General features: G+C 38.5%; 1 protein-coding gene across 4 annotated transcripts; it reads left to right on the forward strand.

Moving 5' to 3' along the window:
- Window positions 1-31,969: 31,969 nt before the first annotated feature.
- LOC149205055 (O-fucosyltransferase 16-like) lies at window positions 31,970-97,538 on the forward strand. Of its 4 annotated transcripts, XM_089394876.1 has the most exons (11): window positions 31,970-32,733; window positions 33,169-33,231; window positions 33,579-33,663; window positions 33,802-33,871; window positions 57,267-57,343; window positions 94,619-94,707; window positions 94,837-95,023; window positions 95,496-95,677; window positions 95,900-96,002; window positions 96,145-96,476; window positions 96,573-97,538. In XM_089394876.1, the coding sequence occupies exons 2-11, from the start codon at window positions 33,224-33,226 to the stop codon at window positions 97,024-97,026; spliced, it is 1,587 nt and encodes a 528-aa protein (XP_089251002.1). In that variant the 5' UTR covers window positions 31,970-32,733; window positions 33,169-33,223; the 3' UTR covers window positions 97,027-97,538. The 4 variants fall into 4 exon arrangements, with proteins under 4 accessions (XP_089251002.1, XP_089251003.1, XP_089251000.1 ...); XM_089394877.1 differs by lacking the exon at window positions 33,169-33,231 and having other exon boundaries at window positions 31,971-32,733; XM_089394874.1 differs by lacking the exon at window positions 33,802-33,871 and having other exon boundaries at window positions 31,972-32,733.
- Window positions 97,539-144,179: the final 46,641 nt, after the last annotated feature.

Genomic DNA, 144,179 nt, shown 5'->3' on the forward strand with positions numbered 1-144,179 from the left:
ACAAATCGTTAGTTAATTAATTTAAGGGTTAGTTTGTTATATTTATTACCCTAAAATGTACATGTTTGTATTCAATTACCCATAATCATAACCTATTAATAGATCCATTTATTATTATTAACATTATCTAGATGAATAAAACATCTATCATTAAATTCATATGAAATAAGAAAAAATAAAATAGATAACTTATTAAATTAGTCAAATAATGACCTCATACTAACTATAAGGAATCCAACATACTTGGATATTAATCAATTTTATCTTAATTAAATTAATATCGAAATTAAATTAGAAAGAATATAACTTTTTCAATAAGTTAGTTAATTTAATTATATCTCAAGGGTTGGTAAGAGAAAAAGGTCATACCTTTGGAATTCCTTCATCAATGTTTAAGAACGGACTAATACTTATATTTATTTCAATTGTTTATATTGAGATTATTATTTCATATAATTTAATCATATATGTTTTATTCATTTAGATAGTTTTAATAATAATAAATGGATCTATTAATATGTTATGGTCCTTGGCAATTAAATAAATATAACAAACTAACCCTTAAATTAATTAACTATCTATTTGTCTATTTAGTTTTAATAAAAAGGCCTATTGATAGATTATTGATTCATACTCTTGATAATTAATTACTAGCATATGGTAATAAATATAACTAAACTAACTTACAAATTAATTAACCAATTATTTTTTTCTTTCCCTATCCCTTGGTCTTGTTGCCCAGTCAAACATAGTCGTTGCTTAGTAACGGTTGGTCCTGTCTAGTTGCCCAGTTAAACATAGTCTTTTCCAGGTCCAGTCTAGTTGCCCAGTCAAACATAGTCGTTGCTTAGTAACCCTTGGTCTAGTCTAGTTTCCCAGTCAAACATAGTCGTTTCCCACTCAAATATAGCATTGGTTGACCCGCTCTCTCTATTTAACATGGAGCGATGATCTGGTTCTTCAACTCTTCTTCATGATGAACCACACTCGTTACTTCGAAACGCGACAAATGAATTATGATGATAAATATTAATTCTTTTTATAACTAGGCTAGATCCATCTTAACTCTCGATCTATCAAGCACTTAGAGGGATCAAACTCATTTAAATAAGCTATATTCCACATGAATATCATAAATGTGGAGTTCCAAAAACCACTGGTATAACTTGACCAAGTCAAATTTAACTTAAGTACACAACACAAATTAATAAAAAAAAATAATAGAGATTTTTATTTTAACATAAGGTTTTTTTTATTTTATTTTGACCAAGTTAATTGTTTGCCGGACATTACATTACATTACATCTCTACGCCTATAGGTGCAATTAATAATCAATCTAGAAATTCATCTTAACAAGCGCGAAGAGAGATCAAATCTCTTTTCATCTCAAGAGATGTATTCAATCTCTAACGCTTGGTAGATCTGGAGTTAAGATGGAACTAACGCTTGGTAGATCTGGAGTTAAGATGGAACTAGGCTCGTCTAATTCTCCCCGTTAAATAGGCTATATTCCACATGGATCAATACCATGGGTCAATGCCATGAGCTCTCATAAACCTCGAGCTAAAAAACCACCGTAATAATTTATTTTTATTTTATTTTAACTAAGTTAAAATGTTCGCATGGCATTGCATTACATTACATTACAACATCTATACCATAGTATGTTAGGCGCAATAATAATTTTCTTTTAAAATAAAGTTATAATTTAATTAATTTTTATGATTTTTTAAAATCTTGACAATGTAAGATGTATCATGAGCTGAGTATTTTCATGTCCAACTAACTTTTAACAACCATTTAATTTAAGGGAAGTCTAACTAATAGACGAAATTACTTAATCTATAAATATAATTTCGAGCAAGTTTATAGTTTCTTGTTATTTAAAAGACATTTTTGAACAATAAATGGATTCAACACACCAAAAATTTCCTAAGGCACTTGAACTTTACAAATTAAACATTTTAAACATATGATTATTAAAAATCTCAATTAAAGTTTGGGCATATTAACTAGAAAAAATGTCTTGAAAATGGCTTTTTAGTCTATTAATTAAAATACTTATTTAATTTATATGGTTGCACTAGTATTATTTATAAACAATGATGAACGATAAAAAATATTCATAAAAAACTTTATGTAACACCCTATGTTGCACAAACATTTACTTATTGCCTTCAAATTTTTATTTTGTGTAACCTGGATTGTTAAAGAATTAAGGCTGAGAAGCCAGAACATATCTTGTTAATTATTAATTAAAGAAATTAATCAATTTGTCAAAGAACTGAAAAAATCAGTTAAATAACTCCTGAAACAGTTACAAATGGTTGCCCATCTCTTCCCTCAAAAGGGGAAAGTGACAAAACCCTAGGGGGTTGGAAAAAAGATACAGAGGAATGGGAGCAAGGACTATGACGTTCATATTTTCCTTGAGCTGGACGAATTAGCCACTGGAAAAAGATTGTGGATAATATTCGAATGGTATGAGACTTGAGGCTGGACGTGGTCCTGATGCCCAAGGTACCAGATTGCCATCATTTTATTAACTGTCAGGAGTTGGAAGAGCTCAGAGGGGGATTCTGGACGTAATTTCCAGATCTGTGGCTGGGTGGTGAGACCTTCGAGACAAAGGGAATGCATGCATGTTTATAATTCAAAGCAGGAAAACAGATAAGTAGTGTTTTGTGCTTGGTAATCATTAGCAAGAAAAGATTATTAGTATTATTATTACGTGATGAACAACTAACACTCTAATTAATTACTAGAAAGAATTTGTCATTTGATATTGTTGGGTATATTTTGTCTTTCTTTATATTTCTAGTACATTCGGACATTTGTAGACATCGATGAATAAAAGAAGTAATGATGATAGTTTAACCTTATCCCACTTCATAATAATAATGCATCAGCTATTTAGAGAGATTAATAAAAGAACAGTCTACGGCTTGAAAGAGCAAATACCCCAAATCTTTCTAAACATAGATTACATCTCAGAAATTTAAAAGCATACATTGTAAATAAACATAGATTACATCTCAAAGATTTAAAAGCATACTTTGTAAATAGACATATATTACATCTCAGAGATTTAAAAGCATACATTGTAAATAAGGCCAGTAACACACATTCTGGAACCATGGTCGTTCTAAAGAAATGAACAATATTATTTTTTATTAACTTCCATTAAGAGATTAAAACACAAAAGATAGTGAAACCTCACTCAGGAAGACGTATTATCTTTTATAAGTTCAACTGGAGCTCTAACTAGAACTGTACAAGTAAATAAAGTAATCTGCGAGGGTTCGTATGGCTCTTGGTCGAGTTCTGAAAGAACCACCATGAGCCGACCGCCCAAGCGAAGCTTCAAGATTATTAAGGATGACAATCCTGGAATTTGAACAGAGAAAACAAAACCAGGAAAATCTAAATTGTGCATGTCTGATTGTGAATGACAAAAAGCCCAAATACATGATTACAGGCGACCAACCCAAAGCAGTGAAAGTCCAGTTCACGAATCCTCATAAAAATACAGAGGCGAATATACAGTTGGAATAACAAAAACGAAATATAAACCATCAAATGAATCCATAACATATCAGTTCTCAAAAAACCATTCTTTTACTTAAGAAAGGAGTTCAAACCCTTGATCAATCATTCATAGTATTTACAGTTATAAACCCGATTGGAGCCATAGCATGAGTTCCTTTCCTCCCAACCGAAGAAATCCCAACAACGTATACACGATGAAAAGAAACAACTCCTTAGCTAATTGAGGTCTGAGGTTTTTCGCCTGAATAACAATTCACCAGAAAAAGGCAGAGGAATGACCAACCTGCAATAATAGGATAGCAATCGTTGTGAGAGAGCCATCTTGCTCCAAACCCCACCTTCCGGATATGCTTCAGCCAGAACTTACCTACAGTCAAGGGAATGCCGAAGATTAAAACCCTAAAGTAAAATGGGAATAAATACTTAACAGAGAAGAGAATTCAAGGAGAGCATGCTTACTTGAGATGGAGAATACCCGAGTGAAGCAAGGTGATGCACACCTGGGAAGAACACAACAACAATCATTAAGGGTTCATTATGGATAAATTTAAATGAAACTGTTCCTATTACATCAAGACATTACCTCTTGAACACCATAGAACTCCAAGCGCGTCCTTCCTGGGGCGATTAGACCAATTGTTGATGGTATTACCTACATTCAAGAGCTGAGTAAGTGGAAGTGGGATGTGTGTTTGAAAATCGAAATGCCATGAGGGTTTGAGTACTTTAACGCTCTCCATACTATACCCGAAGGTCTGTGGAACTTGTCCATGCGAGGGAGCCGGATCATACCGCCGTTCTCCATCCAAGCCGCCCTCCAGTTGCAGAGTTGAGCTGCAGGACCTCCCTATTCATGCAAATGAAAAAACTCCTTACATCATATTAATTTTTCCATAGTGACGAACCCCCAAACCATGACAGCTGTGGATCCTCCCCGATCCTACGGTGTATGATAGGCTAGGTGCCCCGTAGTCTAGATTTTTCTGCCAAGTCCATTCGACATTAAACACTAGTACTGCAGTGTTAGCTGGACCTCAAGTTCCTCTTCACCTTTATGGAAATTCATTACCAAGAATGTGCACCAACGAGGAGAGATTAAATGCAGTATGGAAGAATGTACCATATTTATAACTTAACCGCCAAATGACTCGAAACCTTCAGTCATGGTTAGACCTCGATAAAATCATGAATTTTAATGGTAACAATTTATTATTATTATTATTGTTTTATGTATTCGTATGTTACAAATGGTATCAAAGCGACAGGTTTGCACACTGAGACTTTTGGGATCAATATATACATACAGATATGAACAAAAGAAAAAATTGTATATACATCTGTAATAAATAACTGAGTAAGTGTGAATGTGAACACAGAGACAGAGATCCGCACCCAAAGGGCAGAAATGCAAAGGAGTTCCGGACCATTGAACCAGCCAGAAGCAACTTATGTAGGGACCAACCCAGACATATGGATACAACTGGGAGAGGAATCTCGCCAAGCCAATGTTGCTCTACTTGAAACAGTTCAACAATTACGTGTGGAGATGACAAACCTAAGGACGGAAAACGAATGACTAAGGTGGGAACAAGAAAGAATCCTCAAAAGTCTGTCCGACCGACAAAATCAATGGGGACCGGATCCTAGCATAGAGGATAGGGAAAGGACTCCAACAGTCCATCATGGTGAAGATAATGCAGAGTCAGCCAAAGGGCATGGAGAAGATGAGGAAGGACGTTCGGATAATGTTTCTGACTAGCGTAAGACCAAGAAACAGAAAATGGAATTACAAGGCGAGTTTAAAAAGATAAAATCATCACTCTTTGAAGGAGAATCTGAAGAAGCAGTTGAAGCCTGGTTAATCGACATGAGTAAGTACTTTCAGATTTATGACTACACTGAAAAACTTAAAGCACGGCTGGCAGTTTATCAACTAAGGGGTAAGGCCACCCTTTGGTGGGAAGAAATCAAAATTGTGAGAAAAATTGATGAGGAATAGGTTATGTGGCAAGAATTTCAGAAGCATTTCAAGGATAAGTATCTAACGGAGTGGTACTATGACAAAAAGGAAAAGGAATTCCATGAACTGAGGTTGGGAACCTTGACCATGGATGAATACGTGAAGCAATTTACTTCCCTATTACGATACGTTTTGTATATGCAAGAAGAAAAAGCCAAGATTCAACGATTTATTAGCAGTCTGCCCAATTTTATGAAGGAAAATATAGAATTTGATTATCCGAGGACAATGGATGATATGGTTCGAAAAGCTTGCATCTGTTACTAGAAAATGAGACAAGAGAATGAAGGGTCCAAAGGAGAAATAAGCAGAAAAGGAAGGAATTTACTCCCAAGCAGATAGATATAGAACACTAATGGAAATAATATACAACAAAGAACTTTTATCAAATTTCCAAGGAACCAAACAAAAGTTACAACCTACACCGAGAATAGATAGTCAGAGGGAGTTAATAAACATGTTAATGACCAGCGACCAAAACAACCTCTGCAATGTTGTGGATGTGGAGAATCCCATTACTACAAAAATTGCCCGCACAAGGCTAGAACAAAACATCTTTAAAATATGCAAGAGGCCTCCACAGTTCAATATGTAGCGAGGAGCATGCCTAGAATTAATGTTGCTTTGGACGATCATCAAGAAAAATAACATCCCACCATGATCAAGTGTCAAGGTATGATTGTTGATCAACCTGTTTTTATTTTGTTTGGTCCGAGTGCTAGCTTAAGCTATATAATTCCTAAAGTGATAGAGAAATGCCAGCTGCAAAGCAGCAAGTTTAAGAAGCCTTGGTTAGTCCAATTAGCCACAGGGACAAAAAGAAGGGTATCTGCGAAAACAGAACATTGTCCTATAACAGTTTCAGGACAATCAATCCATGTTGACCTTAATGTACTCCCTTTAGGCTCCTATGATGTACTAATAGGGATGGATTGGTTGGAAGGGCGTTGGTCCCTAGTTGATTGTAAAAAGAAATCTGTAAGTTATCTCACAGAATCAGGACAGAGAAAGGAAATACAAGGGATCATGAAAAATATTAAGCTACGCCCTATTTCTGCCAACCAGTTGGGAAGATGTATTAGGAAGGGTTGTCATGTTTATGCTGTCCAAGTAGGATACACCAATTCAAAGAGTAAGATGACTTCCATGGAAGATATTCCTGTGATCCAGAACTTCGACGATGTGTTCCTTGAATCCATTCCTAGTTTGCCACCTAAGCGTGATATTGATTTTACCATTGAATTGATACTAGGAGCAACACCTGTTTCAAGAGCTCCTTACTGCATGAGCATCCCTGAGCTAACATAACTCAAAATGCAACTTCAGGAACTTCTGGATAAAGGATACATTTGCTCCAATGTATCCCCTTGGGGAGCCCCCGTGTTGTTTGTGCGAAAGAAGGACGAAACCTTGAGGCTATGCATTGATTATCGTCAGTTAAATAAACTGACTATCAAAAATAAATATCCCTTACCACGTATTGATGATCTATTTGATCAAGTGCAAGGAGCAAGCGTATTCTCAAAAATTGACCTAAGGTCCGGCTACCACCAGATAAGGATAAAGGAAGAAGATATTTGCAAAACTGCATTTCGAACTTGTTATAGCCATTACGAGTTCGTAGTATTGCCTTTTGGCCTTACCAATGCTCCAACTACTTTTATGAGTCTAATGCATGGTATCTTTCAACCGTTTTTAGATAAATTTGTGCTGATTTTCATTGATGATATATTGATTTATTCTATAAACCGGGAGGAGCATGAAAAGCACTTGAAAACAGTATTTGATCTTTTGCGGGATGATCATCTATATGCTAAGTATAGCAAGTGCGACTTTTTCAAAAGTCAGATACAGTATCTAGGTCATGTGATATCGACCGAGGGAATATCGGTGGATCCAGAAAAGATTAAAACCATTATGGAATGGACCACCCCAAAGAATGTTGCTGATATTAGATCCTTTTTGGGCCTAGCCAGCTACTACCGACAATTCATTAGAGGTTTTTCGAAAATAGCCTTTCCTATGACCTCTCTGCAGAAAAAGGGTCGTACCTTCCGATGGACAACTGAATGTCAGCAAAGTTTTGAGTAGTTAAAACAATTACTTGCTACTGCCCTTGTAATAAAGGTAGCAGATCCAGAAAAGTATTTTGTGGTTTGCATGGATGTAAGCAAGGAGGGTGTCGGTGGGGTACTAACTCAGGAGGGGAAGATTATAGCCTATGAATCACGCAAATTGAAAGAATAATAACAACAATACTCTTCTTATGATCTCGAATTGATAACAATAGTGCATGCACTCAAAATGTGGCGACACTAACTACTAGGAAAGAAATTTATGTTGCTAACCGATCATAGCAACTTTACTAATTTCTTTAACCAATCTAGTTTAAACGCTCAGTAGGCCAGATGGACCGTGTTCTTGAGTGAATTCAACTTTGACATGAAGCACCTTAAGGGGAAGGAAAATCGAGTGGCTGACGCATTAAGCAGAAAATTACATTGCATTTATGAAGTACAATTCAGTCAAGTACGATCTAACCTTCTAGATGTCATCAGAGAAGCATCCCTCAAAGACCCAGAATATGCCTTCCTTTGGCAGCAAGCCTCGAAAGCTCAAGAAAAAGGAGAACAGTTTGATTATTGTATTAATCCCGACAAAATGTTAACATTCAGAAACATAATATATATTCCTAATCAGAATTCTATCAAGCAATTATTATTGGATGAGTTTCATAGGAAGCCTTACGCCGCTCACCCAGGATACCAAAAATTGTTTTCTGCCATCAGAAAAAGTTATTTCTGGCCAGGTTTAAGGAAGGATGTTGCTGAGTATCTATCCAAATGTTTAGAGTGCCAATTGGTGAAGGTGGAACATCAACATCCCGCTGGTCTATTGCAACCATTACCCATTCCTGAGTGGAAATGGGAGACGATCACTCTAGACTTCATCACTGGTTTACCTCGTACTAAGAAACAACATGACTCAATCATGGTGGTGGTGGACAAGCTAAGCAAAACCGCTCATTTCATACCCGTAAAATCCACCTACAAAACTGTGGAAATTGCAGACATATTTATGAGGGAAATCTTCCGGTTGCACGGGATACCCCGGGTGGTAATCTTTGACAGGGATGTAAAATTCACATCCACATTTTGGAAAACCCTCTTCTTCGGGTTGGGTACCCAGATTCAATTTAGTACGGCTTACCATCCATAAATGGATGGCCAAACAGAGAGAGTAAATCAAGTTCTAGAGGACATGTTGAGAATGTTTGTGATGCAACAACCACATAAATGGGAGGATTACCTCCACCTAGTGGAGTTTGCCTACAACAACGGGTATCACGAATCACTGGGCATGAGCCCTTTTGAAGTATTATATGGGAGAAAGTGCAAGGTACCCACAAATTGGAATAGTCCCAACAATAGATTAACACTGGGTCCTGATATGTTAGCTGAAATGGAAGACACAGTTAAAAAGGTCTGTAAGAATTTAAAAGTTGCCCAGGATAGGCAAAAGATTTATGCAAATAAGAAAATATCACATAAGGAATTTCAGTTGGGGGATCATGTATACCTGAAAGTCAAACCCCGGAAAAGTACCTTACAATGGAAGGGTTGTGCTAAATTAGCACCCCGGTACTGTGGACCGTTTCAAATCTTGGAACGGATTGGACCAGTAGCATACAAGCTAGCACTCCCAAGCCATATCTAGGTCCACAATGTTTTCCATGTCTCTTTGTTAAAAAAATATGTGTACAACCCTCGACATATTATTAATTGGGAGAATATATAGGTAATAAAAGAATAAGAATAGGTAACATATGAATTGTTGTTTTGAAAAATTTTGACAGCAAATTATATTTGTGCAGGTTGAACCCGAGGGAGAATTTTTGGTAGAGCCTCTTCATATCCTCGATCGGGGAGAAACCATCTTGTAGAAACAAGCCATCACCCAGGTTGAAGTGCAGTGGAAGCACTTTGGCCCTGAAGAGGCTACCTGGGAAGAGGAGGAAACTATGCAGAAAGCCTATCCGACACTATTTTCCTAAAAAGAACACCAAGGACAGTGTTCCTCTCAAGGGGAAGGAGTTCTAACACTCTATGCTGCACAAACATTTACTTATTACCAAGTTTTACTTATTACCTTCAAATTTTTATTTTGTGTAACCTAGATTGTTAAAGAATTAAGACTACGAAGCCATAACATATCTTGTTAATTATTAATTAAAAAATTAATCAGCTTGTCAAAGAACTAAAAGAATCCGTTAAATAACTCTTGAAACAGTTACAAACGGTTGCCCATCTCTTCCCTCAAAAGGGGAAAGTGATAGAACCCTAGGGGGTTGGAAAAAAGATACAGATGAATGGGAGCAAGGACCATGTTGGTCATATTTTCCTTGAGTTGGACGAATTAACCAATGGGAAAAGATTGTGGATAACAATAAAATAGTATGAGACTTGAGGCTAGACCATGGTCTTGATACCCAAGGTACCAGACTGCTATAATTTTATTAACTATCAGGGGTTGGAAGAGCTCAAAGGGGGATTCTTGACATAATTGCCAGATTCGTGGCTGGGTGGTGAGACCTTCCAGATAGAGGGAATACGTGGATGTTTATAATTCAAAGCAGGAAAACATATAAGTAGTGTTTCTGTGCTTGGTAATCATTAGCAAGAAAATATTATTAGTATTATTATTACGTGATGAACAATTAACACTCTGATTAATTACTAGAAAGAATATGTCATTTGATATTGTTGGGTATATTATGTTTTTCTTTATATTTCTAGTACATTCAGAGATTTGTAGACATCGATGAATAAAAGAAGTAACAATGATAGTTTAACCTTCTCCAACTTTAGAATAATAATGCATCAACTATTTAGAGAGATTAATAAAAGAACAGTCTACGGTTTGAAAGAGAAAATACCCCATCTAATCTTTCTAAACATAGATTACATCTTAGAAATTTAAAAGCATACATCGTAAATAAACATAGATTACATCTCAGAGATTTAAAAGCATACATTGTCAATAAGGCCAGTAACACGCATTCTGGAATCATGGTCATTCTACATAAATGAACAGTATTATTTTTTATTAACTTCCATTAAGAGATTAAAACGCAAAAGACAATGAAACCTCACACAGGAAGACGTCATCACAACATTATCTTTTATAAGTTCAACTGGAGCTCTAACTAGAACTGTACAAGTAAATAAAGTAATCTGCGAGGCTTCGTATGGCTCTCGGTCGAGTTCTGAAGGAACCACGTGAGCCAACCACCCAAGCGAAGCTTCAAGATTACTAAGGCTGACAATCCTAGACTTCGAACAAAGAAAACAAAACCGAGAAAATCTAAACTGTGCATGCCTGACTGTGAACGAAAAAAAGGCCAAATACATGACTACAGGCGACCAACCCAAAGCAGAGAAAGTCCAGTTTACGAATCCTCATAAAAATACGGAGGCGAATATAGAGCTAGAATAACAACAACGAAATATAAACCATCAAATGAATCCATAACATATCAGTTCTGGAAAAACTGTTCTTTTACTTAAGAAAGGAGTTCAAACCCTTGTCCAATCATTCACAATATTTACAGTTATAAACCCGATTGTATCTGTAGCATGAGGTCCTTTCTACCCAATCGGAGAAAACCCAACAGATTAAACACGACGAAAAGAAACAACTCCTTCGCCAATTGAAGTTTGAGGTTTTTCGCCTGAGTAACAATTCGCCAGAAAAGGTTGGAGGAATGACCAACCTGTAATAAGAAGATAGCAATCATTGTGAGAGATCCATCTCGCTCTAAACCCCCCCTTCTAGATATGCTTCAGCCAAAACTTACCTGCAGTCAAGGAAATGCCGAAGATTAAAACCTTGAAGTAAAATGGGAATAAATACTTAACGGAGAATAGAATTCAAGGAGAGCATGCTACCTGAGTTGAAGAATACCCGAGCAAAGGGAGGCGATGCACACCTGGGAAGAACATGACAACAGTCGTTAAGGGTTCATTATGGATAAATTTAAATGAAACCGTTCCTATTACATCAAGACATTACTTCCTAAACACCGTAGGACTCCAAGCGCATCCTTCTTGGGGCGAGTAGACCAACTGTTGATGGTATTACCTGCATTCAAGAGTCGAGTAAGTGGAAGTGGGATGGTGTTTGAAAATCGAAATGCTAGGATGGTTTGAGTACTTTAACGCTCGCCATACTATACCTGGAGGTCTATGGAACTTGTCCATGCGAGGGAGCTAGATCATACTGCCATTCTCCATCCAAGCCGCCCTCCAGTTGTAGAGCCGAGTTGTAGGACCTCCATGTTCGTCCAAATAACAAAACTCTTTACAACATATTCATTTTTCCATAGTGATGAAACCCCAGACCATGAGAGCTGTGGATCATCCCCAATCCTACAGTGTATGATAGGCCAGGTGCCCCGTAGTCTAGATTTTTTTGCCAAGTCCATTTGACATTAAACGCTAGTACTGCAGTGTCAGTCGGACCTCGAGTTCCTCTCTGCCTTTATGGCAATTCATTATCAAGAATGTGCGCCAGCGAGGAGAGATTAAATGCAGTATGGAAGAATGTACCATATTTATAACTTAGTTGTCGAATGACCTGAAACCTTCAATCATGATTAGACCTCAATAAAATCATGAAGTTTAATGGTAACAATTATTATTATTATTGTTGTTTTATATATTAGTCTATTACACTTTAATTGATAGTAATTATTTATTTAATTTTAATAGTATATATATATATATATATATATATATTATATATTAAATGGAATACTATTTATAAATGATGAAGAGTAAGAAATATATATGAGAGATTTCTCATTAATAGGTATTTGTTTAGATCTTAATATTATAGTAATTAAGCATCTTTCATTAACATTTCCAATAATTTTTTGCGAGCTGCGCTGGGGCTGCCTGCTACTACGTTTGTGCTTGTGACAGGTCCGGGTCCAATCTAGGGCTCGTGCCCATGGAGGTGTTGGGCACTCCCTAGGCGCCTCCCCTCCTCCTCCGCCGCCCTCGTCTGCTGAGGCCTTTAATCGACTCTTGGCAGGGCTTCCAAAGAAGAAGAACTCAGAAGCTGTGAAATTCGTCAAAAAATTGGATGATATACCTGAGATCTCCCTTCCCCCAGAAACCCTGATCCAGGTTGCATTATCTTTGGCCGAGCGAGCTCTCATCGGCCAGTTCACTGGGCTATGGCCATCCCCCAAAACCACTAGGAGCTGGGTCAATAGAAAGTGGGCGTCGTTGATCAAAGAAAGTGTTACCTATTATTTTATGGGGAGAGGATTCTTCCTCTTCGAATTCTCTTCAAAGGATGACAAATATATGATCTTCCAAAACAACCCCTACTTCATGGGCCCTTAGGGTTTGTACCTAAATAAATGGACTCCGGACTTTGATCGAGCAGTGGAAGTGCCCAAAGCAGTCCGGGTGTGGGTTAGGCTCCCAAATATCCCAGTTCATTGCTGGAATTGGGACTCTTTGATGCACATTGGAAATGCCCTTGGGAAATTCATAGATCGAGCAAACAATAAGGACCAATATGACTACGCCAGAATCTGCGTAGAAGTAGATCTGGAGGTGGGGCTGCCAGAGGCCATCAAAATCAATGTCGAAAGCTGGACGCATGTGCAGAAACTGGACTATGAGCAGCTGCCCTTCAAATGCCGAAAATGCCATGTCTATGGCCACTTTGCCAGAGGTTGCTCGTCCAACAACGAGGCTGTGCAGGGGAAGGAGGATGGCTGGAATCAAGTCAAGCGATCCAAAACTTCTCACAAGACACAAAAGTCGGGAGGCCCAAATGGCAAAGGTCCTCACTAGGCCTCTGCTCAGCAGATCCCGCCCAAGCCTGTTCCAGAAAATAAGTTTGATCCTCTAAGCTCGCAGCTAGAGGACACCCAGGAGGTCGTGGACCAAAAGGCAGTGTCTCCAGATAAAGGTAACCTATCTATCTCTTCCAAGGATGCAAGTGTTGCAGAAAGCTCAAAAGGAATCCCTGTCGAAGTCGAGGAAGAGGACCAAGAGTCGGAAGACTCGGAGGAGGAAGGAGAAATAGGTGACTCCCAAGCCTCTGTAAGGAGATCCACAAGAGGCCGCAAAACAGATCAGGAGAAAAGAGAGCCAGAAATGTACAAGGATAAGTTACAGGGCAACCAACCAACTCTAGAGAATTTGTTAGCAAAAAAGCCGGCGAGAAACCAGTCTCAAGGCTCCAAGGGAGCTCAACAGAACAAAGGTAAATAATGAAAATAGTCTCCTGGAATTGTAGGGGTATGGGGAGCAAAATCAAGGAAGAGGCCATAAGAAACTTAATAAGAATAGAAGCCCCGGACATATTCCTTATCCAAGAGACCAAGATGGAGGACTCAGACTTCCTCCAAATAAGAAAAAAACTCTGGAGTAAAAGTAAAGCAAAAGATGTCTCAGCCCGAGGAGCCTTTGGAGGGCTGGGTACTCTTTGGAATGATAGTAAGTTTTTGTTAGTATCTGAGACTTCAAATACTCACTGGTTGCTGCTAAAAATGTAGCATTTTGTTACTAAAGAATCTTTTTGTCTCTTCAATGTTTATGTGTCGGTTAATGCTGGAGAAAAAAGGCCTGTTGGGACTCAATAAGAAGCCAAGCAGACCTTGGGAACCTAGACAACATCATTATTGCAGGTGATCTAAATCTCACATTGCACACCTCAAAAAAGCGAGGAGGTTGCATTGTGTGAGATCCGACAAGGGAATGGGCAGAGGATCTCTTGCAAGATTGGGACCTGCTAGACATCAAGCCCTCTTCTGCTAAGTATACTTGGTCAAATAAAAGAGTAGGCCCTGGACACATTGCAACAAGGCTGGATAGATTTTTTGTCCAATGTTCCTTTCTTTTGCTTGGATTAGACGCTAGTATGCAAATCCTTTCTTGCAGCATATCTGATCACAATCCTATCAAGCTTGAACTCTGGGCCCATCCCAATCTTGGCCCCATCCCCTTCATATTTAGCCCCCTCTGGGTCAAGGAACCCAATTTTTTGCAGATAGTCAAGGAAAGTTAGTCTCAACCAGTCAATGGATCACCATTCTATGTGTGGGAAGAAAAGCTCAAAAGAACGAAATCTACTCTAAAGTGCCGGGACAAAACCCTTCCTAATCCAGCAGCTGAAAGGAAAAATCTCCAAAATCAGCTAGATGCACATCATTTGCTTTCGGAAGAGGCATATGTAACCAGAGAAATCCTCGAAAAGGAGGTCCAACTCCAACAACACTTTCATAAAGCCTGTCTGGCTGAAGAAGAATTTTGGAGGATTAAGTCTCGATGCCTTTGGCTCAAAGCGGGGGACATAAATTCTTCTTTCTTTCACAAGCAAGCTCAAGCCAAAAAATGATTCAATTCCATTGCTGAAATCAAGGGAGATACTACCAATCACAAGGACTTTGCAAGCATCAAACGAGAAACATTTCTACATTTAAAAAATTTGTATAGTCAGGATGTGAATCTGGTTCAGAATTCTTGTCTTCTGGACTGGGTTCCCCCTTCAATCTCTGTTGAGATGAACCACCAGCTAGAAGCTAAATTCACCAAGGCTGAGGTCAAGAATGCTCTCTTTACCATGGACCCAGACAAAGCCCCAGGACCGGATAGATTCTCCGCCAAATTTCTTCAATCCTACTGGCATATTGTGGAAAAATATCTCTATAAAATGGTCCAAAAATCCCAAGCTTGTCAAAAAATTGGAGGTAGTACAAACTCTGCGTTCCTTGCACTCATCCCCAAGGAGAAAGGCGCCAGCTCCTTCAACAGATTTCGTCCCATCTCTCTTTGCAACACTGGTTACAAGTTGATCACCAAAGTAATAGCTAACAGGCTGAAATATCTTCTTCCCAAAATCATTCCAGAGAATCAAGGGGGCTTTATTCATGGTAGACAGCTAGTGGACAACTTCATATTAGTTCAAGAGGCAATCCTTTCAAGCCAGCAGCACAAGGAAAAAGGTATGGCTATCAAACTACACTTAGCAAATGCTTTTGATCGTGTTAGACACAGTTTTCTCTTGAATGTTCTGCAAAAGTTTGGATTTGGGAGAATTTCATAAACTAGATCTGGGCCTGCATCTCAGAGCCATGGATTGCTCCCCTTGTAAATGGCAGAGCTGCTGGTTTTTTCAAAGCCTCAAGAGGACTAAGGCAGGGTTGTCCTCTTTCTCCTCTTCTGTTTGTCCTCCAAGCCTCCGTTCTCAGTTTCCATCTAAACAAGAAAATGCAAGAGCAGGAGATCTCAGGGCTTTGCATTGTAAGAGGAGTCAAAAGCATCAATCATGCCCTTTTTGCAGACGATACTTCACTGGTGGGGGCTGCATCAATCCACTCGGCCAACAGATTTAAAGAAGCTCTTGATGAGTTTTGTATGGCGTCGGGAAGTAGTCTCAACAAGGGGAAATGCCACATTTACTATTGGAATACTAACCCAACTTGCTTAGTTACATTGCCAGATGTTTTGGATTCGCAGCCTCTTCAGCTTGGACTTCTTTTAAATATCTTGGGCTCCCTATCTTCCTCAAGCGGGCCTACAGCAGGGATTGGCTCCCCCAAGTGGAAAAATTCAAGAACAAACTCCAGGCATGGGGATTCACCTGGATTAATATTGCGGGCAAGTCAGTTCTCATCAAAGTTGTGCTCTGCAGTCTCCCCTTATTTTAGTTCTCAGTACTCCTTGCTCCAATTGGCATTCTTCAAAAAATGGATCAGCACATACGCAATTTCTTTTGGAAGGGAGGCAAAAAAATGAGAGGAAAATCCCTCTTGTTAATTGGGAGACTATCGCCAAGCCTCTAATGGAGGGGAGTTTAAACTTCAAGAACCTTTCCCTTTAGAACATTGCCATGGGAGCCAAACTTCTCTGGAAAATTATTGCGCCCAAGCCTGGCTGGGCCCAATTAGCGCTATGGAGGAAATATTTCAAAGGCAAGAGAGTTATATGCTTGGATGGGCCTCTCCCCCAAGGCGTCTCTCCCTTTGTAAGGCTTTGCTCCAAAGTCGCCCCCCTGATCCGCTCCAATGCTTACTAAATTCCTGGAAATGGGAGGAATATAAATATTTGGATTGATCGCATCATGGACCGAGATCTGGTTGGTGAATGCTCCTCCTTGAATGTGCTGTGTTGCTGGTTGATTGCTTCAGGAAAATCCACTCTGTGGGATATATCCACGTGGGCTGGGATGCGCTGGGCAGGTTGGAATTTTATAGATTTGCCTCTGGAGCTTCTTCAGGAATGCAGCTGCCTTTGTGTTATGTTGAACGGTATTGCTCCCACGCATGTGTGCAGAAGAGACTCGCGTGGCTGGGGTTCGCTGTCAGCAGGTTATACCGTAGCTCAAGGCTACGCAAAACTCTCTTTGAGACCGCATGTCCCTCCTGACCCTGCTCCTTGGAATGCGGTCTGGCGCCTCTCCTCTCTACCCAAAATTGACATGTTCTGTTGGCTTTTATGCCACAGGAAAATCCTCACTGATGATAAATTGCAGAAACGTGGATTTCATGGCCCGTCCAGGTGTCCCCTGTGCAGAGAGAATGTGGAATGTGCCACACATATCATATTAAATTGTAAATTTGCTGTGCAGGTTTGGAGCGAGCTGATGGATTATTGGAACCCCAATTTTGTTCTTCCCATCTCCATAATTGATATTTTTGCAAATTGGCAGAATAGTTATCCTGGCCCTCCTCCAAAAAACAAAGTGATTAAAGCGGCTTGGTCTTCCCTTCCTAAAATCTGCTACTGGCAGATCTGGCTAGAGCGAAACAACAGAATTTTTAGAAACACACAGCATGATGTCAAGGTGGTAGCGGCTAAGATAAAATTCCAGTTAAAAGAATGCTTGGGAGATCAAAAAGACGCTTCAAATCTAAATCAGTTAGATATTGTTTGGGGTGCCTCCCTAAACCTGCAATTTCATCAAGCTACCAGAAATATCTCCCCTTCTAAAGACTGGCAAATAAGGGGGAAAAATAATGAAGATTTTCAAGACTGGATCTCCAATCAAAAGGTGCACTCTCTCTTCTTTGACGGGGCATCAAAGGGAAATCCTGGCAAGGCTGGGGCAGGAGGAATTGTAAAAAACATTGAAGGCATATCGACCCACAACTTTGCTTGGGGTCTGGGGATCAACTCCAGCATTCAAGCTGAGGCTTTGGCCCTCTTCCAAGGTCTTAAGTTGCTCTTGAATTTGGAAATCAAGGAGGCAAACATTTTTGGGGATTCTCAAGTGATAATAAAAATCATGGTGACCAACTCATCCCCTCGGGACTTAAGATTGGCAAGACTGATATCTAGAATTAGAAGTTTGGGGAAATTGTTCCAAAACCTGAAATACTTCCACGTATTGAGAGACTGTTGGCATTATGAGACAAGTATTGTCATTGATGGCAAATCACACTGATAACAAATCATAGTGCAGAAGGATAGCAGCAAGGAATTAATGATCAGTCTACAAGTATGAAGAAAAATATATACACGCTGGTTCACTATATACCAAGTCGCGTATACAAGCAGGTTCACTATATACCAAGTCGCGTATATGCAGGTTCGCTATATACCAAGTCGCGTGTACACGCTAGTTGGCTTCAGTAAAAGCGCGTGTATGTGGAAAACTTATCTTTGGTCCACGACGGTTATTCCTTGGAAGTTGTGCCTATGGTTTTGGACCTTGGTGTCTCGACGGACGTGTTGATCCCTAGTTTTGAAGATGATGGTATTGGATTTCTATGGTTTTGGCTCTTGGTATTGAACAAGGCCTAAGGCTATATAAGGAGAAGGAAATCATTAGGCAAGTGCGTCTGAAAAGTCTTGAATATCTGATGAAGTATTAGATCCAGTATGCAGGTTATTGGTTGATGAAGCATTGCTTGATCTGAGCTAAGGAGAGATCTCACCGGTTGATGGAGAACAAGATCTAAGGAGAGATCGGGATCAAATGGTTTGAAATGAACTATCTTTATATGGTTGATTATGTTTATTCTAGATCTGCATACTGACGCAAATAATATTCTATAAGTGTTATAGTATGATTGATGTCTGGTACAGCTGCAAAGTTATAAGAAATAATTTTAGATCTGTACGCGGGTTGGCCTTGGAAAAAGGGCGTATACACGCAGGTTGGGTTCATCCAAGTAGCGTGTACATTGTAAAGCTTGATATTTGAAGTTGCAAATGGGTCTGATGGTTATTGCAGAGTTCTGTGTCTGCTCTGTGTTCTGGTGACTGTGTTGTTGACAGAGTTTCAGTGTTTCAGTGATTAATGATGCAGGTTGTACTACAAGGTGATTGTCTTATGGATCCAGTATGAAAATGTATGAAACGTGGTCCCGGGTAGATCGTAGGCCGGCACCTACGTACTGGTAAACATATCAGCCAGTACAAGAGCAAGGGGAGCAAAGGTTGGAGCATTCTGTAGGTAGGCACCTACGTACTAGTAAATGGATCGGCTAGTACAAGAGCTAAGAGGATTGTAGCCCTCTGCAGTTTGTAGCCTGCGTACTGGTAAAGGACTGCACCAGTACATTGTAAAAGAAGTTTCTTATTAAAGAAGAAAGAGACGAATTGCAGCAGGTGGTTTTCACCCACATTGGGTTTCCACCTTATATCATGGTGTTCATGTGTGTGGCTTTTGTGTGATGATCTGTTCTGTTATACTGCACCTGTTTACTGTTAATATGGTTAATAATGTTCTACTGAAGATAAACTAACTGAATCATAAGATCTCTTGATATACGCTGGTTTCTATAAACACAGTAGCGTGTACACGCAGGTTCACTTAACTGAAGTAGCGTATATGTTTCTAAGTATGAAATGAAAAAGTTTTATTGATCTGATAATACTGATTCACCCCCCCCTCTCAGTATTATTTCCAACAATTGGTATCAGAGCAGGTCCTTTGGTAGAAGCTTGATCGCTTGAAGGAGATCCGTGGAACAATGGGAAAGAAGCTTAAGAAGAAAGCTCATAAAAAGAAGAAGACATCTCAGAAGATCTATGACAGTGAGAGAGTCGATTGGGGATTAGGTATAAGAAGCTCTTCAGATTCAGAATCAGATTCAGAATCATTATCAGGTATGAATGTGTTATCCTCTGATGTTCCTGCTATATTTCCTTGTGAAAGTGATGGAAGTGATAGTGAAACTACTGAACATGCTTTTATGGGTGAGCAAGAAAAGTATCAAATAGAGGCAGTATTTAGAAGGCTTACAGACAAAGTTAAAGATCAACAAGATCTATTGAACAAAAGGGAATGTGCTTTCAAAGAAGAAGTTACCAAACTAAAAGCTCAATCAGAGGAAGGAAACAAGGTAAGAAAACTACTCAAGGACAAGGAAAATCAATGTCAAAAGTTGCAGGGTGAAGTGACATCATTAAGAGATGAAGTCAATGAGAGAAGCACAACCATCAAGAAACTTAGAGATAGATCCAGTTACTATGAAAATCTTGAAGCTACAATCCTCTCACTAAAAGGAGATCTTGAAGAATCAAAGAAGCAGAATACAGATCTACTCCAAGCTATTGCAAAACAAGAAAACGAAGTCATCAGCTTAAAATCTCAACTAGAATGTGCCTTCCGAGTTCGTCAAATGCAGCAGGATCTAAATGAAGAACAAGAAAAGGAGATTCTCAAACTAAGGGAACAAATGGAAGAAGGAAGGAAAGCTGAAGAAGATTTGAAAAGGCAATCTCTTGAAAAGGAAGAACAACTTCAGGTTGAGGTAAATATCTTGAAAGGTAAACTAGAAGAAAAGGATAAGCTTTTACGATTTCAAGATAGTTCTAAAGTCTTGGATGATATTCTTAGTAGTCAAAGGTCTCCTGCTATCAAGACTGGTCTTGGTTTTCATGAATCTGTTGAAGGTGAATCTAGTTCACAAGGTGAGGCAAGGAACTCTAAAGAGAAATCTAAAATGATCAACAAGGAGATGAAAGGTAAACCCCATCAACAATCAAGGAAAGAGACTCCTCAAGGAAAATCTTTTACTCCTCCTATGAACAATGTTGAATGTTATGTATGTCATAATCTTGGACATGTTGCAGCTAGATGTAGAAGAAGAAGGGTTCAAGACCATCATGCGGAAAGATCATCACACTCAAGGTACTTTAATGGATATTGCTTTGCTTGCAATATGTTTGGTCACAAAGCTGCTGATTGCTACAGGAGGAATGAGAAACATGTAAGATGTTATGCATGTAACAAGCTTGGACATATAGCAAAGGAATGCAGGAACAAAGGATGGACATCACACCAAAAGGAGAAAACCTCATCACACTTGAAGATATGGAGGAAGAAGGAAGTACAGTCAGCACAATGTACTGAGACACAGCACAGCACATACATATCAGACTCAGGGGGAGCTGAAAGTGTAAAACTTCAGCGTTCTGAATCTCATACGCAAGTTCCTTAAAGGGAAGTCGCGTACATATGCGAGTTAGACACTGCAAAGTCGCGTATATGTCAGTCTGAGGAAAAGCAGTGGGGACAGGATCAGAAAAAGGATTTGATATGATTCAGTCTATTATTTGCTCTATTGGTTACAGTCTGCTGAAGATGTGTGGAAATGTTTTACTACTTGTATGATGTCTAGAAGTGTTTTGATCCTAACTTGAGGATGATGATGTTTTGATGCTTATTGCTGATATATGCATGATCAGATCTAACAGATGGCACTGGTTGAGGGGGAGCATATGCCTTTAGTAATTCATTGTTGGCATTATGGTTAATAATCCTTGGTGATGATTCTTATATGGCTAAATGATATATCTTGCTATGATGTGGTTGTGAGTTGTCTATGATAAACTCTCATATGATTCTTGAAGTTACATAGAAGATGTTCAGATCAGATTTATGGTTGATTCTTTGATGATGCATATATGGTGCTTACATGGCGATCTTCATAAGGACAAGGAGGAGTACAAAGCTTGAATACACATCTTCCTCAGTTGATGATGAGTCACTTATATACTGCTGTTGTCATATGCATAAAGATCATACAGTTATTGTTGAGATTGCAACAAGATGATGGAGCTTAGTGAAAAGAGTCGCCTTCACTAAGTGGGCCCGCAGGCTATTTTTGGCGCAAGTCTATTTTTAGACTATGTCTATTTTTAGACATATGGATCATGTCTATGTTTATGGATGATTGATCAAGTTGGGAAAAATAGATGGACTTCTATTTTTGATGAAAGTGTGAGTGATCACAGTGTGAGTGATCAAAGTCTATTTTTAGACTGGCTGTCAAAAATAGAAAAGTCAAATATTATTATCTCACAATAATATTTGGACTATAAACTTAATCTTATTCTCTTGGAGCACTTCAGTTTGAGCTACAGAAGTGGCACATGCAGCTGTCAGAAGGAAATACGCTTTTCTTATGAGTCAGTTGAGTTGTTGCATGCATGACTTCAGTTAGAACTCAAGTGAGTTGAGTTTAGTGGACTGGAGGTACAGTTGATGGAGTTGTGTTCAGTTTGACTTAGTTAAACTAGTTGTAGTTAGTCTAACTGCAGATAGACTAATGATGAGTTGTTAAACTAATTATTAACTCATAATACAACTAAAGAATACATCAGTTAACTCAGTTGCATGTCAGTGCATGTTCAGTTCAACAGGGACAAGTGGTAGAGAATCAGATTGCTATCAGTTGTGACTATAGTTGTGCATCAGATCTTGCACAATCAAGGGATTGAGTATGCCAATGAGTTTGCTCACGTATTTGGCCCACATTTTAGCCTTTGCTCACGTCCACAAAGAGTGAGTGACTATTTTGCAGGTGAAAAACGAGTTTGGGAAGCTATTCTCATCAGTTCTTGAGCAGGTATTGAGCAGTGGAGGCAGGCAAGCAGTGGAAGAGATTTGGAGATCAGATCTGAGCTGTATTGTGTGTAACAGAGGTGGAGATACTTGTGAGAAGTATTATGCTGTGTAATGTTACATGACTCAATCATTAATATACAGATAGTTGGGGTTTTTAGCGAGATGCTTTCCCCGGGATACATACTGTGTTAATGTGTGAATGCTCTTGATGTTTTATTGTTATTGATGCTGTTATATTGTTGATCAACGTAGAGGAGCTTATGTATTGTGTATGTTTTCCGCAATAGTACATGATCAGGATAATCTCCATTGAATATGTGTTAAATTATTCAAAATTTCTACATGGTATCAGAGCGAGCTAGATAATTGTAGAAAAAGTTTCTACAAGGTGTCGGAGCTGTTGATCATCAGATCTACTATTCAGGAAGTGTTTACATTCTATTTCTTCAGGCAGAGTCTGTAATCGGGCCAGGTAGCCTCTGGATTCATCCTTCCTTTGGAAGGTGAGATATCCGGTGAATGCCCATACAGTCAATCTCTGTACGAGAAATATTGTGTTCTCACGAATCTTAGATCGGAAGCAGTTGAGTTTGAGCTGGTGGAAATCGAATTTTGCAACAGTGTTGTTGAAATGTCTTTCAACGGATTGCGAATGTTATTCCAAAGCAAGAGCGACCTGGCGCTCAAGGATAAACTCAGTAACAATAAAGATGAGAATGGATCTTCATCAAAGGTATCTGATGAAGAGAATCGTGCTTTGGCTGCCAAAGCAAAGAAGGGGAAGAACGAGAAAGCTTCTCAGTCTGGTGCGAAAGGCAAGAAGCAGGATATGTCCAAGGTGAAGTGTTTTCACTGTCACCAGCATGGACACTATGCCACGAATTGTCCGCAGAAGAAGAAGAACAAGCAAGCTGCTGGATCTGCAGGGGGAGAGGCCTTAGCTTCTCAGTTTGAGCTTGATTTTTCATTGATCGCATGCTTGGTTTCAAGTGTGATGGGATCAGTGTGGTTCTTGGACAGTGGTGCGTCTTTTCACATGACGGGAGATAGAGATTTGTTCTCTGATATGGAGGACAAAGATCTTGGAGTGCACATCGAGATGGGCGATGATGGTAGATACAGTGCGACCGGTATCGGTACCATTTCCTTTGAGAGGGAGTCTGGTAAACCCTTTGTATTGAAGGAAGTCATGCATGTTCCAGGATTGAAGAAGAATCTCATCTCAGTGGCGATGTTAGAAGACAAGGGGTATGATGTTGTTTTCAGCGAGGGAAAGGCCTTCCTGCGCAGCAAGACAACTGGTGAGACCCGGAAGATAGGGGTTCGAGTGAGGAACCTTTATCAGTTGCATGTAGATGGATGCGCAGCAATGGCAGGCAAGGCAGAAGGATTGGTGAGCCGGGATGATGGCGAGTTGTGGCACAGGAGATTGGGTCACCTTCACCATGGAGCCTTGAAGATACTGCAGCAGATCACTACAGGGCTTCCTAAAGGCACACTTGCACAGTCAGATCAGTGCAAGGGGTGTACTTTGGGGAAGTTTGTGAAAGCCACCTTTCACGAGAAGGATAGTCGCGCCACGACGATCCTTGAGAGAATTCACACAGACGTGTGTGGACCTTTCTCAGTTGCTTCGACAGCAAAACACAGGTATTATGTGATTTTTGTTGATGATTTCTCTCGTAAGTGCTGGATCTTCTTCATGCAGAAGAAGAGCGAGACATATTCAAAGTTCTGTGAATTCAAAGCACTGGTCGAGAAGGAGTCGGGGAAGAAGGTGAAGACTCTTAGGAGCGATAATGGTGGTGAATACATCTCGGACGAGTTCAAGGATTTCTGCAAGGCAGAAGGGATTTGTAGAGAGCTCATAGCTCCCCATAACCCACAGCAGAACGGGGTAGCTGAGCGGAAGAACCAAACGATTGTGGGTGCTGCACGGGCAATGTTGCATGATCAGGGCCTACCCCTTCACTTGTGGGCGGAAACATGCAATACAACAGTTTATGTGCAAAACCGTTGTCCTCATAGGATACTTGGCATGAGTACACCTGAGGAGACTTATTCTGGTAAGAAGCCTGATCTTTCTCATTTGAGGATTTTTGGTGCTAACGTTTACATGCATGTGACGAAGGATGCCAGAAAGAAGTTGGAGCCACTTGAGAGGCACATCGGGATATGGATCTTGGTACAGGCAGGAGGATGCAGAGTGGGTAGGGAGCCCAACGGACAGAAAGAGCACATCAAGAGGGGTCTTCAGTATCGGATCGACAGTAGTTTCTTGGTACAGCAGGAAGCAGAGATCTGTGTGGATGAGGATGATCCTGGTCGGGTTTTTCGGGTCCAAGCACATCAGGTACCATAATATCAGAGATTGTGTGCAGCGGAGGATCATGTTACTTTCGTACATTCCAACGGAGGATCAGGATGCTGATATTTTGACGAAGGCTCTCACTAGGAGCAAATTCGAGTACCACCGAGGCAGGATAGGGATTGTTGATAATCCATATCTTGTCGAGAGGGAGTGTTGAGATTGCAACAAGATGATGGAGCTTAGTGAAAAGAGTCGCCTTCACTAAGTGGGCCCGCAGGCTATTTTTGGCGCAAGTCTATTTTTAGACTATGTCTATTTTTAGACATATGGATCATGTCTATGTTTATGGATGATTGATCAAGTTGGGAAAAATAGATGGACTTATATTTTTGATGAAAGTGTGAGTGATCACAGTGTGAGTGATCAAAGTCTATTTTTAGATTGGCTGTCAAAAATAGAAAAGTCAAATATTATTATCTCACAATAATATTTGGACTATAAACTTAATCTTATTCTCTTGGAGCACTTCAGTTTGAGCTACAGAAGTGGCACATGCAGCTGTCAGAAGGAAATACGCTTTTCTTATGAGTCAGTTGAGTTGTTGCATGCATGACTTCAGTTAGAACTCAAGTGAGTTGAGTTTAGTGGACTGGAGGTACAGTTGATGGAGTTGTGTTCAGTTTGACTTAGTTAAACTAGTTGTAGTTAGTCTAACTGCAGATAGACTAATGATGAGTTGTTAAACTAATTATTAACTCATAATACAACTAAAGAATACATCAATTAACTCAGTTGCATGTCAGTGCATGTTCAGTTCAACAGGGACAAGTGGTAGAGAATCATATTGCTATCAGTTGTGACTATAGTTGTGCATCAGATCTTGCACAATCAAGGGATTGAGTATGCCAATGAGTTTGCTCACGTATTTGGCCCACATTTTAGCCTTTGCTCACGTCCACAAAGAGTGAGTGACTATTTTGCAGGTGAAAAACGAGTTTGGGAAGCTATTCTCATCAGTTCTTGAGCAGGTATTGAGCAGTGGAGGCAGGCAAGCAGTGGAAGAGATTTGGAGATCAGATCTGAGCTGTATTGTGTGTAACAGAGGTGGAGATACTTGTGAGAAGTATTATGTTGTGTAATGTTACATGACTCAATCATTAATATACAGATAGTTGGGGTTTTTAGCGAGATGCTTTCCCCGGGATACATACTGTGTTAATGTGTGAATGCTCTTGATGTTTTATTGTTATTGATGCTGCTATATTGTTGATCAACGTAGAGGAGCTTATGTATTGTGTATGTTTTCCGCAATAGTACATGATCAGGATAATCTCCATTGAATATGTGTTAAATTATTCAAAATTTCTACAGTTATGATGCAGGCACTCATGTGGATAAGGATTGTTGCTATTGATGATATCAAGAAGTTTTGTCAAATGAGCTTGAGCTCAAGATACATAATGCTGATACATGGATGACTACTCAAAGTTGCTTTGCTGGAGACATGGACATTTACAGGTTGCTGATATGAAAATAGTTGTACACGAGTTTCATAAGGCCTATCCGCGTATATACGCTTGTTTATGTGGATGCAGACGCGTATATGGAGTTTTGAAGGAAATCAGCAGGGACAGATGTTGGTTGCAGAAAGCCTGATATGGGTCTGACAGAGATCATCTGGCACAGGTTCAGGGGGAGCAGATAATCTTCCAATGATGCATTGTTGGCATTATCTTAAAGCTTTTGGTTCTAGTTCACATTTGTTGTTGATTTCAGGAGGAACAAAGGCGAAAGGAGAACATAAGGATCTCTTGGTTGCTGATCTGAATGGTGATTATCAGATGCTGCTGGTGACTTTCATAAGTCTTGGTCTAGTTCTTTTGTCTCTATGTCATATATCTCTTTTGTGGTATCTCCTTCATGGTGTCAAGGTCATGTAACGACCTATTTTGGTTTCCCCACTATGCCTGGGATGATTGATGCAATGTGATTGGTTGTCATATGTAAACTTTTGATGTATCCCCACTTGGTTGGGTGGATGAGTCAACTTTTGTATATCCTCACTTAGTTGAGAGATGGATGTATGGATGAGTCCTTGGTGATAGGAAGGTCTTTTATGATAGAGTCATGTTCTTCTTGAAGAACATCTTTTGCAGATCTTGCCTACAGTCAGGAAGAGCATGAACAGCACACTTCAGCAGTACAGAGATTCAACATGTACTCAGAGGGAGCATGGACAGATTGGTACATCTTGGCATATACAAAGGGGGAGATTATTCAGAGATTTCAGCAGGTACTCAGGGGGAGTATGGACAGTGGAATGATTCAGCAAAGGAAGAGAATATCTTGGTCCACCCTTTGCCCTTGATGTCAAAGGGGGAGAGTGATTTGGTGTTGTTGCCATCAAGTCCAAAGGGGGAGATTGTTGGCATTATGAGACAAGTATTGTCCTTGATGGCAAATCACACTGATAACAAATCATAGTGCAGAAGGATAGCAGCAAGGAATTGATGATCAGTCTACAAGTATGAAGAAAAATATATACACGCTGGTTTACTATATACCAAGTCGCGTATACAAGCAGGTTCACTATATACCAAGTCGCGTATATGCAGGTTCGCTATATACCAAGTCGCGTGTACACGTTGGTTGGCTTCAGTAAAAGCGCGTGTATGTGGAAAACTTATCTTTGGTCCACGGCGGTTATTCCTTGGAAGTTGTGCCTATGGTTTTGGACCTTGGTGTCTCGACGGATGTGTTGATCCCTAGTTTTGAAGATGATGGTATTGGATTTCTATGGTTTTGGCTCTTGGTATTGAACAAGGTCTAAGGCTATATAAGGAGAAGGAAATCATTAGGCAAGTGCGTCTGAAAAGTCTTGAATATCCGATGAAGTATTAGATCCAGTATGCAGGTTATTGGTTGATGAAGCATTGCTTGATCTGAGCTAAGGAGAGATCTCACCGGTTGATGGAGAACAAGATCTAAGGAGAGATCGGGATCAAATGGTTTGAAATGAACTATCTTTATATGGTTGATTATGTTTATTCTAGATCTGCATACTGACGCAAATAATATTCTATAAGTGTTATAGTATGATTGATGTCTGGTACAGCTGCAAAGTTATAAGAAATAATTTTAGATCTGTACGTGGGTTGGCCTTGGAAAAAGGGCGTATACACGCAGGTTGGGTTCATCCAAGTAGCGTGTACATTGTAAAGCTTGATATTTGAAGTTGCAGATGGGTCTGATGGTTATTGCAGAGTTCTGTGTCTGCTCTGTGTTCTGGTGACTGTGTTGTTGACAGAGTTTCAGTGTTTCAGTGTTTCAGTGATTAATGATGCAGGTTGTACTACAAGGTGATTGTCTTATGGATCCAGTATGAAAATGTATGAAACGTGGTCCCGGGTAGATCGTAGGTCGGCACCTACGTACTGGTAAACATATCAGCCAGTACAAGAGCAAGGGGAGTAAAGGTTGGAGCATTCTGTAGGTAGGCACCTACGTACTAGTAAATGGATCGGCTAGTACAAGAGCTAAGAGGATTGTAGCCCTCTGCAGGTTGTAGCCTGCGTACTGGTAAAGGACTGCACCAGTACATTGTAAAAGAAGTTTCTTATTAAAGAAGAAAGAGACGAATTGCAGCAGGTGGTTTTCACCCACATTGGGTTTCCACCTTATATCATGGTGTTCATGTGTGTGGCTTTTGTGTGATGATCTGTTCTGTTATACTGCACCTGTTTACTGTTAATATGGTTAATAATGTTCTACTGAAGATAAACTAACTGAATCATAAGATCTCTTGATATACGCTGGTTTCTATAAACACAGTAGCGTGTACACGCGGGTTCACTTAACTGAAGTAGCGTATATGTTTCTAAGTATGAAATGAAAAAGTTTTATTGATCTGATAATACTGATTCACCCCCCCTCTCAGTATTATTTCCAACAGAGACAACAACAAAGAAGCAGATCTTGAAGCTAATAAAGCTACCCTTCTCTCTGTTGGGGCAATGATAAGAGATGGGGACGAAACATGGGATCCAATTCCATAATAGTCAGCTGATATGTTTTATTGCTTGCTATTGAAACAGTTCGTTTGTACTTTTAAGCTTGGGCAAATCATAGAAATCGATTCCATAGCTGTAGCCAAAAAGAGCTGGAAGCTGACCACAAGCTCCATAGCACTTCTGGTTGTCGAAACTATTTGGGCTCTGCTCCCTCTCATTGTAATATGAAATCTGGCATTTAGACCAATCAGTTAATATAATCGATAACCGTTTCTGTAAAAAATAAAATATTATAGTAATTAAGCTAAAAGACTTTAAGTTTGGTAGGGCAATGCATCAAGTAAAAGTGTTTGCTACTTAAGACATAAGTTAAAGTATTTGTTAGATCTTAATATTATAGTAATTAAGCTAAAAGACTTTAAGTTTGGTAGGGCAATGTATCAAGTAAAAGTGTTTGCTACTTAAGAGATAAATTAAAGCATAAACATTGTGTATTTTGGTTGTTTTTAATATGATTATATGAATCAATGGTAAATTAGAAAATTTATTAAAAGATAAATATTATTATATGTGTGGTAGGTATGATATTAAGTATTAGTTTTGTTTTGAGTGTTTATTAATTTGTTTTTGACTAAATTTTTTATTGTTTTTTTATAGATTAATATTAGGAATTCAATTTTTATTGGTTTTTCTTATTATTTAAATTTATTTGTTTGCAAGGTGATTGGTTGAAATTTTATTATAGGTTGTTTAGTAACTTCCATTTCTATTAGTTATTAATTTTTTGGTTTTAGTTTTATTTCCTTTTTATTTAATTTTTAATTTTTTCCCTTTGTCTTTTATTTCCATTTTTACAAATTATAGTTTGTTTGTTTGTTTTTCAATTTAAAATGACTTATTATCATATTAAAAACATATTTTAATAAATTTAGTTATAAAAAATTATATATATTAATAAAAAATAAAACACACACATATATAAAGTGTATATATGTTAATATAAACAATATTAGTTAATTGTATTTCTTAATTTTTGGTGATGGCATTTAACAATACAATATTTTATTAGTTGTTTTATTTTTGTGATGAAATATGCTTGTATTATATTTTAGTTTAATTGAATTATTATTACTAGGTACTATGTAGCCATTGTCTAATTTGTTGAGTTTGTTTTATTTGCTAAAATTAATTATTTGATAGTTAGATTAACTATTTGATAGTTGACTATGGATAAAATTTTAGATTTAGTGTTGTTTAACTCATATATATTTAGAGCTTATTGTTTAAAGACAAGTATATTTTGTATTTTTAATTTGTTATTATATGTTATTGTTTATTATAATTTTAATGTAATACAAATAGAATTATTTTTGGAATTATTTGTGTAGAGTAAGTGATTAATGCATGACTTCTACCTTGTTAACATTAATTAAAATGATCAATGTCTTATGTTTAAGGGTAGAAGAAATGAGATTGAAAGTAGCAAAATGAATTATATACCATCAATCATTACCTTTAGGGCTTGGTCCTAACTAGGGCTTTTTAGTGAGGTGACACATACCAAGAACACCCTTAACCATGGAGTTTTTCCCTATAGTCTAATCCACTTAGCTTGTTGTCCCTTTGCAAAATGATAACAAGTATTGTGCATTATGAACTATTTATTTATAACTTATATATGTGTTTATTTAAAATGTTGTGAGATTTTCATAATCAAATATATGAAAATATTATTTTTGATATTAATTGTATAGAGTAAATCATTAATACATTAATCACTCATGTGTATTCTTTTGTCAGGCAGAGTATCAACATGAGCTAGAATGCTCAATTTTTCATGGCCTCAAAACAACCCACTTAACAATTAGTTCATCAACTATACTCATATAGATGAAAAAGTAGGATTGATACTAACAAAATGAATTATAAATCGAAATAATAAAGTGAGTTAAAAAATGGACAAACTCAACTTTTTTTTTGACTAATTGTCTTTTTTTATGAGACAAAGTTCCTACTTGACTACTCATTTTTTAAAAATGTTAATGATGGGGTCATCTTAAAATAGGGGAAAATCCTTAATAGCAAAGTTTCATACTCAGAGTTCCAATCAATCAAGTAGAAATATAATTTTCAACAAAATTATTACTTTATTTGGAAAAGAATATGAACAAAAAAGAGGTTGAATTTATCCACTATTTAATTAATCCTCATTAATCATTGCCTCCAAAGTTTTCACCTAGTGAATAAGAATTATTTGAGAGGTCACCCATCCCAATACTCTCACTCAATCACACATAACCATTGGAAATTTTCTCCATTATTAAGCCAAATTATCTTTTTACTATATTTGTACAACCTTAACAAGATTCAAACCTTATGAATAATTTATTTAAAACTCCCCTACGTTTTAATTAAATAGTTTGGGAGCTTTCACAGTGAAACATATGAAATAATATTTTTGAGATTATCTATGTAAAATCATCAATGTAATGGAAAGAAAAAAAACTCTATTTATTCCAAAATCACTAATCTAATTCTTAAATGTTTTATGTAATTTTTACATGTTTTTTTTAGAATCATAAGGTTTAGCTATATAATTTGCATAATTTAAATGTCTCAACTATTTTCAAAACTCTAAATTTATTTATCAATTTAAAAATGCATTTTAAACCATTAAAATTCACAATTTTATCAAAATTATATATATCTAATAATTAATTTTTTTATCCAATTTAAAAAAATAATATGTACATTTTATCATTATTTTTTATTAACCAATATCATTTTACCTTGTTTATATTACAAACAAACGCATAATAACTAAATTAAAATTAAATTGTATTATAAATCTTTAAAAGGATTCCTTTCTTTATTAAAAATACAATTGTTTCCTTGGAAAAAACACCTTCTTTGAACTCAAACAAAAAACCATTACAGATTTAAAAAAAATCAAACCTCATAAATACCATCAACAATATAAATAATTAAATAAATAACATTATTTTATTTATTTTTAAATATAAATGTTCAAACAAATAACATGGTTTTATTTATTTAACCATAATAACCAGTTACTATGTCGTCAAATCCACATTAAACTAATATTTTAGCCCACCTACTCTTTTGTCACTGGGAAAAATTCAAAGAGTGGGTTATCCAACCCACTTATTCTTTTAAAAAAAATACATGAATCACCGGTAAAGACCAGATGCTTACTGAAACTAGGAACATGACACAGAATTTAAATAGGCAAGGAGCAAGAAGTTGAATTGAGTTGAGTTGGATATTATCTATACAGCAAGTGGATGTTATTGTGCAGCAATAAAAGCGTTCCTCACTTCTCTTCCACTAAGTTTGGAACACTGGAGCCTGAATACCATGTCGTCCAAACGTATTGGAATACATCGATTCTGCCATGACCACGTCCCTTGTGCGTGACGAGTCTTCATCTTGGAGTCCTATTTTTAGCAGGCGTTATTCAGCGCAACAACCAAGAAAGAGGGTGTCCCCCTCTCGCTCTTCAAAGGCCCATATCTCTGCTCCACATTTCCTGGATTTTAAGCATGAAGGGGGTGAATTCATAATGTTTTTCCCGAGCCTTTCGGTTTTTATGGGCGTTTAAGCTGTGGCGTGAGAAGCCAAGAAGATTGATCTGGCAATCCAGGACTATCCTTTTCACACCCACCATGTCGCCATGCAATTTATCAATGGGCTTTTGACTTGGATCGGGCAATGGACTTGGAAGCATGGGCGATTACCGAATGTTGGAGCAATAATGGCGGTGCAGAGACAGAAGCGTCGAATGCGGATACTGTTAATTCCGCCGACTCCTACTATCTCTCTCGTCTGCGGATCGATCCTTTTGGCGTTAACATTTGTGTCGATTATGATAGGGCCTCTGATTGATCTCCGACACTTTCCAAACTATTCTGGGCCTCCCCCTGTTCCCATAAACCTAGTGAGTATCTTTAACATTAATCCAATTTTGTTTCTTGGTTATTTCGAAGACTCAGGAGAATTTTTGGGGCATATGGCTATTTTTCCCATTTTTTAGAAAAAGATTGGCTGATTTAAACTGAATTTTCACCCAGAGGATCAAATCATGTTAATTGAAATAATTACTACCATTTAGCCAGACATTTATATTTGAATTAACCTACTTTTATTGTAATACACTTTATTTTTATTTTTACAATATCCAGCCAAACATTTACATTTGAAATTTACAAAATCCATCCGAACATTTATCTTTGAAATTTGAAAAACCAAAAAGATTCACATTATAAATTTTAACAACTGTTGCTCAAAGACATAATGCAAAGAATTGGATTATTCTATTAGAAGGAGCTGCAATTACGATATTTGCTTATTTCTTGATGCCTTATGTTATTAGGCAGTGGAGACCAGAAATCCAGATGCTTCGAAATTAAGACTAAGTGAATTGGAAGATGTCCGGGTATGATTTTAGGTTTATCGATTTGATTTCGCCTTCATTATTTTATATTTACTTGTTTTGTGGCCGTTTTCTTTGACAATTTAATTCTTATCTTATCGATCTTTGTTTTGTAACAATTGAGATTTACCAAATCTATTGCAAAACAAAATTAACCTTTGGAATCTCTGTTGTTGTTTCTTTAACTACAAAATGACTAAATCTAAAATATTGTATGAATCTAAATACAGACTCTAAAGTAGTTGTAGGAATTGAATGGGTTAATGACCACAGATCTCTTGCACATGCCAGAATTTCGTTATGCGACATAATAAATTGAAATATCCTATGACAAATTTATTGCATCACAGACTCAAGGTGACCGCTCAAATTTATGGGCTTCAAAGTTCTCTGAGTTTTACTATGGTTGCAGCGAGCCTAGCCGTCGGTTCACATGTAAGCTTTATATTTCTCTTGAACGCTTAATCTCCTCTTAACTCTGATTGGTTATTAGTTGTAAAACAATCATGGATTTGTTTTTTTTATCATTGTAATTATTTCTATTTATTCTGTGTAATTACTAATGATGCATAGTTTTATCAAAGCTTCAGTTTTGAACACCATACCATCATTATTCGTCTACAAGATCCTCCCTTTCAATCAGGTAAATCACATTATTGAAGTCTTCCTTTCTTTCCAAAACAGAAATTTACCATAAGTGCCAATATTGTTTCTTAACAGAATACTTAGAAACATTTTTATGGCTGCCTCAATATGCTTGGTAATTTCAGAAACGAAAATTATAGCAAATTACTGAAAACCTATGTTTCAAAGTGGTCAGGGGACCGGGGATGTGAATTTTCAATTTTGTGACAGCTGGAGGGACCCCCCAAAGTTCAGGGATGGTAGGGTACAGGACATGGACTTTTTCCTATTATCTTTGTTAAGTTCATCAAACTGACACCTTGTACCTAATATAGAAATTGATGTTAGGAATAGGTGCTGTACAGTGTAGACAGAAGAAGGGAAACCAATAGAGAGGCTTTTTATTCAGCAATGTTTTCATTCTTTGACAGCGAAGAACGGGAACCAATAGAGAGATTTTTTATTCAGCAACGTTTTCATTCTTTGACCCCAAAATAGGCTGCTTGAAATTCAAAATAACCAATTTAACTAATCATATCAACTGAGAGGTTTGTGGAAATATCATCTCTTGTCATATAGAATGCTTTCCTCTACACCCATATACATGTGTACTGGATGAATAGTTAATTCCCCATGCAATATATTTTCAGCGTGAATAACAAAAGAAAGTACCATCTGAAAATTCCCTTCAACATTCAGCAAAGAGCAACTACAAGTCTCAAACAAGATGACTCCTTCAATTCACTATGATTGATGCCTAGTAGCGTGTAAATTGGACAAGTCTTCAAGATTTAGATTGCTGAAGCTGAATTATGAATCTTGATAGTTCTACTCAAAATTATAATCCAAGAATACAAAAGTCACCCAATAGATTTCTTCTTGTATTCTGAACGTCCCACATCTCCTAATTAAATGGGAAAGCGTAGAAAAAGTATGAAAAACTACTATGTATGCTTATTATATTATCCTCTATGCAAAATCCAAAAGGTTTGATAAACATAGAACCCTCACCACTAGGTATAGCTATAACTTATTATGGCTGCAAGTTCATTTTTCCTAAAAGTCACATTTCATTGAGTTCCAGTCTAATTTTACATGAGTTACTCATACAAATCCCAATGACAACTTAGAACGAAATTGAAATAGATAAACACAATTCCGTCCAAAATTGAATTTTGCCTACCGTGGTGGGAATTTTGAGGCTAGCTTGTTGGAAAAAATGCTACAAGTCCTCTCCCAAATTGCTTGCTTTGAAGAAATTTCAAAGCGGGATGCATCAAGATGTCAGACACCTCACAAGAAACATCTTCCTCTGGTAGACTCTTTCATTTGCCAAGGTACTAGTCAATTTTTATTAAAGACCGTATCCATGGAGGAAAGGATTCTCCCAAGCTTGATAGCTTTTGTCCTTTATCGCTGCTGTAATACATTGACGTTTTGATCAAAGACCCTTTTCAACCGATAGACATGACAAAACCCTTATTGGTTAGTCACAGAATTCTATATGTGCCATTCAAAAAATTTATTTACAACTTCAATTTGACCATTGGTTTGCAGGTTATATCTAACATTCAGAGTCAATGTTGTGCTTTCCAATCTGAAAAGCGTCTTCTAAAATGTACTTATAAATTTTGGATCTTGACAGCTAACGTTCACCTTAGGAAACCCATGAAGTCAGTAGCTTTCTTTCATAAATAAAGTAGCTACTTGGTGTGCCTTATATGTACTTCAACTGCAAGAACATGTGCCTACCTAGTTATTCAATCAACAACAATATAAAAGCATCATGCCTAGTAATGAAATCAATATAGAATTCCATTTCTATATGGATATAGGAAGTTACTGAAGCAGCCCTGGACTTTTGTGTGACTTTTGTGTGTCTTCAACCATTTTCATTGGCAAGTTTCAGAAGCTGTGACATATCCCTTCAGATATATTTTCCACCTTATTTTCTGTTTTTTGGCAGCTCTTAAAGAAGCCCACGTGTATTGATGAAGGAGAATAATGACCTGCAAGATTTTTCTGTTTTATCTTTGAACTAGAGATGAGAAGCATCTGTCCTGTACACTGTATAAGACAGTTCTTGTTAGATTTCCTGTCATCTCTGGCAATAACATCTGGCTAATTCTCCAATAGAACAGACAAGTCATCATCCTTCACGTACTTAACAGTATGACAACAAATCAATTGACCTCCAAAGTTGTAAGCATACATCATCTCATGAATTCTAGACATAGTGTTAGCAACAACATTACCAAAACCCTTTTGATAATGGATGCCAAAAGCATATGACCAGATCAAACTTATTCATTTATTTATTGCTTACTAAGGTCATGCTAAGATCAGAAATTTTTTACGCTATTGTGGCTAGTTTTTACAATAAATTTTCCATTCAAAAGATATTGCCTAAATTTTGCCAAACAATATGTGCTGCCAGCATCTCTTTGTCATAGATTAAAATAACCATTTCTTTTTCACTCAACTTCCAGCTGTCAAAAGCCATTTGTCTTGCCATTTTATGAAATCGAATTGCAATACTTATTCTTGAAGCATCATATTCTACCATGAGTTATTAAGGGGAGTTGGAATAACAACTACTGGGTATGATTTTGTCGCCTCCTTAAGCGTTTGAAAGGTTGTATTCACTATGTTTCTCCGTGTAGCCTCTTTACTTCTAACCTGTCAGTGGCATTGTATAAGGTTGCAGGGATTGCTACCGACTGCTCTGCCCAAAAATCATGGTTCCTACCAATGTGCAATAATGATAATTTCGTGCACGGTTTCACACATGGAACCGGTTACTGTAGTTCCATGCATGCTTCCACAATGCTTCATGCATGATTTTAGGGGAACATGCACAGTTCCACAGTGTTTTGCTTGTGGTTTTGGAGGAACATGCACAATTCCATAGTGCTTAATGTGTGGTTCTAGGGGGGTGACTGTTTTGTTTTTTCTTTAACTTTGGGTTAAGGGTGGTACCTAGGGTGGGTTTAGGGATGAGGGAGAGTGAGGATATATGCATGTTTTCATATGTTTTGAAACTAATTTTGCAACTCTCTTAATAGACAAGAAAACAACTGTAATGTCCCCGAGAAATTAATTGCCCAACAGAGGAAGTAGCCTATTGATCCCTGTAGGCTATAGTCCTTGAAAAAGGGGAAAACCCCAAAAGACAATGTTGTTTAGGGAGCAGAGGGCGAGTTTTGGGGCAACTAGGAAGAGAAACACAAAGTTGGGGTTTGGTGTGAATTTTACTCAACTAATTAAGGAGAGAATCCCCTCAAAGAAATCTATAAGTACAAGAGGGTTGAATTCATTTGGATCATCATTGGATTGGATCATTTATCTTTGTTTTCTTTGAGCCTGAGGCTCTGAGGGTTTTAAGATCCTTTTTCTCCTATTGATTTCGGTGGTGAAAGATTCCACCCTAGTTGATAAACTTAATCTCTTTATTTTCCTATTTTCTCTACTTTGTTCTGGTACAGGATAATTGGAAGAAGATTTGTGGACCAAGGAGAATTGTCAGATGAATTTTGTCCAAGACAACATCCGAAGCAAGAAGAGTCGGATTCATCCTGAAGTCAGCGAGTCTGGTTTGAAGGTAAACAAAAGCGAAGTTCTGGAACCGTCCTACTCTGAGGCCTTACGGGCTGCTTTGTGACACTCAACATTACTTATGAGTCTAGCAATGAAGGTCGAACTCTTTGTCTGAAAATCTAGCTCTCAGATCGAGGGGTCTGGTCCTTATTTGAACCTGTGGATACTTAGTGATTCATTTAGCTGAGGAAATCTTACTGAGGGTCAGATTGGAAACCTTGAGGCAACGAGGAACAGAAAATCGCAAGCGTGTTGGTATAGAGTAACATCGGTGATGAATATATCGGAATTCAGAGGTCGTTCCCATAAACCTAAAGTTCTAAGAGCAGTGTGGCTCCTGTAATGGAACAGAAAAGGGACACGAAGGTGGAAAGGTGCATCAGTTATGGCATTTGCAAAGAACAGGCAGGAACCGAGCATGTTCTTGAGGCCACCATCCAGACAAAACTTGTATGGTTTAACCTAGATTACTTGAATATCTATTAGGGCATTATTGCACTATTCAAAGTGTATGGTCTCTCTCCTAAATTATAGGCATTGAACTAGGATCCATTAGTTGGTTGGATGATATCTATTCTTATCGTTTGAATGTGTAAGTCTCTTCCGGTAGTTTTTCAAGACAAATAACAGTGGTATTAGAAGGGTTTATTAATTTTATTGTACAGTTTGTGGATCAGTTCAATAAATAAGGTCTATTGTTGTTAAGTGATTGAATTATTGTTGAATACATTTATATGTTTGAAAGTCCTTATTGATGATTGTTTAAAAATCATAATCACTCCGTCATGCATTAGTTTTGTTAATGTTGGAAAGCACCGTTTATTTCATTCTTGGATGAAGGAAGGAATTATATTGAAGAAGCCCTAATTGCACAAGAATCCCTAGAAAATTGCCCTAGACTATTACAGTGGTCTTAGAGCTGACTCTCCTGCCAACCTGGAGGGTGTTTAAATATGGAACTGTTGGAAGCAGTTTTTGGTAGGGAGTATGCAAAATCTTGGAGGAAGCTGGAAGAGAAGCAAGTAGAGACTATAAAAATATTGCAATATTGGAACAAAGTGGCTTTTACAAAATTAGAGGAGTGGACAAGGAAAATGAAAAGGATTGATTAAGAAAATGGAACGACTTTTGGGCTAGTGGCAAGAAAAACAGATCGAGTGATACTGATGATAAGCCCAAGGCTGTAAAACAAAGTATAAGAGGAACCAAGGCAGAGGCAAAAGCATGGACATGGCTATATCCCCCTAAAAAGGTGAGAGATATTTATTGGATGATTCCTTGATCTCTGTGAGTATTAACATTGTAGATTCAGAGAAGTCATTAGATGGACGAACTGTTCTGCAGCCAGAGCTTGGCAATATTACCAACAATGAGATGAAAGATCTGAAGTTTGTAGGCCCTGTGACTGAAGCATCTTATTCTGTAGTTGATGGTTGTGATGGAATGCCAACTGTAGCTACCACAGCTAGTGCACCCCTTGATTGTGAAAATGATATGGATTTGGAGAAAAGAATTTTGCACTCAGCTTCCAAGGATGCATACCCTTTTAAAGGACACTTGCAAGCAAATATGACTTTGTCAGTTGCAAGAAAACATGATAATCAACAACCATCATTCAATGGTTCAGGGAAGACATTGATGGAGCAACTACAGTTTCAAGGGAACATGGCATTGGATTGTTAAGAAGAATGTATCTTGAACCCTTTTCTTGGAAGTGATAAAATTTCTAATGTTGGAAAATTCTGCCAAGACATTTTCATGATATCAGTTGGGGTTGATAGGCTCATGGAATTTGCACCGCTCAATTCAGGCAAATCACAGTTGACAGACTTGAAACAAATAGATGGGCAACACCCCATTCCAATATTCCAAGGTCATGTTCGTCATTCGGGATACTTGTCACCTTCAAGCTTAGGTACATGCAACACCAAGAAAACAGATATGGAGACAACCCCCAGGCATGTGCCTGTTAGCCCTGAGGTGCAGTGCTGATATTTTGAAGACTAAAGGAGGGAAATGGTCTATTTTGCTGTCGTGGAGAGGTTCCCATACGGTCCATCACCTCACTTTTCTCACTCATCCACTCCCATCCACGTTCACTCATGTCCTAACCCAACCCTCACATCATAACAAAACTCACTTTCGCCTTGGCCCTACATGAATTAATCCATTTTGGCCCCCCTATGTATTATTATTTTTCAAAGCACATGAAAACATGCACTAATGCGCAAAAGCCCCCGAAAACCTTACCTTTCCGTCCATATGCGCCCTGTTGTCGCGCAGATTGACACGAGAACGCTCAGATCGGGGGCTGTCACCCTGATCCCCGATCCCTCCGTTTAAGCCTGTCTCCCGTGGCTAAGGGGGGTAGACCCTATGAGATGATGAAGACCAACTGCCGACCAGTTGGTTGGGAGACACGATATGAAAAGCACTAAAAAGATTTAATTAATTTAGCAGACCAGTGCCTTAAGAGATTGTTGTTAAAACGATTACTTGTTAGATGATATAGAAACATAAACCGTGAACAGCAATCATTTGTCATCAAATAATTTAGAACAACGCAAGATATCAGTTAAACTCACAATGCTCTTAGAATGACCAAATCTCCATAACAATATCCAGCAACTGAGAATTTGGAAGAGATGAATGCTTTAAACAACCACGAAAATCATGAATCATTAACCAGATATCATATTTATGCAATTTAAATCTTCAAGATGATCATTCGTGTGCATAACTTGAAAAATTTTAAATCTCTAGCATGACAATTTTCTAAATCTAGACAAAATTTACGACAATGCCCTTTTTTATATTTTTTATTTTTCATATTAATAAAATCTAAAAAAGAAACGATTTTAAAAGTGAAATTTAAAATTTTAAAAAATTATAAAGCTTAACTAAAATAAATAAAGAGAAAAATTTACGATCTATTCTAAAATATAAGTCAAAACTATTGAAAATTTTAAATCTAAAGAAACTTGAAATAATCCTATAAAAAACAAAAAACGAACCAACGCAAATATATATACGTATCGTAAAACCTAAACAAAGAAGCCTTACCTGCGCATAAACAACAAAAATAAATACGATTCCTTGCAGGCCGAGAAGATCCTCACGAATGTCGGCGTGTTGACAGGCTTACCAGATCGATTCGAGCTCAGAGATACGCGTATTTTCAGTGGAGATCGAAAATTTAAAACCGTCCTGAGGATGCTGATGATTGATATCGGCTTTTTTACCTAGCGTTTGAACGATTCACGCTTTGCAGACATTACCTGTTACTCCCATGCAGGATGCTTGCAACGATGGGTTCAATCACATAAAACCTGAGACAAGTCCGCAGGTATGCGAGCACCAGACAGAGTCGATTTGAAGAAAATGCTGCGATTTCAGGCTTAAAGACCACCGCAACAATTTACGCTACCTCGCTGATACCCCAAGCAACGCAGGTAGATGTGACAGCTGATCTCTGAGGCTGGAAATCGATACGCATATCATTTGAAAAAATTACTTCGCCCGAGAATCCCTGATCGTATTTGCCATGAAACCCAAAAGAAACTCCTACGCAGAACGGCAAGAGGGACACGCCCACAGCTCATGTGATTTCAAAGCATCAAAGGATTCGATCAATATAAATCAATGCCCTCACGTGGTGAAACAGATAGATACGCATTCAGCAGTTTCGTTTGGTGGCAGATGGGAATGATTCCTCGTGCATACGCAGAGAGGACCTTCCTCTACCTCTGTTGATGGCAGGAAGCTATTTGAGGATACCTCTGGAGAGACCCTGTTCCTGTAATTGCAAAGAAACAAAACCCTAATGAAAACTGTATAAAGCAAAATCTGAAACCCCCAGATCAGCTTGACTAATTTACAGATTTTGGCCCCCTGAAATGCCAGATTTAGCAATAAGAACAGAAATATTTTAAAGAACAAAAATTTCAGATTTTCACTATGAAGAACTTTAGAAAATCTCTCATGCAAATTAGAAAAATAAACTGAATGATAGACCCAGGATCAAATCAAACTGGGCTCAGCAGAAAATGCTTGCGGGAGTTGGCTGGTTCAGCCGAGAACTTTCCCAAACGCCCAACAATCTTCTTCAGTAAGGGTTTTCTGCACAACTCAGAACAACCATCAGTAAAGAGGGCAAAAATGCTGTTAGATCTCAAAAAGTAATGGAGATACCTGCCATTACTTCAGAAACCCTAACACCATTCAAACCCTAGCAAGTGAACAAGATACCTGTGCTCACAATACTCTACAATAAGCTATTATTAATGGCTGAAAAATAAAATATGCAGAAACTAAATTAGCTCACAGCACTTCCAGAGAGTAACACCAGCTAGATTTGGACTCCAAAGTCTTCTTTTATTAACTAGAAAACAGATTACAAGAGAGCTTCTTCAGTACAAGACTCACAGATCCAATGATCTGAAATGACCCCTAGCACCCTATTTAAAGGAAATGATCCCAACGGCTAGTTCGAGTGATCCATGTCGAAATGATCTCGACCGTCGATGAGGATCAAGACATCTCTTAATCTCATCCGTCGAAATTGTTAACTTATTATTATAAATAATATTTTGCATGCATTCACTCAAAATATTATTATTTTATTATTTAGGGTTTTTGCTTTATTTTATAATTTTTTATTATTTTTTTATTTATTTCATTTTTCAATTTTTTAATTTTTATTTATTTTATTATTTTATTTATTTTCTTAAATGGATCATCGAACTAAGCCTTTGGAAATATCACCTAGGACCTAGGACTTAGGACTCATGAGGGGATTTAAAACATTTTCCAACCCTCAAGACACATTACATCATGGCTTTTACAATTTACATCTTAAGGGGAAAAACCCCTTTATCATAGACCCTCATAAATCACCCAGTTTCTGCGACACAACTATAATCTAGCAGATTAACACACTAGGATTCTCCTAAAGTTCTAATAATAAAATGCATCCCGGCTTTGGGGTTAGGCTGAAGGAAAACTCTGCCGATCATAGATCGGTGAGACGAAAAACCTTCCGGGACGTAGATTATCATTAGAAAGTTAGGTCCACCTAGGCAATTTACATAAACGACTCATATCTGCTAAGATTATTTACAATTCATACATGCAGACTGGGTTTACAATTAAAATGATCAAGCTGCTGATGACTGCAGGCTGGCACGGACACGTCGTTCAGGTGCTACCCCTTTTTGCAAAGAAAAGGGGGGGGGGTTGTACCGCATGGGTAGTTGACCGGTAGTGGTCAACACGCCCCTTTGCACATTTCTTGAGGTCGTCCCATACCTTCGTGTCCCCTGCCGTCGATCTTCCCACTGATTTGACGGTCCACACTTCATCCGACCAACGTTATACGCTCACCCGCTTCGACCAATCACCACCGTTAGATCATTTCCGCCAGATCTAACGGCTATCACGCATATCGCTCGGGCAAACAAGAGAGAGGGATACCCGCCCGATAAAGCGGTTTCCTCTCTCTCCTCCACTGCTACGTGGCGCTCGATGAATGGAATCGGGCGGGCTTCGGCCTTTACTGCTTACCGCCCGATATAAACCATTTCCGCTTGAGTAAACCGCTCCCGGGCGTTATCCTTCGAGCACCTCCTCCGCCTGATAGTCGTTCGATCTACCCATCTAAGATCTGATGGCTCAGACTTATTCCGCTCCTGCCACGACTTCAAGCCTCCGGCGATTGATCTCCTCTGTCCATTCCTCCCGATCCAACAACCCTCGTTCACGATCACCATAGTTCATCCTCCGCCGCCTGACCAACATCCCGACCGTCGATCCACACCATCCAACGGCCCACATGCCCCCGTACCCCACTTCCCACCAGTCACCCGGGGAGGAAATTTGTTGGCTTTGTCAGTGTTTTTGACAGTCGGACAGTTGAACTAAAATAACAGAATGCATGGCCGAAAGGGGAAAAACAACAGCACGATGTAGCCGAACCAACATAAATGATCATGGAATATCGCATACACGAGTGAACCACCTGACAGTGTGGCGAAATTACCAAAATTTGATTACTGTGTTTGTTAGAAACAGAGCTCTCTGAGCTCATGTTTGTCTAGTTATGGCATCAAGTAGTTAGAAGACAGAGGGGATAGATTAAGACATCTCGAGCCTCAGAGAGTTCGAGAGTATTGTAAAAAGCCTATAAATGGCTGAAAGTTCGAAGTAATAAGGGTTCAACTTTTGGAGACTGTGGATACTCTGTTCCTCCCAGCGTCTCATCTTCATTCCAGTAATACAAGCTTCTTTTGCTATTACATGTTCAATTGCCATCTTCTCCTCTGTTCTAAGCTTGCACTTGAATAGGTTATTCATGTTTTCTTCTGTGTCTAATGCCAGATAACTATCATCTTATCTCTGCGTTGATAAATTAGATTTGCAAGCTTCATTTACTTTCTGTAGCTAGCCATTCATATGTGTTTATGTATGTATCTGTTGGTACAGTCAGGATTCTCCATCTATTCATTGAATCTATAAACTATTGAGCATTAGTGGTCGAAAGCCTTGTCAAGCTAAGGGTGTTCATGCATGTCTTGAGTGGAAACAGAGTTGAAACAGTCATCTGACTTGATCCAAACCCCAATCCATTCCAATAGTTCAGAGAACGATATTGAAGATTTATATGTTACCAGGCATCTCCGAGCTACAACCTAGGAGAGTTTCCTGGAGTGCTAACATAATTGGCACTGTTGTCGGGGAGAGGATACTGAAGCTCAGCTTCCCTGGGGGACGACATAGATTCAGCTTTGATGATAGACAAAGCCTGGACACTATTTGCGTTGTAGTCATCTATTTAGCTACTCTACTGGAGGACGAACCTCTTGGCGACTCCAATTCATAGTTCTGGCTCAGTTTGTGAGGCATACTCGGAGAAATCCTCAGAAGCCACAAGCTGACCCAGTACTTGACCCTGAAAAAATCATCAAAGAAAGAAAAGTGTTGCAGAAAGGAGCATCAGGTTCAGGTAGTTCTAAACAATATTCTATATCTCTTCAAGAAAATCCTATAATAGAACAAATACATGTTGAGAGTATAGCATCTAATACTAGCAGTGAAGAAAAAATCTTAGAGATTCATAGAGCTCCTTATTCTTTAGGTTCTTCTTTCGTTGTAAGCCCAAAGGAAGCCTCTCCTCCTATCCATCATACTCCTTTAGTCCTATTAGTCACTCCTCAACCCTCTGTCATTCAGACTTCCAGTACCCTTATAGCCACCACAGCTATGGCAGCACCACAAGCACCTACCAAAATGGAAAGAATCATAGCTGCTAGGTATGGACCTCTAGTACTGCCCACTCCTTTGAATGCCATGCCTACTGGAGAATATCAGAAGTATATGCCTAAGTTCACTGGGACTGAAGGTGTTACAGCTGAGGAACATCTTGAATCATTCTATAGCTATGCTGATAACCTAGACATTAGTGAAGCTGATGTATGGATGAGAGTCTTTGTCCAAAGTCTAGATGGAGAGGCTAGAAAATGGTTCAGAGAATTGACCCCAAGGTCTATAGCAGATATTGAGGCTTTAGATGATGCATTCCTAAAGCATTGGGGGGATAAGAAGGATCTACTCTACTACCACACCGAGTTTGGAAACTTAAAGAGGGAAAATGGTGAGTTGTTGTCTGATTTTAATAAGAGGTTTAATCGCATGTACAGCAAGATACCAGCTAGAGTAAAATCCACCACTACCTCTGCTAAACTCATCTATGCCAGTGCCTTTGATTCTGATTTCTGTCTACTATTGAAGGAGAGACAATGTGCTACTTTGGCTGATATGCAGGATGCAGCCTTGGAAGTAGAATCAAACATTATGGCTACAGAGAAGCTCAAGGGGAATGTTGATAGAAGGAGACAGAGGGGCGAATCTTCATCATCTTCAGATCCCAAGATAGATAAAATGACCAAGATGATAGAGTCATTAACCTCTGAAATCTCCAAATTAAAGGTTGAGCAGCACTCTGGGAAATGAAGAGTTCCTAAAACCTTTGTTCCTAGAAATCTAAATCCATATAGAAGAGCTAATGAGTAGTTGCAGATTCTGCAAAGAAGCAAAGATGCCAATGAAGACCAAAGGGAGAAGACCCCTTTCTAGAATGTAGTCATGGAAGAAGAGCAGCTTGAAGAAGATGATGAGATCCATTGTCTGGAAGACAAAGGCAGTGCCTCCTTTTTGACCTTAGCTGCCTATGAAAAGTCATTATTCAATGACCAGATCAGCCAAGAGTGGGATGGTGGAGCTGTTCTGCAAACTGATGATCAACACAGATATGATATGAGGTCGAAAATGAATAATGCCAAGGAAACTCTTGTTCAAAAAGCTGTTGTTCCTGCAATACAACAAGCTAATAAGCAGAAACGACCGATAATTGATCCCATCATCCTCAAAGCTCCAGCTCACGAGGTAAGAGGCCTTGACAAGTCTCCTTCTCCTTTCAGTTTTGAATTAGAAATTCAGAAGCTAAGAATACCTATACCTCTAATTGAACTAGTGAAGAATGAGTCCTTCAAGAGATCTATCCTCGAGGCCCTTGAGCCTAAAGCCATCCAAGCCTCCACTGACTATGTAAATCTGCAAGACAACAAACCAGCTGTTGTTCTCAGCCCAATGATTGAAAATTATGATGACAGCTCCCCATCATTCTATGTCTCTTTGACTATTCATGACAAAATCCTTCACAACTGCCTTTTGGACACAGGAGCCAACCATAATCTAATGCCCAAGGCTGTCATGGATGAGTTGGGTCTTGACATTACCAAGTCTTATCATGACCTGTTTTCTTTTGACTCTAGAAAAGTGAAATGTTTGGGATTAATCAAAGACCTAGCCATCACCTTGTCTCAGCTGCCCATGAAGAGCATGATGATGGATATTGTGGTAGCAGATGTACCCCCGAAGTTTGGCATGTTGCTTTCCAGAGGTTGGATCAAGAGATTAGGTGGAACATTGCAAAATGATCTATCCTATGCTACTGTCCCAGTTTTTGGAGGTGAGAGTAGGAGATTATACAGAGAAGCTCAGTTGGCTTATATCATCAGTGATGAAAGGAATCCTACTAATCATCCCATCTATGCTGTCGACACTGATTTTGGAGCCTGTATTCTTCAGATTGAAGAATCCCAAAAAAGAAAATGAGTCTGCAGTTCATAGACATAATGTAGGGAGTCCAGCCCATCCAAAGTACATAAATCTGTCCACTCACTTGTCTTCTGCCCAAAGTTCCGAGTATTGCACCCTGATGAAACAATTTGTTGATATTTTTGCTTGGGAGTACAATGATCTTAGGACCTATGACACCAACATCATTCAGCATAAGATTCCACTGGAGAAGAACACCATCCCTTTTAAGCAGAAATTAAGACCTATCAACCCTCTCTTATTGCCTTTGATTGAAAAGGAAATCAAGAAGCTGTTGGATGCCAAGATCATAGTTCCCCTAAGGTATTCAAAGTGGATAGCTAGCCTTGCGGTAGTAAGAAAGAAGAATGGAGAAATCAGGCTTTGTGTTGACTTCAGGAATCTGAACAAATGCTCTAAAAAAGACAACTACCCCATGCCTAAGATGGAACACGTGCTGCAAAAAGTTTCAGGGGCTAGAGTCATGTCTTTTTTAAATGGATTTTCAGGTTACAATCAGATTGCTGTACATCCAGAAGATCAGGAAAAGACCGCCTTCACTACTCCTTGGGGCACTTTCATGTACTCCAAGATGCCTTTTGGACTGATGAATGCTGGGGCTACTTTTCAGAGGGCCATGGACATAGCCTTTGTGGGAGAGAATGACAAGTTTGTCCTTATTTACCTTGATGACATAACAGTCTTTTCCAGCAGTCACAATGACCATTTGCAGCATTTGAAGAAGGTGTTTCTAAAGTGTAGACGGTTTGAAATTTCTGTGAACCCAAAGAAGTCACAGTTTTCTCTAGAAGAAGGCAAACTTCTGGGACATATTGTTTTTGTTGAAGGTGTGAAGATCGATCCAACAAGAGTTCAAGCAATTCAGACATTGTCCATCCCAAGGTCAAAAAGGGACATTCAATCTTTCCTGGGTGAGATTAACTTTGTCAGGAGGTTTATTCCAAATTTTGCAAAGCTAGTGAAGCACATCACTTCCATGCTGAAGAAAGGATCAGAAATAAAATGGACAGATGGTGCAAGAAGCTCTTTTGAAGTCATCAAACAAGCTATCATGGAAGCTCCCACTCTAATCAGCCTAGATTATACCAGGGAGTTTTATATCTTCTCTTTTGCCTCTTATGATACACTTGCAGTAGTTCTATTGCAGAAAAATGATGAAGGTGTAGAGCACCCTATGGCCTTTTTCAGCAAAACTCTGAGGGATGCTGAACTAAGGTATGACCTTATTGAAAAACAAGCTTATGCTCTCATAAAATCTTTAAAGGCATTTAGAATTTATATTCTGCATTCCAAAGTGGCTGCGTATGTACCTTCAACTTCAGTAGCAGATGTCCTAACTCAGCCAGATATTGATGGAAAGAGAGCTAAATGGATTACAAAATTCATAGAGTTCAACATAGAGGTGAAGCCCACCAAGCTTGTCAAAGGCCAGGGCTTGGCTAAGCTTATGGCTGAGGAAAATTGCAGTTTGTTAGACATCAATTGCATGGGTTCAAATTCAGGTGGTGAGCAGACAAAGGAAGCAGCAGAAGAGCAAGAGCAGAATCAGTCTTTGGCTGAAAATCTAGCCACCTGTGAATGGTATTCCAGTGTAGTTCATTTTTTGCAGAAGCTAGAAGTCCCTCCAGGGCGTAGCTCAAGTCAAGCCCGGGCCATTAAGCTCAGATCAGCCAAATTTTGCATTAATAAAAACCTTCTTTATTGGAGAGACCCATTAGGGATCCTCTTGAGATGTCTAGACAAAGGACAATCTGTGGAAGTCATGCACCAGTTCCATTCTAGCATCTGTGGAGGGCATCATTATTGGAAAACCACAGCCCACAAGATCCTGAGAGCTGGGTATTATTGGCCTACTCTGTTCTCTGATGTATTTTCTTTTGTGAAGTCTTGTGACAAATGTTAGAGGTTTGCAGGAAGACAACAGCTAAAATCTCTGCCCTTGAAGCCAGTACACGCCAATGGTCCCTTCCAGCAGTGGGGCTTGGACTTCATAGGTGAGATCAATCCACATTCCAGTGGCCAGCACAAATGGATCTTGGTAGCCACTAATTATTTCACCAAATTGATTGAGGCTATAACCACTAAAAATGCTAATCATCAGGTTATCATAAAGTTCTTGAATGAGAATCTAAGTTGCAGGAAACGTAGGGTAGGAGGCAGTTTCTGTACGGAAATGGAAATGAAACCCTGAAACGCGTGTGGTACGGCCGTGAAACGCGTTTTTGGCCATACTGGCACGTTTCACGATGCATAAACGTGGCCAGTACGTCCGGAAATGTGTTTCACGGCCATACGACGCACGTTTTAGCTTGTAACTTGTGTTTTTTTAATTTATTATTAGGTTTTCCTAATGACTTCTAGTTGCTTCTAGATGCCTGTCTAAAGTTATAAAAGTGAACTTTGTCTCATTCTCTCATCACACTATTCAGCAAGTCGTTTCTCTTGGAGACTAGCGATTTTAGCAAAGGAGAAGAGAGGAAGAGAGCAGTTGTTTCAGCTAGGGTGTTTTGAGCAGTGAGCAAAGTAGATTTCAGCAGCAAGAGCAAGAGATTTCAGCAGCAGATTTGGAGTGCAGAGTTTCCGGCTACGACATTCTTGGCTTTTTGGCTCAGCTACAGCCATATTTCTCCTCTTTTCTGGCATTTTGGGGTAGCTTCAGCTACAAAAAATTAATTTGGGTAAGCAACATTCATTTTGTTAGTTTTTTCCTACTATTTCTTCAATTTTTCTAGGGTTTATGCTGCCAAAAATATGAAAAACGTTTTTTATTTACAGATTTGTTTTTTTAATTTATTTTTGCAGCAATGGCTTCCAACCAAAGTGCAGCTGCAAGTTCAAGCCCTAGGGCCAACCCAAGGGCTGAATATTATCCTCTTTGGAGGCATGTGACGAAGCTTCAAAGATGTGCAAGTGGTGGCTCATGGGAATGGCGATGCAATCTTTGCAATAATTTGTACAAGGGCTCCTACCCAAGAGTGAAGGCACATCTTTTGCATGGAGGAGGACAGGGGATTGCAGGTTGCACAAAAACAACAGATCCATTGGCAAGGAGGGCATATCAAAGAGAGCAAGATGAGGCAGATGGTACTAAGAGAAGGCATGATGACCTTACTCAAGCTCCATCTAACATTGAGCCAAGGATTGTAGTTGAAGCAAGAAAGAGGAGAGCCGGTCCCACTCAACAACATGAACAACCAGCACCCAAAAATACCAGAGGGGCATCCCCTTCAGTTCAGGATAGCAGAATTGCTAAATTGGTGAATGTGCAAGCAAGAGAAGAAACTGATTCCAGAGTAGCTAGGTGCATTTATGCATTTGGTATCCCATTCAATGTTGTTCGCTCTCCTCACTGGCAAGATATGATAAGGGCAATTAACAAAGCTCCTCAAGGGTACAAGGGGCCCAACTATGAGAAAGTCAGAACCCAGCTTCTCAAAAATGATAAGGAGCTTGTGGAGGATATTTTAGCTCCAATTCGTTCTTCCTGGAGTAGCTTTGGGGTTACTATAGTCTCAGATGGATGGACAGATACAAGGCGCAAACCATTGATAAATATCATTGCAACTTTCCCCAAAGGAGCAATTTTATCAAGGCAGAAGACTGCTCAGGAGAGGTGAAAGATGCACAGTTCATTGCTGATGTTATTATAAAAGCTATTGAACAAATAGGGCCTAACAGGGTGGTGCAAGTTATCACGGATAATGCACCAGTTTGCAAAGCTGCAAATTTAATTATTGAGGGGAGGTATGACCGCATCTTTTGAACACCATGCATTGTCCATAATCTGAATCTGATCTTAGAGGAGATCGACAACAAAGTTTCTTGGATAAAGGAACTCATAGGGGAAGCAAGGGAGATTGTCAAATTCATCACCAACCACCAGCAATCTCAAGCCATATTTCGAGAGTACTCCAAATTGGAGTTGTTAAAAGTTGCTAGGACAAGATATGCCTCAAACTTCCTGATGTTGCGTCGCCTTGTTGAGCTTAAGCATGCATTAGTTTCTATGGTGGTGAGTCAACTTTGGATTGAGTGGAGACAAGCAGATTCAGAGCGGGGATCTATGGTGCGTAGATTGTGCCTTGATGAGGATTGGTGGAGCAAGGTAGATTTCTTGCTAATGTTCACAACCCCTGCATCTGAGCTTCTCTGGAGTGCTGACACTGACCAACCTTTCTTAGGAGAGGTATATGATGGCATGGATTCCATGGTTGAGAAAACTATGGAAATCATTTCGCAAGAGTCTCCACAACTTTTGTTTGTTGATGATCATTTTGCTGGTTTGGTCAAGAAAATCATTGTTGATAGGTGGAACAATTTCAACACTCCATTGCACACTTTAACACATGCTTTGAACCCCAAATTTTATGATGAGGAGCTTATTGCTCAAAGCAATGGGAAGAGGAAGGCACCCCATAAAGATAGAGAGGTGGCTAATGGGGTGAAAAAAGCCCTTATGAGAATGTTTCCTTCTCATCTACACAGGGAGGTAAAGGAGGAATTTGCCAGTTTTGCTACAGGAATAGATGATTATGCAGATATATCAGCTTTGGAGGAGAGAAGCACCATGAATCCAGTTAGGTGGTGGATTTTTCATGGAGCAAATGGTGTACATTTGCAAAACCTTGCCATTCGTATTCTTTCACAAGTGGCAAGCTCTTCATCAGCGAAAAGGAATTGGAGCACTTATGGTTTTATTCATTCTGTGAAGCACAATAGGTTGGGCTCACAGAAAGCAGAGGATCTTGTTTATGTGCACTCCAACCTTTGCCTTGCATCTCGTAGGGGTCCAGAATACAAAAGTGGTCCTTCTAAAGAATGGGATGTGGATGCAAAAAATCCTGATTTGGATCTCCCTCTTGCTGCCTTGAATATTGAGGCCGAGTCTGGAAGTGGAATTGGCGCATCATCTTCTTCAGCACCACCATCCACTGTTGAGCATTGTACTGCTTCTATTTTTGATGAGGATTAGTCTTTTGTCTCTATAGTTCTTGCAACCTTATAGTCTTTATTATACTTGCAGCCTCATATATTAATATAAATAAAGGTTGATTTTGAGATTTGGATACATAATAAAGGTTGCTTTTGGATATTCCGATATTTTTATTTTCATTATGTGATCATTCATGAGTAAATGTGATATAAATTTAATCTTAATGTTTAAATGTAATAAATTATATTGTATCATTTATGCTTTATGATTGCACACACACACACACACACACACATATATATATTTCGTATCGCTTCCCGTTTCGGAAACTCGTACCCGTTTCCTTGTTTCGTGCAACCTTGATGAGAATATTTCACTAGATTTGGTTGCCCAACCAAACTAGTCACCGATAATGCAGTAGCTTTCAGGGCAGAAGAATTGGTGGACATGTGTGAGTGAATCCATGGGCATTCAATTGGGGCATTCTACCTCATATTATCCTCAAGGCAATGGCTTGGCAAAATCATCTAACAAGAGTCTTGTAAGGATAATCAAAAAACTGTTGGAGGACAACAAAAAGAGCCGGGATTCCAAGTTGAAGTTTGCATTGTGGGCTGACAGAGTTACCAACAAGAAGTCCATACGAAATTCTCCATTTAAGCTGGTTTATGGCTTGATGATGTTTTTCCTATCCAGTTGATTCTCCCTGTGGCCAAATTCTTGCAAGAAGAACAGCACAAAGAGAATGACATGGCGAGCAGAATGAGTAACTTGGTTGAATTACAACAGATCAAAGAACAACTGGTTGAGAAGTCAAGAATTCATCAGAAGAAGATCAAAGAAACCTTTGATAGAAAGGCAAAAATGGACAGTTTTCAAGTTGGTGACTGGGTTCTCAAATGGGATGCATTGAAGGAAAAGAATGCAACCATGGTAAATTTGATGCCTTATGGATGGGACCATTTGTCATTGCTCAAGTTCAGATGAACAATACTTTCATTCTGCACAATTTGGAGGGGGAAGGTGTTTTTGATGGCCCAGTCAATGGGCGGTTTTTGAAACTTTACTTCATATGAGGCTTTAAGGCCTTAATATTGTAATAGGTTTTTTCAGTTTTTGTTTTCTATGCAAATAAACTCCATGCCCAATGGAACACTAGGAGATAAGTTTGTTTTGGTTGTTACTGGAAAGGCAGTAGTCTGCAGTTCTTGAAACCTCACAGGGAGGCTTTCATCCCCAGAAGGAGCCAGTGTTAGCCCTGAGGTGCAGTGCTGCTATTTTGAAGACTAAAGGAGGGAAATGGTCTATTCTGTTGTCGTGGAGAGGTTCCCATACAGTCCATCACCTCACTTTTCTCACTCATCCACTCCCATCCACGTTCACTCATGTCCTAACCCAACCCTCACATCATAACAAAACTCACTTTCGCCTTGGCCCTACGTGAATTAATCCATTTTTGCCCCCCTATGTATTATTATTTTTCAGAGCGCATGAAAACATGCACTAATGCGCAAAAGCCCCCGAAAACCTTACCTTTCCGTCCATATGCGCCCCTTTGCACATTTCTCGAGGTCGTCCCATACCTTCGTGTCCCCCGTCATCGATCTTCCCACTGATCTGACGGTCCACACTTCATCCGACCAACGTTATACGCTCACCTGCTTCGACCAATCACCACCGTTAGATCATTTCTGCCAGATCTAACGGCTATCGCGCATATCGCTCGAGCAAACAAGAGAGAGGGATACCTGCCTGATAAAGCGGTTTCCTCTCTCTCCTCCACTGCTACGTGGCGCCTAATGAATGGAATCGGGCGGGCTCCGACCTTTACCACTTACCGCCCGATATAAACCATTTCCGCTTGAGTAAACCACTCCCGAGCGTTATCCTTCGAGCACCTCCTCCGCTTGATAGCCGTTCGATCTACCCATCTAAGATCTGACGGCTCGAACTTATTCCGCTCCTGCCACGACTTCAAGCCTCTAGCGATTGATCTCCTCCGCCCATTCCTCCCGATCTAACGGCCCTTGTTCACGATCACCATAGTTCATCCTTCGCCGCTTGACCAACATCCCGACTGTCGATCCACACCATCCAACGGCCCACATGCCCCCGTACCCCACTTCCCACCAGTCACTTGGGGAGGAAATTTGTTGGCTTTGTCAATGTTTTTGACAGTCGGATAGTTGAACTGAAATAACAGAATGCATGGCCGAAAGGGAAAAAACAACAGCACGATGCAGCCGAACCAACAGAAATGATCATGGAACATCGCTGGCACGAGCGAACCACCTGATAGCGCGGCGAAATTACTAGAATTTGATTACTGTGTTTGTTAGAAACAGAGCTCTTTGAGCTCATGTTTGTCTAGTTATGGCATCAAGTAGTTAGAAGATAGAGGGGATAGATTAAGACATCTCGAGCCTTAGAGAGTTTGAGAGTATTGTAAAAAGCCTATAAATGGCTGAAAGTTCGAAGTAATAAGGGTTCAACTTTTGGAGACTGTGGATACTCTGTTCCTCCCAGCGTCTCATCTTCATTCCAGTAATACAAGCTTCTTTTGTTGTTACATGTTCAATTGCCATCTTCTCCTCTGTTCTAAGCTTGCACTTGAATAGGTTATTCATGTTTTCTTCTGTGTCTAATGCCAGATAACTGTCATCTTATCTCTGCGTTGATAAATTAGATTTGCAAGCTTCATTTACTTTCTGTAGCTAGCCATTCATATGTGTTTATGTATGTATCTGCTGGTACAGTCAAGATTCTCCATCTATTCATTGAATCTATAAACTATTGAGCATTAGTGGTCAAAAGCCTTGTCAAGCTGAGGGTGTTCATGCATGTCTTGAGTGGAAACAGAGTTGAAACAGTCATCTGACTTGATCCAAACCCCAATCCATTCCAATAGTTCAGAGAACGATATTGAAGATTTATATGTTACTAGGCATCTCCGAGTTACAACCTAGGAGAGTTTCCTGGAGTGCTAACAGTGCCTATGACGAATGCAGAGAGTATTTTCTATAATGTTTTGTCATGTTCTGCAAATATCAAAACATCTGCTTGTGATCCTAGAGAGTCCAATGATGCATCATCGAGTTTTACAGTTGGTCACATTGAAACAAAAGAGTTTTATGCCTTCTCTTGGGGATGATGTGCTTTCAACATCCTAATACACTTGGAATAAATCACCGATCCATGATTGGAATAAATGACCATCCTTGGCATAAAGAGTTGTTATCAGATTTCCCTGGGGTAATTCAGACTAACAATGTTCATAGGTTGAACACTGGCAAAGAATGTTCAGAAAGTCTCTTGCTTGTATCGGCAAGATTTCTGCTATTCCAGAAAAATGTGATAAGCTTGCTGGTAATGGTGACTTTGATAACTACAGCAATTGGCCCTCTAAAGAACAAGATGACAATGCACATGCATTTGTGCATGTATCGTCAGGTGTTGAATTACTCGAAGCACCGGGATTGTCTTTCAAAGAAGGAACAGACTAGGGTATATGGAATGAAATGTTATTTTGTGGACAAGATGTATGCTGTTCAAATTTGGGAACAGAAAATATTGGAATCTCTCATAGGTCAGATTACCATTTTGATTTGGATATGTCTCCGAGTTCAGATTTTGTAGTTAATGTACCTGAAGGGTGGTTTTTCCTTGATTCCAAATCTGAAGATCTTTAAGATGCTATCGTTGCTAATGTGTGCCCAATGCCTAATTGATGCACAATTGACAATATATCCTCTAGAACTATATGTTCAAAAATAACAAACTCGAACTCTCTTCATCGTGCCTCAGTTATGACGAACTCTATATCAGCAGGACAGTTAAGTGCATGTGACCAAAAGTAGTGTAAGGTTTTGAACATTTCCTAGCCTATAGAATATGCAGATTTAGAAAACGATCATAACTCAATTTTTTCTTCAGAAGTACATGATAGTGTAAGTATGAAAATATCACAGTAAAAAAGTTAATTTATTCTCCAATTGATTTTCCATGCAGGAGTCTGTGATTTTCAAACTGGCACTCGGAATAATTTTCGTGAATAGAATTTGGCCATTGTGCAAGCTGCGAAACATAAAGTTTTAACAGAGATCAATGACAAAGATAATTGAATATAAACTTTGTGGTGAATTTCCATATGCCAAAACTAAGAATCATTGAAATAATGTCACCTGTTCTTCATGTCTCAATGAAAACTTCTATAGTGTTTTTGACATGTCAATCAACTGTTTGACTAAAACTGCATATCAAAGTATATACTGATACAGAATGTCCCAAGTATTTTGATACATGCAGACTTTTTTCTTGAAAATCAGGTGTACTTGGTTCCTCTGCTAAGATATTATGGGCCTTCACCAGTATTGAAATTCAGTTGATTTTATTTCCACAATACTGATGAAGAGGAGTTATATACACATCTTCTTGAAAATCTGGCACACTTGATTTCTACTCCCAGATCATAATTTCGTGTTCATAACTTCAAAATTCCTATAAGCCTTTGTTATATTCAAATTCAGCCGATTTAATTTTTTTTAATATTATAGGATGAGTATTTGCTTTATTTCATAATTTCTAATGAACTTTACTGCATATTTTGTATTGTTTCCTTTACCTTTCCTATAATTTTTTTTTGCATTGTACGTCCTCACCTTTTTCAATTTTTGTACATCACATACCTTGTATATAAGATTTAAATTTTGTACAGAGCACTAGATGGTGTCATTTTGATAACTGTATTGACATTCAGTTAAATGTTGCTACTTGTGCCACTGGTTTGGTTTCTATTTGAAATTCCTCACATATCCTTTAAGCATTTGTTCATTCACCTCTCTCTGTCTCTCTTGGAGAATCATAATGGAATATCTCCTTGTCTGGAGTAATCTACTGTGTCGAATTAGTGTATGTTTTTAGACTTTAGCTGATAAACATAGCGGTATAAATTTTTGTGTTTGTAATGTTCTTACTATCTTTGTGATACTTGCAACTCAGCTTTTTGGGTGTTATTCTGTGTTCCACAGGCAGACATCCCACAGGGGTGGGGGTGTGTTTCCTGTGTCTTCCCATGTCTCTAGGATGGCGGGCCACCCAGTGGAACATTTTGCCAGACCAACTCATTCTGCGAAACTGGACAAAAAACACAGCAAAACCTTTCACTAATGTGTGGGACACGTTTCGCAAAATGGGGGCTTCTGGGTGTGCCCTCTTCCCATCTGCCAAAATGCAGGATACCTGGGTGCCCCCAAAAACCCTGAAAACCAGTATGCTCATGTGTTCCCCATGATATTTTTTCAGAATTATGTAAGTGAAGAATCCATTGCATAATGATGAATTTACATGGGATGCATTGTTATGTTGGGATTTTTATTTTTTTATAATTTTAAAGACAAAAGCCCCCCCATGCTAGGGACTCTAATATCCTCCCGTCCCCCATGAATTATCCTAAAGTTTGGGGGGTGTCTCCACACGTTCCCATGTGCATTTTCTCTCTCCTGCATCCTGGAAACTTGGTGGAACACTAGTGTTATTTATTAATTGCCTTCTTTCTGAGCATATTTCATTGTGCATTATTGTCATTTGTATTATTATGAGGTATGAACTATCTATGCTTAGTAATTTCAAAGCTACCCTGAGTGTGCTTTTGGTTATCTTTGGGATGGGAAATGCACAGAGTTTGCTATTCATAATCTCTTTTGTAATGCAGCTGCTGTACATGATAGCCATTCCAAGCACTACTTAATGATTGCAGCCAGTGGAGGATTAAATCAGCAAAGGACAGGAGTAAGTTTGTTTCCCTAACCTTTAAAATCCATGCTTTCTAAGTTTTAATTTGGCTATAGAAGTATACATACCACTATTAGATTACTATTTTTCATATCCTTGTGAAGAGTGAAGAGTGGCATCACTCAAACAAAATCTTGACTTGACATGCTATGCTTGTTCTATCTTATGTTAATGCTTAGAGGGTGATATTAATGACAAAGATCCCTATACAGATACAAAGGTAATGACAAAGATACCTCTGGATATTAATGCTTGGAGGGTGATATTAATGACAAAGATCCTGATTTTGCAACAAGACTAAAAAATTAGACATTTCTCGTGGTGGCAAGAGGCCCAAGCATAAGAAATAGATAATAGATTTACTTCTCTTTTCTAGTTTCTAGTAGCTTTTATAACTATTGACTCTTTCATATTTATTATGATATTTTTTTAAACAATATATGACAATTTAAGTTTGAAGTTGGCAATTATAACTCATTAGTAATGAATTATGAATATGATGCTTCATGAAAGTTGAAAGTTGTTTCATTTCATTTCATTTAATAACATTTCATTTCATGTTAGATATTATTTGTTGTAATGGTTACACTTAGCTTACAAGTACAACTTTGGTGATCAATGATGATAAATGTTATATATTGAATTTTGAAAGCTTGAAACTTTAAGATTGATGAATCATGAGACTCAATATGTTGTATGTTACTATGTTACTAACTTGCGGACGTGGTTGATGAAGATTATAACTTCTAGATGATTGTTGTTATATGGTTCAATCTATGCTTTTTTATGTTTTTTATATCTAATTCATCATTCTACATGTTTTTGTTGACATATAGTATCAAAAATTAAAAAATATAAAAAATATATATATTTTAAAAAAATCGCTCCGGGATTCGCTCCCAAACCGGGAGCTTCTGAAAATGGTCGCTCCCGCTCCCGCTCCCCGCTTCCGCTCCCGCTCCCAAGTAACATTGATGTCATGTCCCTTTGAGTTCATCTCTGGTTCTTTTCGTCTTGGATAGGATTGGAGGACCTTGGATGGGCTTACTTGAGGACTCATGGTTTAATGGGAGGTTGGTTTTGTAGGGATGATCTCTGGTGTATGGACTAGTCCAGCCCATGTCATGGTGCACCTAAGTCTTTTCACATGGTTATGAGTCTATAGAGTCTGTAGGTGGCCTTGATTTTGGTGTCATATCCATCAGATGTTTCTAAGACATGGCAGTCTCACAATCAGTGATATTTCATACTTCTCATGGTAGTTCATAATTCCCATTGTAAAGTGGTATCATGAGTCAAAAAGTCAATAGGGACTTAGAATGAAGAGTTCAATGAGAGGATGGCACGCCATGTGGAATATTTCCATTTGGTGAATGCATATTTAAGATATGGGGGGTCAAACAGGTGGCAGAAGTTTTTAGACAACAGAACAAATGGAGCGTTGGGCATATTTTCATATGAATCATGTCAAATATGGTCCACTCAATGAGAGGAACAAAACCCATGTTTCATATTTTCTAAATTTTCAAGGGCAGTAGAGATCATCCAGTTAGGCATGATGATGTATTAGGATAGGTTTTCAAGTGGCATAATAGGGACAAATTTTATCAGAATTTGACATGTAGTATGTCAAAATTGGTCTATAGAACTATGGGAACAAAACCCATATCTCGGTTTTTACAAATTCCTATGGGGGTAGAGATTTAGTGCAGGACATGATGATGTGGCAATACATGGCATAGTTTTGTCAAATGAAGCAAGACCCAGATGAATTCAGGTTGAGTTACAACAAACCCAAGTGGCGGAATTGGAAAATTCATCAAGACATTGGAGATCAACCAAAAAGGTGGTAAAATCGACTTTAATATCCATGAAAAGTCAAGTCAACTAGTTGTTTGAGTTGGATAAGGTAGCCGTTTGGAAAGGTCAAGTGGAATGTTGAAGCATCTTGGACTAGTCTTCAACTTTCAGGCCATTAGCAAGTAAAATTTTGGATTACTTTGGATTGTGTGAGTCAAATTGTCCTCTTAGTGGGCAAACTTACAGTGTAATTTAATATTTAATTAAATAATTACTAATTCTCCAACATGTGGATGACTAGTAAATATTATTTTCTAGAGGGAGTCAAACTAATCTTTAGCTAGCTGTTATCTAGCCATTAGAAAAAGTCTTATAAAAAGCTAGCTTTCACTCTAGTAAATGCTGTTCATTGTGAGATCATTGGATACTCTTAAAGTCCTTGTGCCCATCTCAGGCAAAGATCACCTCAATATTTGGAGCTCTAGGCATCACATCCACTAAAATCCTCCAATAGCATCTCCCTATCATAAGCAGCAGCCTTCTCCATATGCTGGTTGGAATACTTCTGTTGTACCAGCTTCGAAAACATGTTAATCTTTTCAGATCAATTTAGTCAGAACTGCACTGATAAAATCTAAAAGCTAAAACTAGGAACTGAAAAACTGATTATTGGCTCTCAAAACAACAGAAATTTAAACACTAGATCTGGAAACACATCACTCTAAAAATACGAAAAAGAAAGTACAAAATATATACCACTCAATCATCTGTCTTCTATTAACTGAAAGAAGAATTTTACAATGCAGTAGCTCAAAATTCAAGCTCTCTCACTCTCACTGTATTACTCTGATTTCTGAACTGGAATGCCTCAGAAATCAGTGCCTCACTAAAACTGGAACACCTCTAGCTTATGTGCTTTTGGCCAAAATTAGAAACTGTTCTAACTAGTGTTGCAAATATTGCGATAATATTGGAATTGTCATGATGTTATCGCCGAAACAGCACTTGCCGATGTTAGCACCAGAAAATATCGTGATAATTTGCCCAGTTGAATTTATTGTGAGATGATGGGAAATTATTGCCCTGTTTTTCAAAACCGCGATATAAGTTCCGGTTTCGGGTTTTCAAAGGTCATTTTCGTTTTTTCTTGTGCTAAGATTGAGCTCTGAGGGTTGTGTGAGTCTTGTGATCATTTTTCATCAAGCAAACAAGGGAAAATCTATAGTTTTCTTTGCCACCAGCTGAGCATTTTTGGAGTGGAGATTTACTCCAGCGTACCATATCCATATTTCTGGGTATGTAATTTTTTTTCCATCTCTTTCTTTGTTTTCCAAGATTAGTATATACTGTAAGTTTAGAGTCTGCCTCTTCTTACCCTCTTTTGAATTTCCACATTTGTTTTGTGTCGGAGGTCCAAAACTTAAAAATTTAATCAGAGTTTTACAAAAAGGCAAAGCCATTGGACCAAATGTGGGAGTATGGTAAGCCATGTGAGGTTGATAATAGAACAAAGCTGAGTTGCAAGCTCTATGGAATGGAAATGTTTGGTGGAATCACCTGCTTGAAATACCACCTTGCCAAAATCCCAGGGCATGAAGTGGATATTTGCCCTATAGCTACCCTAGACATTGTCCTTATTGCAAAGAACTCAATTTTGATACTGCGAGAAAGGGAGATTAAAGGGAGGAACTTAGGAATTGCATGGGAACCACAAGCTTCTCAAGGGCGAGGGAAACCTAATCCTTGGCAACACCTTAGTGCAATTTTACTACTGGATTATCGTTATAGTATCTAGAATATAGATGCCTCATGATGATCATCTCATGAGATACATTTTTTTTTTAATGAGATTTTGTATTAACTATTATCTTGTCAGAACTTATGACTGAGGAGTAAGGACAATATCATATTCCAGTATCTACTATCAATGATTGATGTACCAATTGACATCTTATGCATTTTATATTGCAGTATCATTTTCATATATGCATGACAATGTGTTTGTTTGATGTTGACGTTGCCTTAAAAGAATAAAAATTTGAAAAAAATAATTCTTTTTGGGTAGTTTTTTCAAGTTTCCTGATAATATCCGATATTTTCCACAATATTGCCGATAATTTAAATTTTGGACCCCTGGCGATAAACTGACGATAACGATAAATGTAACATTGGTTCTAACACTGGGAAAACGCTTTCCAAATATAACAAAAGCAAACCCTTTTCTAAACTGGAAGTGCACTTAAACTTAGAGATAAACTGCACTCTTCAAATCTGGAAAAGCAAATTAACTCTGAAAGGTAATTTCCAATTAAAGAAAAGTTAAACCTGGAGTTGGCCCCATGGTTTGATTTCCTTTTATTTAACAATGACTACATCATTAACTTGCATGCTTATTGGTTAACTATTTGATCTTACTTTGCTCACTGCAATTATTCTTTTAATTATCTCACAACTGGTACAGCGGTACACTGTTTGTTATACTTTATGCTATTTTTTCCCACAACTAGCCAGCCTGGTGGACAATATGATTGCTACTCTTGCACAGTTCTTTTCATCTTGCAACTTCCATTATCTGGGTACATGATTGTAGTTAAGTTAGAAGATGCTGGTATTATCCCCTTGCAATCAATAACTCTCAGCAGCTGAATTATTTTGTTTAATTATAATAGTTGATGCCTATTGATTAATCAACTTTACTGTAAATGTTATTGTAAATTAAATAGAATTTTCATGGTCATTCTCGATTGTGGAAGAGTCACAACCCATCTACAATAATTGTATTTATAGAGCTACATACTGAACAATTATAATCTGCCTGTTGTCTGAGATAATCTTACAAATAGAAAATCGTTCAATATAAACATTCTGGAAAAGTCATTTGTGTGATGCAAGGTGGCATCAGAGCTTAAATCTCATCACATCACTTTGGCTATGCAATCAGTCAATTTCAACTGCTGCACTCTCTGTTTTTTCCATCCTCTATTACATTTCCATTCTCTCACTCCAGGAAATGTTTACCTTTTTCTACATTGTTATGCCTTGCTTCATCCTCATTCCATCTCTTTCTTCAATTCTGCATTTCCACCAATCTGTTTCCATCCTCACTCAATGTTCTGTGCACTGCCTGACTTGTTCTCTCATCTTATGTACTTTCTTTTCATTGATATCCTCATCCTTTTCCATTCCTGCATCCTCTTCTGTTGTTGTTTTCATTTGTGCCATTCTCTGGAGGACATTATCATGCTCAGCCCTAGGCATATTTGTGGGAAGAGATGATGATGACTCTTCTGATTCAGTGGTTAGCCTGGATGTTTCTGTCCCTTGGCCTTCATGGTCTTTGCTGCTTTCTAGAGGAGTTGTCATGGTGCAGCATTGTCACTGGGAGGCTTTTTTCTCTTGGAGTATTATCTATTTCATTTTCTACATTTACCCTCCTGGGTTTCCCTCCTTGCCTATTTAATATTTTACGGTCTACGCTTCCTTTCTTTAAATTGTAGAACTGCTTAGGGGATTCCAGGATGCAAATCAGAGGACAACTTTAGCAAATTTCAGATCAACTTATGGGTGCGCAAGCATGAACAAAAATTAAGCAAATAATGTATAAAATGCTCACAAAGCAAATAGAACATAACAGTGCTTGTGTTACTGTGAATGTTCTGTACAATGCTCTATGATAGATATCGTACGAGAGAAAAGAGTGACTAACTGTTGCTGTTGTTTGGTATCATACATAATATAGATAGGTTCACTTTTCATTTACAAGAATTGTCTGTTTAGTTGCTGCAGGCAGTTCAGTTCCATAACTGTCAATGTTGTTTTCTTGCCCGTAGGCATGTTTTTTGGGCTTCTGGAATGCTCTTGGGTGTGTGTATGGTATGTTGAAGTGTTCATGCAGCTACCGAAGTGTTAACTTTCCACGAAATTTGCAACTACTTAGATGTTTTTCTGAAAACTGAACTAGTTTACTTTTCACCAAGATACATAATTTCTTAACAAGAGATAAGCAGCGGAATAGAAACACACAGATAAAAACACAGCACACAAATTTACACAATTCTCAGGAAACCCAATAGGGAAAAACCTGTCTCCTTGATTTGGTCTTTTATTGATCTTGAGCAATTGAATCAAATACAAGGCAATCTGTTCAACTGAGAACACACTTGTTCTCTGCTATACTAGTCTGAACCACCCTGCAATTACGCTGACTCAGCTCTTGCTTCCTTGCGCTCTGCTGACCCTATTTCTGTGCGCACTAGGCTTCCTATTTCCTAGCGCACAGGGCCTCCTATTCTTTAGGATGCAGCTCCTAAATCCTAGCGCAATTCTGCTACAAAGAAGCCTCCTCAATACTGATATGCACTCCACAACCAAAGAGATCTCACACAAACTTGCACACTCAATAATGATTTAACCTTTGTGCCTTCGTCCTTTATAGATTCAGTCGATGCTAAAATTGGCAAGTACAAATTTAGAACTCGTGTGGTTGACAAGTTAATTGAGTTTGAAGTGGTTCTCTCTCCAATCATAACTGGAGTCACAACCCGTCCTTACTTAAATCAATGAATGAAACTCCAACTCATTCTATCTGCACATATAACTGCGACTCAATCCTGTATTTAAACTTGTTGAAAAATCTAAAGGACTACAATTAGGATGATTTCTTGTAAACTTGATAACTGTTTGTGATGTATTTTTACTTTTTTCTTGATTATTAGCTTCTTTTATTATTATTATGTTGTTCTTATCATCAAACGATTACCAAAACAAGAAGATCAACAATACATAAGAACATAGGATGTAGGCTGCAAGCCATGGCCAAAACCTCTTCACTTGAGAGGAAAACCCACAAATATCTTCACTTCTTATAGATTCTTCAAATGACGAATTCCAAGACCTCTCGACCAAGACCAATACTCTTCCAAGACCATGCCAAACCTTCTTATGATGTGCTTCTTCTATCCAAGTCAAACCTAGTCAAATCTCTTCCAGCTGCACAACTTCGATCCCCAGCTACAAAATTTCAGCCTCCATTGCAGGTCTGAAATTTTTGGCCCCTGCAACAGTTGTTGCTTCCACATGTGTGAGCTACTGTAGGGCTTCCAAGGTTCCTTTGACCTTTCCTTGGGTTGCTTCTCCTTCTAGGACTTGTAGGTGACATAAGAGTCCTTTCTTTGACCTTCTTTCTACAACTTTCACAACTTCGCCCTTGCAACTGCAACCCCTAGTTTTCCTTACGCATGAGAGAGAGAGAGAGAAATAACCCAAGAAATCCGTCCTTCGTCATTCTATCCTTCTATTTGTTCTTCGTCCTTCTTCTTCTCCTTTGCTTAGATGATGAGAAGTGAGTGAGTGTCCATAGGAGGTCGAGTTCCCTCCTATATATAGGCTTCCAAGGAGGACGCCATGCCCTAATGAGGTCGACTTGGTCTTGGATGGTTTGACACTTTTAAATACAAAAATAATTCTTTTGACATGTTACAATGTGCCCAATGGGGTCTTCTTCATATGACAATGACTCTATTGACTTCTTGACACTAGGAAAAACCCTAGAAGCACTCAATGGGTGCTTGACCTCTAAATAAAATGACCTTGAGCATGAAACCCATGCTACAAAAATAACAATAATAATTTTTCTTTCTTTTTACAATATACAAGAATCAAGAGTACATTTCACATTTATGAAGACCGAACCTAGTTACACATTTCAACACTCCCTCTTAACTAGGGAGGTATTCATAATGGTACATGGACATTCTCAAACTGAAGAGATCTCATAAGAAGAGTCGGATTGGTAAGCCATCTCATAAGCTATTATTTCAGCTTATCTCTTTGCATCATACCAGCCAACATTATAGCAAGGCCTTGACTAACAACTCTATCTCTCCACAAGATTAGAGAACAATGTTGGTGAGACCAATGACTGATAGACACCATCATCATTGTCTCTCAAGGCACATACCCCACCTGGGTGTTTAAAGGGTATGTCCTTTTAGGACAATTCCTGTCTTGGAATAACACATCCTCAAGGAATTTCCTCTTCGACTACTCTTACCTATTGGATGCCCTACCTCATGTTCAAAGAGTATCGGAAACCAAATGCTTACCCAATTCTCCATTCTTTCTTCACGAAGTGAAGACAAGAATGATGTGTCTATCTCTCCTTCTCAACTAGGGAAGATATATCAATTAATCCAAGCTTGTCTCTCAAATACACAAGCTTCTTATTAGGAAGAGATTTTGTCATCTACTTGCTCATCGGTGGAAATATATTTTAGTTGCAACATTCCATCTTGCACCAAATTTCGTATGTAGTGATACTTGTTATTTATGTGCTTTGTCTCTCCATGGATCACTGGGTCTTCAAACAAATTGATGCAGCTGGTGTTATCACAATGTATAAGTGTAGGGTCCATCGGTCCTTCAAACAAGTCGGACAACAACTTCTTCAACCAGACAACTTCTCTGCTTACTTCACATGCTGCAATGTATTCAGCCTCAACACTACTCAAAGCAATTGACTCTTGCTTTCTACTCATCTAGGATATCATAGAGGATCCCAAACTAAAACATCCTCCAGTAGTGCTTCTCCCATCCATCTCATTGCCTCCCCAATCAGAACCTGTATATCTAATCAAGTGGACATTATTCTTTCTATCATACTTTAGGCATTAGTGGATTGTTCCTTGCAGATATCTCAATATATGTTTGGCTGCTATCCAATGGTCATGCTTGGGCTTTACTTGGAACTGAATGAGAATATTCACTGCAAAACAAATGTCTGGTGGAGTATTCACCAAAATCATTAGAGAGCCAACCAACTGTCTATACCTTGTCGAATCCACAGGGCTTGAATCAGAACTTCTTAGCATCATAGGGTTGCAATCTATCATGCCAAACCTTTGCATCATTTTAATCACATATTTATCTAGACCTAGATATATCTCATCAGGTCCTTGCCAAACTTCCAACCCCAAGTAATAGTGCATCAACCCTAGATCCTTCATTTCGAATTTTGTTGCCTATTCCTTTTTGCACTCTTGAATACGACCTTCCACACCTGTCATGAGAAGATTATCCACATCTAGAAGAATGATTATGGGCTCATCCTTCACAACCTTGACATAGAGATTCAGATCAGCGGAACTCTTCGAGAAGCCCAATCTTTGCAGATATGTGTCCATTCTAGCATACCAGGTCCTTGGTGCTTGCTTAAAGCCATAAAATGCATTATGCAGCCTGCAGACATGAGTCTCTCTATAATTCACTTCAAATCCCAAGGGTTGTTCTATATAGACTTCTTCATCGATAGTGCCATTCAAGAATGTTGTCTTGGCTTTACTTCAATTCGGTGCCCTTCCTTTATGTAGATCCTATATGCCTTTGAAGTGTTGCTATAGCCAATAAAGATTCCCATCAAGCTTGTAGGATCTAACTTCTTTCTCTTATCTTTCAAAATGTGAATGTAGACATGAAAACCAGATATTCAGAGATGGTCTACACTCACTTTCTTCCTAGTGAATGCTTTTTCAGGAGTCATGTTCTCTAGTGATTTGTGAGGACTTCGATTTTGAATGCAGACAATAATTTTTGTTGCTTCACCCCATAGAAGTTTACGCAAGTCTTGATCATGTAACATGGCTCTAACACTTTCCTCAATCGAGTGATTCTTTCGTTTTGCTACTCCATTTTGCTTTGGATTATATGGAACTATCAACCCCTCTTAATTCCGGCCTCTTTACAGAAAACTATGATCTCTTTGGAAGTGTATTCTCCTCCATTATCAAATCTTAGTACTTTTATCCCCCTTTCTGTAAGATTTTCTACTTTTGCTTTGAATTCTTGAAATTTTTCGAATACTTCATACTTCAGCAAATAGATCCAAGTTTTCCTTGAGTGGTCATCAATGAACGTTACATAATATAGATGACCTCCAAGAGACTTTGTAGACATAGGACCACAGACATCAGAGTGAATGAGATCCAAGATTTATTTTGATCTTGAAGCACTGCTTCCAAATGGTTTCTTAACATTTTTACCTAATGCACATCCCTTGCACACTCCTTCATGATCCTCCTTAAGTTCAGGGATGCCATTCACCATTGAATTTAGAGTTGGTAAGATTTTGTAGTGAAGTTGTCCAAACCTTCCATGCCAAAGTTCACATGGACTCACTTCAATGTGAACCAAAGCTTGAGAGAGAGGTGTCAACAACTTGTAGAGTCTTCCTTCATGAATCCCAATGACTTTTACATTGTTGATGTTAGAGCCTTTATCCCATACCATAACCTTTCCATCTATGAAAGCGACTCTATCTTCCTTATCTTCTAGACATGAAATAGAAAGTAAATTCTTTTGCGAACCTGGTACGAATAGAATGTTGTTGAGATGAATGTTTCCTTCATTCTTTAGCTCCAACGAGGTTGATTGTAACGAACACAGTTCGTATACTCAGAGGAATGCTCTGATACCAATGTAACGAACAAAGTTCGTACTTATGTAGTGATCTTCAGAATATTTCGAAGACAAAGACATCCATTGTAGGACAAGTAATTGTATATTGAATATTATATAAAAGAATTGATGAGATGATTACAATGAGGGTGAGGGTCTGCTTATATACATAGGTAGGTACCCTGTAGGTACCCTTTCATGAATGGTCATGTCCTTAGGGACATGCCTCTTGATTAACTAATTACTATTTAATTAACTATTCTTTATTATTATTTATATATTTATATTTTATTCATAACATTGTCTTCCTTTTCAAAAAACTTTGTCCTCAAAGCTTATTGTTGACAAGGCATATCATCTGTTTCTTTTTCTTTTAATCTTTTTGCATCTTTCAGAACTCTTCGAATTCTTGGAGTTGTCATCTTCGTTGATACATCTTTCAGAACTCTTCGAATTCTTGGAGTTGTCATCTTCATTGATACGAGGTAATACGATCCTCTAAGAGATAAACACCACTGCCACAATGAGAAGGGATTTGACCATCCTAAATCAATCTTCTATGGAATCTTGCGATTATTGGAAACTTGAGATGGATTGTTATCACAATATTGAATTATGGTGACATCGATGTTCTTGGGAACATAAGTCACTTGTTTCTAGTTGAGATATCTGCTTTTATAATTTGGATGGCGATAAGGAGTTCTTGTGATGTGATCTCTCAATCTGTTTGTGGTAATTTCGTGGTTTATTGAAGGAATCTGATTTCTTTTAGGTACAAAAGTCGCTTGATTAATTGCGAAATCTTCACTTGAAATTTCTATTGCTTGAACTGCAACTTCTGAGTACATCTTCGCTTCAATTGGTTTATCCTCTTCTTGAATTGTGATATTGACTGGATCGATATTCGTTCCCTTATCTTCAACTTGGACTATTACGACTAGAGATTTCGATACTTCTTGAGTAAGTTGTTCTAACTTGTCTTTTAGCGACTTCTTGTCACTTTTAAGCTTCTTTACTTGTGTAAGAAGGTTTTGATTATGATTTCTTAGACGTGAAAGTCTTCGTTTTCTGAATTGTTGACTTTAACCTTAATATCCCTTTCTTCATTTTTTAAACTTTGATTTGTTCTAATAATTGTTTCTTAAGGTTATTTAAACGTAAATTTTTCTCTTCTTGTTCTAATAAGTGCTTTTTGAGTTCCTTCTTTGTGACCTTACTCTTCTTGACTTGTGCATGTAATTCAACAATGTGGTCCTTGAGGTGAGAAATTTTTTTGTCTTTTTCCATTACTTCCTTGTAATGCATATGAACAAGATCTTGATATTCTTGTTGTAACGCTTTCTTGTTTTGTCGAAGTTTGGCTATTTTGTCTTTCTCTTGATCTTCTAGCTGCAATTTCTCGGTACACTGAATTACATTTTTTTGTAGGGGTGATGATGGGCTTTTAATTTGCAATTTGGATTCCATTTTCTTCGTTTCCATATAAAACTCTGCATGTTGTTGCTCAAATGTTGCCATTGATTGTTATATATCTCTTTCTATTGATTGTTTTTGTGCATCACTTAGAGATTCGACTAAGGTAAATTTTTTGTAACATTTTGTGCAAACCACATTTTGATTTCTGAATGACTCTTGACAATTAGAATATCCCTTTGAACAAAAAGGACATTTGGAAAAGAAACCCACATCTTTTTTTTCTTAACTTCTTTTAACTTTGTAAGGAACCTTCTTTAATTATTATTATTATTTTTAAAATACCCTTCTCGTCTTTTTTTTGATAACAAAGCTCCTTTAAAAATATGATTCAAAACCTTGGAAATTCCTTTCTCTTTCTTTTTTAATCTTTTTTTCTAAAGATTTTCTTCTTATATTTATATATAAACACTCTTTTCTTTTCTTTTTAAATAACCCTTTTATTACTTTAAAGTAATATAATCACCTTTATAAAGTACAATTTACCATCAATTGGAATATCAATGAATATTATTATTTTTTCTATATAACCCTTTTAATGATTTATATGGTAATCTTTTTAATAAAAAAAAAATTCACAAGATGCGACTCTTATGATGGGTCACTTTCCACTATGACCGCTTGAATAATGGTTGACTGTCGAACTAGTGCAATGGTCGATCTTTCCTTACCTTGATGGCAACGACAGACTGATAAATGGCTTCAATACTATTTTTTTGACTGGCATGAATACAATGGCAGTGAATGATGGTGTTGATGTTTACTTTCCCTTTCCCCTATCTGTGTAAAAGTTTAATAAAACCTCTATTCTATTTTATAGAGGTCGATGAATATGTATAAGGTTCAAATTAGTTGTTTCCAAATATCTCCGAGAAAGCAATGCACAACAAGGGATGGTGATATTGTCAGCAGTGACGATGATTGACTATAGGTCAATGGTGATAGTAGCGTTGATAGCAATGACGACTCTAATGCGGATAGGCAATTCTCAGGCAGGTTGGCGGCTATGACGAGCGAAACAGGTGGTAGTGGATCAGGGGGTAGCGACATTTTGTGGCAAGTCGGGAATGCGGTTGTGGGTGGAAGTTGACTTGATAGTGTTTGTGTGTCGCAATTGTTGTTGGGGCTCAACAATGTGGTCCATCTGCGGAATGGACATCAGACAATTAAGGCAAGTCGAGAATGCGATTGTGGGTGGAAGTTGACTTGACAGCGTTTGCGTGTCGCAATTATTGTTGGGGCTCAGCAATGTGGTCCATCTGCAGAATGGACATCAGACAATTAAGGCAGTATTTGTGGCCGTGTCCGACAACGATGGTGATGGGCCGCTGTGGGAGCAGCAACGTGGACGATGGTTGTTGCGCAGGTAAGTTATTTTTTTTTATTTTTAAAATTTTTTTTTCAAATCCTTTTTTTAATATAATTCTTTTTTAATAATATATATATATATATATATATATATGTATTTTTAATTATTATTATTATTATTATTATTTTTTATCCTTTTTTTAATTTTTTTATTTCTGGCTATATATATATATATATATAGTGTTCCCCTCTTTTTTTAAAAAAATTTCTTTCTTTTCTTTTTCTTTTTTATTTATTTTTGAATATTTTATAATATTTTTTGCTTTTGACTCTTTTTCTTCTTATTTTTTTAAATTGCCAAAGGCCTAATAGGTAAATTGGAGAACCTCCAACAAATGTGTAGAGAAACGTTTCAATTGCATGACAACAAGGTTGACGAATAGTTGATGGCCAAAGGCTGGGATCTGCCAACATGGCTCTGATACCAATATAATGAACATAATTTGTATACTTTGGGGAATGCTCTGATACCAATGTAACAATCAAAGTTCATACTTATGCAGTAATCTTCAGCATATTTCGAAGACAAAGACATCGATTGGAGGACAAGTAATTGTATATTGAATATATCATAAAAGAATTGATGAAATGATTACAATGAGAGTGAGGGCTTGCTTATATACCTAGGCAGGTACCCTTTCATGAATGGTCATTTCCTTAGGGACATGCCTCTTGATTAACCAATTATTATTTAATTAACTATTCCTTATTATTATTTATATATTTATATTTTATTCATAACATTGATCCAATCCCTGTTACATGATAACTCTTCTTGTCACCAAGTTCAACAATGTAGGAAGATTTTCCTCTTGATAAGGTCTTTAGCTGTTTGTGCTCACCTGTCATATATTTGGATACTCTATTGTCGATTACCCATATATTTTCATCTTCAAACGTACCTGTAAGTGCTGAGAATAACCCTTTGTCCTTTGTAGAAGTCTTGCTCATACGATTCTTGATAGATAATAAGAGATTCCAAAATGCTTTGATGCCTTGCTTGAGATGACTTGCCATCATAGAAAATTGCTTCACTGACTTCTTCAAAGATGTAGTGAGATCCATCATGCCCTTAGTTAACCTTAGCTCTGATTCCATGTTGAGAAATCTAAAGGGCTACAATTAGGATGATTTCTCTTAAATTTGATAATTGTTTGTGATGTATTTTTACCTTTTTTTTATTATTAGCTTATTTCTTATTATTATGTTGTTCTTATCATCAAACAACTACCGAAACAAGAAGATCAACAATACACAAGAACAGAGGATAGGTTGCAAGCCAAGGCCAATACCTCTCCACTTGAGAGGAAAACCCACAAATCTCCTCTTCTTATAGATTCTTCAAATGAAGAAGTCCAAGACCTCTAGACTAGGATCAATACCCTTCCAAGACCAAGCTAGACTTGCTTGATGATGTGCTTCTTCTATCCAAGTCACACCTAGTTAAATCTCTTCCAACTGCACAACTTCGACCCCCAGCTACAAAATTCGGCCTACATTGCAGGCCTGAAATTTTCAGTCCCTGCAACAATAGCTGCTTCCACACGTGTGAGCTATTCTAGGGCTTCCAAGGCTTCCTTTGACCTTTGCTTGGGTTACTTCTCCTTCTATGGCTTGTAGGTGACCTAAGAGTCCTTTATTCGACCTTCTTTCTGCAACTTTCACAACTTCGACCTTGTCGCTGCAAACCCTAGTCTTCCTTTCATGCGTGTGAGAGAGAGAGAGAAATAACCCAAGAAATTTGTCCTTCGTCCTTCTATCCTTCTTTGCTTTCATTTCTTCTGCTTCTCCTTCACTTAGATGATGAGAAGTGAGTGAGTGTCCATAGGAGGTCGAGTTCCCTCCTATATATAGGCTTCCAAGGAGGACGACATGCCCTAATGAGGCTGACTTCGTAGTTGCTAGGCTAACTTGGTCTTGGAGGGTATTTTGACACTTCTAAATGCAAAATAATTCTTTTGACATGTTACAATGTGCGCAATGGGGTCTTCTTCATATGACAATGACTCTATTGACTTCTTGATACTAGGACAAATAAAATGACCTTGAGCATGAAACCCATGCTACAAAAATAACAATAATAATTTTTCTTTCTTTTTACAATATACAAGAATCAAGAGTACATTTCACATTTATGAAGACTGAACTTAGTTACACACTTCAACAAAACTGAAGAAGGATCCATGTAACTAATCCTCCAACACTACACACGAACTTGTGAATATTATTCTGCAAATTGGAAATAAACTCACCATCTTCCTGAACTTGCTCCATGGTCAAAGGAAAGACAAATCGTGGTCTTTCTGGCTAAGGCACGAGCTAGAGAAGGCCTTCACTCGTTACAATTTTCAACAAGAAGTGTGAGCATGGTTTCTGAAACTTTATGTGCACAGTGTTGTGACTGCTATCTATTCCAATTTCCCCTGAGGTTTTGGGGTGTTGTTCCTTGACTTTGTATGTCAGTAGTGACTGGAGGCTTCCAGTGGTGCTGCCCCTTGGACCCTACACTTAGCACTATCCCTTAACCCTCTAGGTGGAATTAGGTACCAATGTTCCCCTAGTTGGATGAGGCCGATGTAGAGGATGAGTGCTTTCTGGTGTGGATAAGATTGTCGAGTACCTGTCGCAACACTCAAATCATGGGCACTCCTTATTAGTGATGCAGGATTTGTCCCCCTGGATCAGGAGGTGGATTCGTGTCTCGGATAGATCTGCCATTAATCCTTTTGCGGAATCGCGGTTTCGTAAAATTTTCGCAGTTTCTAGAAAAAATGAATCGTGCGTGGTTCCGTTGTCCCGATCCGTAGTTGTGGCACGGTTCCGCCACAGATTGCGATCGGATTTGAGAGAGATGCGAATGGTTTTGCGGACTTGTTTTTTTAATGTTTTTTGGACTTGATTTGGGTTTTCGAACTGTTATGTGAAGAATTATGCTTCTTGTACACTCCCAAGGTACCCCCTTGATGCTCCCTAGACACTTCTTAGATGCTTCCTAATGGCAATGTTAAATTCCTAAAGTAAAAGTGACATTCTCCTCATTTTCATCCTTTTACTTGAAATTTTAACATTACCATGAAATGCCTCAAGATGTTTGAGAGTGGTTCCACCTCGTCAGACTTCATAGGGAGAACATAAAATTTCATATCCCATTCAAAATTCAATAGACTTAACAATTTTCAGGATTTCAGGATCAATGGGATTGTGACATTTCATTAGAATATATCATGTATGAGGGTATGTGATTGGCATTTAATCAAGAGCACCAAGCCCTATATGTACCCTAGTGTTGGTGGTGGTGATTGTAGAAATCCTTTGTCATGGCCTTAACAAAAATGTACCCTTCACTTAAGTCAAAATCATTGATCAAGCATGTGAAGCTTTCTCTACCATATTATAAGGCTTGGATTAGATCATTTGATCAAAATTGGGCAATGCTTACTAATATCCTTAGAGAATCAAAGTAGAGGCAAAGGCTAGACAAAAGGAGAGGAATCTAGATTCTAGATGGTTGATGCTCGAATAATTAATCATTGATGTGCAATGGATGCCATATCTATCTTGATTTATGTACAAATATGCATATTTTCATATCTTCTACAACTAATTTGGTATTTTCGATTTCTTTTTAATATATATATATACATACACGCTTTCAAGATGTTTCACTTGCTATATTTTTTGGGAAATGATGCTTCTGACGCTTCGCTTCCAAAAAACATTCTTGCTTCGTCCGCGCTTCATGCAACACTGATTATTGTTGTTCTCAAAGGTTCTTCAAAGTCCCATTGACATGGACATTAATATAATTTTATTTCATTTCGTTTCTCCTCCCACTGCATCTCTGTTCTCAGTTGTTGTCATGGTCTCTCATTATATGTTGTTGGATAGTTGATTTCCTTGTAACTTTGCCTCCAAGGGCAATTTTTGTTAGCTTTTTGGGTTACTCCAAAAGTGTTTACACCATGCTCGGTGGTCCTTTATGTGAGGTGTGTTGAGAAACCAAGATACTAGTAGATTAGTGTAGTTTTCTCTTAACTTGATAATTACTTGTGAATGTTTGTTGGCTTCTTATTAAATTTATATTCTCTTCAACAAGCAATTACCAAAATATACAATACATAAGGATCATGATTCATAAGAGACAAATAACACAAGAAATTAGGCTCCAAACTAGGGCAAAAACCTCACAAGGGGGAAAGCTCAAGAAAATTCTCTTATAGAATCAAATCAAAGTGAGATATCGAAGACCCAAAACCAAAACCAATCTTGCCACAAAGACCCCAAGTCATCCCTCCTCCAAGTCTCCTCAACAAATCAAAGTCAACAAAAGTCAATGTTGGTCAAACCTCTAAAATATGGTCAACTCCTGAAATTTCGGCCCCTAAAATTTTGGGCTTGCAATACCTCAGAAAAATTCGCAAAACTAGGGTAGCAAAACTCATCTTCTTTATTTCCTTTGACTTTCCTCTATCTCCTTTGAATTTGGTTGTCTTCTTCTACTTGTTTGGCACAAAGATCGAGTAGATGATGTGAGTGAATGAATGAGCTTCAAAGTGATCGAACCGTCCTCTATATATATCGGTCTAGGAGGTCGAATAGGTGGCTCTTGGAAGCCTAGGTCAATTTGTTCCCAAGGAGGGCCGACTTGGTCGTGTGTTGACTCTATGACTCAAAATAAAATTCTTTTTCTTTCTTACAAAAAGTCCAAATGGGACTTTGACTCGGTTACATTTATTTGACTCATAATAAATTTTCTTTTTGAGTCAAATGATCCTATAAGCATGAAGAACATGCTTTGACTAATAAAAATAATAATAATAATAATTTTTGTTTCTTTTTGCTTTTACATAAAATACAAATTGATACAAGTACAATGATAATTATGAAGACCGAACCTAGTTACATTTCCAACAAGTTGGAATGTGGTGTGTTGCTACACTTTGTTTACCTTAGTGGATGTACACATTGGATATAACTTACGTATGAATTGCTATACCTTGACTTGATGCTTGTGTGGTGCACTGCCTTTGCATGTTGGAGCAATGTTGCAAGAGCAATCCCCTGCCACCCCCCAAACGTCTTTGAGGCTGGAACCGCACATTGTGGGGATTCATGTCTAAATCGGCCTTGGAACGATGTCCCCAAATTTTGGAATTGTGCTTTCGCTCCAAATTCACGTTTCCTACCACTATGGAATCAAGATAGTTCCCCTGTGCTTCACATGCGGTTTTGGAGGAACACACATGTTCCATAGCCCTTTGCATGCATTTACGCAGGGGCAACCTTTTTGGCTTTTGTTTTTTCTTTAACTTTGGGTTAAGGGTGGGATCTAAGGTGGGTTTAGGGATGATTTAGAGTGAGAATATATGCATGTTTTCATTTATTCTGCAACTAATTTTGCAACTCTCTTAATAGACAACAAAACTACCCATAGATCTCGTGATGAAGTGATCATCTATCTCAACCTCTTGAAGATGACCTCATTGCATATCTTGATGAGTTTGTTAATGGAGCACTACACTTAGAGGCCCTGGGAAGCAAGACATCAAAGTATCCTTTTAGATGTAGGTATCGTGCCTTCATGTAGCTATTTTGTTGGAGAGTTGAACACACGACATGATCACTTATTGTTTTATGTATTGTTGACCTTGTCTACATGAATTTGTTAATGTGTATTGTCTCTTTATGCAATCATAAGATAGATCCAAAGTTTTACATTGGATATTACTATTCTAGTGTAGATGGAGATTGATCTTTGTAATTGCTAGAATCTAGATGGTTGATGCTTGAATAATTAATCATTAATGTATTATGGATGCCATTTCTATCTTGATTTATGTACAATTTTACAAATAGGCATGTTTTCATATATTCTACAACTAATTTGGCATTATGGATGTTGTTTTTTTAATATAAATGCAATAATATATATATATATAAAATAGACACTTCTGGGATGCTTCACTTTCGAGGTTTTTTGGAAAATGATGCTTTCGATGCTTCGCTTCTCAAAAATGCGCCCGCTTCGTGCAACATTGGGTTGGAGAACTATGTGGCATGATAACATTCTTCATGAGGTGCACATGAAGGGCTTGGTTGCTAATTGCAAATCTAGGGCAATATTAACCTTGCTTTCAAAATGAAATGAAGAAAGGTTAGAGGGTGTGCACCAGGCAGCCCTTAGAGGCTTGAAGACCCCTGAAGATATGCTGCCTGAATCATTGGAAATCCTCAACTCAAAATTTTTTTGTGAAAAACTTTGTTAAATTTTTTTGGGAAATTTTTAGGAAAAATTAGTGAGAGAATTTTGGTGAAAGAGGGAAGGCCATAACGTTGAAAGGGAGGCCGAGAAAGAGGCTGGAGATGGTCAGCACAGGTCCTCAAGGCAGTAAAAAAAATTCCCCACGATCTTCTTGAAATTTATTTTCAACTTGCAAACAAAATGGAGGTGCCCTCTGTGGCTTAGATCTCTCTCCGGAATCCATAAAATCACCTGCAATCTTCAGACCTATTCTTGCACAAACAAAAGACAGAAAAAATACCAAGGCATGTATATACAAAAATATGAAATACCCAAAACCCCAATGAATTAAAAAGTTCGATATTTACAAATCTACAATAATATTCTACAGATCTAACAGATAGATATGCATATCAAAACCCTCTATTAGCTAGATTTAAATAATTTTTGCACAATATTTAAAAATAAATTTGAAATTATAAAGAGGCACAAGCCCAAGAAAAAGTTTGCAAGTAAAATATTCTATAAAATGACTTCAAAAATTAAAAAGATAGTGGGCTCTTTTAGATTATGTAAATTGAAAGTCAGTTGTTCTAGTTGATGACTTCCCCAAATGCCCAAATTGTGAATGATAACTTCTGCACACTTCAATTTGCTTGTTAGATTAATAGAGATTTAAACAATGATCATAAAATTATCGAGAAATAGAGATACCTGCTACTTCTATCAAATTAACTTGCTACTTCTATCAAATTAAAATGATATTCTAAAAAACCCAGAAATCTGTGCAAGATACCTGTACACAGATCAATCCTCAATGGCTATTAACTAGAGATTGCAAATAAAAGCAGCAAAGTATTAAGAACAATATTACCACATAAATATGAAAGAGGAACACCACGATTTGAAACCCCAAAGTCTTCGCGTTTTATTAACCAGTAAAAAGTTACAAGAGATTTCTTAGAGCAAGTACACGATTGAAAAATCAGATCTAAATAATGGAGAGAGACCTCTCATTTATAGAAAAATTCTCTAATGACTAGTTGGCTTGATCTTTGTCAAAGCAATCTCAACCGTTGATGAAGATCAAATGATTTTTTAATCATCACCATTGAAATAAAGTTACTTTTTGAGGAAATTCGAATTTAATTTTTAGTTAACTCAAAAATGATTATTTTGAGTTAATTGCCTCAAAAAGTTGACTTTGACTTAACTACCATGGCCCAAGGGTCCAAAATATCTTGAAATTTTCAATATTCCTTTGGCCGAAGACCTCCAAAAATTAAAAACAACCCACGAATTTTAAATGTTGGAGAATTTAATTTTTCTTAGGACCTAAATTAATTAAATTTTTGGTTTTAGCATTTTAATTTATTTTAACCAAAAAATTTAATTAATTGACTCATGAGGGGATTATTAATTTTTCCAGCCCTCTAACATTTAGCTATGGTGTCTAATTATGAGGGACCATGCACTAAATATATTTTACATGAAATATTATATTTCTAACCCATGAAGGAGGAAACACCCGTTCGTTATAGACCCTCTATAATCACCCATTTCTGCAACACAAAATATGATCTAGTAGACTAAGTGATTTGTAATAAAATAATTTAACCAAATAGTTAGAATTATTGGCAAATCACTTTTACAGAGACTCGATAAATAACACTAGGACTCATTTAAAATCATGACGACAAAATCCACCCTAGCTTTGGGGTGAGGCTGAAGGGAAAAACTTTGCCGATCATCTGTTTTTAGAAACACACATGAATCAGTGAAACTAAAAACCTCCTAGGATATAAATCATCATCTGGAAAAATAAACTTACCTAGGTTGTTACATACATTTGTCTTACTAGGATCATTTACATTAAAAAATGCAGAATGGGTTTACAAAACTCCAGTGTACATATAGAGATGATAATGATGAATTTGTGGATTATCTGAGTGCTCGAACATGATGGGAATCCATGCGCGGAAAAATGTACAGATATGGAGTAGTTGACATGGAGTGGTCAACAGGACAAAAAAATGCGAGGAACTTAGAATTACAAATTCTGAAATAGAATACAAATCCACAAAATTGAAAAATCATGAAAAATGCTCCAATTAAAATACCCTAGCTACATAATTGTTAAATCCTCCAATCAAAGAGAGAAAACAGAGGTATATCTAACGAACATTGCATACCCTATACTAGATCTTGAAAAACAAAGAAAATGAAGGAGATTTTTTTTTACATCCCTGGAAATGTGGAAATGGTATATTGGAGTAGATATCCACTCCACAAATACTTGGCTAATGAAAACAAAATCTATGGAAATCCCTTTGTTCACTAGTTATAGTCAGGTCACAACGCTGCTATACCTCTAAGAGCTCAATCCTAGCAAGCAAAAAACCAAAATGACAAAAAAAACGATAATTGGATGCTTAAAAACGAATTTTGGAAAATAAGATGATAATTCCGTTCGACTCGCGACAATTTTTGAAAATTATCGCAATAATTTCAATTTTGCCAATTTGTCACGATAATTACCGACAATAATATTGACAAGGTGGTTTTTGGCGATAATATTACGATAATCCGATATTATCGCAATATGTGGAACATTGGTTTAGAAAACATCTTTCATTTCTCTTCTGTGAATTTTTGTTGAACATCAAATCTGTAGCTAGGTTTTCAAGAATTAACATGGTATCAGAGTTGTATCCTTTGAATACAAAGCCAAACAATTTGACATAGGGTACTAGGTCAAGCAATCAGAGTACACTGAACATACTTATATGGTTTTTTGCCATGGTCACCAATGTTTGCTACGAAGACAGACTATAAGGCAACTTGAACCATCTTCAATGAAGGGTTCAAATCAGAGTAGTTCTCAAGGAGAACAAGTTGTAGAACTTCGTTAATACAATAGTTACTCTGCCTAGTTCAGATCTTGTTGCTCTAGACCTTCATGAGGTTAAAGAGGCCAAGGTGCAGAAGATTATTCTTGATGGGGTCACACTACTAAGAAGATGTGGGATGCGCTCACCAAGCTGTACCAGAGCGACTATCAAAGTCATAAGATGGTGCTAAGGGACAAGCTTCACAACATCAAAATGTCCAAGGGTGAGGGCGTAGCCACCTACTTGACCAGGATAACGCAGTTGAGGGATGAAATGACGACTATTGGGGATACAATCCTAGAATCTGAGCTAGTGCATATAGCCTTGAATGGCTTTACGAAACAATGGGAGGTGTTTGTCAAGTGTATTGTTGGTCAGGGCACCTACCCTTGGGAAAGGATGTGGGATGATTTCATCTAGGAGGAAATCTGAGAGGGAGCTCAACGTGGTGACCAAAAGAAGAGATTCAAAGAGGAGGAGAATCTTGCCCTAGCAGGCAAGGGTAAGTCTCAGGTCAAGAAGGGGCCAAGTGATGGGTCATCTTCTTCAAAGGGTGAGAAGAACAAGGACCTAAGTAAGATCAAGTGTTTTGTATGCTGTCATCAAAGACACTTCGCCAGCCTATGCCCTAACAAGAAGGGAAAACAAAAGAAGTAGGTTGCTGCTATTGCAGACGTGGATAAGTTTGCAACAAATTTTGAGAATGAGTTTTCACTCATTGCTTGTCTCTCAAGCTTAGTTGCCACCAGTGTGTGGTATATTGATAGTGAGGCTTCTTGCCATATGATGGGAGTCAAGGAGTACTTCACCAACCTGAAGGAAAAGGAGATGGATTTCTACATAGAACTTGGAGGCATTGCTAAGTACCAAGCAAATGGTGTTGGCATGGTCAAGTTTAAGAGGGAGTTTGACAAACCCTTGTTGGTGGAGGATGTGTTGTATGTTTTGGGCATGACCATGACCTTTATTTCAGTTGCTACCTTGTAAGACAAAGGTTACATTGTAAGTTTTGAGAAGGGAAAAGTATAGCAAGACAACCAAAGTGATAGGGGTTAGGAAAGACAATTTGTTCAGGTTGCAGTTTGACCCAACATAGGCATTGGTGGGCTGTAGCAAAGGGTTGGAAGAGTTGTGGCATAGAAGGATGGCTCATCTTCATCATGGAGCACTTAATGTGCTCAAGGAGATTGTTACAGGGATGTTAGAGTTGAAGGTTGAGCAACATGAGGTGTGCGAGGGATATGCACCAGGAAAGTATGGAAAGACCATCTTTTCGAGTAGCGACACTAGGGCCAAAGGGATTATGGACCTAGTACACTTAGATGTGTGTGGACCCATGTGAACTGTATCCTTAAGTGGGTACCATTACTATGTGACCTTCATAGACGACTTCTCTAGGTAGATCTAGATCTATTTCATGAAGAATAAAGATGAGATTTTCAACTGGTTCAAGGCACTTTTTGAGAATTAGACCAAGAGAAAGATCAAGTCACTGAGGTCTGATAATGGAGGCATGTACAACTCTAATGCCTTAAAGGACTTCTGTGGGAAGGAGGGCATCAAGAAGAAGCTAACAGTGCCATAAAAACCTTAATAGAATTGGGTCGCAGAAGGGAAGAACAACGCTATTGTTGGAGCTGTCCATGTTTTTATGGGCAGAGGCTTGCAATACTGCCATATATTTGTAGAATAGAAGCCCACACAAGTTGTTGGGTAGATTAACACCAGAGGAGGCATTTACGGGGAAGAAACCAGATTTGAGACACATCCACATTTTTGGAAGTCTTGTGTATTGCCATGTTCCTTTTAAAAAGAGAACAAAACTAGATTCTACTGCAGGAAAGGGGATTCTTGTGGGGTACAATGAGACTTCAAATGCCTCTCAAGTGTACATTCTTTCTCTCAGGAAGACAATGATATGCAAGGATGTGAAATTCGAGGAAGAGAGGGCTCTTTGGAAATCTTGTAGTACAAATCTACCTATAGTTGAGGTTCAAGAGCAGTAGGCACCAAAGGTTGAGAATGCAAACTCCTTAGAGCACTATCATGTAGATTGGAGAGCAGAGTGAGTAGACCAAGCAAGAAGAATAGAACAATGGGAAGAGGGCTCCTCACACCCTGCCTCAGACTCCTAGCACAAGGAGGAAGCATTAGGGGAGTTTTGAGGTCTAAAATGGGCCTCCTAAGAAAAATGTACAACCAAAATAAACTTTATAAGAACCAATAGTATTCAAGATGATGATGTCAACCATGGGGGATGATTCACCATTTTTAGATTAAAAAAATAATAAAATAATAAAACTACTTTTTCAACTCGTATTTTCAACTTATCTCCCTAAGGTTTTACTCAAATTTCGAGCAGGAGTACTCGTTGGATGCAAAATTTAATTCCTCATCCAAGGAGTACCCATATTGCATACTTTCGATGGACCCTGCTACACGAAAAATGAAAAATACATGAAAAAATGTGATTGCAATCACGTTTGTTATATATTTCTCATTTTCGTGTAGTGGGGTCCATCGAAAGTATGCAACATGGGTACTCCTTGGATGAGGAATCAAATTATGCATCCAACGAGTGTTTCCGCTCGAAATTTGAGTAAACCCATAGGGAGATAAGTTGAAAATATGAGTTGAAAAAATAGTTTTTTCATTTTTCCCTTTAAAATTCGCTGATGTAATATAATCTTATTTTATTATTTCCACTATTATTTTATAATTTCCTTAGGAGGCCCATTTTAGACCTCAAAATTCCCCTAGTGAGGGCCAAGTGGGCTAAGAAGACACTAAGAGAGGCCCAAGAGTACATTGGTACTCCAAGATACTCAATTAGATAGAGCAAGGTACCTTAGCGCTATTCTGGTTACATGGTGTTAATGAATGAGCTGAGTGAGGTTGAACTTGCCAGTTTTCAGGAGGCTTCCCAGCATCAGGTGTGGATGGATGTCGTGGTGGAGGAGTACTCTTCCATCATGAAGAACAATGTTTGGGAGGCAGTGCCATGGCCAAAGGGAAAGTTAGTGGTTGGCTCCAGATGGGTGTACAAGATCAAGCATGCAACTGTAGATGGCCGTTGTTATGAATAAAATATATATAAAATAATACAAATAATGTAAAACAACAATAAAAATAATGGTTAAATTAATAACTAGTTAATGAAAAAGTATGTCCCTAAGGACATGACTATTAGTGAAGAGGTACCTACCTAGGGTATATAAGTAGGCCCTCTCACCCTCATTGTAATCGTCTCATATCTCATCAATTTTTATATAATATTTAATATACAATTACTATCTTACTATTGATGTTTATGTCTTCTAAGTATTTTGAAGATTACACGAACCTTGTTCATTACATTGGTATCAGAGCATTCCTCTAAGTAGACAAACTTTGTTCGTTACATCGGTGTCAGAGCCACATTGACATGTCACATATCCCGACCTTTGGTCATCAACTTGTTGTCACAACTAAAGCATTTTGCTACACAAATTGAAGTTTCTCCATTTTCGGTCAGGCCCTTGGCCGAGTTAAAAAAAGGATTGGAATTTTTTTTTGAAAGAAAAGAGTTAATTTTTTATTTTATTTAATTAAAAAAAAAAGAATAACCATCGACATTTCAATGATTCTAGTAAAAACAATAGTCCAATTTTGAAGGAGAACATAAATATATATAAAGAGGTTCTACATTATTTGATAAAATGTGCATGATAAAGTCAAAAGGGAATCTTTCCAAATATCTTTAAAACTATACATAAGAGAAGGAAGAGTAGATAAGATTATTTTGATTCTTCATTAAGTGGTTTACAAGCTCGTGGTTTTAGCAACCCATGGTAATTGCCCATGGTATTTTCAAGGTAAAAGAAGAACAAAAGGAATACAAAATCTCTTTATGTGAATGGTAAGTTTTACTTTTTACGTGGAGAAAATTCACCGAGTCAAAGGCACATAAGTGGACATATATTTTATATTATACCCCAAAGAGATGAATAACCACGTTTCACTAGGGTTGTAACTTTTCAAAAAAAAAAAAAAAAAAAAAATTATAAATATATATAGAAAAAAAAGTATATAAAAACAAAAAATGGGGGGTTAATTAAAATTAAAACTATTTACTCTTTATATATAAGAGTATTTAAAGTTAAAAATATAAAGGTTGAATAAAGAGAAGTGAGAGTTATAGTTAAACCATAAAAAAAGGGGGCAAAAATATTTAATATTCGACGAACAAAATGGAGTCTAATTCGAAAATGATAAAGGAAGGAAGGTTCTCTTATAAAGGTATTCCAATTGTAGATTTTAGATTATTTACATTAAAGGGATGTATCCAAGGGAAAGAGATTAGTATCGCTATTAATCCAAGCATCGAGGATAATTACATCAATATTAATTTGGCAAATCAACTATTAGTTCTAGAGCCAAATATAGGCGAACGAAAAGGTATTTTTGGCAAAAAAGAATATGAAATTAATGATTTACAAGTGACAATTGATCATTATGAGTACATATCTCAATTCTGTGTCGTAACTATGCTTGACAAAGAGGTTGACATAATTCTCGGTCGACCTTGGTTCAAGGAAATAGGTATGTTCATGTTAAACATAGGAAAAAAAATTCTTGATGTTCCCTTAAAAGAAGATGTTCACATTCAAGATATGACAATGAAATTAGAACTGATAATGCCTTCATCAAAAGATCTTAAGGATATTTCGAAATTAATGTTTCAAGAGAATCCAAAAACAATATCAAAGAAACAGAAAGAGCTTGAAGAAGTCATATCCAATAAAAATAACGAAAATTAATGTTTGAAGGAGCATAATCAGAAACTACTTACACAAGTGAGAAAATGTAAAGCTAAGAAATCCCAGTTCGAACAAGAAAATGAAATTTCTGAAAAGAAACTCAAAGAAAGTCTATCGGGAAAAGAAGAGGAAAGTTTATGCTTAAAGAACCTTAACCAAAGGTTATTAGAACAAATCAAGTGTTTAAAAGATGGGAAGCTTGAATTAAATTTGACTCAGAAAATGAGGAACTTTTACGTCTCAGAAACCATAATCAAAGTCTACTCACTCAAATTAAGAAGCTTAAGGATGATAAGAAATCATTGAAATACAAATTAGGAGAACTTGTTATGAAAGAAGTGTTGAAGTCTTCGGTCCAAGTGGAAGAAAGAGGAACGAATACTGATCCAGTCAATATCACAACTCAAGAAGATGAGAAAACAATAGAAGTTAAAACATATTCAGATGTTGCGGTTCAAACAATGGAAATTCCAAGTGATAATTCAAGAGCCAACTCAAAAACAACAGTATTTGAAGTAAAACAGGGAACTGCCACACAAATGATAAGGGAAAGTCCAACTAGAAGAAATCCTTATCAACATCTCATAAGAGCAGACAACTATGTCAACTGTCAGTCTACATATTTGAACCATTTAGAGCAGAAACAACAGATTTATGTTCCAAGGAATGCTGAAATTTGCAGAATCCAGTCTTATGATAACCATTCATTACAAATTTCTAGTGATCAGAAGATTCCACAAAAGATTAATCTAGGATGGTTAGATCCATTCTCAGTCCAACAATTTTGTTTATCACTTAGAGCATCATATTGTCTATTATCAACGAAGATGAAAGTTCAGAGACAAGAAGATACTTGAAATGGGAAAAAAGATCAAGCCCTTTTATCAGTAAGCTTTGAGGACAAAGCTTTTTGAAGAGGAAGACAATGTTATGAATAAAATATATATAAAATGATACAAATAATGTAAAACAATAATAATAATAAATAATGGTTAAATTAATATCTAGTTAATGAAAAGGTATGTCCCTAAGGACATGGCCATTAGTGAAGAGGTACATGCCTAGGATATATATGCAGGCCCTCACCCTCATTGTAATCGTCTCATATCTCATCATTTTTTATATAATATTTAATATGCAATTACTATCCTACTATGGATGTTTACGTCTTCCAAGTCTTTTGAAGATTACACGAATCTTGTTCGTTACATTGGTATCAGAGCATTCCTTCTTGTAGATGAACTGTGTTTGTTACAACAGCGTGGAGAAGTTCAAAGCTCATTTTGTGGTTAAGTGGTTTTCACAAAAGGAAGGACTATGATGTACCTTCACCCTTGAAGCTATGTACTCATCCATCAAGGCTATTATCTCTATAGCAACACAAATGGTTGGAGAATTCTCCACATGGACGTGAAGACGACCTTCCTCAATGATGTTGTTGAGGAAGAAATCTACATTGAGCAGTCAGAGGGTTTTGAGGTGCATGAGAGGGATTCCCACATGTGCAGATTGAGGAGAGCGTTGTATGGGCTCAAGTAGGCTCCCAAGGCGTGGTATGCCAGGATTGACAATGACTTTTAGACATGGGCTTCACCAAGTGTGAGGCAGATCTGAACCTATATTACATTCTGGTGAAGGGAGAACCTCTGATATTTTTGTTATATGTTGATGACTTGTTTCTCACAGGATTTGAGAAGCTCATATCAAACTACAAAAGGGACTTAGCCGCAAAGTTCGAGATGAAGGATTTGGGTTTGATACACTACTTTCTGGGTTTAGAGGTGTGGCAGAAAAGAGAGAGACCTTCCTTGCGCAACGAAAGCACATAGTTGAGATCCTGAAGTGATTCGAGATGTAGTGTTGGGTTGTGTTATATTCTTTCCACGACTAGCCCATGTAGTTAACCAGGAGGTTAAAGAGGGGGCGTTGCCCCCCCTTGGTTGCGCCAATTGTGTAGTGGGGGGTCACAGGGGGTTTGAGGGGTGCAGGTAACCCCCCTCTATGGGGTTCGGGGCAAGGCCCCGGAAAATTTTGTTTTTTGGACCCTATATTAGATTGGGCGGACCTACCTATGGTTTTGTGCATGATTTTCGCACATGGTTTTGGACATGATGGTTTTCGGTCGATGGTTTTGGATGCGATGGTTTTTCGGTCCATGGTATTGGATGCTTTGGCATGTATAAATATGTATTGTAACATTGAAAAGAACATAATAATGAAAAATCAAGCTGATAGTCCTGGTTTTAAGATCCAGGGGAAAATCTTTGTGTATATGTGTTTTATGTGTTATGCTCTCGCGTTGTTTATTTTTTGTGTTTTAGAATTTGTATGCAGGTAATTTCTGTACGGGGTTAAAACCTACATTTGGTATCAGATCTGTTTTGGCTTCAAGGGGACGCCTTTGTTGCTGAGGGGTTTCGCTCGAGCCTGTGGTAGACCCTGTTCAGTGGGAGATCTGCGAGATCGATTCTGGTGGTGAAAGAAGATGGTGAGCAGTGGAAAGATAGAGATCGAGAAATTTAATGGTTAGAGTTTTGAGTTATGGAAACTCAAGATGGAGGATCTGTTGGTGGATAAAGATCAGTGGATCACGGTAGATATAGGTACTAAACCAACGGGAGTGTCCGATGAAGAATGGAAGAAGTTGGATCGGAAGGCAAAGAGCACAATACGATTGTGTGTCTCATATTCAGTATTGTTGAATGTATCGGGGGAAGCTACGGCGGAGGCTTTGTGGGACAAGTTAGGGACTTTGTACCAATCTAAGTCTTTGGTGAATAAACTATTCCTGCTGAAAAAGCTGTATAACCTAAGGATGAAAGATGGAGACTCGGTGATAGAGCATCTGAACGCATTTAATACTGTGGTAAGTCAGTTATTATCTGTTGATATGAAAATTTCAGATGAAGATAAGTGCATCAGTTTGTTGTGTTCTCTACCAGATTTGTGGGATCGTTTGGTTATTGCAATAGGTAGCAATACAACTGCCTTGCAGTTTGATGAAGTAGTCTCATCCTTGTTGACGGAGGAGATGAGATGGAAAAATATGGAGAGCCAGAATGGTGATGCCTTGTCTGTACGAGGACGGTCCCAGAACAGAAACAGAAATAAGTCATCGAGTGGGAGATCTAAATCTCCAGGAAAACCTGTCAAGGTGGTGTGTTGGAAATGCGGAAAGGAAGGGCACTACAAAAGGGACTGTAAATCTAAAGCTCTTCATAAAGGAAAGGGATCTGATGATGCTATTTCTGTAGAGGCGAAAACCACCTCAGATTAAGGTGGGGATGTGTACTTGGCTTCTTCAAGTACACATGTAGATCATGAGGCATGGTTGATTGACTCAGGTGCATCCTTTCACTTCACTCCCCATAGAGAGTGGTTCTGCGAGTATGAGAAATACAATGGTGGTGATGTCTTCTCAGGGGATGATAGGAAGGCTAGAATTGTTGGTCGCGGAAAAGTAAAGTTGAAGTTGCAAGGTGGAAGGGTTAGAACACTTCCGGGTGTTCTGCATATTCTTGCATTGGCCAGAAATCTGATTTCTGTAAGCAAGCTGGATGATGTAGGTGTAAAAATAGTGTTCGAGAAGGATACTTGCAACATGGTTCGGGGAGCATTGGTATTGATGCGGGGAGTTCGATTGGAACTCTGTACAAGCTGCAAGGTAGCACTGTTGTTGATGGGTGCAACAGCTTCGTGGTTCATGAAAGTGGAGTAGAAAATCTAGTGGTCTCTGGAGAGAAGACCATGCTATGGCATCAAAGGCTTGGACATATTGGAGAGAAGGGCCTTCGAATACTTCATGGTAAAGGTATGGTAGAAGGTATGAGTAATAGCTCTCTGGATTTTGATTTCTGTGAAAATTGTGTATATGGGAAGCAGAATCAGATGAGTTTCCTCTCTCGTGGTAAGAGGGTGAAACAGATATTAGAACTTGTGCACAGTGATGTGTTTGGACCTGTGAAGGTTCCATCACTGGGTAAGGGTAAGTCTGTGTACTATGTATTATTTATAAATGACTTCTCAAGGAATATATGGATATATTTCCTTAAGAAGAAATCTGAAGTCTTTGACAGGTTTAAAGAATTTAAGGCTCTGGTGGAAAACCAGACAGAGAAGAAGATAAAGATGTTGAGGACAGATAACGGTGGAGAGTTTTGCAGTAAGGAATTTGAAGAATTCTGTAAGAAGTGTGGTATAGCATGGCAGAAGACTACTCCATACACACCTGAGCAAAATGGAGTTGCAGAAAGAATGAATAAGACGTTGATGGAAAGGGCAAGAAGCATGCTCAGTGGTGCCGGGTTAGGACAGGAATTCTGGGCAGAGGCGGTCGAGAGAGCATGTTACCTGGTCAACAGATCACTTTCATTAGCGTTGGAGGATAAGACTCCACAAGAGGTATGGACTGGTAAGAAACCCTCTCTTTCACATCTGAGGGTATTTGGATGTGATGCATATGTACATGTTCCAAAGGAGAAATGAAGCAAGTTGGATAATAAATCTGAAAAGTGCATCTTTATTGGGTATAAGGATGGTTTAAAGGGTTATAAGCTTTGGAACCTAGTAACAAGGAAGGTTGTGTACAGTCGAGATGTGGTGTTCAGAGAGGTAAAAGATGTTATTAAACATGAAGTCCAACCAAAGGAACCTGAGAAGATAGAGTTTGAGCTTAAGGAGGAAGAATCAGACTCTACAACAGAGGAGGAATTAGAAGATGAAGAGACACAAACTCCGGGTGTGAGAAGATCAGTTCGAGAAAGAAGGTAGTCAGAAAGGTATAGTCCATCTGCTTTCTGTTCAAATTTTTCTTTATCTATTACTGACGATGATCCCAAAACTGTGAAGGAAGCAGTAGATTCAGAGGATGGCAAACTCTGGAAAGAGGCCATGGTTGATGAAATGGCATCTTTGCACAAAAATGAGGCTTGGGATCTGGTGGAGTTGCCGGCTGGAAGGAAACCCATTGGCACCAACTGGGTGTTCAAGAAGAAGACAAATGCAGAAGGAAAGGTGGAGAAATACAAAGCTCGGTTGGTAGCAAAAGGTTATTCCCAAGTGTCGGGAATTGATTTTGGTGATATTTTTTCTCCTGTTGCCAAGGTAACTTCTATTAGATTACTTTTATCTGTTGCCGCTGCTTTTGATTTTGAGGTAGAACAAATGGATGTGAAGACAACATTTCTTCATGGGGATCTGGAAGAGGAAATATACATGAAGCAACCTGAAGGCTTTGCGGTGAAGGGTAAGAAAGAACTGGTATGCAAGTTAAAGAAGTCTTTGTATGGGTTAAAACAGTCACCAAGGATGTGGTATCATAAATTTGATACATTTATAAAGGGACTTGGCTTCACCAGAAGCAAAGCAGATCACTGTGTGTATTTTAAATTAATTCGTGACCGTGTTATTTATCTGGTCTTGTATTTGGATGATATGTTGCTGGTTGGAAATGACAGAAATTATCCAGGATTTGAAGACCCAATTGTCCTCCAAATTCGACATGAAAGATCTTGGTGCTGCAAACTATATTTTGAGCATGGAAATTAAAAGAGATTGGGCAAAGAGGAAGCTTTGGTTAAACCAGAGGAAGTATGTCGAGACAATACTGCAGAGGTTTAATATGCAGGATAGTAAATAGGTGAAGGTTCCTATTCCTGTAGGTGTGAAGTTATCTGTTGAACAATGTCCCAAGACACAAGAAGAGGAAGAGGACATGTCTCGTGTTCCATATGCAAGTGCAGTCGGTAGCCTGATGTATGCAATGGTTTGTACTAGACCAGACATTGCACATGCAATGGGAGTATTGAGCAGGTTTATGTCAAAACCAGGGAAGGAGCACTAAACAACAGTGAAGCGAGTTTTCAGGTATTTGCGTGGCACTAGTGATTATGGTTTGTGCTACCAAGGAAGACCAGGATTGGACAGAGTGTTGGATATTCGTGGCTTTGTTGATGCTGACTGGGCTGGAGATTGGATCAGAGAAGATCTACAAGTGCGTATGTGTTTAACCTATTTGGAGGTGCAGTCAGTTGGATGAGTAAGAAACAATCTATAGTGGCACTATCAACTACAGAGGCAGAATACATGGCAGCCACTCATGTAAGCAAGGAAGCAGTTTGGTTGCAGAGATTGTGTTCAAGTATGGGGTTCGTACAGGGAGCTATAAGGATAGACAGTGACAACCAAAGTGCAATTTTCTTGGCAAAGAACCCTGCATATCATTCAAAGACAAAGCACATTGATGTTCAGTATCACTTTGTGAGGGATATGATAGAAGACAAAAAGGTGTTGCTGGTAAAGGTGGACACTTTGAAGAATACTGCAGATGCATTGACAAAATATGTGAGCTCTGAGAAGTTCTCTTGGTGTAGAGAAACAATTGGCATTGCAGGGCTGGATAAATGACTAAGCTCTCTTGTGGACCCCTGTGGAAAGAAAACAACAAGTGGGAGAATGTTGGGTTGTGTTATATTCTTTCCACGACTAGCCCACGTAGTTAACCGAGGGGTTAGAGGGGGTGCGGAGCCCCCCCTTCGTTGCGTTGATTGCGTAGCGGGGGGGTCACAGGGGTTTTGAGGGGTGTGGGTAACCCCCCTCTATGGAATTTTGTTTTTTGGACCCTATATTAGGTTGGGCGGACCTACCTATGGTTTTGTGCATGATTTTCACACATGGTTTTGGACGCAATGGTTTTTGGTCCATGGTTTTGGACGCGATGGTTTTTCGATCCATGGTATTGGTGCTTCGGCATGTATAAATATGTATTGTAACATTGAAAAAAACATAATAATGAAAAATCAAGCTGGTAGTCCCGGTTTTGGGATCCAGGTGAAAATATATGTGTATATGTGTCTTATGTGTTATGCTCTCGCGTTGTTTATTTTCTATGTTTTAGAATTCGTATGCAGGTAATTTCTGTATGGGGTTAAAACCTACATGTAGGACTCCAAACCCATGCCCACGCCACTAGTGACCAACTAGAAGAAGATTGATACTTCCAGATCAGAGAAAGTGGACCCTACTTTGTATCGACAATTGATTGACTCTCTCATGTATCTAGCAAACACTAGGTTGGATATCTATTTTGTAGTCAACGCACTCAGTGAGTTTATGGTGGAGCCTAAGTGAGTTCACTGGGTAGTTGCGAAACATGTGTTGAGATATCTCTGAGGCATAGTCGAGTATGGATTGAAGTACATTCAGTAGGATGGTGAAGTTGGAGGGGTATTTTGATGCAGATTGGGTAGGCAGTACAACTAACAGAAAGAGAACTTTCGGGTGCCATTTCAGTCTAGGATCAGAACTAGTCCCTTTGTTCAACTGGAAATAGTAGTTAGTTGCACTGAGTCTTGTTGAGGCCGAGTACATGGATGCTATTTTGGCAACCTGTGAGGCCATTTGGCTTTGGAAACTTCTTGTTGGGCTTTTCGAACAAGAATTGGAGCCGACTGTCATTCACTATGACAATCAGCGCTGCATCAAGAATCTTGCGTTTCATGACAGGTAGAGAAGCACATTCAGACCAAATACCACTTCATCAAAGATTGTGTGCAAAAGGGGACATTGAAGTTGCAATATATCCCTACAGATGAGTAGGTGGCAAACACCTTGACCAAGGCCTTGTCGAAGGGAAAATTTGGATTCTTCAAGGATAAGTTGGGTGTTGTGCAGAACACATTTCTCGCTTAGAGGGAGTGTTGAATTTGTAGCTTTGAAGGTGGTTCTGCATAAGTCATCTGCCATGACATGCAATCAACCACCTCATATAACTCCTACAATGATTATTTAATTAATTCTTTAAGGCAGGATTTTAGACAGCAGTATAATTTAATTATTTGTCTTGCTGGCCACCTTTTTGGAAAATGGTAAAAGGGTCAATGACAGATTTAGCCGTAGCCCTTTATCTCAAGAGCTGAGATGAAATTTTAGCCATTCATATCTTTGGAGATTAGGGTTAAGCACTTTATGAAGGGAGTTTGAGCTGTTGAGGAGATCATTTGGTTGGCACGCTTGGGCATTCAGCTGGAAAGAACATTTTGACAGTCAGAGCAGCAAAGAGCAGATCGAGACACTAGGGCAGCGTAGAAGATCAGACCAGTGAGCATGTCAAGTAAGGGGGGCTGTACATCCATGAGTTTTGTGGGCCGTACAGACCGAAATTGGTTGGGCGCAGACTCGCAGAGGCTGATTTGCTGGGCCGTACAGTGCTGCATAACGGTCAATTGGACTTAGATTTGCTGGGACAAATTTCTGTAGCAATTTTCTGTTGTAACGATCTGCTGTAAACTAAATTTCTGAAGCTGAATCAAAGCCCTCCATTTGCTGGTTTTCCCCACCCTGGGGTTTCCAGGTTATATCTGTGTCATTCTTTTATGTGTGTTTGGCTTTGTGAGTTTTGCTTCTGCTGTTTATGCTAGTTAAGAACCTAGAGTATTTGCTGTTACAAATCAGTTTAGAAAGCGTCTTTCATTTCTGTTATGTGAATATTTGTTGAACGTCAAATCTGTATCTGGGTTTTCAAGAATTAACAGAGTAGTCATTACACTTCAGGAGATGGCACTAAGCACTGTACAGTATAGGTGATTCACGTGCTCCTTAGTAAGGCTTATTTGATGCTCCATATTTTTAACGGGATCAAGAGGCTATGAAATTACTGAAAAAGTAGGAAAGAATCATATAAATTGCCAGATAATTGGAGGTGAAATCCAAGAAATTTTTCTATGGGAAATGTGGTGAATACTAGAATGAGATGCGGAAAGAGAGCACAAATACCTTCTATTTTGATAGGATATTTACATTTTAATGCAGTTTAGCAGCTTGATAGGTCTGAACCAGAGAAATGGATAGATGAATTGATGGACTGATGGATAGGTTTTGCAGAGACACATTGATGGGTAAACTGCATCAATTTCAAGAAAAGCAAGAAACTCTGGTGAGACAGTACTAGAGGCTTTTCTTAAAGTAGTCAAATATGTTCCGACCTGATTAGATGATGTGAGGCCACCAGTGTCTTAGTTTTCACCCACATGGCCAAGCTGGTCCTATCTCTGAAGGAAACCACAGGTCAGTCATTACACTTCAGGAGATGGCACTGAGAACTGTATAGTATAGGTGATTCACAGGCTCCTCAGTAAGGCTTATTTGATGCTCCAGATTTTTAACGGGATCAAGAGGCTACTAAATTACTGACAAAGTATGTAGGAATCATATAAATTATGAGATGATCGTAGGTGAAATCAAGAAATTTCTATGCTAAATGTGGTGGATACTGGAATGAGAATCGAGATGCAGGAAGAGAGCACAAAGACCTATTTTGATAGGATATTCACACTTTAATGCTGTATGGCAGCTTGATAGGTCTGAACCAGAGAGCTGGGTAGATGAACCATGATTGAAGGGATGCGATGATGGATCTTTTCAAGTAAATATGTGATGGAGCTTCAGAATAGTCCATGGTGGATGTCCCTTATTATCTTCTGCACTGTTCTGCCATGAAAACAGGAGGAGTTTGCATATGGGAAAAGTTCATACTAGTAGTTGTGCATGCATTGCCATAGCAGACCATGATACAAGATTGAAAACTGACAATAAGGTTTGTGTTCAGGTAAGCTGGTTTGGTGTCAATAAGTGGATAGAAAACTATGGTTTAATTACTAAAACTGTAAAACATAATTAATATATAAGAATAGAAACTTACCTTACTCTTTCTTGGACGATGAACCACTCCTGTAACCTTCATTAGTTGATGTGTTTAAAAAGAAGTAAATGATAAAAGTGCATAATCACACTATCCACATAGAGAATGGTTTCCAAGACCTATAATGCTATACTTATTTTTCTCTGGAAAGTCGGATCAATTGGCTTAATTTTTTTTGGTCATAAAAGATATTGGGCAAACTGAAAGTGGCAGGGATGTGAGGGCTGGAATCTCAGTATTACTTAATCCAGGAAATCTGAGTGACAATGAGTGATGGGTCATAATAGTAAATTTCAGTTACTTTTCAAAGTGTAAGTTCCACACAGCCAGCTGAAGTGCTTTTTAAACCATATACTTTCTACGTGCAGTGTTTTAAAAATCATTTGTGTTTTCTTCACATCAATGCAAGTTTCAACTTTTAGTTAGTAGATAACATGTTTAAGACTTGGGTCTCTTAATTAGGATTTGAATTATGGACTTTTGGCTACTAAGTTTAGTCAATAAACTATCATTTATTTAAACGTGTTGATTTATTCCGAGAAACTGGTGCAGATAACTGATGCAGTAGTTGTCGCTCGGATGCTAAATGCTACTTTGGTTGTTCCAAAATTGGACCAGAAATCCTTTTGGAAAGATAAAAGGTGGGTACTTTTGTGTGTTATATACTTCCAGGCTGTGGGTTAATGAGCATCTTTTTCTGATTTTCTGAACTTTACATTCCTTGCCTGGTTTCATAACTTCCTAATAATAAGTGTTGTCTTGATCTACAGCAACTTTGGTGACATTTTTGATGTTGATTGGTTTATATCCTCACTCTCTAAGGACGTTGTAATTGTCAAAGAGCTCCCTGAGAAGTTTCAAAAGGTGGTGGGGAGGTCACATGGCATGCGTGTTCCAAGGAAATGCACTCAACATTGCTATGAAAACCGAGTACTGCCTGTGCTACTAAAACGACATGTATGTATTTGGGATAAATGATATGAAGCTCTATGAAGGCCATTTAAGTATATGGATTGACACTGCCTACTTTTGCATGAGTGGGCTCTTTTTTCTTGTGTATGTCTTACAGTTAATTCCTAATGTCCTATAAAAAACTAAACACTTCTAAGAGGGAATGTGGGTAACATTTAAAGGACAGAATGAGGTGCTGCATTTTATTTTAATTTGGCCACATGTAATAGTATAGCGTATGTGCTGTTTTCCACTAGATTATTGAGATCGTAATTTAAAGTGTATGCTGTCTGGGCCCGTTAGAAGTATTTCAGGATCGAGATTTCTATTCTAATGTTACATGTGTGCTGCCCTGAAATGAAGTTTAATGCTTTGGTTTTTATTATTTTTTATTATGTGTTAAATGGCAATATGTGTTTGCATTCATCTTTGCTGTACTTGGAAACAAACCTACCTTACTAATTTATTGTGGCTGCAGGTTGTTGAACTGACTAAGTTTGACTATAGGCTGGCAAATAAGTTGGATACTGATTTACAAAAATTACGTTGTAAAGTCAACTATCATGCATTGCAATTTACCAATTCTATTTCAGAAATGGGCCAAAAGTTAGTTGACAGAATGAAGAAGAGAAGCAGGCGTTTCCTTGCTCTCCATTTAAGGTATAATGCTTTTGGGGTACTAGGTAAAAGAATTGTTTAACTAGTTAAGAGTGTTTTGTCTAGCCTTATATGCTACGAGTTGAGTTCCAATTGCTGCATTACCTTGATTGGTGATTGATTTATCCAGCATAAGTTATGCGGATGTGAAAAAATGATATTTTCTGCAATTCTGGAAGAGGAGTATAAATATATGCATGGTGCTAAGAAATGAAAAATTTGCAGGTTTGAGCCTGACATGCTTGCATTTTCTGGATGTTATTATGGCGGGGGGGACAAGGAGAGAAGGGAGTTAGGTGCCATTCGTAAACGGTGGAAAACCTTACATGTAAGGTGCAGAGTTCCATTTTTATCTACTTGAGAGTAAAGAATTTTTTCTTGTGGTCCATTCTGTTTAGTCTGCCTGATTTGCTTTAATCCAACGTACAGACATTTTCGTACTAGTTAGAAATATTTGGTTGTTTAAACAGATAAGCAGTCCAGACAAGGAGCGCAGACATGGAAAATGCCCTCTCACTCCTCAAGAAGTGGGACTGATGCTGAGGGCATTGGGTTTTGGAAGTGATTTGCACCTGTATGTTGCTTCAGGGGAAGTGTATGGAGGAGAAGAGACATTGGCACCTTTGAAAGCTCTATTCCCAAACTTCTACACTAAAGATACATTGGCAAGTAAGGAGGAGCTTGAGCCATTCTCATCATATTCCTCGCGCATGGCTGCTCTTGATTATATTGTTTGCGATCAAAGTGATGTATTTGTGACAAATAATAATGGTAACATGGCCAGAATGTTGGCTGGACGAAGGTATAATTTTTACTTTTGGCAGAAAATAAACCACGTCTTATCCTTAAAATTTGAATTTCTATATGTAAATCTGAAAAGCTCATTGTGTAATTGCAGGCGGTACTTCGGACACAAGCCTACCATCCGCCCCAATGCCAAAAAGTTGAACTCTTTATTTTTGAATAGACGTAACATGACTTGGGATGCTTTTGCCTCTAAGGTGCGTGCTTGCCAAAAAGGCTTCATGGGAGAGCCCAATGAAGTCAGGCCTGGAAGAGGAGAATTTCACGAATATCCCTTTGCCTGTATTTGTGAACATCCAGATGCTAAGGAAAGAATTGAAGCAATCCTCCAACATCAATCCAAGTCCAAGTCAAAAAATGTTGGAGGTCTCCCAACGCAAAATGTGGAAGTTCACACAGAAGACGAGTCAGTGGTTGATGATACTGACTGGCTTGAAAAAGACGAGTTTGATGACAATTCGCAAACCCAACAACGAGCAGGACGTGAAGATTACAATCCTTTCATTAAGACAGATGAACCTGAATTGGAGGAGATGTTATCAGACTAGCCAAACTGGGGGTTATTTTCTAATCAAAAATTTCTTCCGCTGGCATGTAAATTTACAAGGAGAGGTGTTTGCCATTTTTTTAACCCAACAAAATCTAAGAAGGGTTCTGCCAAGGTTGTAATTATGCTATCATTGTGGATAAGCTTCTGCAACAGCCCACATTTATTCTCTCTAATCTCTGAACAGCTTGTGTTGAAAAGCCAAAGAATGCAAGGATATTCATATAGTTAGCATTATTTCCCTTAACATGTTGAATTTTTGACCGAGCAAGACTTGTTAATCCCAAGTTTCTTCTATATCTGCTGTTTTACGGAGGATGGAACAGATACCTGCAAAAAGGATGTGCGGGTAAATTTGATATTGTTTTCAGTGAGGTAGTGAGGTAATTTTATTTTATGGGTAAGTTTCTTGGAATGGAGCTTACCTCGTATTGATTGGTTCTATGTAATACTACATTACTATTAAAATGTAGTACTATAGTGAATAAAAAATATGATCAGCTAGTTATCGTTCACGCTGTCTCATTGGGAGTGTCAATATTTTCAATTATACTCATGCGTTCTCAATTGTATCCCGTTCTTTTGTTGTTTGCTTTTGGTTTAATGCTAGAAATTATCAGACGTGACTTTTGAGTCTTGACTTTCTATCGCTTAATAAAAAGGATGCTCGTCGGGAGTTGGAACTATCCAAATAGAACTCTAATTCTCACTTCCTTGATTACTTTGAAAACTTTGCGTCTGATAATAAAGACAAAATCTGGAGACATCGAACTGGAAGAAGATTTCAATTAAAGATTGACAAAATCTATGTTACTGGGTATTGAGGTGAGGTAGCAGGTGTAGGTGCAGATATGGCAGTTCAGGATTGAGTTCTTTTCCAGAGGTTATGATTGTACCCAAAGGTGCTTCTACAACCCAGTATGGTAGGGATTTCATGTGGATAATGCTCACATCATTGCATCCAAAGGTGCTTATACAATCCAGTATGGTAGAGATGTCATAGTGTTCAGGAAAATATATTATTAAGAACAAATAATGGTAATACAGTATAATTAGCCAAATATAGATATGACCAGAAATAAGAACATCTCTGTATATATGCAAGAGAGAGAGAGATTTGATATGTACAACTAACATAGAAACTGCTATTTAGAGAGAGAAAAAGAGAGAGTTAATGCTATTTAGAGAGAGAAAAAGAGAAACACCAGATTCACACTTATATAAATACTTTACATATCATAAATATTGTTAATGCAAATATAAATATCTTAATAATAATCAAAATTGTATTTTTATATATCCAGATATTGATCACTTGTAGTTTTGGATTTTACTTTGAATTTTACTGAGTCGAATGAGATTACACTCACCCTAGTCCATTTTAAGTGATTAAAAGATTTACATTTGAAGGGATTTGACCCTTCTTGGCCTTTGGTGATCCATAGATCCAAGATTAAGTGGATCTATGCTGGCGCTAGATGAATCTTACGAAGATATTTGCTACAGTTTGAAATGAAATTAACATAAATTTTTACTAAGGGGCATTTAAATTTCACTCTAGATAGGGTAAAATCCAAATATTCCGACTCTTTTCCAACTACTGTTTTCTAAATACGACCAGTTTAAAGTTCAAATATGGCAATTATTGTTGTAAGCTGAATTTGTTTGCTAAGATTGCACTATGTGGGCACCCTGGGGGTTTTCAATGATTCTGAACAGACCATTGTTATTTTCATCAACTTGAGCGTGTTTTAGGCCAAATTGGCTCGCTGGATTCTGGTAACGCCTCATCAAAGGAAGGCCAAAATGTTAACTATCTTCATTTTTGGGACACAAATAGATGCTGTTTATAGTATTTTGTTGAGGTGTGTGCATTTTAACTTGAGAACGTTGGAACCATCATGTCAACACTTGTACATGGAATGTCAGCGGATGTGTATGGATGGGCTCCACCAAACATCGTTATTATGAATGATGTAGCAACTATGAATTACGGCCACATTTCTGTATGGCGAGTAGAAAATGTCCTCGGCTTTCTTTTAACATGCCATTTGTATAGAGAAAAGGGTAGATTTGTTGTAATGAAAAATAAACCAGGTATGTATACATGTATGTATAAGAATACCTCTCATGTATACATGTAGGTATAATAATATCTCTCTTTCATATTGTTTCAACAAAACTAAAAATTGTTATTTATTTTTCTTTTTTGTTCAAAGTTATTTGTGTTCTTATTAGTTGGTTCCCCAAAGCATTGCATCATAATGACATGTATATATGCTCTTAAAAAGCAAATATTCATCATATTCAAATGTATATTTTTGAAGAAGCAAGTCTCATATACCAATTTGGTCTAGAGCTTGGTCATGACCTTAAAAACAGGTTATTTATTTATCTATTATAATGAAATATGGTGAATAGTAATTAGTTGTCATAAATTTGAATAATAATTAGTTGTAATAAATTTGTATTTCTCATTAATCACTGACGATGTTGAAGCTTTTGAACGAACCTCAGTCTAACATGGTATCATAGTTGAGTGCCTTTGCCCTCTTCTGTGTATTGTCAATCAACTTGTGTACGATTAATTATTATATTTGGATGGCACTATGAATTTGTTTGACAACGTGGAAAATAAGAGTCTAGTGCACATGTAGTGAAGTTTGTAGATCATAGACAAGTTTCTCATGTTATTGCAAATTGCGATATGCAAGATTCAATGTTCGAGCCCTTTGAAGAAACTTTGTTGTGTTCTAGGCTAATTCAATGGATAGGCTACCGAAGGCCAACATATATATCAAATGGTACTCAAGTTTCCTCGCTATGATTCCTCGGACGCCAAATGCCAAATCTATCCCTACACCAGTGAATGTGCTTGGAGTGAGTGTGAACGCCGTTGATTCCAAACTGCCACTGATTGGAGAGGAAGAATACAGGTTGTTGAAGCTAAAGGGGACATTCACATCTTTTGACATTCTACCCTTCTCACTCAACATAACGAAGGTTTAGTGTCTTCAAGTCTTTTGTGGCATGCTAGATTATGGACATATTAATTATGGTAGTCTCTATGTGATGAAAAAGAATGGTGTTTGTGGTCTTCCAACTATTCCTAGAAAACTAAAGTAATGTTCTACTTGCATTTTTGGAAAACATAGCAAACAAACATTCCATGACTCCGATTCTAGAGCATGTAGAAAACTTGGTTTAATTCATTCAAATTTATGTGGTCCTATGCCTGTACATTTTACAAATGGAAATAAATACATTATGACATTTATTGATGACTACAATAGAATGTGTTGGGTATCTTTGTTGAAAGACAAGTCTAAAGCCTTTGAAACATTTAAAATATTTCATGAATGGATTGAAAATGAAACCCAAACTAAGATTGGTGCTTTTCGTATTGATAATGGAAAATAATATACTAGTAATGATTTTGAATCCGATCTTCGACAACATGGGATCTAACATCAAACAATAGTTCCATACAATCCTCAACAAAGTGGTGTCACTGAGAGGAACACAATTTTGTTGAATATGATTCGCTCCATGATGTTATTTAAGAATGTAAAATAGATGTCATAAGTTAATGCAGTTTTGTGTGTAGTCTATGTAAAGAACAAATGTCCATCACATGCTCTTCGAAACAAGACTCCTTACGAAATGTGGTATGGCCACACCCCTTCGATCAGACATCTCATGGTTTTTGGTTCCACCTACTATGCCTGGATTCCAAAACAACAAAGAAACAAAACTGATGCAAGGAGTCGTAAATGCATTTTCTTGGGGTTCTTGAATACCACCAAGGCATATTGTCTTTACGATAAGACAAATAAGAAATTCATACTTTATAGAAATGTCATATTCCTTGAGTCCACCACAAGTGACGACTTTGTTGAGCGACAACTTGATTGTCTAGAAAGGATTTACGTGATGAAGACATATCATGAATTTGATAATGAGATTCCAAATGTTGAAGGGGGGAGCCCAATTATGAGGCAATCTTTGAAATCTCTCGTTGTAGAACAAAAACCAATTCCTCCTCATGCAGAAGTTCCATGCACTTCATCAAATTTGGATGATGTTAAAATAAAATTTGAGAAGTTGAACATTGATGATGCTACACCATCAAAGGAGCCATCTAGTCCATCCCTAGAACAACCAAAATGGTTGATCAAGACACTTGAAAGTGTCCATCCTGATGAGATCAGAAATGCTGGAACCAAGAGTTCTATTAGAGACGATAATGGAGGTGCATATTCAGGTGATGTGGATGACAGATATTTTGTTTAATTGTGAATTGAATTTGTCCACTAAATTTGAACCCACTTCCTACAAAAAAGTTGCTTCTCATGAAGAATGGAAGGAAGCCATGCAAAAGGAATATGATGAACTCATAAAAAATGGGACTTGGAAGTTGGTGGACCCTTCATATGGAAGTAAATCAATTGACCCTACAAGTGGGTCTTAGAAAACAAGTATAAATCAGACGACTCACTTGACAAGCACAAAGCAAGGCTCGTGGCAAAAGGATTTGCACAAAAGGAAGGTGTTGAATATGAGAAAAACCTTTGTTCCCACAAGAAAATGGGTGACCATTGCGACCATATTCTCTTTGGTAGCACATAATGGATGGGAAGACAACTTTCTTGAATAGAGATTTGAAAGAATTTTGTTTATGTCTCGGCATGAAGGTTTTGTTGTGAAGGGAAAAGAACGAAAGGTACGCAAACTCATCAAATCCTTGGTCTAAAACAGGACCACGAGCATGGTATGAAAATCTTACCAGGCATATTTTGAAGCTAAATTTCAAACACTATAATCTTGATGATGTAACTTTGTTTGTCAAAAAGGTTGGAAAAATTGTTGTGTATCTTGTAGTATATGTAGATGATCTATTAATAACTGGAAACAATGAAACTCATATTACATCCGTAAAGAAATATGAAAAAAGGTTTTAAAATGATAGACTTGGGACATCTTCATTATTACTTGGGCATTGAAGTCAATCAAAATCCAAAATACATATTCATTTCCCAAAAAAAGTACATTGGAGAACTATTGAACAAATTTGGCATGGCAGAATGCAACCCTCTCTCCACTCCAATGGAACAGAATTTGAAGCTTACATCGAAAGAAGGGAATGAATTTGAGGATGCAACGAAGTACATACAACTTGTAGGAAGTCTCATCTACCTCACCACAACCAGACCAAATATCTCATATGTTGTGAGCATCCTTTCCAGATTCATGCAAAAACCATGTGAGGGACATTGGTTTGTTGCAAAAAGAGTCCTGAGATACTTAAAAGGAACTCAAGATTATGGACTAAAGTACACCAAGGTGGATGAATTCAGTCTTATTGCACATTCTGATTCAGACTTCAATGGGAACAAGGAAAATGGAGTATCAACTTTAGGATATCTCATGAGTCTAGGATCAACAATTGTCTCCTGCAGGTCACACAAACAATTATCTTCGACATATTCCACAATAGAGGTAGAATATGTGGCAGTCACAAAAGCAACACAGGGAATTGTGTGGCTCAGGAAAATACTTGAAGACATGCAGGAGAAACAAGTGAACTCGACTCCTCTACTTATCGACAATACTTATGCAATCAAGCTGGCCTGGAATCCCAGATTCCATCATCGAACCAAGCACATCAACATTAAGTATCATTTTCAATACCATGTAGAGGCCAAAACTATTCATTTAAGACATTGTTCCATGAATGAGCAAATTGCAGATATTTTCACCAAAGCACTTGGAAGACAAAAAAATGAAAAGTTTAGAATGATGCTTGGGCTCACAAACACCCCTTCAAATTAACAGGGGGGGGGGATGTTAGACACCTTAATCCTCTAGGACTATCAGGTGAATAATAATTAGTTTGTCCCTCTCATTGATGAATGATGTTGGAGCTTTTTGAATGATCCTCAGTCTCACATTGTTCAATATGTGTATGCCCTTAAAAGTAAATATCATTATAGTCAAAATCACGTGGTAGCCAATACGAAGGCCACAAGGCTAATATCTAAAATTCATAGAAGGTACATAACTACCTTCACTACTCATTAAAGGATTAAGACCAATTTTAATGTCATTCCCATCACTTACTTTCATGTAGAGCTAGTTTCCAATGATGGGGAATGCCAACACGAGAGATTTCTATATTACACATGCATTCACCGTTGATTTGGTGGGTAGCCTAGTACATAGAATACATTACCTATTATCAAGTGCATTTGATCTGACCAATCTCCTTAAAATTTTAGCTGTTAGAGCCCTATTAAATTGGTTTATATTCTTTAATAATTAGCCACCCAAGAGCTTGGGATTTTCAAATATTTGTAATTTGACTAGGAGTATTGCTTCCTCTTATCTTCCCTTCCAAAGAAAACAAAGCAATTTTTACTAATTTTCTCTAAGATCCCATCATGGATAAAAGATAGTGAATACTAATATATTGAAGTAGCTTCTAGAACTAATTTAATTAGTTAGTCTTATCTCCTATATAGAGACATTGAGAGCACCAACCATATATCATTGTCTCAATATTTTCACACAATTAAAGCCAATCCCTAAAATTGTAAGCATTGGATTCAAAAAATACATAAAAAGGAATAGGCTCTCATGCTCCCTTTCAAGCCTAGGAGAAAGACTACAATCATCTTCACTCACAACATTTGGATGACCATACTAGAAATGTCACTAGTTCATATATAACTTGCATAAGGTAGCATATCATATCAATATATGGGTATTTGGACCCCATTAAACAAGGCCAATCTCTTAAGTAATTGTTTGAGTTATGTGATTAGTCCTGTATTAGTTGCACGCGCTGCACAAAAAATCCTTCAAGACTAGCATGACTTGTGTGAAGCAAAAAAAATGTGTTTGTGGTGAATTAATGCTCATAGGGTTATTAAAGTGGCTTGAGGGTGTATATAAACCAAAATAGAACTCTCTTGAGGATGTTATGACTCCAATGTTGCAGATATTGAGTTAAATGTATATGGTATGTTGTAGGCCTACTCCATTCTTTAGATTGCCTTAGATGTCCATCTAGCACACAAAATCTAGCTGGTGGAGGAAGTGAATTCACATGAGAAGTAGTTTTCGAAGGAGTTCCAAATCCACCTTTAAGAATGATTAATTAGCATGCATTCTGAAGAATAATTCATTGTAGAGTTATATTAAAGGAATAAAATTGGAAACCTAACTCTTTACTCTTTCTTTTCTTGCATTCTTGTCCTCTTTCTTGCTTGTTTTCCTTCCACTATGGCAACATGTTTCCCACATTCAATGTACTTTCTAACTTGACAAGAACTATGATATCAACACAAGAATTATAATCCTGAAACTCATTATTTTGAATTAAAAACACCAAAATTAATCCTTGTTTCGAAAGTGGTGCAACAAGTAGCAACATATTTTTTAGATTTTAAATTACTACCTCTTCCAACCATGGCCTTAGCAATGTCATGATGTTGAAAAAAACTTAAAATCTACATCCAAATTCAAAATTTATTGAGCCGAGAGGCTCATCTCATTATACAACCCCATTCTACAGACCAGTGTGAAAATGATGTGTAATTTCACCCGTGCTCAACCTGGAGTTGGTAGATGTCTCTAAAAAAAAATTACTTCAAATAAAAACATTAATAATCTCATTCTCATTACAGATAAACAAAAAAACAAAAACAAAAAACTTCATAAAAAAGTTATATATATATTATATTTCTTTTGTTCTTATGTATAAGAGTATGTGTATATACATATATGTGAATGTTGACTTTAAAAAATATTTTAATATTCAAAAATAAAAATAATTTAGTTACTTTTAATAAAAATGTGTAATTCAATTAATTTTTAATATAAAATATTAATAATGTTTATTAATCCCTTGGGTTTATAATAAGTAATTTATTTACTTTTAAAAAATAAAAGGATGCCTGTAATTCAATTAATTTTTAATGATAAAATATTAATAATCTTTTGGGTTTATTAATCCCTTGGGTTTAAAATATTAGTAATTTCTTGAGTTTATTAATATAAAAAATAGATTATAATAAATCATTCAAAAATACTATGTAAATAATGAAAATTACAAATGGTCTATATATAGAGAGACAAAAAACCACTATAGGTCTATCTTAATCATGGATTTATAACAATAAAAGGGACTAAATCTTTTGATGTGTAAATTCCTTTTCAGGTTTTGCATTTTAAAAAAATGTTTGCATATAATGAGATTTGATCCCTTTGTAAATCCTTAGTGAAGATAGATCTATGTTGGTGTTGATAATAGCAATTTTTTTATTTTCAAAGTTAACATTATAACTTCTTTGAATCTTTCATACTTGATAATCAATGTTGTAGCAACCAAACCTTTAAAATCAACTCATCCATTGAATCTTTCATACTTGATAATCAATGTTGTAGCAACCAAACCTTTAAAATCAACTCATCAATTGAAAAGTCATGCTAGTGACAATGTCTATATATATATATATAAAATAAAAAAACATATATAAAAAATATTTTCATTTCTTTTAAATTTAAATAAATATAAAAAATTAATTAAAAAACACGGTGTAAATATATTAGAACAAATATTTAATATTAATATATATTTTTGTTATCTATATATAAAATAACCCTAAATAACCTATATTTTCGGAGATGCTTGGCTTTGTCCACCCAAGGCCGTTCTTGTTTTTAAGAAATTATATTAATAATATTAATATATATGTTTGTTAGCGTGGGGTGATTTTTCGAACTAAATTTTGGATTAATAAAGTATGATTTAAGAGTATTTAAGTTATTAAAATTAATTGAGAATTGTATTTGGTTTGCATCATACAATTTTTTAATATGGTTAGTTGTATATTTGGGTCTCCTCTCAACTATTACGAGTTTGGAATTTTATTTATTTTATAAAATGAAAATTTTGAAATCCAATCAAGTTAGTGGAATTTAACTTATATGTACACAAAATCATGAAACCATTAATATAATTTCTCCTTAAATGTGTCCCATGGCTTCTAGATTAAGTAATCCTCACAAGAATTGAACCTTATCTAATGATGAAAAACTCCTTACTTTTTATCATTAAAGCCAACCTCTTTGGATTGTGTAATATTATTATTATTATTGAATTTTATTATTTAAAAAAAAAATGTGTTTTTATAATATTAATTTTAAAAATATATACTTTTCCCTTCATCTATATATATATATATATTCCTTCCTATTAAAAAAAAATTATTGGCATATTTTTTAGTATATTTATTTTGTTTTAAAAGTTATATGATAATTTCTCTAGATAGCTCTTAAATTCAAACATTCCATGCACAAATGAAATTACATAGATTTCAGAAAGTTTAGTGCCTATGCAAATGTTATTTCCTCTCGAATCAACTCATCATTCTAGGTTGTCCACACTGCCTCGCTCAACCCTTATTGTGATGGACATAGATGTAGGTTTCACCTGCATTAAGGAGTGAGGCATCTCAACTTGCCCACCCTTGCCTTCTCTGCTCTAAATATGTTGGTTTCTCTAGTATGCTTTGGTTCATTTCTCTATTCTACTTTTACCTTTGGTTTTTATGTCTTTGGAATGCACGTGGCAACCTTCTCCCATTACTTTGCTAGACTTCCTCATGAACTATCGATTGGTTGTTTATGTCTGCCTCCTCTGAATCCCCTGCAATATTATCCCTAGTGGTATGGAATGCACCTAGATTTTTTTTTTTTGTCTTTATCCCTATAAGTGCCATCTCTCTCTTCGCAATGTGTGCTTGCTCGTCACCATGCCTCATCCTAGAACAAGGTAAGGCAATTGTGGTTGTCATGGGCAACGCGAACAACCACGAACAAGGGCTCAAAAAAATGCTAAGAATTCAACTATAATTTACTAGGAGCACACCCCCCCCCCCAACCTAGAACAAAATCAACATAACTAAGACATAGGATCAAGTGGAGAGGCATTTTCTCCAATATGAGTAGATTGAAGATGTAGGGCATTGTATCATGGACATTATCTGTGGCCATTACAAAATATGTCTTTAGATTTTCGATCACTACTAGCACATAAGTATGGGTAAGGTGCTTGTGAAAACGAGTGAGGCCCAATAGGAGAAACCTTTGCATTGATGCCCTTCAGTTGTGGATAAAAAAACTAGACAACAAAGTGTCTTTTCTAGCCAAAAAGATTGCAGATCTAAACTTCCTAGTGTTAGAAACGGATAATGAGAATCCAGAGGCAATATGTGCAAAATCTCCTCCATGCTTGTTAACAATAATTTATTTTCTATCAAGAAACAACAAATCTGCTTCTCATGCTAGTTGTAGACATAGGAATATTAACTCTCCAAACAATATCAAAACTTTCTTATTATATTACTTTGTTATACTTGTTAATATAGTAATTTGGAGAAAAGTTTTGTGCCTATGCTACTTATTTGGTATCCTTAGTGGTAGACCAATAACTAGGGGAATGTATCTTTTTTTATTAGTCAAAATGAAGTGGTTGCATGCATGCATACATACATATAATTTTCTCTTTTTTTTTTTTAATATGTAAGACCCCCAACCACCCAGTTTAGGGACATTATCATCAAACTCTGCTTTTGATATGATAAATTTACATTTCCTTAACCTGGCACACAAAACACTCTCTAACACCATATTGACATTGCCCACTTGGATTCCAAACCACTTTGTGTAAAACAAATGGAAGTCATAATAGCATGTATACATATATAATTAGCATAACAAAGGCATATAACATGAATTAGAATACTATCTTTAAATGAAAAATTCCAGTTGGCTACAAACCTTAAACCTTCCTCCTAGTTGTGGACTCCATTGCTCCAACTCTCATAGCACTGGGTTAACTACAATTTGGGGCTATGACTCCACCAAGGAAAAGGCTCATCTAAATCCAGCTATGGACTACAATCAATACTAAACATGGGAAAGGCCAAAGTAACAAACCCTAGTATCACTCCAACAGGCCCTCATGCCCCATAAACATGCACAACCCGAGGTAGCACACCCCATTCTCTTCCTCTACAATTTCTCAGGCTATGGGAATACACTTCCAGGGATCTAGCACAAGTCAAACATGAAGTCTCATGGTACTATGGCTCCAAGTGCTCTAGATTCCATTAGGGGTATCTAAGTACCCTCCACGCCCTACACAAGGAATCCTATCCCTACACTTCTCACTCTAGAGCTCCAACCTTCCCCACAGAAACCAAAGGGGAAGTGAACTCACACTAGGTAACATTAACATGATCACTCTCCCCTAAGAGTAAGCATGGTGGTCTTACCCTAGTAGAACTAAATAAGAAATGAATGAATGCCTAATTCTCCCTTCCCAAAGCTAATGCCTTTACATGCATGTAACTTTCCATTTGGCATATTCTCCATTGTCCTCATTTAACCCAAGGTTAACTTGCCTCAAGTTTAAGGCACTTTAAGTTATATTAAAATAATATTTTATCTCATGAATTTGGCTTGTATCTCCCCTAAAATATGTTATTTTATAGGTTGAGTCCCCCCAAATCTATCATTAGATCCTAAGGTTTCCATCCATTGTCATTGGTTCCACTACAACACCCTAGTATTGTTGTCTAAATGGTATCAAAATTTATTTGTTGATAAATTGGGATAGCGACATTGTCTCATAGGGGTCAAATGCAAAGGCCTCCCCACGCAATATTGTGATCTCCTTAAATGAATTTATACTTTTCTTGGGTGCTTCAAATTCCACTAACCTCAACATTTATTTAATCATTGACCACATAAACACATTTGGAAAAAGGTTAACCTAGATAAAGTTATGCATGAGTAGGTTTTCATCAAAGTCTTCCTTAAGATTATTGCTTAGTTTATACACTATATAACTAATTAAATACCTATTTCCATCATCAGATACATAACCATATGCTTAGATAGTGTCCTCTATTGACCAAGGTTGATTCCTCTAATAAATCACGGCTATTACAATGTCTTCTAATATTTAAAAGGCTTCAATCTTTAGTGAAGATAGTGAATGGACTCAAGTGGAGAAAGGGGAAAGGTTTTGGTGGCCCTAAGGCCTTTGAGTAGGAGTGTATCTAGTTGTAGGATTACAACCTCCAAGCTAACCATTTCAATCGCCAATAACACACTCATGGACTCTTCTTAGGAATTTCTCCTAGTGTGGCTGGTAAATGAAGGGTACCTTCCCCACCTTTGAGGATACATGAATAGGCCATTATGGAGTTAGATGGAGACAAGAAATTATCAATTATCATCATTATAGACCATTAGGTTCAACATTATCTCCAAAAAAAATTGTTGTCTCCCATAACTCTTGCTAAGTGTTTAGTGGTAAGGACATGGAGGAAATGTAAGTAATTTTAGAAATCTCCCAACAAAGATTCAATCCTCAAATGTAAGGATCTTATAAAATATAAGGATTTGATAGACTTGATTAGGAAGACCATGGTGAGAAGAATTCATTAAATTATTTTAGATTTACACACCACGTGTTTACAGGAAGTAAAGATTATTACCCTTACGTTGAGCTTGACCCTAAATCATATTTGGTTAGCTGCTACAATTTTCCATGCCTTGCAAGACAAAGTTCAAGATGGGGAATTCACTCTTATCTCATCTAAGTTTAAGAATGTGTAACTAATAAATGCAATAATTCATCTGATTGAGTGGTGTCAATACTCCTTAAATTGCATGGTTTGGGTCTTGGTATCCTAACCTATATGCCCTGATTGTGGCGAAGGACCATGCGCATCTCTAGGTATAGCTATATGATTAATTGTCAAAGGGTAATTTTCTTCTTTGTGGGAAATTCAATGATGTTGAATCTCTAACAAAAATGAGGCTAATATTTCTTACATGATACATGGCGAGTATTCTTCCTAAAATGGTCTTAAAGTTGTGCTTAGGTTTTACGACCTCGAAGACCTATGGTTTACTTGGTCCAATTTGAAGTTGGCTATGAGTAGGTAATGAAATAATTGGATAGAGCCATGATCTTAGAGAAAAACACATTTTAATTGTGATAACAAATTTTAGGTGAAATTTTTGGGGAATGGCACCCTCTCTTTCCATTAGCAAACCTTTTTATCCATTTCTTGGGAGGGAGCTAAGATGAAAATTCCCAAGCTATTATTTCTCCTTAATGTATCTCAGTTACATCACTCAACTTGCATCCAAGGCATATTAATAGTTTGGAGCTTGTTTCCTTAGTAATGTGGGTAGGAATGGTTGAGAATGGTGGAATAAAGACATCAGTTGAATCACTATGTTCCTACACGGGTTTGGTTGTTAGATATAAATTGTTTAATACTCATGCCATAGAGGCACCAAGGCTTAATTCAATATCATTTCTCAACATATTTATTTTTATTTGTCTAATGATAGCCTTCAAGCTAGGGTAACCAATCTCATACACTTCTTGAAGATGGATGTAATTTGGTAAGCATAGCTAGGTTAAATTCAGGCTCATTTCCATTAGCCAAAATCTACAAACAGGCCCAACAAACAATTCTTCAAGTTAATGGTTGATCCAGATTTAAATGGGAACACAAAAAATTACAGAGATAACCATAAATACAGAGATGCAGTGGAAATAATACTTCATTTCATTATTGTAAAATATTGAAATATGCTTACAAACAAAAATATAAATAAACCAGCTAGGGCGATGGTAGCTTATCTCTGAGAAGAGATGTGGCGGCTACATGCCTCGGAACTGTGTTACAATGAGGCTTGAAGGCCTATTTATTGTTGAGAAACAATGGAAAACCCTAAACATCCAAAAACATAACCCTAGAAGATGAAACGCCAAACTGTGGGCCACGTTGGGGTAAATTGGTACATCAACTTCTCGGGGTCGTAACTTTGGGATACGATCTCCATTTGACACGCACAATATCTCGTTAGAAAGATCTATCCGAGAACTAAAACTTTGGGAAGAGCAACATAGGACCATGGACACATGTTGCTCCCAGTTTTCCCAAAAAACGTCGTTTAGGGCCTCAAAATGGCTCCGGAAGTTCAAGACCCAAAAAACTGCTAAAAATAGTAAATTTTGCTACAATTAAGGAAACTGGAAAGTTGAAAGAAACAATGGTGGGGGTCTAAGTGGACTTGGCGGGTGGCCACCAGTATCCACCTGTATCATTCCTCCCCCCTTAGGAAGCAATGGTCCCCATTGCGTTCAGTTCCTCCATGAGATGAGGAAACTTCTGCTTAACTTGGTCCCTAGTGCGCCACTTGCCCTAGTGAAGGAGTTGGCCTACTTTGACAATTTGATATAGTTGGAAATTCTGCTAGCAAGTGTTCTTGATCTGTGTGTCCATGATCCGATCAGTTGCAACTTGTTCCATGCAATCTGGATTTAACTCTGTGGGTGTGAGTTGTTCTGCAATGTCGAATGTGTCTAGTAATGGTGGAAAGTATGGCAGAAGGTGGTCCACATTGAACACTGGGTGCAGACCAAGGAATGGGGGAATGTTGAACTCAAATGCATTGTCTCCCACAACCGTGGTAATGGTGTAAGGACCATATCAGAGTGGTCTGAGTTTCCAATAGGTCCGGTAAGGCGTTCCTTTTGCAAATGCAACCAGACTTTGTCTCCCACCTGAAACTTGTGTGGCACCCGATGTTGATCATGTCGTTGCTTGTACTTGGTATTTGATGTCTCCAGAATGTCATGGACCTGCTGGGGAATATGTTGGATGTGCTTAATGAAGTTATTTGCCTTATCTGTTTCAGACTGGACATGAGCCGAATCTGCATGAGTAGCTGCAAATGGCATGGCCACATCAATGGGACATAGTGGCTAGAACCCAAGCCCACCTGAAAAGGGCTATGGCCAGTCGAGCTGTGGAGAGCCTAGTTGTAGATGTGTTGAACATAGGGGAGGCTCTCATCGCATGTGCATGGATGCTTTGAGTTGTACATGTGCAGAATGTGTACGATCATCCTATTCACAATCTCTATCTGGCCATCAATTTGAGGATGGAAGGTTGTGGACTTAGTGAGTTTGGTGTCGAGCATCGATCAGAGGCTGGACCAAAATGTAATGAGGAACCTGTTTTCCCGATCTGAGATGATAGACTGTCAGATCCCAAAGTGTACCCACACTCGTTCAAAGAAGAGTTTAGCAGTGGCTTATGTTGTGATATTCTTCTTGCAGGCCGCCATAATGGCCATCTTCGAGAACCTGTCGATGACCACAAGAACACAGTCATTTCCATGCTTAGTAGAAGGAAGGCCCGACATGTAATCCATGGATATGGATTCCCAAGGTCGACTAGGGGTAGGCAGCGGGGTATAGAGGCCTTGCTTCTTGATGGTCGGTTTGCCAATGGCACAGGCATTACATGATTTGATGTACTTCCCGACACCTTGTCAAAGATTCTGCCAATAGAAATACTTCTATAGTATTGCCAACGTTTTCTCGACCCCGAAATACCCAGCAGCCCGACTATAGTGTGCTTCCCAAATCATCTTGGCACGCTCGCTTGAAGGAACACAAAGGTGACCTAAGTGGCATAACAGGGCATCCTAGAGGTGAAAATCTGGAACATGTTGACCCTCCAAGAGTGTCTGGTATGCGTGGCCAAATTCTAGGTCGCTTTTGTAGAGAAGTGGCCAATCAGAAGTCTCGTGCCCACAAGAGTTGAGCACAGTGGTTAACGCCACGATCAGTGGTCGACTGAGACAATCTGCAACATTATTGGTGTTTCCCTTATTATACTTGATATTCAAATGGAACTGTTGCAGGTATGTGGACCACTTCTGATGGCGATCGTTTCGCAACAACTCCTGAATCTGCCTCTTGATTTCATCGTTCATTAGAACAGAGCGTTGATAAATTGGTCCATTGGGCAGCAACACCCCTGGGGTCAGATCGATGGAGTGCTTGACTTGACAGTGCAGAGGAACCCCTGTGGGGGACGTGAAGATGTCCTCGTATTCCTCCATGACCTTGTCCATCTGTAATTGTCGTGCAGAGGGGCACTGTCTGGAGGTCGTGGCCACCGTCTTCTTCTTTCCTTGAGGGCGTATCATCAGGAAAACAAATTTCCCGGTTTTGGAAATGAGCTTACTGCATTGTTTTGCAGTAACCAAAGAGATGGCGGTAGGCGGTGCTACCTCCGCTATCCTGTACAATGTATTTCCCAAAGTAACAGTAACAACATGGGGCCTTGATTCATACACAGCATGTCACTGCCACAAGTATGGTTGTCCTAATGATACATCACAAACATCAAGAGGAGCAACGTCACACAATACCTCATCCGTGAAGGGCTTGATGTTGTATGGAAGGTTACATTGTTGGCTTACACGAATATCTCGTCCTTGGTGAAGCCACTCGATGGTGTACGATTGTGGATGTGATGTGGTCGGTAAGCCCAACCGCTTCACGACCTCTACCAAAATGAGGTTCTTTTGGCTCCCACTGTCGACAATGAACTGTAGCGGGGAGCCCTTTACCCACATCTGGGAGTGGAAGAGACGCTCCTCCTTCTCTGGATTTTCAGGTTCCTCCTTCTAGATCTTTGTGGTGGCAATGGTGGCGTTGTACTCCGCATCGATAATCTACTTCCCTTTGTCATTCCCCTTGTCGAGTTCTGACTCAGAGTTGGAACATGCATCTGATTCTGAAACCCTTAGCTCGGCCACTAGTGACTGCTTGGCCCGACACTCACTTGTGTTGTGAGTGGAGCTCTTATGGAACTCACACCACTTTCCCGTGTCCTTTTTCCACTTCGTGACGTTGTTCTTTGCTTGCAGCTTTGGCGGGTTGTCTTGGGCCACCTCGCCTTGGCTTTGTCCTTTGTTTTGTGGTTTGGGGGCACCTTTCCCTTGCTTCGGATTCACAAATCCAAAGTCTCGCTTCTTCTGTTTAAACTTTTGCTCGACCTTGACGGCATATCAGTATGTCGTGCCGAGCGAGGAGATGTTCAGGAATTCTATTTCTTCCTGGATGTACTTGTGCAGGCAGCTGCGGTATTTGAGTACCAAATGCTGCTCTAAATCCTTGATACCAACTTTGTGTGAAGGGTATGGAAAATATTGGTAAACTCTGGCATGTCTTGGTCCCTTCCCTGCCATAGCGTGGTCCACTTTATGTATTGATCCTCATAGCTTCCGACAAGGTAGTATTGCTCCTTGATGGCAGTTCGGAATGAATTCTAAGTGGTGCGGCTAAAAACAGTGAGCCTGTACTTTCATCCTTCTGCTCGCAGTAGGTTTCCCACTAGTCCTTGACGTGGGAGGCTGCTTTGAGAAGAGCGAAAATAATATTTTCCTAACTCGAAAAATCATGAACAGAAAAATAGCCTTCTAGCAGATTTAACCATTTATCTACAGCATCTGTGTCTATTTGACCCTCGAAGATGGGGATTTCAAAAATAACTTGTACCTTAAAGGGTGTGGCATTTCCAGAGTATCTGTTGGAAGCCGATGCATCGCCTCTGGGTAGCCACTGAAGGATCTGGGCAAAGTTGTCCATCATCGTGTTCCTTTGCCACTTGAGGGCTTCTTCGAGAAAGATTTTGATAGGATCTCCTGCCCCCTCGTCTTTCTTTTCATCCGCCATGGGAGGCCGTCGAGATTTGTGAGGTTGGTCTTGCAAAGGTTCGACCAATTCAAGCCCTAATTCCTTATATCCCGACCTTGTTGGGGACATGCAAAGAAAAACAGAGAAAAAGCAGACCGCTTTGATACCACTGATCCGCATTTAAATGGGAACGCAACAAATTACAGAGATAACCATAAATACAGAGATGCAGTAGAAATAATACTTCATTTCATTACTGTAAAATATTGAAATATGCTTACAAACAGAAATGGAAATAAACCAGCTAGGGCGATGGTAGCTTATCTCTGAGAAGAGATGTGGCAGCTACATGCCTCTGAACTATGTTACAATGAGACTCGAAGACCTATTTATTGTTGAGAAACAATCGAAAACCCTAAACATCCAAAAACCTAACCCTAGAAGATGAAACGCCAAATTGTGGGCCCTGTTTGGGTAAACTGGTACATCAACTTCCCAGGGTCATAACTTTGGCATACAATCTTCGTTTGACATGCACAATATCTCGTTGGAAAGATCTATCCAAGAAATGCAACTTTGGGAAGAGCATCATGGGTCTGTTGCTCCTAATTTTCCCAAAAAACGTCATTTAGGGCCTCAAAACAGCTCCGGAAGTTCAGGACCCGAGAAACTGCTAAAAATAGTAAACTTTGCTAAAATTAAGGAAACTGAAAAGCTGAAAGAAACAATGGTGGGGGTCCAAGTGGACTTGGCGGGTGGTCACCAATATCCATTTGTATCAATGGTAGTCATTGAGGCTTTTGAGAAGGCTAGGAGTTTGAAAATCCTAGTTAAAAGGATTTCAAATTAGGAAGGATTTGAGTGAGAATTTTTGGAGATTTATCCCACGTCTTTTAGTCTTAGGGTACGACAAGATATCATAAGGAAGTGATGCAAATGTGTACTAACCATATCCCTTAGATAGTGTATGAGGCTAATGTTGATTCAATTTCGTTTCAATATGCATTTTGTAAAATGGGTGATGAGTTATGTGTCTATATTGTCCTTTTCTATTTTGATCAATGGACCCGCATTAGCTTTCTTTAAGCATGGGAGAGCATTGAAGCATGGTTTCCTCTCCACTCCCCGCCCCCCGCCTTTAGTTTTTGATTGGTGCTAACAGATTGAGTGTTCCTTTAATTGGAACCAAGGTAATAGGTTCATTCAAAGGTGTAATGATCAGAAGAAATGTGTTTCTATCCCATTTGCTATTCATAGATGTCATCCTCTTGTTTTGTGATGGGCAAGAAGATATGTTCAAAATCTAAAAGATATTGTAGATTTGTATTATTCAACTACATGTATGAAGATCAATATAGGAAAATATATTATTTGTTATATGGGTGTAAATGAAGAAGACAAAAGGTTTTTCCTAGATGTTCCCTTATTAGTAGATAAAATTGCAACGTGGATTGAAGTAACTTGGGTAGTTTTGTATTATTATGAAGGTGGTCTTAGAATTTAAGGAGAATAAGCTATATACTATTATGATCTTAGAAGAAAAAAAAGGGTATTCCCCTAGTCAAATGGAAGAAAACTGCAATTCCTAAGGAGATGAGAGAGTAAGGTTTAAAAAACATGCATTACTTGCAAAATATTTGGTAGCAAGAAGTGTATGGAAGTTAATATATAGTAAAGGATTGTAGTGTTAGGTGGTCATTTAGAAGTATACATGTTAGTTAAACTTCTCAAGGAAAGAGTCAAAGTTGACTAGGTCACTAATGGGAGTTTTGAGTCCATGTTTTTTTAGTTTCCCATAATAATATACCCATGAAGTTTATGCCATCCTTTAAAAAGCTTAAAAAACTTCATTGTAATGCAAGAAAGAGAGGTGAGTGATGAAGACTCACTTATACCTAATTGCTTACAAAAGTGCTTCAGTGTATCAAAGTTGCAAAGAAGAGGAACCCCCTCCTCATTCTCCAAAACACTATTTATAGTTTACAAAAGGAATCCCAAAATGGGGAGTTGTTGAAGAAATTTTTTATCTATCTATTTTGGAGTTGCAAATCCTCTTATTTTCTTTTCTTGGTGCAATAACAATGCTCCAAGATGCTTTTTCTTCATCCTTTCCAACAGAACTCCTGCAAAAACCAATCAAAAATAAAATAAAATGAATTAATTTTGCACATAAAAAAACAAAATAACAAATTTGGGAAAACAAACTCTCAACTAAAATTTAATTAAATAAATAGAAATTGTGCCTCTCGATGATCTTTGTGATGTTCTCTTTGGTCCAAGGAAGTAGTCTTCAAATGAATTTGTTGTAGCAGAATCTTTGGGCCAATAAAAATTCAAAAACAAAGCCTAGAAAAATAGTTTTCGTTACAAATTCAAAGCTTATTTTTTTGCGAATTTTTAGGCACAGTTAATGACCAAATGTGGTCATGCAACCACTCCCAAAGTCTTCTCCATAGCTTTAGCTTTCCAACAAGCTATCTTGGGCCTCATTGTGCCAAATAGAACTCAAGATATAACTCTCCAAAATCAAGCTGTCAAAATTGTGTGTCTTGGAAAATGCAACTCTATACAAAAATTTTGGGCAATTTTATTAAAAAACCTAATTGAAAAAAAAAAATATATATATATATATATATATATATATATATATTATAAAAATTAAACTTATCTAAAATTATGAATGAATTAAATTAAATTAATTAATTAAAATTAAAATAAATCATTTAATTAATATTTAAAAACAATTAAAATAAAATATAAAAAAACAATAGTATGGTGGCTTTTGGGTATCCATAAGGAGTCCCGGTAGTGTTTAGAGAACAGAGATATAAGGTGGAAAAGTGGGAGGAAAAAGGAGGTAGGTGAGTGGGCCACGTCGGAGCCCCGGGAGAAATAAGGAGGTCCGGGATGGAGGGATAAGGAGCGGAGGAGTCATGCTCCACGTGGAGTGGGCTCTCATTTCTTCGTATTATAATATAAAAAGGAAAAAAATTAAGTTTTTTTTGGTTAAAAAAAACTTCAGTGTGACAATGTGAATTCGTGAGTGAATTTTTGGTGCTTTAAGAAATAGAATTTTAATTTAGTTTTGGTGATTAGAAATTTATTTTCTGAATTCAGGGTTTTGTGATCCATGATGAATTAAGCAAAGTTTTTCCGTAGAAATTGTATAAGAAAATTTTTTGGCCAACGCCTTTCAAACCAACAAGTGTGGTTCATCATCAAGACCAGAGGAAAAGGCAAACCATAGTTTTATATGTGTGTGTGCAATGATTAATTAGTAAAATTAATTAAAAAAATAAAAATTAATAGGTACAAATTAATTATAATTAACTTAATTAATCTAGATTAGTAAAATAAATTAATTAAATAATATTATTTACAGATTATAGGATTAATTATATTTACAAAAGTAAAGCACATTTTTTAAGCACGGACTATAAAAATTAACCGAACTTTGAATAAACGTCATTTGTGAACCGAAAGTCCAAACTCAACAAAATTAGCCATCGGGAAGTTGGCGAGAATTGCACTCAATGAAACAATCAAAGTGAAAAATAGATAAAAATGAAAATCTCGTAAAAAAAATCTCAAATTAACAAAATGAAAGCATTAAATGGCAATATGACCAGAATTTACGTAGAGGGCCACATAAAGTAAAAATAGGGGGGTTGTTGTTTTACGACAACATGTTGTACCAAGGACTTTTATGGAACTCACACCACTTTTTAGTATCATTCTTGAATATTCAACTTCCTATTACTCTTCTTTACCTATGACTTCAACTAATTTTCTTGAGGTTGGTTGTCCTTACTCTGTGCTTTATTCTATGAGTTATGGCCACCTTTACAATACTTATGTTACAACTTATTTGCAAATCAAAACTCCCACTTATTCCTCTACTTAAATTTATGTTTGATTTTAACATCACATTGATAAATGACTCCTAACGAGGAGATGTCATTGAAATCCATCTATGTTTGGATGTACCTATATAGGTCACTACATTACTTTAAAACTTGGTGTTACTAGAGTCTTTGATACTTATATTTTAGCACAAGGTATGGAAACTATCAACGTACTCAGGCATTGTTTGGTGTCTCTCTTGATGCAAAGTTGTCTATCCAGTGTATTGGTCATCATAGTTGTCAATGGTACAAAATTCCTCCTTGAGAGCATCAACAAAAGTTCCCTGTAATATCCCTAAGAAAAATTTACAATGATAAATAAAGCATGCATAGCAAAACATACACACAATTTTCACACAATATAAAAACAAGCAGAAAATTGCAAAATTTGCGTTGAACTGAGCCATTTTATTAAGATAAATGTGGGGTACAATATGAGGTCAAAATGCATACACTTCGGCTTGCCCAAGGCGAGCAAACAAGGCATGGGTGAAGAAATCAACTGCTCAACCACTAGGAAATTGTGCCCAACAAGGCTTTGTGTCGGCCCTCAGAAAATTGTGCTACTAGATGCAAGAAATGTTTGCTTGGTCCTCCTCTGGTGCTCAGAAAATTCGGGGAAATTAACCCCAATCTCTCCTACAATAACCCACCAAAACCCTGAAAGGGTTTGGCCAAATGTTGACCCCAGAATTTTGGCCCAATTTCTCCTCACTCCTCCAATTGCTGGGAATTTCAGCGCACCTGTAAATATCACTACTGAAGGTCCTCAAAATGTTGCAATACTCAACAATTTCACTCCCGCAATTACCCACAAAACTCATCCCGTAACTCCTCCTTCTCCCAATGCCCCATGTGTGGCACGAAGTACCACTGCGCAAGCCCATGTAGTCCCTGCTGATGTTTGTCTTTGCCCAACCAACTCACTCAAAAAGGAGCTTTGGAATCTCTCCAAATCTTCAACAAGTGATGGCGCTAGATTGTCCCGGAAAGCCCAACAAATCCCTTGCTCCACAAACAACTCCTCCAATAACTCCGTATTTCCTTTTCGGTGTCCCACATGCTGAATGAGCTCCTCAAATATGTTGAATAGACTCCCAAATCGGATCGAATGTGATGAAGGTTACCTCCTTGGGCTAGCACTCGAAGTCCACCAAAGGTAGGGTGAGATTTTCGCTTGAAAATATCGCGTTCTCAACAGCACATGCAAACTTGGCTCCCAACTCAAGCATGTTAGTCAAGGGTGAATGTTTAAATGATCAAAGATGCCCAAAAATGAGTGCCCTCTCCTATTTTGTCATTGAGCCTCCAATTTCCCCATGTGGGACCCATCCATCAGTTTTCCCTCTTTCTTTCCCTCCAAGAGTGTGTACTTCCCAAAGGGGAGCGTATTCCTTTTTTGGGGTGGCCCCCACCATCCACTAGCCATTCAATTTCCTCCCTTTCTCCTGTGTTGGCCCCTTACTTTAGTTCAAAACTTCAAGTGGGGTCCCTCAACCCACTTTTCCTAAGTAGCAATCCAAAATTTGACAAAATTGATATTTCCCCTTAGCAATATTTCTAATTGGGAATATCACAGTCCTCCCCGCCAAAATGTTGCTTGTCCTCAAGCAACTACAATGCTGGATGCTGAAGAATCTGCTCACCCTCCCAAGTGGCATCCTCCTCAGGTAGGTTCTTCCACTGAATCAGAAACTCCCTGATGACTCTGCTCCTCAACCTCCTCTCCCTGCTATCCAAAATGGCCTCAAGCTCTAAAACTAGGTGCCCATCATCATCCAATGGAGGTAGCTATGACACTGTTGTCACCTGTTGGCCCAGTACCTTCTTGAGGCATGACACATGGAAGACATTGTGCACTCGGCTTCCCAGCGAAAGCTCTAACTCGTAGGCCACCTCACTGACCCTCCTGGTGACTCGGAAAGGCCCATAAAATTGTGGTTGCAGCTTCTCGGCCCCCTTTGCTTCAGCGTGGACTGCCTGTAGGGATGGAGGCACAAAAAGACTAGGTCCCCCACCTCAAAGTGTCTCTCAACCTTGTGCCTATTTGCATACATCTTCTGCTAGTTTTGTGATGTTTGTAAGTTATCCTTGAGAGCCTTGAGAATGTTTTGGCTCTCCTGGATCCAATCTTTGGCCCTTGGGGCCTAGTTGTCTCCAAAAACAATGTCAGCAAAAGATAAAGCATCATAACCATATAGAGCGCAGAAAGGTGACATATTGATGGACATGTGATAGGTAGTATTGTAGCAATACTCCCCCAAGTGTATCCATCTCGCCCATGCCCGATGTTGCCCTATCACTGTTGGTCGGATAAATCGATCTTGCGGACAAGGCCGATCTCCCTAGTATCAAAAGATATCTAGCAACAAGTAGACAAATAAATCTATCTTTCTCTAAACATATGCGATTCATAAATAAAAACTATAGAGGTGTTTAGACCCTACCTTAAGTCCAATGCTAGTTTGTAGTAGCCATCCTTCAATCGTCCGAAAGAGTTTCCTTTTGAGAACCTGCAATCACAAACAAGCAAACATCAAATAACACCTACATAGCTAATATCATAAATCATGTTCATTATGGTGATCAAGGAATCCATAAAATAAACCATAAAACACAGCTTATTGAGAAAAACAAACTTATTTGTATTAACTTTGAAGTAGAAGAAACTTACAACCTTTTCAGCCTTGATGTTGAACAAGCTCTTCCCAGGGTCTGAAACATGAATCTCCTTTACTTTGACAAGCCTTACACTCTTCCAAATGAGATCAAAGAGGTATGTAATCTCTCCTCATAAAAGATCAATTAAGAAGACTAAGTTCCAGCAGCATTTCACCTCAAAAATATTCAGCTTTCAACCTCCCAAGTAACCAGCCCAATGCTTCATTTTATAGTGCAGAGGAAGGAGGTTACAGGTCCACCTATGAAGGGATAGAGTCCTCCTTCAAAGGGATAAGCTCCTCACATCAAGGGGTTAGCTCCTTAAGGTATGGGATGCATGAACCTTAAGGGAGCGAACTTGCCACCTCAAGATTCCTTCCAGAAGCTTCTAGAAATGACTCAAAGTGAGTTTTTAAGAATATACTTGCGCCTTTTTAACTTTTACAGGGGTCCACACCCATAACACAGAGACAAAGCGGTCAGGTGCGCAAGAGACATGACCTTTAAGTGCGGGACTGCAGGTAATGCTAAGAGAAAGTGCGGAACCAGAGTTTTAGAGACTTTTGAGGACTTTATCTTATTTTCAAGGCTTGATATGAAGAATTGAGGCTTAAGACTTGCAAAGGAGGAAAGTATGAGTGGTAATGGACTCACACAGATTGTAGAATGTCAAGGTGACAATTTTTAGTGCAACAGATTACCCCTTAAAGTTAAAAGTTTGTAATAGATGAAGATGAAGTCTTTCATGTATGAAGAGTGAAGTACTTTATCATTTTAAGGATCATCCTGTGGACACCCCAGTCGGAACCTATAAAAACATTCAATGCAAAATATATATAGACATATCATCACTGAGGTAGGCATTCCCATACTCAAATCAAAACTGACTAGAAAATTGACTAAACTGTTCTGATACAGGAATGATTTTGTAATACATCAAGAGTATAGACACATGTAGACACAGTATGGGTGCAGCCATCTGTTTATGAATAGTCCACTGTATAATGAATAACAAAATTCCTCGCAGCTTGGATGGTAGAAACTAGATCCAAGGTCTTGATTTCTGATTCCCGAACTAGTACGATTCTATCCATGTGAATGAATGTGTCGAAGTTGAACATGGTAGAAACCACTTGATTACCAGTCAATGATATGAAATGTTAACAAGTGTGAGAGAAACCACCAATAATGTCAATGTCTCTCAAAGTACTCAGTACAATCCTTGAAATGTGAATGTCGAACATGTCATAGAGTCCTTTGATTGAAGGTCAATGATGCAACCTATCGTCGAAAGCGAGAAACCTGCCATTAGGGCATGTAGATTCCAAGGTACTGACGATTTCTAGACCATCTTTCTAGATAATGCGCTAAAGTCGATAGAAAGCGATCTGTCATAGGCAAGCCCACAACACAAAATCATAGATCAAGTTTTGAAGAAATATATTTGGCAAGGACTAATTCAGGGATGGTCAAAATGGATGACAAATATTTTGCATATGAATGGTTTATTTGAACTGACCTCTTGAACACATAACGACACTGCAGATGGTTTGGTGACAATTGACCCAAAGCTAATACCCAGAAACTGGCTGAAGACTTTCAATATGGTTTGATTAACTGTTAGGCAAAGGATTTCCCAACCCAGGTGAACAAAAAGTGTCGTGTTCAAGAGTGGTTAACTGCTTTTCTAAAACACAAAGTGTAACAAAAAAGTTCATTTTTCTCTCTTTTCCCCCACCATTTTTGGTAAGTACCTCTTTATTTTTGACAAGCTTGAGGAGGATAACATTTGCTTGTTTATAAGCTCATCCTTCGGATGAGTCCAACTTAGTTTAAAATTTGAACCCTAAGAAGGAGTGGTTCGTTCCTGTTTAAAATTGAACAGGTCCTTTACTGTTAAATTTTAACGAGTCCAGTATAGGAAAAACTCGGTGTTTTTCAATTTTAGGGAGTCAGAAGAAAAACTTAAGAAAAATCCATGGGTGTCATTTTTCGTAAATTTGTGTCCCCCAAGCCCGAAAAAGTATAAAATAATACTTGAGAGAACCACTTGACCATTACAATCAAGGAGTACTTTTCATAATTAGTGGCCTCGATCTGAAAAAATAAAAAAAGTGATCAAAGACACGTCATTTCATAACCAGTATCGAACTCGAAACGACAAAAGTCCGACGATCTTTTCATGTTTATACGATTAGAAAAGAGTTGTAAGTGGACCACCTTTTTAATTCCATTTAACAAGTTTAAAAAGGAAAAAACTCGGCAATCTTTTCATATTTTACGAGTCAAAAAAGAGCTTAAAGAGGACTCGTCCTAGAGGAACGAGTGGTATAAAGGGTAGCAACTGGTTCCGACAATGGTGGAACTGCTCAAAACATGTAATGGTTAAGAGGCTGGCTAACAAAACCACTCATAGCTGCGGTCCCTCAGGAAAGGAAAAACAACCAAGTGAAAGCATATGATCAACCAAAGAGATGGTGGCGATGGAATGAAAACAACCAAGGCTCATCTAACAGAATTTAGCGGATAAAGACGGCAATCACGAGATGTAAAATGGGTATGGGTTCATTTTTATACAAGCTTGAACCATAGAGAACTCTGCTTGGATTCGGTTTCATGTTTATGCAAGCTTGAAACGAAAAACTATGCTTGTTATAAGTTCGCATGCCCCCAGCATAATGACGCAAATCGAGGTACATGCCCCCCAAGCTTCATTGCATTCAACGAGGTGGATGGAATGAAGGTTCACTTTCGAGGGAGTTGTTTCATTTTTTAATGAGGTTGACACAGTAAAAGAACTATCCTCATAACCCTTGTTTCATTTTTTAATGAGCTTGACACAAGACAAGGAACTATGCTCACGACTCTTTGTTTTATTCTTTAACGAGCTTGACACAAGACAAAGAACTATGCTCCAGACATCCGGTTTCATTTTTTAATGAGGTTGACACGGGAACAAACTATCCTCGAGATACCCTGTTTCATTTTTTAACGAGGTTGACACAGGAACAAAACTATCCTCGAGATATCCAGTTTCATTTTTTAACGAGGTTGAGACAGGAAAAAACTATCCTTGCGACATCTGGTTTCATTTTTTAACGAGGTTGACACGGGAACAAACTATCCTCGATACATCCGGTTTCATTTTTTAACGAGGTTGACACGAGAACAAACTATCCTCGCGATAGGTCAGGAATCAGAAAACGACTGTACAGCCTGATATGCAATTTCAAAGGGACTCAAAGGCATCACGCCATGAAATGAATCCACCTCAGAATCGGAAGGTACGATCCAAGGATCATCAAAAGCAATAGTGTTCGATGAAATCATATGAATAGTTGCAATAGAAGGCGATACGTTAGGAGGAGGGAAGGAAAAAGTTCCTAGTAAACCAGAATCTTTAATCAAACCTACCCCAACATCCTTGTAAGGGATAGTTGTTTTACCGACATGCTGAACGCTATCTGTAGAGGCCGGGTCGGATGTGAAATAACCCAGTTGGTCTATCGTAACGATCTTTCCGTTATGAAGAAACTTAATAAGCCGAAAGACCGATGGAACAATAGCAGTCATAGCATAAGACCAACTGCGACCCAGAAGAAGGTTGTAATCTAGAGGGGCATCAACCACTTCCACATCTAGATTTATAGTTTTGCCTTCGACCCCTATAGCTAAATCTTGCAAAATACCAAAAGGATGGAACCCTCGGCCATTAAAAGCCTTTAGAATTGTCGGAGACTGATTGAGTGTGGAAGAACCAAGCGACTCCAACACTGGATCAACATAATACATGTAGAAGCCCCTTCATCAATCACAGTCTAAAAGCAAGGTCTGTTTTTGACTAACATTGGAATCTGGAAAGCCATTTGATGAGGAAGGTGGGGTGTACTATTCTCTAAATTGAAGATTATTAGGTTCGAATCCTGAATATCGACAGCTCCTATAGCAGACAATAGTAATTTACGCTGTGTTGAGCATGATTGCAGCACTTCCAAAGCCGACATTGTTGAAGGGGCAATGGCCAGGTCTTCAACAATGTTATAATTCTGAGCAGCTCTCGCATGTGGATTGAAAGCTGATTTCTGAAATATACCTTTAGCAAGCGGTTTGATTACTAAGTCAGGGTTGGGTTTCTCGATCTGTAGTGGATCAGAACCAGGAGGAGTTGTAGTTGATGGGTTTGAATTAGAAGATTCTGCTTCTTTACCATCAACAGGATTTTTAATACCATAATCTTGTGATTGCGTCGCAATCCTGACATGAGACATCATCATAATGGGTTATTCTAAGGTATTTGAGGAAGAAGCAACCTTGAGTAGGAGAAGGATCCTTCAAGACAGCAAGTGTTTGAGAATATTTAATGAATTTTGAAAACTCTGCTCGATATGGGCATTCTTTGGTAAAATGATCCTCATCGCAAATGAAACAAGGATAGCGAGGTTTTCATTTTTCGTCAATAGATTCATTTTTATTTGTTTTATCTTTTGAATTTTGATTGTTTTTGTTCTTCCCCTTCTCTTTACTACTGGATTTGGTCGTAAATGAATATATGACATGGACATCGGTAGAAACTTCAGCAGAAGAATCTCCTTTCGGGGAATCAGGTAAAGTTATTGTAGGAGAAGAATTCTTTGAAGATTTCTTCTTGCTTTTAATACTAACTGAACCAATCATACCATCAGCGGCATGAGACCCTAAAGGAGTTGTAGTTTTTGGAAGATCAGGGATTTTTTCATGTAAAGTACTTGACTGCGTATAAACGAGGTCAAGGTACTAAGCCTGAGCAATGACTTGCTCTTCAGTGACAACTCCTCCTTAGCTACATCTTCAGTGATTTTAGGTAACAATGATTTAACGAACCATTCCGCTAAATTTGATTCGGAATGAAAACCTTCACTAAACGCCTTCTACGTCACCATTCATGAATATGATCAGAAATATATGTAGACGTGGATTGTTTTAGTGAAGTTAACAATTTAGTGCCATTTTCGTATCTGACAGGCAACTGAAAATGAGTTAGGAAAGAAGTGGCTAACTAACTGAAATTATAAAAAGAGCCTCGTGGTAACTCAACGTACCATTTGGCGGCAAGACCAATAAGAGTTCTTTGAAAAAGACGCAATCAAATTGAATCATCAACGATTGAATTAGATGCACACCAGAGGTGATAAGTCATAACATGATTTGACGGATCCTCACCTGACTTACCCTCGAATTTCGGGATATCACTGGGCAACTTATTAGGCATTGGCGGCCAATACGAAAGATAGTAAATTGGATCGTTTGTAAGGCGTGACAAATCAGGTAAATCCAAAGTTGCAATAAATGGTAACTGACAGTTAGGTTCGTGAAAACCTTGAGTAATAAGACCAGCTCCAGGAGGAGGATATCCAGGATAACCTGGAATCGAATTTGCATTAGGAATGTTATAACCTCCTGGAAAACTAGGAGTAACCAGACCAAACTGGGGTTGATGAGGCTGTTGATAAGTATAGTCGGGATATGGTTGATTCTGATAAACTGGGTTTTGTACAGTAGGACCAGATTGATACTGTCCCTGGTACGGTTGACTTGTGGCAATTGTACTTGGACCAACTTGTCCTGCAGGCATTTGGACCGAAGTATGAATTATAGGTCCTCACTGGGGCACAGAGATTTGAGGAGTTTGCACTGATGCAAGGATAGTAGAAACCGGAGCTACAGATACTCTAGAAACAGGTGTGGTAGATTGAACAGAAAATGTAGCAGTTGCAATAGCAGTTCGAGGCGGAGTCAGAGGTGAGCTTGGCCCAGGTTGCTGAACTAAACCAGGTGTAGGGGTTTGAACCGTAGGTTGGACAGGTCGCTGGGTTGGACCAGAAACCAAAGGTTGTCCAGGTTGACCTGATAATTTCACATTAGGTTGCAAAGTATGTTGAGATTGAGACGGATCCCACACTATATTCATTCCGGGATTCATAAAAGGTTGTACGTATGGAGAACCATAACCTGGTTGAACGTAGGGATGATAATTAGGAGGTACAATTCCAACTCCTTGTAAAAATGACTGAACAGAAGGTGGTTGGAAACCTTGAGTTGGTATTGACCTTGAGGCACATACTGAATCTGGGGTTGATAAGCATCCTAAGGAATATACTAAGTTTTGGGTTGACCTTGGGGTATGTACTGCCCTGAAGGTTGAAAACCTTGAGGTAGCCCTCCAGGCGGAAACTGACTACCTTGGGGTTGCCCCCCAGGTGATAACTGGCTACCTTGAGGTTGCCCCCCAGGCGGTAACTGACTACCTTGCCCCCCAGGTAGTAACTGAATACCTTGCCCCCCAAGCGGTAACTGACTACCTTGAGGTTGAGGATTTGGAATACTACCTGACATCATAAAAATCTACTCTGCGTTCAACATTTTAGTTCCATTATTACCAGGTGATAACTGATGTTCAGTCGGTCAAGGAGTTGTTCCTGAAAAAGTACCAGAAAGTGATTGGTACCCCAAAGGAACAGAAGGACCACCATATAAAAATGTTTCTGGTGATTGGGAAAACATAGATGACTGTCTTGACATGATGGATCAAGGATAATAATCTCTGGGTGTAGGATGAAAATAATCACACGCAAACAAAGAAAATTTCAATAAAATCACCTAAAGTCTCTAAAGAAACAAACAACTGAATCACACGCCTAAAAAATCTAAGAGTTCAAACCACACACAAACAGTAACTTCCCGTACTAAAAACACTAGTTGGTGATGAAATCCAACGTCGTAGAATTTTAATACAGAAAGGGCAGTTGGAACAATTACCCCGACAACCTGCTTAATGAAACAAACTGGCACAAGTTTCTTCACAAAACCATCTCGAGTGAAGAGAACCCCCCAGAGAGTCCAAGTGAGTCTAGTCGACGTCTGCTCCAGGTACAGTGAGACCTGTCCTTCACCGTCACCTTAGGAAATAATCTTAAGTTTATGGACACTAAGGTTACCAACAGCAACAAATACAACTGGGGGAATAGTCTACGATCCGATCTACGCGCAAGGGCAGAGTAACAAAGCTCAATCCCCTTGAAGGCTCCTCGACATGATCAATCCGAGGTTTACCAACAAGTGACCCCAGGCTCCTCGACAATGGTTAATCCGAGGTTTACCATTTATAATACGCGCAAATCTTCTATCTTTCCCAATGAAACAGACTTGATTGTCTCAAAGGTTCGGACATGATCTCGTGATTGAATCCTTTAAGAGAAGCTTCCTAGAATGTATCAATTACAATTGGATTTATTTCCTACTACAAGATATAGCTACTTGTTTGTTTTAACTATCTTGGAGAGTTAATTACTCCCTACTCCAAGATACTAGCCTAAGCTATATTGGTGATAAGAGCCCTAGAATAAAAAAGATTACTAGATCAATTTTAATTAAGCGTTACTTTTATGGGTTGTTCTTTAAGTCAATAGGTATGGAAATGAAACTTTGATGGTGTGAAGACTCGACTCCAAAAACACTAAAAAAATGCACCTAACATGATAAACAATTCGTTTTCTTTCAACGGATTCCTAGCTAAAAGAAAGAGTTCGAAAATGCAATTCTTCGAGAAACAAATCTTTCTTTCAACATGTAAATGAAAAGAAAAAAAAATTTGTATTTTTCAATAAGAACTCAAAACGAGACTACTAATTATGCTCACAATAAATCCCTTTCCTTTTCAAAACTCAAAACTACAAAAAACAATTTCTTTCAAAAGAGATCTACAAGTTCTAGAAAACATTCAAAACTACAAAACTAATCTTGAGATTTAAAAACTTCTAAAAACCTAATTGTACAAAAGCTTCAATTATTTTTTAGGACGTTTTACTTAGTTGTTCAGTAAACTAAGGATTCATTCGTTTAGAATAACAAATCAATCAAAAAACATCCAGATATGTTTTCTTTTATAAAAATGAAATTCAAAACTTATGACAAAGCTTGTTCAAAGATTTGCAAAGAGAAAAGTAAATCTATTTCTCACAAAGGACAAATTTCACAAACATGCCAAACTCATCAAGAAGACAAAAAGACACCAGGGTGATCTAAGGTTTCTCAAGCTTCTAATCTTTGAGTCACTACAGAGACCATGTGAAAACCACTCCAGGCATGCAAAACTTCTAAAAAATCATCTAAAACAAAAATACCAATGTAACTTACTCACAAGAGATTTTTGATAGAAAGAATGCAGATTTGGGTAGACACTAAAAGCCGTAAATAAAACGTAAACTTAACTGGAAGAAAACATTTTAGATTTTTTTTAAAAATTTACAAGGTCCGCAGGCTTCTAGAAGAAACAGGCGCGGTACCTCTCTGTGTACTAATGGAAAAGTGTGGGAATGCCCGCACTGTCTTAAAATAGAAAGTGTGGTCCCCTGAAAACTTCGAAAAAACAAAAAATAATCCAGATCCTAAAAACTACCCAAGTCAACATACATCAAGCAAAAACCAGAAACTCAAACAAGCTTCTCAAGTCAAAGATAAAGGAAAACCAAAAACCAAATTCAAGTCCCCAGTGGAGTCGCCAATTTGTTGGCCGGATAAATCGATCTTGCGGACAAGGCCGATCTCCCTAGTATCAAAAGATATCTAGCAACAAGCAGACAAATAAATCTATCTTTTTCTAAACATATGTGATTCATAAATAAAAACTATAGAGGTGTTTAGACCCTACCTTAAGTCCAACGCTAGTTTGTAGTAGCCATCCTTCAACCGTCCAAAAGAGTTTCCTTTTGAGAACCTGCAATCACAAACAAGCAAACATCAAATAACACCTGCATAGCTAATATCATAAATCATGTTCATTATGGTGATCAAGGAATCCATAAAATAAACCATAAAACACAACTTATTGAGAAAAACAAACTTATTTGTATTAACTTTGAAGTAGAAGAAACTTACAACCTTTTCAGCCTTGATGTTGAACAAGCTCTTCCCAGGGTCTAAAACAGGAATCTCCTTTACTTTGACAAGTCTTACACTCTTCCAAATGAGATTAAAGAGGTACGTAATCTCTCCTCATAAAAGCTCAAGTAGGAAGACTAAGTTCCAGCAACATTTCACCTCAAAAATATTCAGCTTTCAACTTCCCCAGTAACCAGCCCAATGCTTCATTTTATAGTGCAGAGGAAGGAGGTTACAGATCCACCTATGAAGGGATAGAGACCTCCTTCAAAGGGATAAGCTCCTCACATCAAGGGGTTAGCTCCTTAAGGTATGGGATGCATGAACCTTAAGGGAGCGAACTTGCCACCTCAAGATTCCTTCCAGAAGCTTCTAGAAATAAATCAAAGTGAGTTTTTAAGAATATACTTGCACCTTTTTAACATTTACAGGGGTCCACACCCATAACGCAGAGATAGAACGGTCAGGTGCACAGGAGACATGAACTTTAAGTGCGGGACCGCAGGTAATGCTAAGAGAAAGTGCGAAACCAGAGTTTTAGAGACTTTTGAGGACTTTCTCTTATTTTCAAGGCTTGATATGAAGAACTGAGGCTTAACACTTGCAAAGGAGGAAAGTATGAGTGGTAATGGACTCACACATATTTTAGAATGTCAAGGTGACAATTTTTAGTGCAACAATCACATAGTTCCACAAGCAACCCTCCAGCAATTTTTTTGATGATCTCAGTCTAACCGTCGGTTTGGGGGTGGTAGTTGGTGCTGGGTGTAAGCTTTATGCCCAGTGTCTTGAATAGCTCCTGCCAAAAACACCCCATGAAATGGTTATCTATGTCACTTTCTATGGTCTTGGGAAGACCCTGGAAAACCTCCCTGAATAACAACTTTGCAACCTGTGAAGCAAATTACCTAGTGGGAATAGTGAAGAAATGAGCACACTTTGTCAATTTGTCCACCACCACGTAGATGAAATCACAACCCTGCACCATGGGAAGGCCTGTGATGAAGTCCATTAAGATGCTCTCCCACTTCCCCTCTAGAATAGGGAGTGGCTGCAATAACCCTGTCGGATGAGTCAACTCCTACTTGTTTCTCTGGTAGTCCTCTCACTTCTGTACATGCCTCAGCATGTCCCCCCTGAGGCCCTTCCACAAGAAATACTCCCTGACTATCCATGTGAATGCCCCCTTCTTGGTCAAATCAGTGAGGGGAGTTGCTAACTGAGAGAAGCCCTTCACAAACTTCTTGTAATAAATTCATATGCCCACAAAGCCCGTCAACTCCATCACATTACCAGGCAGTGGCCAATCCCGGATGGCACGAATCTTCTCCTCATGCACCTTTATTTCATCCTCCCCAATGATGTGCCCCAAATAGAGCATCTCTGTTAACCCAAACTCACACTTGGATAGCTTAGCATAAAACTGTTGCCCTTCCAAGATCTTGAGCACCTCCTCTATATGTTGCAAGTTCTCTTCCCATGTCCTACTATAGATAAATATGTTGTTGAAGAAAACAAGGACATATTGCCTCAACTGCCCCCGCAACACATGGTTCATGTAGGACTAGAATGTGGTTGGCACAATGGTTAGCCCAAAGGGCATCACTGAACTCAAAATGCTCATAATGACAATGAAATGTTGTCTTGGGGAAGTCCTTCTCACGCACCCTGATCTGGTGGTACCCTGAATGCGGGTCCATCTTAGAGAAGTATTTAGCTCCTCTAAGCTCATCCATCAACTCGTCAATCCGAGGAATGGGGTACCGGTTCTTCAACTTCTTCTTATTAAGGGCCCGGTGATCAATCCACATCCTCAGCGTGTCATCTTTCTTCTTCACCAAGGCAACTAATGAAGCGAAATGGCTAGAACTGGGCCTGATATGTCCCAATGCCAACAATTCATGGATGGCCCTCTCAATCTCATCCCGATAAGCCTTGGGATGTCAGTAGGGGGTTGTAATCACAACATGTACTCCTGGTTCAAGCTCAACCGTGTGCTCAAATCCCCTATTCAGTAGTCGTCCTAGTTGAACGTCCTCAAATATTGTCGGGTATCGGTCTAGAATATCCCCTGCATCAAATATCCTTAGCTCCGCTACCCACTCTATATCACCATGTCTCAAATCGACGTTCGTCTTGTGCGTTGACACTGTCTGTGGAGGATATGAGTGCATGCCTCTCAGTAAGACCGTCTTCCCGTCGGGCCTTGTGAACTCCATCTCTAGCTTTTTTCAATCAGTGGTAACACACACAATTGAGTACAACCACTGCACACAAAGCATTGCGTTGGTCTCGGAAACATTAACCACAAAAAAATGGTCCATCATGGAATAGTTCCCCATCACTATTGTCATCTCGGTAACATATCTGGTGCGCTGCATGGTTCGGTTTCCTGGTACCAATACCGAGAACCCCTCAAATTAATTCGTGCATATGCCCCTCCTCTCCACCATCTAGGCATCTACGAAATTGTGGGTAGCCCCATTGTCCATGAGTACCGAAACATGTTTCCATTGCACTGTGCTCTTGATCCTTTGAGTGAGGTACTTCGACACTATCTGAAGTGAAGAAATGACTCCTAGTACTGGTACGAAAGGTGCCCCCCCCATGGTGTGGGTGGTGGTGGGCCCCTACCTCCTCCTCCCACCATAGGTAGACCATCATCTACAACATCTATCTCCTCCTCCGACTCACTGTCGGAAAAGACCTCTATGAAGTGGTCCTTACCCTTGGTACATTGTTGGACTCATGCCCACGACTCCTAGAAAGTGAAGCACAACTTCCTCCAACGGAGGTCCCTCCTTGGATCATCATCCAACTACCCACGACCCTAGGTGTCCCTCTATGGTGGGGCCCTAGTGTCTCTCCCCCTCTGTTGAAACCCGAGTCTGGGGAGTATTTGCATCCTAGTCCTGGGCAGAGCATCCTGCAAATCTCAAGCTCTACCAACTATGTCCTACAAAGTGGTGGGCCTGTTGGACCTCACCAAGCCCCTCAACGGCTCCGCTAACCCCTCCAAAAACATAAAGACCCTCCTGGCCTCTGATAAGTCTAGCACCATCATTGACAATATCAGGAACTCGGAGATATAGGCCTCAACACTCCTAGTTTGCTTGAGTCGTGTCAGCTCCCCAAAGTGCTCATCCATATCTCTCCTCTCAAAATGCTCTGATACCTTCCGGGTGAAATCCTCATAGGTCATGACTCCCACATGTACCATAGTGGTCAACCCATGGAACCACCATTCATGGGATTCTCTCTCTAAGTGCAATGTGACAATTTTAATTGCCTCCACCTCTGTCATATGGTTGAGTTGGAAGTAGACATCTAACTTCTCAACCCATGCCTTAGTTGAACTCTTAGGTGAGCCATCAAAAGTCAGGAGAAATAATCTCCTGATAGTGTGTTGTAAATCGGTGCCATGTGTGTAGCCTCCTCCACTATGTCCCTTGCTCCTATTGCTTCCCTTCAGCTGGCAGAAGTCCTTGAAGGTGATTGCCTCTCTCCTGGAAATTAACCTCAGTCTCTCCTCCAATAACCCACCAAAAACCTAAAAGGGTTTGGCCAAATGTTGACCTCTAAATTTTAGCGAAATTTCTCCTCACTCCTCCAATTGCTGGGAATTTCGGCCCACTTGTAAATATCATTGTTGAAGGTCCCTAAAATGGTTGCAATACTCAGCAATTCCCCTCCCGGAATTACCCCATAAAACTCAGCCGCTAACTCCTCCTTCTTCCAATGCCCCACGTGTGGCATGAAGTACCATTGCGCAGGCCCACGATGTCCTTGCTGATGATTGTCTTTGCCCAGCTTTGGAATCTCTCCAAATCTTTAGCAAATGATGGCCCTAGATTGTCTCGGAAAGCCCAACAAATCCCTTGCTCCACAAATAGCTCCTCCAATAACTGCGTATTTCATTTTCGTTGTCCACCTATTGAACCAACTCCTCAAATATGTTGAATAGACTCGCAGAATAGATCTAATGTGATGGAGCTTACCTCCTTGGGCTGGCACTTGAAGTCCACCAAAGGTAGGGTGAGATTCTCTCTTGAAAATCTCGCATTCTCAACAACACATGCAGACTTGGCTCCCAGCTCAAGTGTGCTAGTCAAGGGTGAATGTTCAAATGATCAAAGATGCCCAAAAATGAGTGCCCTCTCCTATTTTGTCATTGAATCTCCAATTTCCTCATGTGGGACCCATCCATCGATTTTCCTTCTCTCTTTCTCTCCAAGAGTGTGTACTACCCAAAGGGGAGCGTATTCTTTTTTTGGGGTGCTCCCCACCATCCACTAGCCATTCGATTTCCTCCCTTTCTCCTATGTTGGCCCCTTACTTTAGTTCAAAACTTTAAGTGGGGTCCCGCAACCCACTTTTCCTAAGTAGTAATCCAAAATTTGACAAAATTGATATTTCCCCTTAGCAATATTGCTAAGTGGGAATATCACATTGCCCAAGTGAGACCTATCCTAAATGTTGTAGACTCATCTCCATCACGTCACTCCAATTAACTTTCCCACTAATCTTTGACATCAGGGAGGGCCTTAAGGGGTGAAAAGGTGACATTTTTTATCCTTAATAGTTTATTAACAAAGTAATAACCCTCTAACAAATTTTAACCATTTCTTTGAATCCTTTGCATATATATTTCTCAAAATAAAGGAATGTCAAAATTAACATATATCTTGAAGGGTGTCACACCTCATAAATGGTTGCTTGTTTAAGGCATCTTAATTGTCGTTAGTACTCATCGAAGGCTCTAGGTGAAATTATCCATCATCTAATTCCTCTATCACATGAAGGCTTCCTTGTGTAACAATTTGATAGGATCTCCCATTCCACCATCTCTCATTTCTTTCTCCATGGGAGGGCACTTGGACCACCAAGAGTGGTCTTCCCCAAGTGAAATTAGTTTGAGAGCCAACTCTTTATACCTTGAGCTTGCTAGGGAAATGTGATCAAAAACAATAACGAGCATATTGCTTTAACACCATTAATCTAGATTGTATAGAGAATGAAACAAAAGGTCGAGATATGAATGGAAATGCACATACATAAAATTGTATAAATGATAGTAATACAATGAGTATTGAATTCTATTAATAAATAAAATAGAATATAATGTGAAATGCAAAGCAATACAAAGTAGCTAGAATGGTGGTAGCTTATATTTGAAGAGAGAGGTATTGTGTAATGCCCTACCTAATCCTATTATCTTACAATATCTTATTATCCTACATGCTGAGCGATTGGAATTTGTGCTTAAATGCAATAATTGTTATTAGTATACGTACGAGGTATGTGTATGCTAACTACGTACCCACACCTTGCATGAATGCACTAGTAGTCTAAAGCTTAAAGTCTTGGATGATTAAATAAAGGTGTAATCTAACTTATAGATGAAAAAACCTTTTTCACCGAAATCCGCCGATATAATTTTAAGCAAGGGTGTGATTTTTTGTTGTTTAAAATACATTTTTTAATGAAAACCCCTGGGGCACTCGAATTCTACATATTAAACAACCTAAACTCAAGTTGTTAAAAACATTTGCGATTTTTTTTATTAAAATTAACTAGAAAATATGTCATGAAAAAGGTCGTTTCATCTATAAACTATACTACACCTTAAATAAATGGTTAAGCTTGATTAATGACTAATCATGATAAGTGATTAATTAAACTTAAAGCATGATTTATAATTAATGATTATATTTTAACATGATTCATTTAATTATTAAATTAATAACATTACTCAAGTTTGAATAACAATCAAGAATAATAGCTCATTATATCTCGTCTTAGCCAACCGAACGATCAGGAGCGAGTTGCCTCGGCCCTCGCAGGCCGCCATTCTCTGCGTGCTCTGAATTGATCTCAGCGGATTGAGCCGGACCGAAAGCTTTCATTGTAGACCTGGAGGCCGCATCCCCTTGTGCGCGCGCTCAGACTCTGCTCCCTGAGGGTGGATCCGACTGAACCTGAGGGTGGACTGCTTTATGGAGATTTGCGCTGGAATTCGTCTGGCTCCTCTCTAAGATTCGAGATCATGGAGACTCTGGGCTCCCCCCAAGGTTCCCCATCTTCTCCACCGCCTCTTTCGCCTTCGGAGGCCTTCAAGCGGCTTCTGGCAGGGCTCCCTAAGAAGAAAACCCCTGAACCTTCGAAATTTGTCAAAAAGCTGGATGATATCCCAGCGATCTCCCTTCCGCCTGAAACCCTGATGCAAGTTGCTCTATCGCTGTCCGAACGAGCCCTCATCGACCAGTTTACGGGGCTTTGGCCATCCCCAAAATCCACGAAGAGCTGGGTCTCCAGAAATTGGGCGCCGCTGATCAGAGAAAACGTTACTTCTTATTTTCTGGGGAGAGGGTACTTCCTCTTCGAATTCACTGCAAAGGAAGACAAAGACCTGATCTTCCGAAACGGCCCCTACTTCATGGGTCCTCGGGGTCTGTACCTCAACAAATGGACCCCGGATTTTGATCCAGCAGTCGATGTTCCTAACGCAGTTCCGGTGTGGGTTAGACTCCCGAATCTCCCGGTCCATTGTTGGAATTGGGACTCTCTGCGCCACATTGGAAATGCCTTAGGGAAATTTATCGATCAAGTGAACAATAAGGACCAATACGACTGCGCCCGAATCTGTGTAGAAGCAGATCTGGAGGTAGGGCTTCCTGAGGCCATCACGATAAATGTCGGAAGCTGGACGCATCTGCAGAAGCTGGACTATGAGCAGCTGCCCTTCAAATGTCGGAAATGTCACGTGTATGGTCATTTCGCCAGAGGTTGCCCATCCAACATCGAGGCCACGTAGGGAAAGGAGGACGGATGGAACCAAACCAAGCGCCACAAAACTAAGAAGACGGGAGGACCTAGCGGCAAAGGACAGCCACCTGTTCAACATATTTCTCCATCTTCAGAAAACAGGTTTGATCCTCTCAGCTCGCAACAAGAGAAAACTCAGGAGACAGAGACCCAAAAGGAGACAGAACCCACAGAGGAGACTGAAAAACAAAACCCAGACTCTTCAAGCAAAGGCACACCTTCAACCTCCATCAAAGACACAAACGCTGAAAATTCCAAAGGCAAGAATGATGAAGATAATGAAGAAGATGAGATCACAGAAGACTCAGAGGAGGAAGGAGATAAGGACAATCCCAAGCCTCGGTAAGAAGATCCACGAGAGGCCACAAAACGGACAGAGAAAAAAGAGAGGAGGAGATGCACAAGGAAAAGCTACAAGGCAGCCAGCCAACTCTGGAAAAATTTCTAGCCTCAAAGCCTGGGATGCCGAAAAGCCAGCCTCAAGGCTCCAAGGGAGCCCACCAGAAACATACATAATGAAGATCATCTCCTGGAATTGCAGAGGTATGGGGAGCAAAGTCAAGGAAGAAGCCATGCGAAGTCTGATAAGAACAGAAACCCCAGATATACTTCTCATCCAGGAGACCAAGCTGGAAGACTCAGTCTTCCTTCAAACAAGCAAGAAACTTTGGTTCAAAAGTGAAGCAAGAGCAGTCTCCGCTAGGGGAGCCTCGGGAGGGATTGGTACTCTTTGGAACGCTAACAAATTTGCAGTCATCAGTGAGGCTAGCAACATACACTGGTTGCTGCTGAAAATGCAGAATCTGAACACTAAAGAAATACACTGCATCTTCAATGTCTACTCTCCAGTCAACGCTGGGGAAAAAAAGCATGCTGGGATTCGATAAGACTTCAAGCAGATCTTATGAATCTGGAAAACACTATCATTGTCGGAGACCTCAACCTCACCCTCAACTCATCTGAAAAAAGGGGTGGCAGTGTTGTTCGTGATCCGGCAAGAGAATGGGCGGAGGATCTCATGCAAGACTGGGATTTGCTGGACATCAAACCCTCCTCCGGTAAGTACTCTTGGTCCAATAAAAGAATAGGCCCAGGTCATATTGCTGCTAGATTAGATAGATTCTTCATTCAAAGCTCATACTTGTTGCTTGGATTAGAACCAAGAATGCACATTCTCGCTAACAGCATCTTGGACCATAAACCCATAAAGCTAGACCTTCTAGCTCATCTTGATCTGGGTCCTATTCCCTTCAGATTCGGCCCAATCTAGGTCAAGGAACTAGACTTCATGCAGCTAGTTAAGGAATGCTGGAGCCAATCTGTTAAAGGATCCCCCTTCTACATATGGGAAGAAAAACTCAGAAGGGTAAAAAGAGCTCTAAAACATTGGGCCAAAAATCTCCCCAAACCTGATATAGAAAGAAAAAATATCAAAGCCGCCCTTGTCATTCATCAATCTCATATGGAAGACACTTCAGTCACCAAGGATCTGCTTGATCAGGAAGCCCATCTGCAACAGCACTATCATAAGGCCTGTCTTGTTGAAGAGGAATACTGGAGATTAAAATCAAGAAACCTCTGGCTCAAATCAGGGGACAGAAACACTGCATTTTTCCATAAACAAGCGCAGAGCAGAAAATGTTTTAACACCATTTCCGAGATCAAGGTGGACAGCGAAACTTACAAGGAGTTTGCAGACATAAAGAAGGCAGCCCACGCCCATTTCCTAAAGCTGTATAGCGAAGAAAAGGTTCAGCAACAAGCTTCAGATCTGTTAGACTTGATCCCAGCTGCAATTTCTCCTGGTATGAACGAAATCTTGGAGGCCAAAATAACCAAAGATGAAGTCAAAAAAGCCTTATATGACATGGATCCGGACAAGGCCCCTGGGCCGGATGGATTCTCTGCCAGGTTCCTCCAAATATGTTGGTCCATTATTGAAAAAGATCTGATCAAAATGATTCGAAAATCTCAGAACTCCCAGAAAATAGGCGGCAGTACAAACTCTGCCTTCTTAGCCCTCATACCCAAGGAAAAAGGTGCCAGCAATTTCAGTAGATTCCAGCCGATCTCTCTATGTAACATTGGGTATAAGCTAATCACAAAAGTTATAGAAAATCGATTGAAGCACATCCTTCCCAAAATAATCCCGGAGAATCAAGGAGGTTTCATCCAAGGGAGGCAGATAGTGGACAACTTCACCCTTGTTTAGGAGGCAATCCACTCAAGTCTTCAACGAAAAGAGCAGGGTATGGTAATTAAACTTGATTTAGCAAATTATTTTGACCATGTAAATCATAGTTTTATGTTAAAAGTCATGAACAAGTTTGGATTTGGATCAAACTTCATTAATTGGATCCGGGCTTGCATCTCAGAGCCATGGATTGCTCCACTCGTAAATGGAAGAGCTACGAACTTCTTCAAAGCTTCAAGAGGGCTCAGGCAGGGGTGCCCACTCTCCCCTTTGCTTTTTGTCATTCAAGCCTTAGCTGTCAGCTTTCTACTGGACAAAAAAATGCAAGACCAAGATCTTATGGGACTGTGTATAGCAAGAGGATTCAAGAACATTAATCATGCTCTTTTCGCGGACGACACCCTGCTTTTGGGTGCTGCCTCTCTCTCCTTTGCCTCCAAATTCAAATCTGTTTTGGAAGATTTCAGCAAGGGCTCAGGTAGCGTTGTTAACAAAAATAAGTGTCACATCTTCAGTTGGAATACCCCGCCCAGACTTCTCTCTGCTATCTCTAGGTGCCTAGGATTTGCAGCCTCCACTTCATGGACTTCCTTCAAATACCAGGGCCTTCCTGTTGCCCACAAAAGAATCTCAAGCAAATATTGGTTACCCCAGCTCGAAAAATTCCAGTCAAAAATTCAAACCTGGGGCTTCACCTGGCTCAACTATGCTGGCAAATCCATCCTTATCAAATCAGTGCTCACTAGTCTTCCTATTTTTCAATTTGCATGGATGCTAGCTCCATCAATCATTCTAAAAAAATGGAAGAGCATATTTGGAGATTCTTCTGGAAGGGAGGAAAGCAAAACGAAAGAAAAATCCCCCTCATCAGTTGGGAAGTCATATCTAAGCCTCTGTGGGAGGGAGGTCTTAATTTCAAAAACTTAGGCCATCTGAATGTAGTAATGGCTGCAAAGGTCATCTGGATAGTTGCCGCGCCCAACCTTGGTTGTGCCCAAACAGCTCTCAGGAAAAAATATTCCCGTGGCCCTCGCTCCAGCTGCTTAGACAGAGTGACCCGTCTGCCTAATTCTTCGTTTCTCAAGCTATATGATAAGGCCGCCTCCCTGATCAAAAATCACATCTACTGGATCCCTGGAAATGGTAAGAAAATAAAAATCTGGACTGATAAAATCATGTTCACAGATCCGATCATCGACAGAGTGCAAATGGGAGAGCTGCGGGAGTGGATGGAAAGAGAGAACCTGCGAACTCTTTGGGACATCTCCCTCTGGAAAGACAACGAATGGATAGGATGGAAGAGAGTGGAATTGCCAGAACGCCTGGTCGATGATTGGGCCACGATGACAGGCCTCCTCCACGGTCTTGCGCCCATGAACAGGAAAAAACAAGATGCAATTGGCTGGGGGAAGAAAGCCAAAGGCTATTCTGTCGCCGAGGGCTACGCCAAACAATGTGAGAGACCGCACGTCCCCTCAAATCCAGCGCCCTGGCAAGCGATCTGGCGCTGTCAGGCTTGGCCCAAAACTGATACATTCGCTTGGATCCTTTGCCATGGTCGAATCCTTACCTTCGACAGACTGCAGAAATTGGGATATAACGGCCCCTCCATTTGCCTTCTATGCAGCAATAGTGTAGAAACAGCAACGCATTTATTCCTGGAATGCTGCTACGCCAAACAGATATGGTGCGCCCTCCTTCACTCCTTGGATCCCACCTTCCTGCTTCCGCGTTCCATTGTTGATCTTTTCTCTAGCTGGGCAATCAAATACCCTGGCCCTCCTCCTCAAAATCGGTTAATCAAAACAACTTGGGCCATTCTACCAAAGGTCATTTGCTGGCAGTTATGGCTGGAACGCAATAGAAGAACCTTTAGGAATGCTAGACAGCACCACAAGACCATTGAAGTTAAGATCAAGTGCCAAATAAAGGAATGCCTGTCTCAAATAAACGACGATGCTAATCTCAGTCATCAAGATATCGTTTGGGGCTCTTTCCTTGGATTACAATTTCTCCCAGCAATCAGAAATGCACTACCACTCAAAGATTGGCAAATAAGAAAACCGGAAGCAGACTTCCAAGACTGGCTCAAATCGCAATCAAGGTACTTTCTATTTTTCGATGGGGCAGCTAAGGGTAATCCGGGCAGAGCAGGTGTTGGAGGTGTCGTCCTAAACTCAACGGGAGAAAAAATTCACTCATATGCTTGGGGGCTTGGACACATGACCAGCACTCAAGCTGAGGCTTTGGCCCTCCTGCAAGGCCTCAAGACTCTAAAGGAGCTAGACACAAGGGAAGCAACAGTTATAGGAGACTCTCAGATAATTATAAGTGCAATGGTCTCCAACTCCCCTGCTGCTGATCTTAATCTAACCAGGATGATTTCCAGAATTAAGGGCCTAGAAAACGCTTTTCAGAAGCTGAACTACTATCATGTTTTGAGAGCTCACAATAAAGAAGCGGACATCGAAGAAAATAAAACAGCCCTCCTCTCTGTCGGGGTCAAGCTGAAAGACGGAAAAGAATCATGGGAACCCATCCCATAAGCCGCGGTCCGCCATGTTTTACTGCTTGATCTTAAAAAAAAAATTCTGTATATCCAAGTGGGGGAAATAGCGGATATAGAATCAATAGAAACCCAAGCTAGGAAAAAGATCTCAAGTCATAATAACACTCTCACTTCCATTAGTGAGACTTTTCAGGATTTAGACATCCTCATTGTATACAGACACTTGGCATTTAGGCCAGGAGGAATATAATCACAATATAACCGTTTCTGTAAAAAAAAACAATCAAGAATAATATTTTATTCAATGATAATATTTTATTAAAATAATATTATTTTATTGAATGATATTATTTTATTAAAATAATATTATTTTACTGAATGATATTATTTTATTAAAAAAAATCCCATAAGGAAAAATTGTAATTTTCATTAAGATAAGAAAATTACATGTTGCGGATGCTTATAAAAGCATATGCTGTAAGTTGGGGCGACTTGCCCTTCAAAAATACTGTGTACAAAAAACCCCCAGTGGGAGTGCTCATAGTGATATCATGTTGACATTTCTTAGTATATATTTACAATATAATGTTTAGTGTGAGTATATATTGGATGGAAATAAAAAATATACAAAAAACAAGCCCATCATGCCCCTATGATCTAATGTCAATATATGGCCTGTGGTAGCATTGGTAGTGGTCCCCGTTCATCTACTCCTGTATCAGCCATGTACCCCTAGGCCAGATCGCAGCCTCCTTGGAAAGCTAGTCAAAAATTTGATTATGTTCCCTGTAGATATGATGGAAAACAATGGAATCAAATAGTGCCTTTAAACGAAGTGCATCATCCAATATATGCCTCAGAGAAAATGCATGATAGGTAGATATATTGTTGAACCAATTGATAATGATCTTGGAGTCCCCAAATATTTTCAAATGTCTACATTGTTTTTCTAATGCAAATTGTAGAAGATGTCGGACGGTGATTAGTTTAGCAAAGTTGTTTGTCCCAAAACCCAGCCCCATCTAGATTTTGTAGAAATGAGTGTGAGATAGATATAGTATGGCTTCCTCCACCCCCCCCCCCCCCCCACACATCCCTCCTCTTGTGCAGAACCATCAAAGTAAGCCCAGGGTAAGTTTTTATCAATAGTTTTAGGGATAACAGTGCAGTGAGATGTGGGAGTATCATCATCAAGAATAAGGGAATAGATGGACAAACCCCGAGCTGTTATAAGGTTCCATATAGGTGTTATGTTACTGAAAATAATCTTATTCCTAGCTAGCCAAATGGCCCAGCAGACAAGGATGGAAATATTCTAGGCCTTAAGTGGCTTGACCATCGACCACTAAGTGTTCCAGGCCTCCTGTATAGTATTGTCGTGCCATCGGGTGTGAATGGGGATAGACGGGAGGAGCATACCCCAGAGATCCATTGTAACAGGACATTGTAAAAAAATATGATCAATGGTTTCAGAGTTTTGACGACATAACAACACCATTAAGGACCAATAAAAGAGTGTTTCGTAAGATTATCCCCAGTGGGGGCTTTATTCCAAAGTACCATCCACATGAAAATTTGAGAGGGGGGAGGTGCTTTCAACTTCCATAGTATGCTCCACCACCTCTCAAGGACTGGTTGTCGATGATCAGAAAAGATGACAAAGCATCCGTCCTTAGGTGTATACTTGCCATGTTTAGTCATTGCCCAAATCAATTCATCGTCTCCAACAGTGATTCTGACATGCAATTTAGAGAGGGCATTAATGTAGTTTACCCAATCTTGATGCCATATATCCAGAATGTCCAGTTGTATTACTGTTTTCCAGGCTTGAGAAAAGAGATTGGAGTTCTCAGGGTCAACTATCTGATCAAGATGTGAGATGCTCGAATTGGATAGATGAGTAATCAGTTCCTATGGAAGCTTGTATGCGTTGCCACTTCCTGTCCATGAGTCCAAACCAACTCTGACAAAGGAGCCTGACTTGATTTTCCAGGTTAGCCCATCACAAATATATGATATAGAATTGAGGACAACTTTCCATATAATCGATATACCCGTTCTGCTCCAAGAGGGTAGTCTAATCCAATCCAGAATACAGAGAGGGTAAATGTATTTTTGGAGAACAACCTCGGTCCATAGACTACGAGATGTGAGAATATGCCACCCCAATTTAGCTGCAAGAGCAGAGGAGAAATGAGACAGGCTTTTTATGCCCCACCCTCCCCATTTCTTAGGTAGGGCAATCAGCTCCCAACGTACCCATGCATATAATCTTCCTTCTTGACTTCCCTTCCATAGGAATCTGCAACATAGTTTTTGAATTCTCGTGAGGATGCCCCTTGGGATCCATGCCAAGGACATCCAGTAGACAGGAGTAGCTTCCAGAACAGATTTTATGAGTACAAGGTGACTAGCTCTTGAGAGATATTTATGATGCCAGATATTGAGCCTGCGCTCAATCTTAGCTACCAGCCATATCTAATCTGCAATTATGTAGTGCTGAGGCTTTAGACGAAACCCAAGGTACTTGAGTCCTTCATCCAAATATTGT

The sequence above is a fragment of the Pinus tabuliformis genome, chromosome 1_2, assembly GCF_031772625.1.
Source record: "Pinus tabuliformis cultivar Carrire ecotype Pingquan chromosome 1_2, CPIR1, whole genome shotgun sequence".
Lineage (NCBI taxonomy): Eukaryota > Viridiplantae > Streptophyta > Pinopsida > Pinales > Pinaceae > Pinus > Pinus tabuliformis.

Coding starts and splice junctions, on each gene's coding strand:
- LOC149205055 (XM_089394874.1), top strand. CDS start 32,470: ATGCAATTTATCAATGGGCTTTTGACTTGGATCGGGCAATGGACTTGG. Junction 95,678..95,899: donor TTCCTTGCTCTCCATTTAAG/GTATAATGCTTT, acceptor AAAAATTTGCAG/GTTTGAGCCTGACATGCTTG. Junction 96,477..96,572: donor AGAATGTTGGCTGGACGAAG/GTATAATTTTTA, acceptor GTGTAATTGCAG/GCGGTACTTCGGACACAAGC.